This window comes from Melospiza melodia, chromosome 1 (genome assembly GCF_035770615.1).
Source record: "Melospiza melodia melodia isolate bMelMel2 chromosome 1, bMelMel2.pri, whole genome shotgun sequence".
Classification (NCBI taxonomy): Eukaryota; Metazoa; Chordata; class Aves; order Passeriformes; family Passerellidae; genus Melospiza; species Melospiza melodia.
The window spans coordinates 166781836-166926014 of NC_086194.1; the positions used below are offsets into that span (position 1 = coordinate 166781836).

Here is a 144179-nt window from a genome sequence, read left to right on the forward strand (position 1 = left end):
ACTTCCAACCCCTCTCCCATGGGTAGGGATGCCACACACTAAATCAGGTTGCTTAGGGCTCCATCCAAACAGGATTGAACCGCATACGAAGTTGCTTGTTGGATCCAACTTGGGATTTAATTGCTTTGATTACCTGGCCCAAAATGAATTTGACTCTCTCTTCCTCTTTTTCAAAGTGGACTTGGAAACCCAGGTCTCACTGTCATGTTTCACACAACCATTGCCCAAACATGGTGCACACCAGACCAGGTACAGAACACAGCTGGAAACCAGGCCTGAGACAGTCACTGCTATCACAAAACCACAGAATATCCTGGGCTGGAGGAGACCGACAAGGATTATTGAGTCCAACTCCTGGCCTTGCACAGGACATCCCAAGAGTCACCCACATGCCTGAGAGCATTTTCCAAGTACTCATTGAGCTCTGTCAGGTTGGTGCTGTGACAACTTCCCTGGAGAGCCTGTTCAGTGCCCAACCACCCTCGGGGGGAAGAGCCTCTTCCTAATATCCAACCTAAACCTCCCCTGGCACAGCTTCAGGCCATTCCCATTCCCTATCACTGTTCACCTGAGAGAAGAGATCTGTCTCTGCCCTTCTTTTTGCCCTTGTGAGGAAGCTGTGACTGCAATGAGGTCTCCCCTCAGTCTCCTCAAGGCTGAACAAACCAAGTGACCTCAGTCAGTGCTTGTATGGATTCCCCTCAAGGCAAACCATCTTTGCAGACCTCCTCTGGACACTCTCCAACACCTTTATGTCCTTATATGCTTAAGAACATGAAATAAATATCATTATATAACAACAGGTATTTAACACTGAGGGGAAGCTGCCATCAGGGATGGTTCCAGTGAAAGAAAACACAACAAAGAGCTCTCCCCTGGCATTATTCACACATCTTTACTGCACAGCATAGATGCATCACACATACTGACACAGAGAGGTCAGAATGAGCCTGTGTCCAGCCTAACTACCCCATAGTTCAGCATATTGCCACCTGCACAATCTGGGGACACCAAACAGTGCAAACAGTTCAGGACTCCTACATTCCTATGCTGAAAATCTCTGAAACTGCTGCTGGTACAGATTCACACTACCTCACATTTGTTTCCTGTCTTTAAAGCTGTGGCTAAATCCATAATTACCAGTTGATGCATAGTCATGAGTCATACAGACAAAAGGCACTAGCAATTCCAGGCTCTTCAGGTTCTGAAACCAACCTGACATATGCTTCAACCTACAACATCTCACCTCTGCAAACCTCTGCTAATTGGAGGACACAGGGGTTTGGCCATATTTTTGGACAGAATTCGACCCAGAAAAAATAAAAAAACAGCCAAAAATATATGGGTTCATGGCAGCCATGAGTTTTAGACTTCCATGTTCAAAATGATACCTGAAATATCTCCCTGAACTTTTATAGGGCCTGGAGCATTGAGAGGCACTTTCTCATGGTCATATAAGATCTCAGGTGCAGTACTAAGGTGAAAAAGAAAACATCAAAGAAACCACCAAAGCTACACCCCCAAAGTGAAATACACTTTCATTTCAATGGAAAACTATAATATTAATATAAAAAATCAGAATAAATTATCTTGTTCATTTCACTTTCAAAAAAAGGGATTTTTTTAAGTCAGCAAAAGAGCCATTTAATTAGGCTTTGCAATTCACATACAATTCAATAAAATCATGTAATAAAGGGCATAACTGCCTCAACTCATTATACACTATTGTTTGAATGAATGCAGCTTGCCCTCATAACCTCTTCACAGTGACTTTCCACGAATCATCTCTCTCAGGGCTGAGGGACTGAGTGGGCTTTGTGCAGACAGGTCAAGTGGACCTTTGTGCTCTTGGAGAGTCATAAACAACACAAAAATCTAGTGCATGCAATTAAGCTGAAGGATACAGACTCATGAAATCATTTCCACCAAATGATGAGAAGTTTCCAGCAATCAGATTGCTCAGGATGCTGCTAAAGGAATTGCTCTGGATGCAAATTTGACTTGAGGAATAGAATGCTTTGTGCATCTTCCTTCAGAATCTTGCCAAGGCAGAATGTGAAGAAAAACAGTGCATTGAAGTTTCCAGTCTGAGTCTCAATTACTGCAACTGTAGCAAAATAATCCTGTGAAAAATTCAGAAAAAAGCATCCTGCAAACGCAGGTAGGGAGGTGCCTGCAGCTTGCTGAACACAATAAAAGGAGGGCACTTGCGTGCATTTTGCATTCAAAATACAAAAGAAACAATACGATTTATAGCCGAAAATCGGCTGTAAAATGTGAGGGCGTCGGGGATGAATGAGAGAGGGAGCCACCGGGAGGCACTATTGCCTCTCAGCAAGGGCGCGATCGGAGCGCTCCTGCTGCCTCGGCCGCAGCGGAACAGCCCCGTGTGCAAGTCAAAATACACTTATTTACAGGTGCATTTGTACCTGCCTTCAATGGTGCTGACAGTCTTTGCAATGAAAATGATGTGCGACTTCTGCTAGTTACCAGAGTGTAACTGGGTTTTTTAGGTTCGTTTGTTTGTTTTATTTTACAGCATCATCCAACTTAATCCTGAATAAAAAGAGGGCTGTCATAAACAAACTGAAACCTTAAAGGATTATGAACGAACTTCCTTATAAATTAGAAATCTAGAAATGTCTGCAGAATGAATACTTACCTTTCAAAACTGCAAATTGCTATGCAAAAAAGGAAAATGAAAGCAATGATAATATGACTCTCCTTTCAGTTGGAAAAAACCCTTTAATTTTGCGTTTTATTAATTTTATTCTGTATCAGCCACTTTGATTTTAATCTCAGAAGAAAAAAACAAAGCAGAGTAGTGTAAAGATGAAAAATCAGAAGCCACAGAAGCCTGAGACATCCTGCTCTTATACTGACATTCATCAGAATAAAAGTCCACAAAATCCAACTTATTTTTCCTTCCAGCTACAACTAAATAAAATCTTATTTTTCATGTAGTTAACAATTCTTTGGCAATTTGAAGAATATTGTACATTTTTTAAAACTCTGCATTCAAATATTTTGAATTAACTTCATAAAAAGATTTGGCTTTCACTTATGAAGTATCATAGTCAGAGAATAGTTTACCTAGTATTCTTCTTATGCATTTACTGTCTTTTTAAATGTTTCCATAGAAAAATACAGTTTATTTAGGATTTTTTTAATTTTATCATGAAAATAGCACATGAAAAATTCAATTAGAAACAATACTTTATGATGTCTATTGACTCATATGTGCAAGAGCTTAATTCCTGAAGCAGATCACACATATAACAATTTCCCTTTCTGCTGTTGTCCACAATATTTCAGATGCAAGATATTTCCCCATTTTCATCTCAAGGAAGAAACACAACTTTAATTATTGATAAATATCAGCTGCCTTGACTGCCCAACAACAATTAACACAGAAAGATTAGCTGATAGCATTAAGTATAGAAATACAATGCAAAGAACCCAAAGTGAACAATTTTAAGGCACATTATACTTTGAATTATTTCATTCACCACACAGAACTCATTCAGAGAAACACAATGCACATCTCAATTGAAACTCCTCCTTAGTGCAGAGGTTTAATGTCAAAGTGAGTCTGGTAGGTTAATCCATGCAATTTCAGGTCTTGTCTGGCAAATTTGCCTCTGCCAAGAGTGTGTGCTCAGGCAGCTGGAAACAGCTGGCTTAAATTCACTTCTACTCAAAGCTAGAAGAATAAAAATCATCTCCAGGTTTGATAGCCATGCTTCTGCAAGAGTTTCACCTGTGATGATGGTTATAAGCAGAAACTGGAGTCAATGACTCTAAATAGGTTTTATTTTATGGCCCAGCCACACACCTGGCTTGTGCTCTGCTGAGTGACAACACAGCAGAGTTAGCCCAGGTCAGATAATGATGGGCACCAGAGGAAGGTGGTTTGCTCCATGGGTGCCAACTGAAAGCTCATTGCTGCTCTGTCATAGCTTACCTTTGGACAATTTTCTGTGCCTTGGGTCTTCATCTCCAAAAGATTAATTCTCTCATTATCACAGTATTGTACAGATAATTCAATTTATGACTGCCATGCTCTTCAATACTGTTGTAATGAGGCTCATATAAAAAACTTCAGAGAGGTCCTCAGAGCTATCCTCTATATAAGCTGGACAAGCAGAAATTGCATGCCTCAGGCACAAGATAACCAGCAGCTTCAAGAAGAGCTAAAATATCTGCTTATTTCAGGTACTTATTTAGTTCTTATTGCTGGACAAAGGAAACAAAGAGTAATCATTTAGTTCTACTCCAGAGAGAGAGAAAGAAATTGCTCAGTTCAACAATGTATTCACTGAAGAATGGTCAGGCATTGGAACAGGCTGCCCAGAGAAATGGTGGAATCATCATCCCTGGAAGTGCTAAGAAAACATTTAGATGTGGCACTTGGGGACATGGTTTAGTGCTGGACCTGGCAGTGCTGGGTTAATTGTTGAACTTGATGCTCTCAGAGGACTTTTCCAACCTTCAGAATTCTGTAAATCTAGGGTAATATTCTGCCTGTTTTCTTCTACCTTTATCAAAAAACTTGTCAAATTATAGTGAAATTAAATGTGGGATTCATATCCACTTATCCTTATGGGAGATTTCAACTTCCCAGACAAAAACTGGGAATATCATCCTGCTGTGACAAACTGACAGATCTTGAAAATTCTTGAAGTTTGTAGGAGATAACTTCTTGTCTCATGTACTCAGTGAGCCAGCCAGGAATGATGCCCTCCTAGATCTGCTGTTTGTGAAAAAAGAAGGATTCATGTAGGATGTGATGGTAAGTGGCTGCCTTGGCCACAGAGGCAACATGGTTGTGTTTAAAATTTTCAATGCAATGAGAAAAAGGCACAGGAGGGTCACTACCCTGGAGAGTTCAGGAGAGCAAACTTAAAGCTCTTCATGAGCTATTTATCCTGGCAATCTGCTTTTGAGCACTTGGAAACCCTCAAGAACTGATCAGTCTTTAAGAAAACCTTTTGGAAGCAGAGGATCCAGCAATTTAACTGTGTCTTAAGTGGGAAAGAAATCCAGCTTGGCTGAACAGGGGACTCCTCGTGGGGCTCAGGACAGAAAATAAACTGCATGATCTGGTAAGTGAGCTCAGGCTTTTCAGGAAGAATACAGTTTTGGACTGTCCATCACAACATCTTCTGGAGAAGTTGTCCAGCTATGGAAAGATCAGGTACAAGGAACACTGGGTGAAGAATTGGCTGAAGGACAGAGCTCCAAAGGTTCTCACCAATGGTGTTCCTCTGGGGTTGTTTCTAGGGCCAGTCCTGTTCAATATATTTATCAACAATCTGGATGCAGGAGTAGGATGCACCATTAGCAAGTTTGCTGAGGATACCAAACTGGGAGGTGTGGTTTGCTTTTTTGAGACATAAAAGGTCTTACAGAGGGAACTAGGCAGATAGGGTAATTGGGTAATGATTAACTGGATGAAATTTAAAAGATGAAACTCTGGATTCTGCACCTAGGGTGGAGTAATGCCCAGAAAAAGTCTAAATAGGGAGAGCAGTGGTTGTAGATCAGCCCTGCAGACAAGGATCAGCTCTCCAGGAGCCAAGAGTGGCCCTGGCAGCCCAGAGGATAAATCCCATCCCAATGGTTTAATGATTAAACCATTAAACACAGCATGAGCAGCAGGGAAAAGAGAGGATTATCCTGCTGTGCTCAGGGCTGGGATCACCAGGTGAGGATATGAAGGTTCATGACTGTGTCCAGAGGGTAACAAAGATGGTGATGGGGCTGGAAGTGATGTCCTGTGAGGAGCACCTGAGGGCTCTGGGCTTGTCTGGTTTGGAGGAGGCTCAGGGGTGACCTCACTGCTCTCTGACAGCTTCCTGAGGGGGGAAAGGGGGAGAGGGAGCTGCTGAGCTCTTCTCCTTGGGATCCAGTGATGGAACATGTTGGAATGGTTCAGAACTGTGCCTGGGAGGCTAAGACTGGACATTAGGAAGCATTTCTTTACTGAGAGGGTGGTCAAACAGTGGAAAAGTCTTCTTAGATGCAGTCGTTTCTCCAGGCTTGTCAGTGTTTAAGGGGTATTTGGGCAATGCCCTTAAAACACTTTAACTTTTGGTCATCTCTGAACTGGTCAGGCAGTTGGATTAGAGGGTCTTGTAAGTCCCCTCCAATGAAATAGTCCATTTTGGTTAGTTCTATTCTTGTGATTCACAGATGATTAAAAATCAGCCCTGTCCCCTCACTGTGCTGAGAGTCGCCAGGAGTTTGCTCAGGAACCTGTGATGACCTCTGTGTGTGTTTTCATCCCTGTGCTAATGAGAGTTAACAATATTGCAGAATCCATTTTAAAAGCTGCCATTTCCAACGCTGATGTCAGAGGTAACCTGCAGGTAGGAAATAGTTTAATTTGTTTTATTAAACAATTTATTTGTTCACTTAGCCTAAGCCTTCTGGGGTTACAGGTAACCAGAACAGCAGCAGTTTCTTGAACCAGTTGCACCCAGAACATCATCAGGGAGCATTTAGAAGGTTATATTTCCAAAGTTGTTACTACAAATTAAGCCATTCTGGGCAGATAGTTCCAGAAAAATCTAAAATTTGACCTAATGAAACTCACAATACTTCATTATTTGGAAGAATAATTTGTACAGGACTGAGGATTCTTTGTCCTTTTTCTTTTTCCCTAAAGGATAATATTGTTTCTACAAGCTAGTGGGAGTAGAAAGCTATAAACAACTGCTGATGGGTTGTGAACTGAATAGAATAGTCATCATAATTAATAACTTAGTAATATTCACTACAATGTCATCAGCTGGAAGAAACTTTCATCTATAATTAATTATAGTCCTCATTTTGGATAGGCTTTTTTTTTTTTTTTTTTTTATAGAAAAAGGAATGACAGTATTTGTGCTTATCTAGTTAACTGCTAACATGAGTCTAATTTCATTAAGAGTGAAATTTTGGGTTTGATTTGTAATAAAAACACATTTGCATAAGCCCTGAAAATTCCCTTAAAACTAACTAAATATTTCCTTGCTTTTACAAAGGTAGAAAATTAGCATTTTTTCATATAAAAATAAGTGAAGAAAATATGCGCTTGCATACACTTCTTGTCTGGAAATTGCTGCCCATTTTTTCCAAGTAGATAATGTACTTGTTAGAGCTAAAAGACAGGCCTGGAGGACATTTGTTTTAAAATTTACTCCATGGAGACTTCCAGGATTTATATGCTTTTACAAGGGAAAGGGCAAAACAAAAACAATGTTGAAAACTAGGTTATATAAATAGAACATGCACCTAGTTATGTACTATAAATCATGCAGATGAGTATTTTTAACAGGGGAAGGAGACACAAGAACAATGAAGAAATATAGATGTTCCCAAACTCTGAGGTGATGATATTCTGTTCTGAACACACCAGAAATGCTCATAGACATTGAGCTTTCTTCTCAAAGAGAGCTGATAAATGAGGGAAGACCTCCCAAGGTGTTCCCTTAGGTTCCCTAAGTTTAACAAAATCAAAAGTACTCTTCAGTAAATGCTTTTTTCCTCTCATCTTTCCTCAAATAAAATGAATTATGCACAAAGATTGTTTATTTCAATTTGGATGCTTTGGAATTTCTGTTGTAATAAACAGGACTAGGAGGACTTCTCTTTAAATACTTTTACTTTTTATTTATGTCATTTTTATCAACAAAACCACTTACCTCAACCCCAACATCTTATGTCTCCCCCAAAAAAACCCACAAACCCAAATATTATTAGGTTGGAGACACTGAGATATGCTTAAGTTGCTGCCTCTCTGCATCTTTCCATCCACAGAACAAATGGAACAGGAAAGTTTACCTTCCTGCAGGATTGATAGTGAGATTTTTTTACATTAATTATATACTTAGAAAATGAATTCTCTGGCTGTTTAAGTTAATTTTATAACTAAATCAGCTGTAGGATTTAGGAATAGTCATGCACAATTAAAGAGAAAAGTGCAAATAAAAAAAACAACCTGAGGATATTTTTTTATGGTAACTCCACTCTTTACACAAATATGATGTGGGGTTTTTTGCCGGTTTTTTTTTTTTTTTTTTTTTTTTTTTTTTTTTTTAACAGATGTAATCCTGTCTTCTTTCCCTCACAGCCCAAAGCATCAGCTCTGTCAGGATCCAGAAAATATGTAGAGCAGTGCCTAAGATTCAGACACCCAGTCTGGAAGATGTCTTCTGAGAACAGTCAGGAGATACACTCAGAAGGACAAAAGCTGCCAAAATACACTTGTAAATTTTTTCTCTATAAAACCCGAGCTGCAGCAGTATCTGTCATTATATTAGCCCAGTAGCTGCAATATTTACCCAGAAACTGTTGAGAAGTAACTTGTATGCTTTGGGAAGATTTTCCTCTCTTGGAAAGCTACCCTAGTCAGCAATTCACTCTTTCATATCCATTCTCCCCTTGCCATTTGAATCTTTCCTCCTTTTCAACACAGGCAAACACTTTGAATGTACCCACAGGCTCCTGTGTTTTGCATTCAGTAGACATTGGATTTAAACAAGAAATAATCTTGAGGGCAAGTTGAGACTCCAGGACTCCACACTCTAAATTCAAGGCATTAAGACTGGTGTCAAAGGATTTCTGATTGAGTGTTAAACCCAGCAGGATATTTTGCACAAGAGCATCACAATGATTTTAGCACAATTTTTTTTTTCCATGTTTTAGATTAGACATCATTCCTCACAATTGGCTTTGACTCTGGACTCTCAGAAGGTTATCTAGGATGCTCTTAACAGAACTCTGTATGGTGCCTAAATTCCAAAAAGGACAGAAAAAATGACTCAGAGTTTTCCACTGGAAACTGTTGAGGTACCAGCAGTGCCCCAGTGAATTTGATTGTCTCCTCAAGGGAGCTAGTCTTCCTGGAGCATTGCAGAGAAGGCATATGGTAGGTTCTGGCTTCCATTTCTTGGGACCAGGCATCTAAAAAAAAACATTGCAAAAAATCACTGCAGTCCTTTATCCATCTGTCTTTGGTGTGCTGGTGTGAGACAATTTCACTCCAAGTTGTTCATTCTGATGGAGTCCCACTTAACTGAAATACTGCCATAGAAAATAGCTGAGCAGATCAGCTCTTCCTGGATAACTCTGCTCACTGAAGCAGATGATAGTCATCCACAGACTTCCACAATCTTGAGAAAAGCAGGAAGACACAGAAGCTTCATTTCAGCTAAAATTTTGGTGGCTCTCTGTTCCCATTATAACTGGGCTCATTAGAGTCCATCATACAAGTCCATCACATATGTTTGAAGTTAGACAACTACACAATCTTTTGCACAACAAGGTCATAGCTATTACCAGTTTTGTTGGTATTTATTTTTTATCTGCTCTCATCCTTGTTTGTTTATAAGAGACTACCAAAGAACTGTAATGTCCTTAAACACCATTCAGACATGAAGATCTTGCTGGAGAACTTCAATCCCTACAGGAAAAAAAATATGGCTAAGCCACAGAGGAACAAGTAAACAAGTATTTACATTTTTTAGACATTTTTGAAATCACTACCTTACAGAGTAGACTTAATCTGTGAGAATAAATCATTTTATGATAGATTTCTGTGGGGTTAACATCAAGGAAACATTGAGTTGCCATTGGATATACCTCAGCCATTTAGAGGAGAATAAATATTGTCTGAAATCAATATATTTGTGTCCTTCACTAAGATGAGAAATCCCAATCATTCCAACCATTTTGTGTAAAAGGAGATGGTGAAAATTCTCCAATTCTCCATGGATGGGAAAGGGTTCAGTTTAGTTGTGTAAGCACAAGCATCTAGTGCTACTAAATGCTATGGTGTGGACACTTAGACATGTAGATATACATACATATATATATATATATATATATATATATATATATTTGCACCTTAGGGAGCACATATAAATTATATGTATATATTCCATAAAGCTGGAGGTCAGGTGTGCTATTCCAGATTTGTCATGTCACATCAGACACGTGTTTGGTCCCTGCCTCCCTGCCAAGTGAATACTGTTTCACCTTTATTCTGAAAGAGAGCTCAGTCCTTGCTGTGCGCTCAGTGCTGAAGCACAGGTGGTGACCTCACTGCCCACCTTTACTGATGGTCAGTAATTCAAACAAAGAAGCCAGAACTAGACCCATGATTGTCAGCAATTCTTACTTGCCCTCTATTCTCCCTCCTTCACCTTTATGTGCTAAGATGTTAGCTAGAGGTAATCATTTTTCATATACAAAATTTAAACTATACATTTTTATTTCTCAGACACAGCTCATGCAAAACCCAGTTTAGAAATGAATGTTTTGATTTAAACATCCATTACTAGGCTCAGATTGACAGCACAAAGAATTCACTGAGAATTTCTAAAAAAAAAAAATGTCACACAGTTCTGGTGACCTTGTTAGAAAATATAAGAGATTGCTGTTTCACAAAGTAAATAGCAAGTCTCATTTTCCTAGAAATCCTCCTCTGTTAAGATTCAACACATTGAAATTGTTCTCCAGTGGTAGAGCAACACCTGCCTGCAGGGGAGCATTGCAGGAAACAGACTTACACATTGTACTAAAACCACACCCTGCAGACAACAGAGGGGTATAAACAAAAGCTGCATCACCTCACTGAATATTGAAATAATGCCATAAATCTGAGGATTCCAACTACTACTACCAAAAAAAAAAAAAAAAAGGCAAAAACCAAAACCCATCAAACCCCCCCCAAACTCCACCTATTTTAAACAAGAGCTCAACAGATGATTTATTGCATGTTGCTCTCAGACCCTATTATGACGGAAAGAATGAAACCCAAACCAAATGGTCCTACATGATGTTGATAAAAAAAATCTTCTTTGCAGAAAGAAATCAAAACACAGGCTCTAAACCCACCAGATAACCCTGACCAAATGGACCACAAACAAGGCTATGGGTCCTTGTTGCACTCTAAGGCTCCCTTGCTTGTGTCACACTCTTTAACTGTAAGACACAGTTTTACAACACACTACCAACTCTTCATCTCCTTTTTCCCAGGGTGTTAATAGGGCTTAATTAGCAAAATAACCATCAACAGTAGAACTACATTTCCCAGAGTGGTCTTCTTTTTGCAAAGCAGTTACTTTTCAATATCTGTCCAGATCCATATAACAGAGAACTTTCTTCTTGAACCTATGTCAGGGAATGGATTTTAAGACCCAATTGAATCAGTCAATACAACTGGTATTGTAGAGCTGTTCTCAATTCAGGGTTTTCAGGTATTTGTAAATGAAGACAAAAGATTAGGTTCTTACAGGGACCTTATCTTGTCCCAGCTTACTCCACTGTTGCATCTGTACACTGCTTTATGTTATAACTACTTCATAACAAAATTTAAAAGAGGAATAAAAGTTTCTAAGAATTTCCTCAGCTTGGGAAGTGTTAAATGACATGTGGCACGGGAATCATCTAGGGCTACATTGTGAGCTTTTTGGGGGTGCCTTAATTTTTTTTAAACACACACAAAGGGTTTTTTAATATGAGATAGTATTATTTTTCACATTTTTAATGCATATTAACATTTATTTCTTCCAAAATTTCTGATATTGGTGCTGATGCCCTTTTTTGGTGGGTTGGTTCTAAGACACTACAGAAGCAGAAATTAATTCAAAACTTCAGGGCTTCTTTTTTCTCAATTTGGATAAAGAAACACATTATAAAAAGCAATAGATGTGTGTGAGGCCTTAGGGTTTTGTGGGTTTTAAGGGTGGACTTTGATAGCTTTTTTTAAACCAGGTTAGAAATAATTCCAGTAAAGACTCCTGCAGTGTCAGCAGATCTGGATAAAAGTAATCAGTACAAAATGATGTATAGGTTTCTTTTCTTTAATAAAAAACCCATACCAAACCAAACAAAGCCCCAAAAGGAAACAGAAGTTGAGAGTTCAATGTAAATAAGGAAAAGCTAGCTGCTGCTGCCACAAATGAGTGGTTTAGGTTGCTTAAAGAATCACCAGCAAGGGATCAGCAAAAACAGGTTTGATATCCATTTGCAAAAGCATGGCAAAGTTTGGTGGCAAGATTCACTCTACTACTTACTATAGAAATAAGGCCCACAAATAAAAAATGGCTGAGGAGTAACCTCTGAAGAGTTTTGCTGAGAACAGGGACACAGATGAGTAAGGAGGGAAAAAAGTAAGGGATGCAATGGATAACAGAGATCCTCCCGTTGATTCTCAAAGTTCAGAGTGGATGCCCTTGCCAAACTTATCCTGAGACTGGGTCAGCAGTTTAGGTCTAAAGGAATTAGCATAATGAGACTACAGAAAATATTTTCCATATATAGTGAGGGGTACTATAGTGGCAGGTAAATTTAGGCTTTTATCTTTAGTTTGACATAAAAAAGGGTAACTGGGCACTTCTAGGTTTGAAAAATATCACATAATTGTTCAAAATCTTTAGGTTGGGTGAATATTACCAAGCAAGATACAGGATGCATAAAATCACACCTGAACAAGTGGGATACACTTTATTGTTTTACAGCTTCAGGGCAGAAGCTCAGGTCCTGCAGTGAGCTCTGTCCTGGTGCACTTGCAGCCCCCCATGCTTTACATAAAAGGAGGTTTGAAAGTGAAGGGCAGGCTGTTACTGGGGGCATTGTATCCAAGTTTTGGCCAGGCAGTTCAGCAGGTATTACTGTTCCCTGGACTCTTTCATTGGGCAAACTGTTGGATCAGATGACCTTGTGGGGTCTTTTTCACTCTCCTTTTCTTTGGTTCTGTATCATGCAGCTCCCTGTAAGATTGTGCTGTTTGTGCTGTCAAGAAAAAAATATTCATGTTGATATTTTTCCTGCATGTAAAAGACAACAGCATCTGGCAAAGCAATGTTTTATAAAGCTGCACTTGACCACTAACCTGTTATGTTAAGGACATTTGAATAGTCTTCCATATTGAAAAACCAGCAAGACTTTTAACACTGCTGTAGATAAATACCATAATCTTGAAATGAAAGCATATGTTTCTTTCACACATTCCCACTTCTATGCTTTAATTTGTCCCAGCCTACCTGAAGTGTTTTTTACTGAAATTAGATCTGTTACTAGTGTAAAATTATAGCTGTTCTATTTCTGTGATATAAAAAAAAGAAATGGAAATGTATCTGGTTATACTTAGCATTGGATATTTTTAGTATTGTTTCCTAATCTTGCTGTGGAAATCTAATGCAATGCAGAACATAAGAGATCACATTATTATACTTATAGCTACAATATAAGCAATCAAAAATAAAAAAACCCTCAAAACCCAAACAATAATGGATATTAAAAATCTAATTATTTGTGTCGTTTAGAGACTAGTATTTGTTTTATTATACAACCATGAATATGGCACATTTTTGTAACACATTCTGTTTATTGAAAAACAAATCCAAGATGAGATAATTTTAACTGCATATGGTATCATGGGAACAGGAGATTTGTGGCAAAATACCAGGAAAAAAAATCACAGTAATGAATGAAAAAATCAGTAGCTGATAAACTTACAGCAAGGGACCCATTTGTCCTTTAGGATTGTTATGCTAATTTTTGGGACTTGCTGGAGCAGCAAAGTACAGATTTTAGGATGAAGGCATCAATTACCAAATACTAATGCTATAAAGATATCATTCCCTTCTCAAGGTAATTTCAAACACCCATTCATACCCTACTTTTCAAGCACTGCACTTTTACTTGAACTCTGTAAGAGGTAAAACTCTTCAAAAGTCAATAAAACTTAACAGTTTCCTTATGAAAACAAAAGTGGTTTCCTTGGGAAATACTATGTTCTAATCCTCCACTAATCTGAAAAAAAGATAATAAAATATCTAGAGGCCCCTAAATAAGACCCAGGATTGAGATATTAGACTACTGAGGTATTATTTTTAAGGAAGTGTGTGCTTGGATACATTTTAAGCCTTAATAAGCACTTCTCACCTGAGTTTACATTTGTGGCTGTTCACTGCCAAAATAAGGCAGTGCATGAATAAAATTCAAAGTATGGATTTTTAGTAACTTATTTTGACAAAAATTTATTTCTGAATATAAGTCACATAACTGCGTTAAGTCAGAATCCCAAATTAATAGGGGAAATGATGGGGAGGGAAATGAGGGAAGGACACTGCATCTAATGAAAATATTCCAGCAGGAAAGCAAAGATATATTTTTTCCTTAACATTTCACTTTATACATTGATCTATAATGAAATAGTCCTGCTATAATGAAATTGTCCTGCTTCTTACTTTCCCTCATTTTGCGAAAACTTAATAAATAGATGGAAGTGCTGCGATACTTGGGAATGCATGGTCAGGACTATTTTCTTTCCATTTGAGTTCTAAATTAAAAATCTGAAATCAGGCCATTATCACCCATTGAATTCTCAGCACAGTTTATAGAAAGAGGTGTTTGGGGGTTTTGCTGGGTTTTTGTTCATTTTGTTTTGTTTTTCTATTGACTCCTATTTCTCTTCTCACAGCCACATTTCCTTTAACATTCCCTAAAGCAACAGCTCTTCTTGCTGTGTCATGCAGTGCCAACTCTTCTCGGGGTGTCCTGTGTAGGGCCAGGAGTTGGGCTCAATGATCCCTTTGGGTCCCTTCCAACTCTGAATATTCTGTGATTCTATCGTTCTATGTACTGTCTAAAGCTAAAGAAGTACTAACTTAAATACATGGTTTGCTTACTGCAAAAATTTAAAGTAAATTTAAGTAAGTAAAGATTTGAGTTCAAGATATTGGACCAAAACAAAATGATTAGAAGTTTCAGTAGAAATTAATCTAAACTTATGTAACAGATTTAAGGAACAGATTTCTTGTGAGATAAAATTCACAAATATAGCAGGTGACAAAACTCTGCCTTGCTATCCAAGATATTTTTTAAAATTATTAGCATTTACCAATGTACACACAGCTGAAATATTTTTAAAAGCAATTGTTTTGCATATATCTTCTACCTGGCTTTGTGATATTAAAAAAATTAAGCAATGAGATACACAAGCAACAGTCATATCAACATTGTGGAGATGGTATTGATAGGTAGATTGAAAAAATTGACTTTAGAAAACACTAGACCTATTTAGAAACATTTAGACCTATTTTATGTTATAAGTGCAAATGGCACTATTTGGAGTTGGACATAAAAACACAGCAGTCTCCTCAGGAACTGCTGGTGAGCTGAGCAAACCTCTCACGGCAAAGACTGATGATTCTCTCTGTTCCTTAACTCTTTGCATCACAAAAGATAGCAAGGACAGGATGTTGAGGACATTTAGCATTGTTTGATCCATCCACTGTGTCCTGGCAGAGTGTGTAAAATCCACGTTTCACAGACTGATTTGCATGTGTGCTTTGAGTGGGAGCTGAGTCTTGCTGTCTTACATGGTGAGTTCCTCTGTCACGTGTTGCCTTGTAGAAGGTACAGAAGGAGAATGGATCCATTTCCAAACAGAAAATGCTCTATGCCTTTTTTTGTTTGTTTTCTCCTCCCCCCCAAAATTGCTTCTTTTGGGGGTCTCCTAAAGCTGCTGCTTTGCTTCATAATCTCACTTCAAGTATGCAAGGCCACTTAAAAGCAGCATTACTTTTGTACACACTTCGGTCTCAACACAGTCTGCAGAGTTACTGGCTCACCCTGTGACTTTTTAAATAAGATTTTTTTATTCCAGAAGAAGAGTGGACATTTTACTGCTAACCCTCCTCCCTCTTAAGAGAAGCTTAAGAAATGCTTTTTCTAAGACTGCTTTACTATTACTGTGTAGAGTTAAAGTTTAAAAGTAAATACAATAAACCACCATCACCAAATGGCCTCTATTATATAATAACTTTAGTTTACTCTGACTCTCTGAGGATCTGAGCAGTCTGAACAGTGTTATTTTCTGATATATTATCAGAAGAAAAGAAACTGTGGTTTTCATGCACAATAATGAAAGAAATAGGCCATGGGTAAATCAGAAATGAAATATTGCTGAAAATAGTGGTATATAGAAGATATTAAGGCAGCAGATTTATTTCAGGGTTGGAGTAGCTAATATTCTTCACCTTGGTTCCAGTCAGTAACAAGGAAAAAGGCACTGATATTTTCAAAGCTCAAGTTTCCAGTAAACTCATGCAAGACAGGAAAACACAGATTACAATTTTGAATTGAGTTCTGTTTCTTTTTCAAGAAAACATCACCATACAAAGATAAATGTTGGGAGCCACATCACAGTCTTACCAAGACAACAGATAACTTATGGCTGATGAAGCCTTGGCAGTTAGGAAAGACAGTCTGTGAGAGACAAGCTTTTAATGGATTGAATATAAGAAGAAAAAATTAGCCACAAACAATTTCACCCTGTAAAAAGCTGTCCTAAGAACAAAAGAGAACATTCATTAGCACACAACACAATGTGCTAAAAGATGTGAAAGCAGGAAGAGGACAGGTATAACAGAGATAAGGGTGTACTGGATTTGGCATCACCCACGTTCAGAGCAATAAAAGAGCTATGTGGGAGGACCAGATGCATCAAGGTTTGTAATACACGTTGATTGTCCCAGCAGCAGAGGCAGTCACAAAGTGCTCAGAGCAAACCACTTTTGTAAGTGCACTAGGCAGGAATATAGGAAATTAAAGAGTGCAAAATTTTGCAAAAGCTCCCAGCAGAGGAATTTAGCAATGGTACAACATTCCTTTACAGTTACAGTGTAAGATAAGAAAGGATTACTAAAAAAGTATTTATATTCAAATATGACACAAGAGAAAAAGACTATCTAGAAAAAGTTTTCTTGCCATGATAATGTTAATATCTTTTGCATCATTAGAACTATAGGAAGTGTGTATTAGCAAGTACATAATAGAAAATGCCAAAAATCTAGATTTTTAACAAATACCTGTACAAAACAAATAATGAGCTGTAAAATCATTGCATCTTATTCAATGCAAGATTAGAAAAGACCCTTTTAATATTACAAAATCCTTCAGAGCAGAGTATACAAAGTTCCTCAAGATGCCTACAGGCACATCATAGGACCAAAACACAGGTGTGTGTGCAGCTCCAGGACTACACTGCTCCACAGGACCACACTGCAGCTCCACTGCTACAGCTGCCATTAGCAAAATATCCAGAGGAAAGAAAAAATCCTTCAGATCATGGCATACTTGAATATAATGACAAAGGTGGTGAACTCACTGCAATGTATTGACTCAATTACTGCACTAGAAATCAGAGAGACTGCTCTGATACAGTGTGTTAGACCTAGAGAGAAAGTAAAGTAGAATGATAAAATTTATCTGCTCTAGATGATGTAATTGTTTTTCTCTACAGGTCTCATCCATTCTATGTACTGTGTTCTACCTTGACTTGGCTGATTACCTTGATTAGGTCCAAAAAAAGCTTAAACTTTGAATTATGAGGCAAAAGGTATAAAAGAGAAAGATGCAAATTTTTAGAGAAAAGCTTTTGAAAACAATTTGTCATGGGTGTTTTGATATGACAGCACTCTCTTAGCGGTTTTTTCATATTTTGAAACACATGCAAGTTGAAAAAAAAAAAAAAAAAAGGAAAAAGCCACAGGAAAATTGGAGAAAGGAGTGCCATGGTGCTTTCATCACGCCTAATAGAAATTGGCAAGTAACAGACTGCAATATTAAGGAAGCCAGAACCCACTTAGCAACATGCTAGTCAGAACTGTGGTGAGTCACATCAATCACTAAATGTGGTATTTGTGACAAACCATTTATCCAAACAGACCCTGCTTCTACAGGTCTTCAGCTCTGTGCTCTTTAGTGAGTTGAAGTCTCAAATAAATAATGATTCTGTAACAATCTGTTGTGGTCTGAGATTTAAATGAGGAACCCAGGAGTTAATCAGAGGCAAGGACTACATTAGAGGCATGTAAAGTCTGCCACAGAATTGGAAATTCTGTCACCCCAGCAGGGTGAGAGCCTGTGGGTGCAGTGCCTTCTGTATCTGAGTGAGGGTGCTGCAACAGACCCCCCTTGATCAGGTGCCTTGTGGCAGATTCCAGCCACAAGGTTGATTTTGCCTAAATTACTGCCCACTCTGTTTGGTTCCTCTCTGCCCACTCTGTTTGGTTCCTCTCCTGTGACAAATGTTCCATCCATTCAATGGTCACACCAAGCTGCCACTGACTGCTGTGCTCAAATCCCACAAAGCCAACCCTGTCCTGGGCTGCATCCACACCCTGTGGGCAGCACAGAGAGAGGTGATTCTGCCCCTCTGCTCTGCTCTCATGAGACCCCTCCTGCAGTGCTGCATCCAGCTCTGGGGTCCTCAGGACAGGGAAGATTGGATCTATTGCAGCAGGTCCTAAGGAGGCCACCAAGATGGTCAGAGGTCTGGAACACCTTCCCTGGGAAGACAAGGCTGAGTGAGTTGGGACAGTTCAGCCTGCAGAGGAGATGGCTCTGGGGAAACCTTATAGCATTTTGGCACTTAAAGGGGGCTTATAAGAAAGATCAGAACAAACATTTTAGCAGGAGCTGCTGTGATAGGACAAGGGGTAATGGTTTTTAAGCAAAAAACCATTACCCCTTTAAATCTAGTCTGAGTTAGTAGACTCAGACTAGATTTAAAGAAATTCTTTACAATGAGCATGGTGAAACACTAGACCAGGCTGCCCAGAGAGGTGATAGATGCCCCATCCCTGACAACATTCAAGGTCAGTTTTGATGGGGCTCTGAGCAACCTGATGTAGTTGAAGATGTCTCTGCTCATTGTAGGAGCAGAGTTGGACTAGATGGCCTTTCCAACCCAGAGCATTCAATGATTCCAAGGAAATGACAAATATTTAGTTGTACTTGCAATAGTTGGAACAAAGACTTTGGTGAAATTACTGCTTGCAATCACTGCTTGTTATGTTGATCCAACAAATAAAGAAAACGTAAGTGGATTAATTTGTATGGAATCCATATTTCAGAGAGAGGACACTGCTCAGTTTCTGCCTCTTTACACATGGTCCCCTCACAGCCTGCTGGTACAAGAAAGTGAATCTCACTCCTAAGAGTGAAGATACCAACACATCCTAATGCTTCTAGCACATATGAGTATTAATTTTGGCACCTACAATTTTAGCTTGTAGATAGACACACTGTCAGGTCAGATAACTGGTGCTAAAAAGGCAGCAATGAATATTAGTCTGACATGGTTCCTGACTGATGTCCACCTACCAAACTAACTTCCTGAGACTACCACAGGCATTAAACAGCAAAGTAGATGTGTACTGTTAGAGAGAAAACACGTTTCAGTCATGAGTTTTGGAAGTTTGGACTCATGGATTTTCAATATTCATGAATCCTACAGCTAATACTTACTGGGCAGCTCCTTGAGCAAGGCTGCTTTGCAGGCTCTGCATAGATTTCAGCAGTAAAAAAGCAATCAATCCTTAAGAAGATGGTGTTTCCTGCCTTTCCTGGACAGTAAAAGTGATGCTCAGCAGGCTTTTCCCAGCTAACCACATCCTGGGCTGCTGTCTAGGGCCCAAGGCTTGTAATTTCCCATCCTGTCTGGCCTTGTCTTACTTTATTGCATCCTAGTGGACTTCATTGGAGAAAACAATATCCTGCATTTGTTATGTGCAGGTTTGAGTTTGAACAATAGGGTACAACATGGATAATTTTATAATTCCTATATTATTACAGACCTGGAGAGAACCAAGTCTTCAGACTTCCAGTAAGTCTTTCTTTGTTGAAAGCCAGAGGGAATTGGTATAATATAGGAAGAAATACTGTGGTTTATTGAAACAACAAATGTTTGTTTAATCAGTTACCAGGGAGAATAAGACTCTTTCCAAGAAAGGTGCATTGTTTTTTACACAATTTGTAATAGCTACCGTTCTGTCTGAGGTCCTGCATGCTTTAGTACAACTTTAAGTACATTTAGGCTTAACTGGAAAAATAAGGATTGTTTTGCTCCAGGTCACTCAATAAAGATTACACTCCTACATATTGTTCTGTGTCAAGAGTTGTATGTGCCTGCCTGCTTCACAACAGATGGCTGCATTTCAGTACTTTTATATAGAAGACGTATATGGAAGGTTGAAAAAAACATTCATTTTAATTCAAATTCTTCCAGCTGCTTGTATGCTTTAGTTCTATCCATTGAGCTTGATGTCATGCAAAAGAAGTTTTTAAATAGAACTTTGCAAATTTGCTCCTGTTCATTTTGTATCAAGATTTATTTGGAATGGTTGTACAGAGAGTATAAATCAAGTATATTTCATGTTGTAACATACCAGATATTGTTTCATGGGACATTGAAATCTGTGAAATGCAACAAGGAATAAGACACCTTAAAATATAGTCTTTTGGTTATCAAAGTGAAAGAGCACTTACAGTTCTGAGAAGGGAGCCTTAACCTCTGCTTCCAAGCTTTGAATGAGCATTTCTCATGCTGGTTTACTTTTCAGAGCTTTTTTCCCTCCCTGTATTGCAGGGATATGAATAAGATATATCGCAAATTTTTTTTTCCCCCATGAAATACAGAAGTAAACATTTGGTTATTCAATTCACAGACATATGAGTATTTTTTCATGGCATTTTTAAGTCTAGATCATCAAAGTCCCTTATTGGCTTACCCAGTAAACACTGATTTAAAATGCTACTTTATGGCTTTGGCTTCAGTGATTTAGTAATTTTCCTCTGCTTTGCCCTTGTGCTCTGTGACAGAGCAGAGCTGCTCCGGCTTCCTCCGGGCTTTTGTCACCCAAGATTCATTGATGAGACACCCAAGGACTAATAAGGGAGCGATGTAAAGCATCAAAGCTAAAGAACAGAGCGAATCACCACCTAGAACAACAAATGCATCCTCTGAAAAAGGTCTTTTTAAGGTCCTAAAAGTCTTGCAAGCGTCTTTTAAACTTTGCTTCTCTTTCCTGCTTTAGAGCAGGGTGAACCCCAAACCCACTTAGAGCCGTACATCTGAGCAGCAGAAATACAGTTTTTTGGCTGGTATTTATGAAGTGATTTGTATTACTAGAGGCAAAAGCACAGAACGCTGGATAGAGAATACGCTGTTTGTTTGAGGGGAGAAAAAGAAAATAAAATCGCGTTTGCGCTACTTGCAACACAAGGTCTGCCTTTCTCCGTAAATGTGACAGGGACGGAAAGGACGCCGTCCTGGATCCTCGACCCCTTTCACAGATCCTACGGCCCTGGAGAGGGTCTCGAAGAGGACTTGTGTGTGGGAAGGGTCGCTGTGGGGTCTGAGGGGCTCTGTGAGTCTCGCCAGTGCAGACATTGCCCTTAAGCCAGCGCACTCCCGCCCAGCTCGCGGTGCGGAGCGACTCTGGGAGCGCCCCTCAGCACGGGACCCTCACAGACCGCTGGGAGGCGGGGCCAGCAGCAGCGACCAATGAGAAATGGCGGCTAGTCTCTGACTGACAGGCCACGCCATCCAATAGCAGCCTTCACTTGAGCAAGGCGGGGACACTGGGGGAGCTCTGCTATCCCCGCCCATTGGAAGGGGCTGGGGCGGGGCATCGCCCCTGGGCGGGGCTAAAGGCCTCAGAGGGGCGTGGTCTAGGGCGGTATATAAAGCTGGTGCGGCGCGTTTTCTGCGCTCAGTGGGCGCAGTGTCGGTGGCGGGGCTGTTTGTGGTGTTGGTCTGTGCGCAGCCCCTGCCGCCGCCTGTCTCTTTTATTGTGTGCGCGGCTCTCGTCTTGCCTGGGTCAGCGGCTCCCGGGGCGCGCCTCTATCCCTTCTTTTCCCTTGTGTGCTTCCGCAGAGCGATTTGTCCGCGCCCCTTGTCCGCTGAGGGGGGGCGTCCCCCCAGCCCGCGCCCCTTTTCTCCCCCCTCCTGGCCGGGGGCTTGCGGCGCTTCCTTCTGGATGCGTCCCCGCAGCCCCGGGCGGGAGGCGGCCAGGGGGAAGCGCTGCCTCCGAGGATTTACCGCTGCCTGGGACTCGGACCCGCTCCTTCCCCGCGGGCGCACCCGGCGCCCCGGCTCCGCTGCCGCTCCGGGCCGCCGCCGCTGCCATGGACGAGAAGTACCTACCCGAGCTGATGGCGGAGAAGGACTCGCTGGACCCGTCCTTCACCCACGCCTTGCGGCTGGTGAACCAAGGTGAGGGGCGGCGGGGCGGAGCGGGGCTCCTTGTCCTGCCGTGGGGACGGGCCGGAGTGAGCGGCGGATGCCCAGCCCGTGGTTCTCCTTCCCTTATTGCACCGCCTGGAAGGGTTTGTTGTGTTGAGGTTCTCGGTGCGGGGCTCACCCTTGCCTGGCACCGCTTGGGGGGTGTGTTGTGTTCAGGCTGTCGGTGTTTGCCGGCTCCGGGCGCCTTCCCCTTCCCCGGCCGGGCAGCATCGCCCCGGCGGCCGCGCTCGCTGGGTGCCCGCCCGCATTGTGCCCCTCTTCCCTCCGTGTGTTCTCTGCCGTCGCCCGCTGCTCGAGTTAGAGATTACTCCGAGTTGAATGGCTGTATCTGCTGTGCTCTGCTCGGGCTGCATGTCAATTAAAACCCCAGAAGGTTTTCTTATTTTACCCCGTTTGTGAACAATGAGCAGCCGATTGTTTACATGTGTGTGAGCCTTCGGAAGAACGAGCCTGCTGCCAATGGCCTTTCCTAGAAACTTTGGGCTCTGCTACATTTTAGTAAACCTTTATAAAAACACAAAGCATATTTTGTTTTGCAATTATATAACTCCAGATAACAAATTACTCCCACCCCTTCTGCATCTGTCAAGTCAGACGTGCTTTAAAGTGCTATCTTTTTGTTTCAGTGATGCAGTGCTGATTAGAAAAGTCATTCTGTGTGAATTAAAGTATGATTTAATGTACATTTGGACATACTGTATAATTGGCAGGCGACTTTCAAGTACAGCTCTGGAGAGACAAATGCTTGCTCTAGTGCTTAGGATGCTCAAGTGAAACAAGCTATGAACTGATCCTCTAACACACCAAACATAGTGATAGCCAGAATGATTTTGGCTTTATTTGCAATGTTTACAAAGCCGTGCTTGGTGTGCTTTGCATTCTGTAATAGGAACAAGTTTAAGTTGATGTGGGTTCTTCTAATATGTTGTAGGTTTTGCTGTGTAGTAGGTGCAAATGCCTGTCTCAGAATCAGAAGGAGAATTGCTGTTGTCTGAAACACTCTGGAGTTAGAGGTAGCTGTCACAGTTTAAGCTGTAGAATGCATATGTTCAGTGAATTGAAGGTCCATGTCCATGGGTGGATGGAATATTGCATATTTTTCCAAACTTTGAATCTGTAAAAATGTCCCTGTTGATTGTGGGAAAAGGAGAATTATGTTAAAAAAACAGTTATTTGCTGTAAATGAAAAAAACTTGTAAAAATTAAACTTGATGGCTGTAAATTATTGAAGTCCCTCTCCAGGTAGTGAAGAATCTTTTTGCATGTGTAAATTATCCCAGGGAGTTATAGAGCCATGTGATTTACTATTTTGTAAACAGTGTTAAAGAAGGTAAATCTGTCTTTCTGACTGAGTTTGTTATTTTTTGAGGTTCTCATTGAAATGATAAATTGGAGGATGGAAACTTTTGCTTTTCATTATGGTATCTGCATGCATATATTCCGCTCCAGAAAAAGAACCTATATTTTCAGTGTAAAAATGCAGATGTATGTGCATCCAACCTCTGTAATCTAGTAGGTGTCTTGATTTTTTTGTTTACTTTGAAAGTCAAGTCTTGGATTGGATTATATCTGAAGTGTTTCACACATTAGAGGTGGAGAAAAGAAAGATTGAAGGTGACTAATCAACTGGTTAGCTCCAGTTTAAAATGGAAATTTGTATAATATCTATGTATAATAGTTTAATTGTAGAATCCCCAAAGAGCCAGATCAGATGAAGTCCCTGTATAATACAGGTGGGAAATATGACTTCAGGAGGGGATGTTTCACTAACCCATCCTGCCATGATACTAACTTTATCAGGGGTTGGTTTTTTCTCAATTGCAATAATTCTATGCACTTAAATGAATGACAATTATTAGTGCAAATGTATATGTAATGGTTGTGGCTTGGATTTTGTATGCCAGGTCTACTGAGTATTTTCTATATTAGTTCATGTGGAAGCAAATGAAATAGCTTGTCTAGTTTTTTTTAACTGGGTTTGTTTATCTTTTAAGTTTAGAATGAAATAGGTTTCTAAGTTTGGCTTCTTTTGGGTATCTGAGAGTATGTCTTAGCAAAGGTTTTAAGTGCTTTAAATAACCAGCTTAATTATGTAATAGCATTTTGGTGTCTTAGTGGCATTAAATTTGCTATCTGTATTTACTTAAACTGAAATACTGTACATCAGCTGGCTTTCTTCAGAAACTCAAGAGTAATTTGTAAGAGTGGTATGGATGAAGAATCCTTCTGAGATGCTGAAGTAATTGAGGTGTGTTTGCTGCTTACACAAAAGAGCCACATGGCTAACAAATTTCCAGTCATGTTGAAATTTGGTTTCTAGGGAAAATCCTGGGTCTAGACTTCTGAAATGTGGCAATTACAGCTTTCAAATGGAAGTGGATGGATTTGCATATTAAGCTTATAATTACACATTATAATTTGTGTACACACAAATTACATAATTTTAAATTTAAAAAGTGAAGCTTGACCTGCTTCAAGTTCCTGGGTAACATTTCAGTTAAAAAAGAACAATGTGGAAATAACTAAGATGCTGTAAGAATATTTTCGTGAGCAGTATTATTAATCTGTCTTTCTGAATTAAGATATGAGAGGAGTTTCTCTGCCTTGAAATAGTGTTTGGAAAGCACTAAAATCAAATATTAGTTTGTGTTATGTACACTTCAATGTTCCTGCATAGTAAGTCCTGATTTTTCTTGTTGAGAACTCTGTTCAAGGATTTGATGCCCTGTTTCCTTGAGACAGAAAAACAATACTTATTGCTTAAATTTGTTTTAAGCAGTCACTGAAACATTTAACTGCTGCTTAAATTGTAGAACAGTGGGAATCTTTTACAGGAGACTAGACTTTATCCCTTGTTCTAATTAAGAAGATGTATTTGTATAATTGAACATTAAGCCATCCTAAAAAGAGGAATTTTTTTTTGCCCATAAACCCCTAAGCATGTTATAGATTGGAAATGGACTTATTTGCATGTGTGGTAAGATGACCGTGCTAATAGGATTAATTTGCAGCTGGTATCAGACACTGGGAACTGGAATTTTGTCCAGTTATTAGTTTATAGTAAGCTCTGTAAATAAGGAACCTGGGGAAAGATGGGCTTTTATGAAGAAACAAGAGCTTAGTACATTTGTGTTTTCCTGTTTTCAACTCTCATGGGCTCATCTTTATGCAAAATCTGAAAAATATTTGTCTAGGAGAGTGATGGTAGTTCTGAAATCCAGCCTTATTTCAAAGGCTGTGTTTGCAGTTGTGGTTGTTTGTAAATGTGCAAGTGTAGTGTTGATTCTCATAACTTGCTTCATGAGTGATGCTCTAAAAATACTCAAAGATCTGAGACAGAAAAGTGACTTTACCTTCTTTCACGTTTATTTATAGTAGTGATTCAAGACGAGCAGTTAGTGAATGTTGAATGAAGTATGTGAAACTGCAGATGGAAGAGGCAAACTGTAAATAAAACATGGTGATACCAGACACATTTCCAACAGGGGAGATGTGAAAATGGGTGCTTGGCAGTTGTTTGGTTTGTGTGGATAATTAAATGTGTACATAATGAAAGTTAGAGTTGCTTCCATTGCTGAAAGACAACTCTCTTGTGCAGACTGGACCTCTGCAATATTTCCTTATGAGCTCATTTTAGCTGTTTTGAGACTTGTAGTACCTGAATTTGGCAAGGCTTCCTTTAGAATGTCGATGAGATGATGTTCAGGAATACCAAGCCTTGCTATCAGTAGATGGCTGTATGTGCTAACTGTGTTGAGTGGCTTCCCTGAGCCACGTGGCTAGTGGTGATCAGCTGGGGATTGCTGTCTCTTGTGTCAGATTTTGCTTGGAATTCAGTAATCAGAGCTGTACCTCCCTAAAATCAGGGAGAATAGAGTGTAAGGGAGTGTACTCACTTTCTGCTTTGTGGAGGATATTAGTGGTCTGATTCTTTTTTTTTTTTTTTTCTTTTTAGTAGAGATGGCTTTGTAAAAATGGTTGAAGTAGGAGCTAAGCAGTAAATTAAGGTTCCATATATATTACTGACTTTTGTTGTGGTTTAAGCTCAGCTTGGTTGGTAGGTACTGTGCAGCCACTCATTGCTTTTCCCTCGGTGGAATCAGGGAATTGAAAAAAGGTACAACTTGTGGGCTTAATGACTGAAATAAAGTAAAATATAATAATTATACTGGAAATTAAAAAGAGGACTAAAACCCAAGAGAAACAAGTAATGCCTAATACAGTTGTTCCCCAAATGCTGACTGATGCCCAGGCTGTCCCTGAGCAGCAATCAGTGGCTCTGAGTCAACTCCCCCCAGTTTATATAGTGGACATCCATCCTGTGCTGTGGAATATTCCTTTGTCCAGTTCAGGTCACCTCTCCTGGCCGTGCTCCCTCTGGGCTTCTTGTGCACCTGCTGCCCAGCAGAGCGTGAGACACTGCAAAGTCCTTGATTTAGAGTAAGCACTACTCAGCAACAACCAAAACATCACTGTGTTGTCAGCTCCTACTGAGTCGGAATCACAGCACTGTACCAGGCTCTAGGAAGACAATGAACTCTATCCCAGCCAAAACCAGGACAACTTTGAATAAATCTAGGTATGCAAGGGGATTTGTGCTTTTCTTTAGTTTATCAAAAATAAATGTGATTGTGGAGTGACATAGCTGTGTTGTAACATAAGTAATGACACTGAAGCATCCACTTTCCTGTGTGGACAAGTTTTGTGGCATGGCACAGACACATGGTGCTGCTCATTCAGTCACTAATGGTGTTGAATCACCATCAGTGTAACCCCAAACTCTCCTTTCTGTCATTATAGTATCGATCACAGAAACAATACTAGTTGTCCTACTCTCTGAGGATTTCAGAGCGCTTCATGAAGGTTATAGGTGTTTTGAAAATGAGATATGGCTGGAGAAAGCTGACTGTGTTTTTAAATTACTTGGAGCGTTGTATGAAATATAGTAAGTTTTGTGCTCCTCACGTTTTTTTCAGACAGCTGGTCACTTTTAGTTGCTATTCTTAGAAGTTAACCAGAAATAAACTCTTGTGGTTTTAGTCTGATTACTAGAAGACAAGAGTCTAAGCAAAACATTTAGGTGGAATTGGATATTTCCAGGCCAAGTGTGATGAAAAATTCAAGTGGTAGTAATAGGAATGGATATGATGTAATGGTTCCACCGTCAAACTAGGGAAGGCTGACTTGGCTTTTATTTCTGTTTTCTTAAAGCAGCATGAGAAGTAGAAACTCTTGGAGGGCAGAAGGGTCTGTCTCTCATCTCAGCTATCTGTATCTGGTAAAACTTCAGAAGTTCACATTTTTATTATGATTGCTCTTTGCTTTTACTACAGTGAAACTGTATTGGAGCAGTCAGAGGGCTTCCTAAAAGTTAGATTTCAATCTTGCTCTCTTAAAAGGCTGCAGAAGTGGTTTATCAGATATTCCAGTCATGTTAACAGGGCTTCTGCAAAATGCAGCTGAAGATAATCATACTTTCTTCACCCCTGGGCTCATCTGTTCTGAAGCCTGACTGAGCCTAGAGCCACTCACTGCAATCACAGTTAGTGTAAAGCTGACTCCTAATTCACTTGCACACTCACTTTGGCAGTCAATGAGAGAGATTGAATTTAAAGGTTTCAAATGCAGCCTGACATGGTTTGTCACTTTCAATCCTTTTTGACACCAGCCATGCAAATTAAAGCTGTAACCTTCTGAGTACTTATTTACTGGGGAAATCAGGAAGAAGGTCACAGCACTGTTCCTCTGGCCTGTGGCTTGTTTGACTTTTCTTGCATGTACTTAAAATTTATGTATGTGACCTTTCTGCCCTCTAACTTCCAGTGTAATTAAGAAACAAAAGAATTTAGGATGCACTTTTGTTTGAAAGAAGCAGGTATCAAGGTTCAGAGTTGAGAAGAGAAAAGTCTGTAAAGTATTCAGTGTGGTACTGCATGACTTTTTAATTAGTATTTAGCAGGGTTCAGTAAAAAGCATGTTTAAATAGATTAACTGGTAACTGACCTAATATTTTATGGTGAATTAACTGACTGTTCTTAGCTGAGCTGTGCAGGGATCTTGCAGGCTTAATGTTTACATTATTAATACTGTTTTTCAAATAGAAGATAACAAAGGACAGGGCTTCTATACTGGGCATGTGGAATATCTTGATAAAGTGGATTGTCTACCTCTGAGTCCTGGGAAGCCAAGTCTCACCCATGCCATGGGAGCTGTTTGGTAGGGGTGGTGATAGTTCTGGGAATTATTTTAGAGCCATATATTTCTAGCCAAGTGTGATTTTTTTTTTTTTCCCCAAGTGTAACAGTAGCTAGAAAATTAATATCTTTATGGCCTTAAGCTAAGGGCATAAGGGCATATGGACTCAGGAATTTAATTTTCTTGTGACATTCTACTTGCAGAAGTCCATATGTCTTAATCTTTGAGGAAATCATGGAAAAATACAATGCTTTGCAAGTTTGAGAAGGTCTGTAGGCCTCTTGCTTGTCTGATTGGTGTGTGAAAGGGGTCTTTGACTTGTGCTTTGAGAGCTTGGCTGCCTGCAAGAGTGAATAAAGGTGCAAAGAGGCTCTGAAAACCAATGGTGAAATGTCTGGCCAAGAAGTACAAATGAAAAAATGCACAATGCTTTAGCAATAGATGATTAACTCTTAAAGCAGATATAAGGACCAGTAGATTTTGTGCCTTGACATCTTGGCCTCAGAATGAGTTGCATGTATGGATACTTGATCCCTGCTAAATTGTTAAGCTCTTTGAACTGTCAATGACTTGGGCTGTACAGTAGCTGTAGGTTGGCTGTTTATGCCAAGGAGCAAATTAAAAAGCAGTAACTGGAGAGGTAGCATGAAGAAGCATTGTTAGAGTGACTGATGTATTTTGTACCTCCACAGCTGAGCAGTGCATGTTTTATTCTTTGTGTGTTTATCCTATCTTAAATTTTTCCTTTGCTTAAACTTGTCTTTGTCATATTTATCACTTCTGGTTCTTTTATGTTGTGTTGTTGTTTTTCAGCATTTGTCCTTATTGTCAAGGCAAACTTATTAAGAAACTAGGCAGTTAAATGGATTTCCTTTCTGTTCTCCATCTCTAGTTGCTATTTGCTGGATGCCTTTCATTTCTTATTTTGATGTGTTTATCAGACTTTTGGCTGCAGGTAGCAACTCAACTTCAACAAAGTTGCAAGGCAGCAAAAAAATGTCAGTTTAATTCTTGTAGATGGTAAATCTTTCACTTTTTTGGCTTGTATAGGTGTTCTTTTATAGATCTTTATTTTCTAGGAAGAATTTGTTGACAAAGTAATTGGAAACCTAAAAGATTAGAAATCATTTCAGTAAACCCATTGTACTTGATCCAACAGAAAATTTGTTATAGCAACTGCTGCTGTGCTGATCTTGGTATAATATAGTGACAGTGAAAACCTGAAGTTGCAAATCCTTTGAGGATTTACTGATTTTCTTTGGCTTTAATAATCCGTCAGGATTGTTCAAAAGGAACAGTCTGAGTTAGATGCCTTTATGTGGACAAGACAAAGAGTATAGGAAAATGTCTTAAGCACTGTGTGCAGTTTCAGACCCCACCATATAAATCACAATGTAGGAAAGATATAAAACTATTAAAGGGTGTTCAGAGGAGATAAAGATGAATGGTCTGGAGGAGAAGCCATCTGAGATGTGGCTGAGGTCCCTTGGTCTGTTCAGCCTGGAGAAGAAGGGACTGAGGGGAGACCTCATTGCAGTCTGCAACATCCACATGAGGGGAAAAGGAGGGGCTGGCACTGATCTCTGGGGGTGACAGCGGCAGGACCTGAGGGAAGGGCCTGAAACTGTGTCAGGGGAGGTTTAGATTGGATATTGAGAAAATGTTCTTCACCCAGGGGAAGGCTGGGCACTGAAACAGTTTCCCCAGGGAAGTGGTCACAGCACCAAGCCTGACAGAGCTCAAGAAATATTTGAAGTTTCAGCCACATGGTGGGATTCTTGAGCTGGTCTTGTGCAGGGCCAGGAGTTAGACTTCAGGCCTTGTGGGTCCCTTCCAAGTCAGGATATTCTATGATTCTGTAAATTGCTTCTCCTCTCACTGCTGCTGCATTTGTTGAAGGCTTAGAGAAGAAATGTGTCTGTAGTCTTTTATTGCCTCAAACCATTCAGTAACACTACTCTGGGAAGCAGATGTGTTTGAAAGCAAAAGGTTTTAGAGGTTGTCAGCCAATTTTTCCTACTGCTTTGGGATAAAAATGATTATTTTCAGATGTAGAAATGGAAGGACTGCTTCTAATGTGGTCATTCTTCCTTCCATGTGTCCTTTTCTGTTTGCTGGTAGTGGACAAAGGTTTTTGTTACTGGTTCATTTTGATCCATGTCCTAATTAACTAGAGGTGGTCAATACCAATCCTGATGTGTCCCTGGGAAGAGTTTCTGTTCCCTGCAGTATTTGAGGGTTAAGGAGATTTTTGTTGCTTTTTTTCTGCTGTTAAGCAGAAATGTTGTGGTGCCCTCTATGCCGACTTCAGTGATACAGCTCCATGGGGTAAAGCAGTGAAGTAAAAAAATCACCCTTTCCTTCTCTGTCCACCTCCTGGCTGCTCCTAAATGATAAATTTCACTTCTGGTAAAGGGAAAGGCAGTATGGTTTTCATGTCTCTTTGGTTATTTGACTTCTATAGTGTTTAACTCTACCCCATCTCCCCTCCTGAGCTTGAAGGAAAGCAGATTTTTCTCAGCTATAGAAGCACAGTTTGAATGTGATGTTCTTGATCCATTTGTAGAGTCATGAAAGTTCAGTAAGCATTTTGTCACTTTATTAAGTATCCAACTGCTTCATTACTACTTCCAGCCTATTATTTTAGGCTCAAGAAGTCCCAGTTTTGAAGAAACTTGCTCACAGATCAGTTTTCTGCCTTCCTTTAAAGGATTCCCCAAAATATTCGTGGTAGTTGGAGATGTTTCTCAGAGGAAAAGTGTTTGTTCTTAACGATTGGTTCAGTTTCTCCATTTAAAGCCTGGTGTGCCTGGAGGAGCTAAGCTGTTTCACAGCAGATGGGCTGCAGTGATACCTTTAGCCGTTGTTAACACTTGCTCCCTATGTAGAGTTATCCCAGTAATATCCCAGGCTGGATAGTCTGCAAGGTGAAATGCAGCACCTTGGTATAGATCTTAAACACTGCAAAAGGCTCTTGTGGTCCAATTTGTCTTGTGTTACACAGATTAGTCTTAAAGATTCTTTTTGCTTATCATATACCCTTGACCTTTTTATTACACCATGCATCCATGGTCTGGAAAAATGATTAGGATTTTATTGGCCTACTGTATAAAAGCATACAACGAAAGATTTATCATGTTTTTAAGGCTTGCTGTATCTCTTCTTTAGAACTTTTTGTTTCTGCAGGTCCCTGAGTCTTCACACAATCCTGTTAATACCATGTGAAACAAATGCTGGGAATGATGTAAGTGTAGTCATAAAATGCTTGTGAGGCCTGTGGTAGTTTTGGCTGGGGTTAATTTGTTTTTTTCCCAGTAGCCAGTGTGGGGTTGTTTTGGATTTGTGAGGAAAGCAGTGTTGATAACACAGGGATGTTTTCATTACTGCTTAGCAGAGCTTACACAGAGGCCCTTTCTGCTCATTCAAGGCCTTTTCTGCTCCTCACCCCACCAGTGAGGAGGCTGTGGAAGAACAAGGAATGGGATGAGACACAGCTGGGACAGCTGACCCCACTGACCCAAGAGATGTTCCAGACCATATGGCATCGTGCCCAGCATATAAAGCTGGGGGGAAGAAGGAAGAGAGGAAGTTTGGAGTGATGGTGTTTGTGTTCCCAAATCACCATTATGTGTGATGGAGCCCTCCTTTCCTGGGAATGCCTGAGCACCTGCCTGGCCATGGCAGGGGTGAATTGTTTTACTTTGCTTATGGGCATGGATTTTGTTTTACCTACCATTAAACTGTCTTTATCTCGACCCACCAAGTCTAATAATTTTACCCTTGCAATTTTCTCCCGCATCCTCTTGCAGGGAAGGGAGCACCTATGTGGGGCTTAGCTGCTAGCTGGGGCTAAACCATGACAGAGGATTAATCACCTCTGAAGAATTTTTCCAGCCTTATATGATCTGTTAACTTTAGGATCTTGGGTGATTGCAAACTATTAATATGAGCACACTTTGGAAAGAGCAGAAGCATTCCACAGTGTGTTTTCCCACAACCTTCTAATACAGCACCTTACATATAGTGATGCATAGGTATTGACGATGCAGCTTTTGCAGAACGATTTTTGAATGCATCTTTGCCAGGCAACTCTATTATGATTAGGGCACTAGTTACTAGAGAAGGCATTGTGTGTGCTTCATTTTCGGGGGAGCCGTTTCGCGAGGGTTGTAGAGCGTTTCGGGAATTATTTCTGGAGCGGTGCCAGGAGGGGGCGACAGCGGCCCGGCCCTGCGGGGCTGTGGGATCCTCGGGAGAGCCGGGATCGGGGCTGTGGGATCGGGTGTGATCCCTAGGAGAGCCGGGATTGCGGCTGTAGGAATGGGTTTGAGGATCGAGGCTGTGGGATCGGGTGTGATCCCTAGGAGAGCCGGGGTTGCGGCTGTAGGAACGGATGTGATCCCTGGAAGAGCCGGGATTGGGGATGTACAAATGAGTCTGATCCCCAGGAGAGCAGGGATCTGGGCTGTACAAACGGGTCTGATTCCCGGGAGAGCCGTGGTCGGGGCTGTGGAATCGGATGTGATCCCCCGTGAGAGGCAGGATCGGAACTCCCGGATCAGGCATCAGCCCAGCGGGAGAGGCGGGACTGGGGCTCCCGGGATCGGGTGTCATCCCCCCGGGGGAGCCGGGCTCGGGTGTCGGCCCTTCGGGAGAGCGGGGATTGGGGCTGTAGGAGCGGGTGTGACCCCTGGGAGAGGCGGGATTGGGATCGGGTGCCAGCCCCTCGGGAGAGCGGGGTCGGGGCCAGGCGGTGCTGGTGCCATCGGTGTTGGCCTGTGGCAGCAGCTCCCCCAGCCAGATGAGTCCTGTCTGTCCCCAAGGCGCAGGTGTGTCCCTGTCCTGCTGTAACCCCAGCCCCCGCGAGGGAATGGGGGCGGGAATCGGAAGAGTAAAAGCTACAAAACTCTGGGTGAAGAGAGGATACTTGGATAAGCAAGGTACAAGCTGCACACGCAAGCAGATGAAAACAAGGAATCCATTCTCCGCTTCCCATGAGCTGGCAGGTGTTCAGCCATCTCCAGGAACACAGGATTCCATCACACCTGACTGTGGCTCCAGGAGACCAACGCTTCCACCTGGAAAATCCTCCCCCTTCCTTATTCCTCCCACTCCAGATGTTCACCACTTCCTTCTGCCCCTTATCTTTTCTGCCCCGCATCTCAACCCACGCATTCTTCAAAGCCATGCTCTTCCTATGCTCAGGCTCCATCATTCACAGCCTAAGTGGCGAACAAGATATCTGAAAAATAGGAGGGCTCCAAAAAATACTACCCACAACCACTGCATGCCTTACCATCGGCAACCTCACCCTAATAGGAGCACCACTTCAAGCGGGGTTCTACTCAAAAGACCAAATCGTCAAAAGCCCAAACACATCCTAAGTAAACACCTGAGCCCTTCTCCTAACCCTACTAGCCACATCATTGAGGATGACACCATACATGGGGATGGTTTTAAAATAAAGGAGGAGAAATTTGGATTATATGTTAGGAAGAAATTCTTCTCTGTGTGCTGAGGCACTGGCACAGGTTGCCCAGAGAAGCTGTGGAAGCCCCATCCCTTGGAGTCTGCTCCAGGTCAGGTTGGATGGGGCTCTGAGCAGCCTGGTCTACGGGAAGGCATTCCTGCCCATGGCAGGGGGTATGGAACTAGATGATATTTAAGGTCACTTCCACCCTAAACCCTTCTATGACCTGGTAGCTTTGACCTGTGTTGTTTACTTCATGTATGCTTGAACTGTTAAGACTGCTGTCGTCCAATTTGAAAAATCTTGAATAAAATTTTAGAAGAAACTTTCTCAGACTTCTGAATTTGAAGTTCTTAGAATATTCCTTTTTTATCAGCTGATTAAATGGAGAGTACGGGGAAATTACCATAATGGTATTTATAAATTATTTATTTATAGATGCACTTATATAGTTTGGAGCTCTGAAATAATAGGCCTTGTTTGAAACCCTAAGTAATAGTTCACATAGTTCAGTATAACATTAATTAAAAACGCTGGTGTGTATTTCATTACCACATAAGTGGCAAGTAGCTGGCTGTGGGATCAGGTCTATAAAGAACTGGAAGTGAATTATCCTTTAGATTAATGCCCTGATAGTGGAAAATGGATGTGATTTGCTTTCTTAACTTTTAGGTTATAGTTTAGACTTCACTGGTGTGCTGAGCACTGTGCTAACATAATGTATTTTCTGCCTCTGAGTAGGTTGTAGGTCCTGAAGGTACCAATCCCTTATTCCTGTTCCTGTGTTCAAAGCAATGACCAAAGCTTCCAATGACTGTCTGGGCTAGGAGGCTGCTTGCTGTGATGCCTTGCATGAGGCTGGTACTGAGTATTTATTTAGTTACTCTAGGCAATAGCTAAAGTACTCAACTTGCTGGATAGCCTCCTGCTTGGTCATTTTTCTGGGGAAAGCAGTGAAATGGATAGGAAATAACTAAATCAAAAGTACTTTTTCTCCCATTTGGATGAAGTACAAGGTAAAACTGTAGGTTTAATTCTTTACTGTTCTTTCAGACAATTTTGCTGAACTTTGTATTATTGCACTGGAGTAGTAGTAACTGGCTGGAGCTCAACCCTGTAGCTTGTATTTCAGTAAGTGTTTTAGCTGTGACTTCATTATTTCTAAGTCTGTGCAAATGATGCTAATCCCATAGGTATGTCTTGTCAGCATCTGTATGAAGTATTTTTTGGCTTCTCATTTGGAAAGGTTTCATTGCTGCTATCAAAGCTGAGATTTGAAGCTTTTCTGCAGAGTCATTGGAAAAGAGCTGAGTGGAGGGAATGCAGAAAGCAAATGTAGTTCCTTTATTCAGGTTTGGTACCTTAAATATGGCTGTGCATACTGTTAGTAATGGATGTCAAGCTGTGCTGTAATAAAACAAATGTTAGCATTATTTTTCTTTCATTTTATTGATGACTAATCAGCTCTTTTAGCTGTATCAATAATAGTCAATCAACTTTTAGTAATAATACCTTTTCCCCTTACAGTACTTCGTCCTCAAAACAGCCATCCTTTCATGGGAGAAATTTTACATGTACCTAATTGAAATCCTAACAGAATAGTGAATGCAATTTCAATTTGAGCCACAAGATGAAGAAATAAGAGCAGATGGCCCCTTCAGAAAAATAGATTAAACAGAATAGATATTCCTGGCCAGCTACATAGTTAATCTCATGCTTTTGTCAAGGGGTACTGCCAATACATAGTTATTATGCAAGGATAAAGTAAAGCTGTATGAATTTAGTGATAAAAGCTTTCCTTCGTTCCCAGCTCTTTCTGATAATTCAGTGTAATGTTCGTATTTTTAAAGTTACAGTTAGAGCAAGTATAAGTAGTAATCTATTAAATTAGTTGTGTCTTGCTTTAGAAAGGGATCCTGCAAAAAGAGCAGCTCTGGGAATTTAGTTCCATTTATGATCTATGGAAATTCATGGTAGCATTTCCGGTATTTTCTGACTCTGTGACACACTGATGATCGAGTCTTTAAACCCACATGTCAGATTTGGTAGAGGGATTTGTAAGTGTGTCTCTCCTGTTGGCACGAGGAAGAGTTTCTGTTCCCTGTGGTTAAATGTTCTTTTCAGAGTGGACAGTCAGATTTTTGAGTTCTGTGAAGCACCTTTATTTCTTGGGTGTATGCAAAATAATGCATTCCAGCCTCTTTAGGTGGTTATTCTGTATTTGACTGGACATGGCATTCCTGCACTTGCTCTAAGGTCGAGGGGGAAGTGAGATTTGAGACTTAGTAACACAGGACCTTTTCTCTAGGAAGACTTCAGGTGTGCACAAGTACCCATTGCAACTGATGGAGTTTCTTCCCAAATGCTCTTTTTTCTTTGTTTCTCTCAAGTAGCAAGGAGCAATAGAAGTCTACCCATGAACTGGTTATTGCTGTCTCAGCTGTTCTTTGTCTTTTAGGTACTCCAAATTTCTTAAGCAGTTGTATTTTCTTAAAATTCGTTCTCTTTGTCCTCTGCCACATCTAGAAAATAACTTCATTTTGTACTTTCGGAAAATGGAGCATCAACATTTTATTTCCCATATAAAAGCAATTTAAGCATCACTGAATCAAGAAGTAATGGCACCTCAGGTAGTTTGCGTTGGCACTTTTCTTATTGTTTCTTGGCAGACAGAAGTGATGAAGGAGCAGAAACTTGAATATATGGGGCTGTGAAGGCAGGTGGGGGACAGGCAGGGCAGGTGTCTGGTTAGAAACAGCTTCTGCAGGTTCCCAGCATGAGTGTTAAAAATATGACTGGTTTTGTTTTTGCTGTCTCACCTTGATTGTAGGTGAACTTCCCTGGCTGTGAATTGTTCTACTGCACTTAAAGGTGTCAGCTGTTTTGTGCCTGTGACACTTTGTAGTAGTTGATTTTCAGTGTGTAATCTGTAGAAATGTACTGAAATATGCTGTTTAAACTATTGAATATAGGGATTGGTCCCCTAAGAACACACGTGCTCATCACTGGGAAAAAGCGTTCAGTGAAAGTTTGCATTCTGAAATTAGCTGGATGAAAACTAAAACAGTAACATGTCTGAAGTTGATTTATCAAATAATTGCGTGACATAATTTGGCTGCAGTAAAACTCGGGCATCACATTTTAGATTTCTATATAAACATTTGATTTTAAACTGTCTTTAAAACAAACCATTAAGACAAATGAATTTGCAATGTCTTGACTGCTGAGTAGTTGCACAGAACATGCAGTTTTCCTGATTCTTACAGTTACACCATAACCATGTCTGTTGGAAAGAAACTTAGACCTTTAAAAATACTTTTTACTGAAGAAAGATGCTTTTTGTAAACAAATTTACTAGGTGAAAATATAACTTAACCAGAACTAACTGCTTAGTTACATTTAAGGTAAACATGAAGATAATTTCTTTAGAGAAAGATTTTGAGTCAGAGCTGTTTCTTACCACAAGTAAACCCACACCATAAATGCTACTAAAACAGTAGTGTATTTTAGCTTTGTAAGGTGTTTTTCAGCAAAAGCTTACTGGCATAAGTTGGTAGCTAATTCAGATATTTTAGGTATAAAACATGGTTTGTTTCAGTTTTTCTTAAATTTGGAAAGATGCATAATATTTTATTAGGTCAATGCTAGAAATACTAGTTTAAGGAAAAAAAAAAAACCTCTTTTTTCATAGATGCCATGAAATTTGGAAGATTGCCTTCCTCAAGGAAGGTGCTGCATGGACAGGCACATGGTCCTACAGAGGCCGAGATTTATCTGGAGCTGTAGATGTGGCTGCTTTCCTGCAAAAACTGGTCTGTTGAAAGATCTTTGGTCCTTTCCTTAAGATTTACAGCTGGATTGAGTCCCTAAGATGGGACTTTCAAGTTTTATAACACTTCTAGGGAAGTCTGATCTTGTTCTGCAATTCTGCAAAGTGGTTCAACTAATTTCGTGAAAATAAGTTTAATAGTATAATATTTGGGAAAAAAATTGAATGCGGTAGCAATATGCATTATTCTGTGTAATATATGTCTTCCTACACAGAAAATAATTCAGATTTGCCTGCATTTGAGCACATGGAAGGGATTGTAATTAATGTTACTCCTCAGCTAGTTAATTTTTAACTTGGATGTTTGAAGTTTTTAACATCCAATTTATGTTGAAGCTCATACAAAAAATAACCACGCAAATTTCTTTAAGCTGCGCTTTCCCATACAACAGTAGATATGCAAGCTGCCTTTTCCTGCCAAGTTAAATTACTGCAGCCCAGGACTGTAATGGGTGACAAAAAATAAAAGTAGTGTCTACAATAATTTTGTCAAAAGTGGTTCTTTACCTCTTTTATCTGCTGGCAGTGGAAGTCATGGCCTTCTGAAGGAATCATGAGGTGGTTTGGGTTGGAAGGACCTTAAAGGTCATCTGGTTCCAATCTCCCCTGCCATGGGCAAGGACACCTTCCACAAACAAGGACCAGCTTGTTTAAAGCCCAAAGCCCATCCAACCTGGCTTTGAGGTTAGAGGATTAGGGTTGTGTTAACCTAATCCAGGATGGCGTGTTGGAATTAGCCCCTTCTCTTTTACATGTGCCAACTACAGTCTGTAGGTTTGTTTCCTACATCTGTGGGTAAGAATGCACAAATTCTTTAGGTTGCTTTATGTTGTTACTTTTTTCATAAATATTATGAAAGCATTTTTAAAATTTGTGATTTTTTTGTTGTTTTGCAGAGTAAAATATGCAACTCATCTATTTTATGACCCATGGCATACACCTGTTTTTGTGGTTTTGTGTTCTTTCTATACAAGATTACTTTTTCACAGCACACTTGCACATCAGTTGTTTGTGCTTTAGTAAACAAAGTTTCAGACAAGGAATTTTTCAGGATTCTGAGAAATTTACATCAAAGTAGCAGGAAGCTTGTGTTAAAAATCAGCAATTGGAGAATGTTACAAACAGTAGGTTGAAACAAGAGATTGTACATGAAGGCTACTCCAGTCTATACTGTTTTCAATGGTTCATCTTCTAGAGGCTCTAAGCAGTGATTGCATTCACTTTGAGTTCATTCAATCACTACAAAGCCACAGAATATATAGATGTTTTGTATCAATTCTATAGTAAGATTGAAGTTATACTTGTTGGTAGAGCTGTAGCATCAGTGGGCGTGAGTTTAAGTCATAGCAGTGTCTGGTGCTAACTCTGAATTTCACTGAATTAAATATATAAGAATTATATATATTATATAAGAATATATATATATAAGAAATATATGTATATATAAGAAATATATATATATTATATATATATAATTTAAATATAAGGATTATAAGAATTTAAAAACACTATAGGTACTTGGAATAGCTTTATCTCTGTTCCTTTCCCTAATCTTGTGTGAAATATGGACAGTGACAAGTTTTTATTGGACAGAAAATGCATTTTGGACAATATTGCATTCTGGGAAGCAGTGGGAAGAGCCACATGCTGTGTGCATTTTCAGCCATGGACACTGGAGAAGGAAAACAATGGACTGCTGTACCCTGGGTCTGTCCATATCTGTTTCTCTGGACTGTTTTAGCATTTCTATGATGAATGAATAACATTGATTTCTGCCATGCTTTCAGGTAACAAATCATGGCTTTCTATGTTCCAGTATGTCATGAGAAATAAATCTTGGGCTAGGGTAAGGATTTATTAGAACTGATATTTTTTTTTTTTTAAATACCAAAGATGGAACAAATCTTTCCTCCAAAAAAAAAAAAATTCCAAAACTCTTCAACAAAACAGCAGAAATCTTGCTAAAACTTGCATGAGGGGAAGGATCACCACTTCCACAGTGCTGGCAGTGCTGTTCTGGTGCAGCCCAGGTGCTGGTGGCCTTTGCAAGTGCACCTTCCTGATGGTGCTCCTCGTGTTTGAACTTCAGGTCCTCTTCTGCAAAGCTGCTTGTGGTGTTTGGTTTCCAGGCATGGGGTTCTCTTGTATGGTGTTGTTCCTCCACAGGCACAGGACTTTGCACTTCCCTTTGAGCTGCACAGGACTGCTGCCCATTCCTCCACCTCTTCCAGGCACTCGGAGTGTCATCACAACCCTCTGGTGTTTGGATCACTCCTGGTTTTCTGTTGTGTAAAGCTGCTGGAACTGCACTCTGTGCCATCATCCAGGTCACTGATGATGTTAAAATATCATTGAGCTCACCACTGCTGTCCGGCCCCTGGCTGGCCTGTCTGGGGTGCCCCTGACAGAGTCCTTTGAGCCAGGCAGGTCAGTTTGCACTTTTCAGTCTGCCTCATGTCTCCATCCTGTGCCTCATCAGTCCACATGAGGATGGGGTGTGGGAAGCTTATCAACAGCCCTACTACAGATGGGGTGGACACATCAGCTCTCTCTCATCTCACATTGTTCATAGTGCTGTTTAGTGTGGGTGACTTCCCTGCCATAAATTTGTGCAAATTGCTCTCATCTTGACCTTCTGTGCTTGGAAATGGTTTTCAAGAGCTGTTTACTACATCACCTTCCAAGAGATTAAGGTGAGACATACCTTGCTGTGGTGTCCCAGATCCTCCTCCCTGCTCCTGAAGACAGGACTGCTTTGCCTCAGTTATCGGTGACATTCCCTGATGACCATGACCTTACCAAACAGTGGCCTGTTGATGGCATCAGCCAGATCCCTCAGAATTTGGCCATGTTTCCTGAAACTTCTGATGTAGTGATGGTTTCAAGTAAATTGTGACTTACAGAAGCTGTAAGTTGTGTTTTACTGGTGTTTATCAGTGGGGTATGACACATTCCTGAATTAAGGACTGCCAGAGTGTGAGGCTCTACCCTGGCCTTCTGTCATTGGGATGGAGGCTCTGGCAAGGCTCTAGTTGCTTAAAAATGATTTTTAGAGAAGTAGAAGATAACACTTCTTGGTCTTGCTGATGGCTACATAAATCTTGCATAATGCTAAGTAAACAGCTGTACACTTATTTATGTAAGTATCAGTTATACAAAACACAGGGATGTGTTTTGTTAGCATAGCTATCTTCTAGTATTAAGTATGGTTTGTTTCAATCTGCCGGCAGATTCTCTGCAGACTTTGCCAGTGCCTTAAAGTGTGGTCTTAATAGTGCTCAAGTCTATTTAAGGGTCAACAGCTGGATGTGCTATGGCTACTGCCTCACCTTGGTAATAGTTTAAAATGTGATATTTGCATATGGTGAGCTGCAGGTTGTGTCCATTTTTCAGCTGAGATCTGATTTACACCTTTTCTTGTGAAAGTTGTCAGAGGAGTCACAGAAAGTTTGTAGTACTCTGTAGTGCTATGTACATGATAAGGAAGGAAGATTATAGGCCCTTCTTGATGTCTTACCAAAATGTCAAGTGAAATCTTGTGTAAGAGCGACCTGGCTGTGTTCATATGCTGGAATGAAAAAGGTGAAACAGCTGCTTGTAACGACTCTTGATACAGAATATTAATTTCATTTTGCCTGGGTCCTATGCACATCTTACAAGTTATGTAAGATGCTCTGTACATTGGATTTTATTTTTAAGGTACAGAACAAATGATTTGACTTTTTGTAGTTAGTGAATGCTTGACCTTGCTAATTTAGAAATATTCATGCTTAGAGAAAGATCTGCAGTAGGTAAGTGTACAGTAGGTACAGTGGGTAAATCACAGATTTTAGCATTTTGTTATAAGTTATCTTCACAATGAGATGAATAATTTTCAGTGGAGTAGGTTGAGGATATGGGACTGATGTCTACATCTACATCTTATTTTCTTCCTGAGCAAGACTGATTAAACATCTCTTAATACCTTATACATGATTTTGACACTTCCTACTGTGGTACTTCCTCCCTTACTGCTAATATTAATCAGCTCAAACAGATTTTAGTGGAGTCATTTTTGATGTGAAGGTAATAGGTGTTCATTTAGATTTGAATTGCTTAAATAAAAAAGCACATTCAAAATATTTGTCATATTGGTGACTGCAATGTATTTTCAGAGTAGTGCAGGTAGTAGTACCTAGACTGTAAAATAGAAATTATAATGCCTGTGAATGCAATTTAAATAAAGATTGGTTTGAATCCTTCAACCGGGATATTATTATTAATTTGAGGATTCTGAATGCTGTAGACATCATTCTGGCATGAACTGCTTATTTTATTGTAAATTGAAATTAGATTCATTGTCAGTTGCTTTTACAAAATTAAGGTGGCATATGAAAGACAGTTATTTGGAATTCAGCTATTGTAATAATGAGCATTAGTTGAAACAAATTAGTGTGGTTTTTTTTATGCACAATTCACACTCTTAATGCATTACTTTCTCTGCCAATTCAGAATTAGGACCTATTATGGATGCAAAACTTGCAGTTTTTGAAAGGACTTTTTAAAGGATTAAAATGTTGGCTGAGGAGAATATGAAGTTTTCCGAGGCTCTTAAAGGAATGGGGGTGGGTACATTAATAGAAAAACAGCATTAACAATTGAAAATTCTGTTGCATTTTTTATTTGTGTTTTAGACCCATTCAGGATGAGTTTAAATGTTGCCATTCCACATATATTAGTTTCCTTATTTTAAATACTTTGAAGCTATTTTTGTTTGGTTTTCCCTCTTTCCCTAGTTTTCCCTTTTCTATTTTTTTATGAAGACACACTAATTAGTATTTACTTTGGAAACAGAGGGTAGAAAAAGGGATATTTGTCTAAGCATTTACTCATATCAGCAACTAGACATTGTTTTTCTGGGGTATTGGGATGCCATGTACAGTTGAAATTGGGAAATTCTGCATTTTTTTTTGTGTGTCTACACAGAGAAACTGCTTTGAAGCAAACTGAACTATGCTAGACATGTTTTAAGATGCTCAAAAGTAGGAGGATAAAGTTGCCTCTTCTGTTTAGTGCAGAAATTGGGAAGGTTGTGCAGCTTCTGCTGGCCAAGAGGACAGGGAATGAGCAGTGGGTCTCTTAGAGGCTGTTGTAAGGAAGTCTATGAGGTTTATGTCAGCAAGCTTTTTGGAATGTATTAAAGCCTTGGTGTGGTGATTCTAGTTCACGTTGGTGCTGTGCAGTGCTGTTTCCAGCTCAAAACATGAGAAATATTGGTTGGAGAGGTGCTGATTCAAAGAACTTTGAATCATCCTCTCCTAGGACAGGGATTAAAGGAGTCCAGGGTAAAAGATGTTAAATCTAAAGCACAATCAAGACCATTTTACCACAACAGTAATGAGATTAAGCTCTCATCAGTTTAATCAAACTTAGACTTGTAATTGGGTTCACCATCTTGTGTACTTTGGATTTACAGAAGTCCTGGAAGGCAATTAGTCTCTGTGGGCAATTAGTCAGCATCCAGCACAGCAGATTTCTATGACTTGGCTTCATTGGGAAAGTTTTCATTTTATTCTTTTATAAGAATAGGTATTCTTAAAATATGTCTTCTTGGATAAATGATGGGTTTTGCCACAGTGAAAATTTCCAAATAAACAGTATGGAATGCTGATATTGTCAGTTTTTTGTCCATTAAGGATTTTTTTTCTCTGAAATTCCCCTACAACTGACTTGGAGTCCCCTTTTCCTCTGGGAGCTTGTCTCTTACCAAAGCTTGACTGTGTTTTTTAAAGGGGGTCTTCATAAAATACAAACTACTAAGTTAAGGTCTGTTTTCTGTAGTGCCATCACTTTGATTTGTTTCTGATGTGAAAGCAAAAGGAATCAGGCTGCCAGGGGAAATGGCCATCGAGCTCAGTGTTCTGTCTCCATCAATGGGCAAAAGCAGTGAGCTTTCAAGAGCTAAAAGGACAGGGGAAATATGTAAAGATACTTAGCCTTCAGTTTGACTTAAGAGCTTTCTGAATTGAGGAGGGTGTGACATTTCTAAGTCAACTGTGAAGTTGTGAGAATTCACTGAGAAATGTATTGCTGTTGGGCTATGCTTCAGTAGTTGCACAACATGCTTGATTGAGTCAGTCTAAATTTTGATGTTTCCTTTTCTTAGATACAAGGCAATAAAATTGCCTAAATAAAGCAAAATCTATTGCTTCTATTGTATGATGTTAGTAATTTGCAAACCCACTTGATTTAGGAGTATTTTTAAAGGATAATGTAATTCTTAGAATATTTTCACTTTCAAAAACGTGGAAACTATTTCTAGTGCAATTGCAGTGCAGTTCCATCAATGCCCTGTTCTCTTAAGCTGTGATCATGTGGATATCCTTGAATGAGCCTTGCATTTTTCACATTTTCTTCCATCCAAAGCAGATATATTTGGATATAATGGTGTGCTTGATAAGACATCTGAATGTCAGGAATTAAAGTAGAAAGTTTCTTAAGGATTTGCAGGCAAATTGACCTGGTTCCTGTTTCTCCTGATCTTGTGTAAAGGAAATATTGCCTTAAGGACAACTGCAGTAAACATTTCTGTTTACTTTGAGGTTGACATTAGTTCTTATATCTATGATATTGATTTACTACAGACAAATAGGGCATCACTTTGCTCAGCATTTAATACAAGTATTTATATTGGCTTAGCTGAGGGAGCTGGAATCCTGGATTGTACTTCTGCCCCAGGAAGATTAATTCTAATTGAAGAATAATATGAAACAATTCTACTTCATCATTATCTGATGTATTTACCACTGTTGTTTGGTGAATTAAATGAGGACTAATCATTGCTTAGATCTCCGCTATGATTAAATCTAAAGGAAAAAAAATCCATCCATGCAGTTGTTACTGCATGCAGTTAAATTCCTGTTGCATTAGCTGCATCCTTGGTCTGAGAACATGAGATTTTAATCTCTGGCATTATGGGAAGCTTTAATCACATGTTTATTTACTTTTTTTGATCTAGGAAATGGCATTGCTTCATATAGCAAACCAGTGCAGAATGTAATCTAAGGATTAAGAAAAGGCAAATCTTCCTATCCATTTGACCTTGAAAATCTGATTGGATTTCCTGTGTGATCTGGCATGATTTTTCCCTAATTATCTAAAGCTTGGGGTATGTGAATGATATTTCAAGAGCTGTGCAGATGTGGATAAAATTCCAGTGCTGTGCTGTATTTCATGTTCATCTTAGATTTGAAGTGCAAAGAAATAAAAAACAGTAAAATCGGAGATAAAATGTGATCAGTGGACTGGACTTTGTTCATATAAACCCAAGTCTTTTACAACAGCAATGAAGAGGAAGAAAGTTTTAAATCAGTTTGATTAACATTAGACCATAGCAGGAAAAAATTACTTAATCTTACTTTGTACTGCTTTGGCAATGGGCTATAGCTGTTTGTTAGTAAAGTAATTTGTCTTTAAAACAAACGGGGAAAATTGTGATCCATTTTGCTGAGAGCTGATTTGCAGCCTCTTAATGGGTTTCAGTAGCTTCTTCAAGCAAAAAAGAAGTTGTTTAAACAGTGCAAGTAAAAGAATAAAGGGTTTTTGCTTAAAATGGTCAATAAAGTGTGTAGATACTTGGCTTAGGAAAACTGATTTTTGGAGTAAGTAATGTGTTTCTTTTAATAATTACTTTAGTGACTTGAAGTTCAGTATCTACCAGAGCAAGAAGAGAATGGTCTTTTTTTGTTTTTTATCAGCTCAAAGTAGTCCCATATTATGAACATATTTAGCATTAATCACATTGTTGCAACCAAGTCCTTCAAATACCAATTCAAATAACTTTTCTGAGCTAAAGTGTTTAGGAAATACAATTAGCACTGTATTGATCTCTTAAGGGATTTATGCAGCTGGCTCAGCTGAAGAATGTTACTGAGGTAGAACTCTGTGCTTAACTCTTCAACTGCATTTTAAGTGCATCTGAGGTGTCTGAAACAACTCATTTCCAGGTGCAATATTTTTTGGCAATTTCTAGGAAGTTCCTTAAGCCACTGCTGATTCATAAAGTTGCGATTCTCAATTTCAGGTGGGCAGGGGGATTGCTGTGCATGCCATGCTGTGTATTTGGGGATAACAGCATATGACTCAACATGAGAAAACAAATTTTTAGCATTACCAGTTCATAAAAACTTGGTGGGCTTTGATGCTGAAGGTACTTTTATTTTGTAAGTTTAGATTCTTCAGGAAAAAGTCCTTTACTGTAACAGTGATTACAGTGACTGAAAACTCGTGTCTTACATCAGGCTGGGGTCAGTTGAACTGCCTGGGAGGTCTTGGTGCATTTCTCTGTCACAAAAAAAAAAAAAAAATACAGCAAAATGCATTTATTTAATTTAATATTTAATGAGTTTACCTGTGCTTTTCTGACTTAGAAAAATTTTCGTCCTAACATTTAAAATCAATATTAAATCAAATCATATCAAGTTTTGTTGCAACTGCATTTGCCTCAATCATTACAAATGGATGTATTTTTATTGCAGTTTTAATAATCAGCATTTCATGGTGTAAAATATTTCTAAAGATTAACAAATTTCTGGTCAGTTTTAAGCTTTGAATGTTTATACTAACAGAGTAATACCAACAGCAGCCTTAAAATTTAGTGTTGTGTTTCTACTTGTGTAACATAAAAGCCTCTAAGTACCTAATCTTGTTTTTCAAGAGAAATTAAAAAGCTTTGTCACTGCTGCCCTTGTTATATGAGGAAAGAGCAGTGTTACAGGTATATCTGCATTTGAATGCTGTGACAGTATTATGGTTTTACACCTGAATCTGATCTTTTGAAACTTTGACTTCTAAATGGTACCAGTCACCTGATTCCTGAATGGGAACATCACACTAATCACACTATAAAATTTTAGTCTTAATTTCACCAGGAAATGAGTTCCAAATGAAATTGATGTAACTTTATATTTGTTTAATTTGCCATAATTCCCTATTCGGTAATGTGGCATTTCCAAATTTCCATTTTTACCTAAATTTGGAATATTGAAATATTCTTGAATATTGAATTGTCGGTTTCTCGGCTGTTTAGGTGTCCTGGAAAGGCCCAGGGTGGCCTTGGACAGCCTGGCGCTTCAAAGGACGAGAAGAGACTTCTGATCTTTTCTCGGTCTCGGTGTTTATTAATTGTTTATCTAAAAGATTTTCTCTCGGCCCAACAGAGGTCTGCACAGCAGCCAGCCATGGGCACACTGAGAGCCCCCGGGGCGGTCACTTATCTTTATACCCGAAGTTACGGAAACAATATTTATAATTTTTCCCCAATACCTTCTACCCTTATTAACTGGTGCATTTCTAGTAAAGACCAATCCCAAAGTGCCACCATCACCACAGAAGATGGAGGCCAAGAAGAAGAAGGACAGGACACGCCCCAATTCCTCCATCTTATTTCTTTAGACCCCTCTGTACAGAAATCCTAAACTCTGTGTTTTATACTCTAATTAACTTATCTCTTCACCATTCACCCAGTAAAATCCTCCCATCCTCATACAGGTGTCACCTCCTGTGTAGGATCAAAGTCCAGCCACCAGACACTTCTGGCAACATCTCAGGACTCCCGAGCCCCCCAAGGGTGGTCTCGGCCACTCTGCACCTCCATCCTGAGGTGCTGAGATCCCACATTGAATATTCTTCAGTTGTTGTTAGCTGGGGGGATAATGGTGCCGGAGACTTTTTTTTTTTATTGAGCATGATGTAACAAAGGACATGCTGGAGTAAGCTTGCTTTGATAGGGCTTCTCCAGAATTTTTACATTGCTACAATCCATAGGAATCAAAACTTCATAGAGACTTGACAAGAAGTTTTAAAAGTACAGCTGGGGAATTCTTTTCCTTCAAGAAGCCTTCAGATAGTCTGAGGTAGGCTTGACTTCCTTAGTTTTCAGGACTGAACAGTAACTTGGATAAATTGTTTATTTCCTGTTTTGTGTTAGTGAAGTTAAAGCTTGCATGGAAGATAAGTCTCAGTTATTAAAAAAGACGTTGGCATCTTAATTCTGTAGTGGTAAATTGAAATGGACTGGTATTATAAAACAAATCTGCTAATAACGCATGGATTTTTTCCATAGTTAGAAATTTGTTGGTTTATTCTGCTTTTCATTGGACCTAATTTCAAACCAGACTGTCTTTGAAGGTGTACTAAAGGCTGGTTTCTCCTGTATTTTTGATTGGATTCTTCGTGTTCAGGTTTTCATTACAGTCTCCTCTCAGCCTAATATCACATTCCCAGTAGAGAAACTGCAGGGTCTTGATGAATGTCTTTAATTTCTAGTGGTCCAGTAGAGTAGAAGGGTGTTTCTGTTGTAACAGATGAACTGTGGAGATGCTTGTGGAGGACAAGTGCTAGATTCCCACGGGAGAGCTTCTCTGGCACTTGTGAAATGGGTTGGGTTTTGGTGTGTGCTAGCATCTTCAATGCTGCAGCATGATGGACCCAGTCCACAAAACTGCTTCACTTCATCTCCCTGTGTGCTCCTCATGAATCCTCTCTAATGAAATGAAATCTGCGGCTTTTCATTAGCACACTGGAGAGTCAATATTTGGAGAAAAGTATAATCAAGAGTCAGTTTTGTGTGTATCTCTGGAATGAATTGAGTCATGCAAGCCAGGGTTTGAACTTGTAAATCCCATTCCTAATAATGTCATTGTTGGTATAACACTAATCTCGGATTTTTGGGTATGATCTATGTGCCTCAATTACATTTCTGAAATTCTAAAAGATTAACTTGACATTTGTTCCTCAGTCCGCTGTAGAAAGCCACCATTAAAACTGATTCTTTATTTATAGTAGAGGAAGAAAATTGTTGAATATTAAACTATGCTATGTTTTTTAATTTATACATGCTCAAAGGTATTTAGGAATAGTTTTCACTAATTGAGCCATATAAAAAATGTATCCTAAGTGTTAAATGAGTACACTATTTGCAATGCTAATTCAAGGTGCTGATATAAACATGAATATACAAAAAAGGGAAACATGCTTTATCCTGTTGGCCTTGTATAACCAATTACATGTATTGATTACACAATATGTCATAAGTATGCCCTACAGTATTAGCTTTGAAATGTATTTATACTGAATATGAAGATTCTTGGCTTTGTTGCATTAAACTAAATTGTTGCATTAAACTAAAAAAATAACTTTTTTCTTTAACAGAAATTGAAAAATTCCAAAAAGGGGAAGGAAAGGAAGAAGAAAAGTATATTGATGTAGTCATCAATAAGAATATGAAGTTGGGACAAAAAGTTCTGATTCCAGTAAAACAATTCCCTAAGGTAAGCCCAGTTTTCATTCTTGATAAATATTAGTTCTTATAAAAGATATTTCACTAGTATCTTAACTATTTTTTAATGTAACATTTGAAACTATTACCTTACTTCTACTAAGGTAGAAGTGATTCTACCTTAGAGCTCCTACATTCTTTAATTGTTGGAATAAATGTGCAGGAAAGGGGTGGTAGTCACATACTATTTTATGTTGAGAGCAATAATTGAGCCATGTTTTTGGGACAGCAAGATCCTCTTCTTCTGAATATCAAGAGGAAAAACAAGTTTTGAAGTTGAATCTGATGCCAGACTTTGAAACTTTCTTATTGTAGCTGGAAGTGCAGCTTAAAATGCACCATTAAGGAACTAATTGTGAAAATTTTCTTCTCATCCTCTTAAGTTTCAGCCATTGTTATTCTTGAATGAATTATAGCTTGACTGCTAAATTATGCAGTCTGTTCTGGAGGGGTAGAGACTGCTTCGTTAATATCTTTGCCCACCATGAATTCTTAACACTTCTTTACTGCCAAGTATTATCCTGCACTAAAATATTGCTGCCTGGAAGCATTTATGCAACATTCAGTAGGCTGTGGAACTTTATTATTTTGGTGCTGCTTAGAATTTTAAGGTTAATGTTATGACAATCAGATTAGCATTTTTTTTTAATTTGTTTGAAATGGCTTTTTCTTCCTACTAGAAATTTCAAGACTATCTGTTCATGGAGGGGAAAAAAGTCACCATTCCTCCCTTCTGTTTAGGAAAACCTTTTAATTGTTTTTTTTTTTTTTTTTTCTGCACAGTATCAGTGTTTTTCTCACAGGCCTGTGCAGGATAACTTGCAGGGATTTCTTTCCTGCTGTTCAAAATTTCATTAAAAATTCTTTGAGTGAGTGCAAGGCTGCACATCATGTGGGCACCTCTTTGGAACTCTGACTTAAGTCATCTTTATGGCTAAGTAGAGCTATAAATGAGCGTGCAGAAACATGAGGATGGGAAGGTGAAATACATGAACCCCTTATTCCATGGTCAGTGTTTGCAAACAGGATGTTTTTCTTCTAAATGTTGAGATGTAGATACTTGAGCTCAGGGGCAACAAACGCAAACTGGCCATTAAAAAGGGAAACGCTGCCTGCTGAAAGATACTTCTGCTTCTTTATCTAGTGTCAACTTTCCTTATAGGACTAAACACTGAAATTATTTAGGATAGCTAGTAGGAAAACCTTTGCCATATTTTGAATGGCTAGAGATGCTCTGCTGTTTGATTCTGAGCCATAAAGACACTGAGCTGGAATAAAGCCTGCTGTGTGCTATGGAAAGAACCCTGAACTTATATCCAGGCAGGTCCAGAGGTGCAAAATAAAGCAGCTGTGCAGAACAGGACATGTCATGAGAGTTCCTGCATCTCTAGTAGGACTACTCCACAGAAAGGAAAATATTTCTATTCACATAAATCTCTCTTCTGCCTGAGTGAATAAAATCCTAGATACTTAATATTTAAGAATAATTTCACCCCAATATTTGGGAGTTCAATTTCTCTCAGAAATTTCCATTTTATTGCATGTAAATGGATATTTGATGAAGGTTGCTCATTAAAGATTCTGTAGAGTCAAAATGAACTAAAATTTCTCGCTGTATAGGGAGTATCAGTTCAGAATTATGATAGGTACTCCTGATACCTCTGAAAAGCACCTGCCCTAAACCACAGCAAGTCACTGCAATTTGCTGTCACTTGGTATTAGAACCAGACTTGTGGTTTTATTTTTGAGATTGAATAAATTATGATACATTGTATGAAATTACATAACTTCAACATGGCAAACTAAGAATCTTATCCTGGCATGCTGTAGTCTGCAGTAAGTGACATGAGTTTTAGATGCCTGAACATGGGAGAACAAAATCTTTTTGCATCAATAAACTTTTGAAGTGCTAATCCTATTTCTATTTTATGTGTTCAGAGGAGGGATCAGAAGTTAGAGATGCTTTGTCAAGATTTGTGTGATGGATATGGGGTTGTTTCAATCATCCTGGTTCCCCTGAACTCTATGTAGAGTGCATGTGTTGGATATTTATCCATGTTGGCTGATTGGTGACAGCCAAGGTGGCTTCACTAAGGACAAGCTCTGTGTGACAAAACTGGTAAACTCCTTTGACAGGGTTGGTAGATAATTATTCCTTGGTTTACATTTGCCAGGGATGATTCTGGGAAAGAAAGATGCCTCTGCTGTTTGTTTATATTGATATTTAATTAATCGTATCATAATTTTTTGTTATAAAAGACGTCTGTGAACCAAAACAACCCATCAGTGCCCTGCCCCCAAGCAAGACAACTTGCTAGACCTGAAATGTGTATTACATTGCCTTTTCCTTCTTTAAAACTTTTCTGTAACTCTGATTCCTTGAATAAATCATAATAGCCTCAGCACAGGTCAGGCAGTGCAGGCTCTGATGAGATCAGCCTGGCATGGTAATTCCTGCTCACATTTCCTGTCCTGTCACATCCATTCTCATGAGCCCATGGCTGGGTCCTGTGCAATTACCTCTGACAGCCCTGCAAGGTGACAGGTTAAGTGCAGCAGAAGCTCTTCAACTAAAGTGCAGAGCAGCTGGGTTTCTGTTGGAAAAGAAACTGGCAGACCTCACATTCAAAAGTGTGTATTGCACTTTTTTGGGCATATTTGCTCACCCCTGAAAAATGATGAGGATTTGATCTTTTGCTTAGTGTACAAATAGTTGAGTGTTCCTGGTGATGTGGTTGATTGGCCTCCTGCCTGAGAGCTCTTGGTTCTTTCTGTGATGCTCTGTAATTAAATACTTTAGCTGGGAACCTTTGTCTTACTCAACCCTTGGCAGTGTTAGTTAACATGCTTAATCTAATGCTACAGATAGTTGGTCTAAATGGGATTTTTTCATACCTGGGCCTTGATAGAAGGTGATGGAATAACCAAGACAACCTGAATTTTGTCTGTGCTATGAAATAACTCAAGATGGTTAGTCCCAGGAGTTATGTTCAGTTTCTCCTTGATGCTGAATTATTAGTTGAATAAATTTCCTTGTGTTATTTACAGACTCCTGTAAAAAAAGTCCCTGATTTAATATGTCTTGATATGGTGACAGATAGCTGGTTTTACCTGGTAAGACAAAACCTTATGGAAGCTCCTTTATAGATTATAGGCCCAGTCATATCTTTTCAAAATGTGGTTGTGCAGGGTCTTAGAGTTTTTTGGTTTGGTTCAGCTCTGCAGATGCCTCCAAGAGGCCTGAAGAGCTGTGATACAGAAATTAATCTGAGGTATTTAGGGGAAGCTTGAATAAGCTTTGGTAATGCTGTCTGCAGTCCTGTTGTAACTGGGACATCTACAAGTAAGGATTAGCCAGGTTGGGCTTTTATGCAGCCTTATAGGAAAAGGGCCAACTTTTTGAGGTAGAACTGATTTCTAAATCAAGTTACCTGTAGAAAGGAGTCCATGTTCATGCTGGGTGTTGAAGCTGCAGGTAGTGGAATGAGATCTTGTTAGCTTAGGGCACTGAGGTTAGAGTGACTTGATCTTCAATCTGCTGAATACCTCAGCTGACTCTGGGTTGTTTGTGAGAATGTGATGCTTAAACCTGTATTTCTGTTGTGTTTCATGCTTGAAAATAATCTTCAAACTTGCATGGACTTAAAGGCATACAAAGTGAGCTGGCCACTCAAGGAAGGTCCTGATGCTGTTGTGGAGGGACTCTGGATCTGTCCCAGCTCTGCTATGACGAGCCATCATGTGTGAAAGGTGTTTCAGAGCTTTGTTGTGTACTTGTGAGGCAGGAAGGTGTTACCCCCTCCCATACATTTAATGAATATGCATTGTGAAGTAGTTTTGTCTCAGAATCTGATTTTGCTTTGACAGTTTGCTGAACTTGGGTGTTCTGAATTAAGTGGAAGAAATAGCTTCCATGGGTGGTAAATGGAATCATGATGGCTTTCCATGAGATGGATCAAAACTGTGGGGAATAATTATTTCCATTTTGACAGGCTACCATTTTAAAAATTGCTCATAGATCTACACTTAAATACTGGGTAAATCTCAGAAGTTAGGAAGAAATGGTCTGTTTTTCCCCAAAGTGATACTTTAAATGTATTTTCTCAAAAGTTACTGACTTGTGGAACTGGTATCCATTTAAGCCTTTTAGCTCAACTTTTAAAGTGAAAATACCTGTTCTAAAATATCACTGTCATATACAATATATCTGTCATTGTTATGTAAAGTCATTGAGAGATTAATATTTTAATCACATGACTAGTTAGAAAGCAATTTTTCATAATAGCTTATTTCTTAAAGCAGAAATGAGAAAATGTCATTGCATAACCAGAAGTAATGTAGAGAAATAAGCATCAATAGTAATCACAGAGAAAACTTTTGAGCAGCTTTATAGCAAAATTGACCAAGCTTTCTGCTATGAATAAATGTTTAAATACCTATTATCATGTTACATGAAGCAGAGTAGTTTGTGGTGTAACATTGATGCTTGAAGCACTTACCTTTCTATAAAAACTTTATCTTTCTGAGATGAATAGGAAAAACCTTGAAGCTTGCCTTGTTTCAGGTCTTCCAGAGGAAAGTGCTCTGAATCTTAACTTTTTTTTTTTTCTAGTGACCCTGTCACAGAGAAACCATTGCAGAAAACTACTATATGAAGATAGCTTTCCATGGCTTTAATAACAATGGAGTGCTTAAAGCTTTACAGGAAAGCATTTGGTCAAGCATTTATACTTTCACTAAGTGTTTTAAGCTGGATAAACCATTCTTAGCAGACTTGCCTTGGTTGGGGATAAACAAGGATTACTTTTTCTATTATATCCCCTTTTCTGTAATATATACATTTAAAAATGTGGTAACACTGGCATTAGATTTTTTGTTGTTGTTGTTATAATTCATATAGTAGATCAAATGGTTCTGAAGAGAATATAATGTTATTTGAATGTTCTTTGTAACTGTGTTTCTCCAGAAATGTGTTCAGGGAATAGTTTCAAGCAGTGCTATGGTAAGGAAGCAAATCTCTAGAAAACTGTTCAATTCATGTTTTGATTTGGTGATTCTGAGGAAATGGGTGCTACAGAGTGATGCCCATAATCTCCATTGTATGATAACTGAAAAAATGCTTCTTAAAATGAGGATTTATGAACAGCTGAGAAAGGAGATAATTTTGAAGCAAAAAGCTTAAAATAATTTTTTTTGTTGCTTCTGTTGTGAAAGATGTTTTATATTTAAGATGTATTTTAAATTGGAGATTTTTGTTACAGACTTCAGGATAATCTGTAAAAGGGAAATAGATACACTCCTTCAGTACAGTTAACCAGTATTTGCCAGCCAATAGACACCACGGTCAAGATAAAAATCCTATGTCCCAGGGATTTGAGGAAGGGCTGTTGTACTGCATGTTGTATCTTTACCCACCAAGTAAACCAGTTTTCAGATTTTAGGAATCTTGCATCCTTTTGCTCAAACAAATGTATTATCAGATGATACTTTGTTCAGAAGGTACCATTTTTCAACGGCAGATATTATTTGGTTAGAAGTGTAACTGAGATGCTAATTTTTCCCATTTTATCTTATTGTTTCCTCCCAGGTCTGTTTATCAGAGTCTTGATATTGTTTTTGCAAAGATGTAGTTTTGCTTGAGATACCATATTTGCCAAATCCTTCAGAGCTGGTCTAGAAGCAATTTTGAGTTGGGGACTTTATCTCCTTCTTTATATGCCATTGTCCATAGTATACTGGAACTTACCTCCTACATTAGAAGCTGTCTTAGTGCAGAGACAATTCCTAATTTGACAAAGGTGATCCAGTGTAGAGTGACATTTATGGTTGTCTCTTAAGAGTTCATCTGTCCTGTAGAACTGAAAACTTCACCAGCTTGCACTGGAGTACAGTGTGACTGCTTTTATACAATGTTAAGCTGAAGTTGGTGAAGGTGAGGGCAATTTTTGGTATATACAACAGTTTGGAGGTGATTGTGCTGTTTGAGAGGGGTGAGTAAAGAGGGGAGTCTGGCATGTCTGATTCTGTTCCAGCACTAGTGAGTGTGGCTGGTTTGACTGGGGCAGAGCAGCTCAGATGCCTGTTTGTTACTATCCACTGTATCTAATTCAGAGATAGTGTATAAGCTTGAGTTCAGTAATAATCATGAATTTTATTCTTTGTTCTTGTGCTCTTGGGGCAAATAAACCCTAAAGGTGGAACATGGATAGCAACTTGTACGTGAGAATTCTTGTGTAAGAGCTTACCTGGATCTGCCAGGCTTACTTGCTTCTGTAACACCAGCATATAAACAGGATTTGTTAATTTTGTAAGTAACATTTCTTTTACTGTGTGCTGGATTTGTACCTTTAGGTTTGAGATAGTCTATTATATGATTGAAAGCAGTGTATAAGTAATAGTAGTAACTTAGTGACTGATAATTTCAGTGTGTCTGTATCTATGAAATATCTGAAAATAAACCTTTGATCACATCTTCCAATTTGATGTAAAAGGGAAATAAACCAATAGTTTGAACAAAATGCATTGCATGTTTAAAGTAAATAATCTATTTTCTACTGTAAGGATTCCTTCAATATCATAAATGAGTTTTATTTATGGAATAATCAACTGAAATGTTCCAAAGCCTCTCAGTTTTGTTATGGGGGAGCAAAAATGCTTTGTGAGTGTGTTTCAAGCTATATTTTACTAATCTTTGTTTGTGCTTTTAAACTACACCTAGAAGCATTGTGCTTTTAAATTAGCAGAATTTCAGACTTGCAACACAAGTTTCTTATGCTTCAGACTTGTCAAATCAGATATTTGGAGCCTCGGTGCTCAGAAAAGAATAGTTCAGTGGATCTCAGGATGCAGACAATACATTTTCATGTTCATTAAATGTGTCTAGAGCATGTCATCTGTGCAGTTCTTGTATAGCTTCGGTAGTGTCTGACTTTGGCACTAGAGATTTCATGGTTTTTAAAAGATGACAACTTTTGGAGCTATTTAAGTTTGCTATGTCAAGTTTTAGATTTACACAACATTAAACTACTTGGTTTTAACTGAAAGAATATAGCTGCAGTAAAGAGTAAGTGTTTATTTTTGTTCCCAGTAGCTTAAAAGGCTGTTATAAGTAGACGTAAGTAATCTTAAGTGATGCTTGAAAAACTGAGGTGGTGTTCCTCTACATGAAAGATTTACTTTCAGCTGAACTGTGAGCTTCCTTTAAGGAAACTCTTGATAAGGAGTTGACATCTCGAGGTTCAAATCTGTTACAAGTTGTTTCAATTGATTTGCTTTCCTTAGTTATATCTTCAGAAACAGTAAAATCAGAAGTCCAAGATAAAGGAATCTCTAGAGAACATCTGTGCCTTCAGATGTTCAACCTTCTGTTGAAATAATGATTGTAAATTAAATTGCACAGGACCCCATCAGTGGCCTTGAGTTCTGAATATTCTCAGCAAGGGAAATTTCTGCCTATATCTGTTCAGTCTTTCTGATTAATATTTTTATTGACTGTGTCTTAGGACCTATATGAAAAAAATGGACAACTGTAATAAAAAAAAAATGAAATTCCCTGAGAACTTTTTGATGTGACCTGATAATTTCAGAAAAAGACTGGTTCATACAAGACCTTAAATTTAATAAGCTCTGTGGACTTTAGTGATCTGTAAGCCATTTTCTCATTAGTATTGTGTCAGATCTACATCGGGAATAGAATTTTCAGCCAGTAAGGGGAATACACTTAAATTCCATATTTAGTTGAGATTTAACACCTGTTTTTCTTTTTGTGTAAAGCTGAAATAAATGGACTGGAGCTGTAGACTTTGTGCATTGTAGGGTGAGTGCAGCTGGACCTTTGTTCCATTCAACGTAGCAACAAGACATTTGGGACTGCCATTGCCCCATTGTTAGATCCTTTCAAGTAACTCCAGGTGAACAGGGAGATCATCAGTGCAGCCCATCTGGGCTCTTCAGTGACATGGTAATAGAGGGACAAGCAAAGAACTTGTTTCATAAATTTGAGTGTATCTAAGCTTGTTTGCTGTTCAGCATCAGTATATTTTATTTCTGCCTAAAGTTATCTTTTTAACATGATTGCGTCACTTCAGTTGTTGAGTACCTCAACCTCTACTGTTGTAACCAGTTTTCCAGCATTGTTTATCAGGGCAAAGGGGGAACAATACCTTCTTTAACCTTCCTTTTCTGGTTGAGACATCTGGAGAAGCCCTTCTGTTGCTCTTTGTGTCTTTTGCCAGATTCAGTTTCAGCTGTGCTTGGGCCTTCCTCACCCCAGCGCTACACAACCAGACTTTATACTCTTCCCAGGCCACCTGTCTTAACTTGCCACTGTCTGAGTATTTGTTCCTTGCACTTTAGTTTGACCAGCCTGTCCCTGCTCAGCCATGCAGGTCTCTTGCCTGAATTCTTGCTGCTGGGAATCACTAACTTTTGTGTTCAATAGAAGACTTCCTTAAAGATCTGCCAGCTCTGTTCCACTCCCTCATCCCTGAGGGTGCTCTCTCAGGGGATCCCACTGACTAGCTCCCCAAAGAGCTGGAAGTCTGCTTCCCTAAAATTCATGAGCCCCCCTTTACTCCTAACCTGAGCCACATCCAATGCACTCCAATCCTGCTGTCCCCATTGAGCTCATTTGCTTTGGTGACCAGCAGATCCCATAATGCCTCCTTTCTGGTAGGTCTGTCTGTTACCTGGCTCAGGAAATTGTCCCACATGCATTCCAGGAGTCTCCAGGGTTGCCTGGAGCTCACCTCGCCACTTTTCCAGCAGGTTTTGGGGTGGTTGGAGTCCCTCAGTAGGACAGAAGCCTTGGGCACGATGCCTCCTGTTAGCTGGAGCAAGGTGGCTTTGTCAAGGCTCCTCTTGACCAGGCAGCCTGTATTGGACATCAAGTTATCCTTGAGTTCAGATACTTCTGTTTTGCTGGAGCCACTGACATTCTATTAATTGTACTATGTGATTGTACTTAATATTTTTTAATTTATGATCTAATCATTTGCACCTATGATCAAAAGCTGTTTCAGCAAAATATCCCTTTTATTTACTCATTGCTCATTAATTTACAATTAAAAATTCAATGAAGTTAATGTATTGGTTTTTTGTTTGTCTGCTTTCCTACAGTTCAACTTTGTGGGAAAACTTTTGGGTCCACGTGGTAATTCTCTAAAGCGTTTACAGGAAGAAACACTGACAAAAATGTCTATTTTGGGAAAAGGTTCCATGAGGGACAAGACAAAGGTAAGGCCTGACTATGTCAGTGGAGTTTTGATACTTCACCTTAAATTTTTGAGTAGGGGAACAAACCTTGTAACGAAAATTGGTACAAATGAAAAGCATTGGAAATCCTAATATTGATTATTGGTTAATGTCTCTCTTTGGCCAGTCAAGCCAAGATTCCACATGCAGTGGAATCAAGCCAATAGATGTCACATAATGGAAGGCAGAGAATTTTATGGGAGCTATATTGCTGTCAAAGAGGGATACTGGAATGGGAACAAGTTGAGGCTTTTGTCTTGATCTTCATGGGAAAAGAAAAAAAAAAACCCTGAAATGCATAATGTGTTCCCGAGGTTGTGAGATGTAGCCAGTGAGTGAATGAGCTTATTTTCATTTGTGTGCTGTTATAAGAGTTTTAGTGTTAGTATTTTCATAGAATCACAAAATGTCCTGAGCTAGAAGGTGCCCACATGGATCATCAAAGTCCATTTTCTGTCTTTGCAAGTAATGGAGAAAGTAATGGAATCATTGCCAAGTCTTGTTACAGAACTAAAATAAAATACAGTAATAAAGTGAACTTAGCAAAAAAAGCACAGATTGACCTTAAAAGTTTGGTTATGGGAATGATCTTAAAAAAACGTGCATTGAAATTCTGTATGTTTTGTTGGTGCTGATTGAAATGCTTTTTACCAGATCCTAAACAGAAAATGGTGACTCTTATATTGCTTATTGCTTTTATCAGCCAAATCGATTGATAAACAGAGGAAGGAAGTTTCTTAGCACAAACTAACTGCACAGTGATTTTTTTCCTCTTAAGAAAAAAGGAGAGGGAACATGTGGTACAAGTACGTACTAAAAACCAGTATGTGCAGAACTCAACTAGCTTCCAGGGCTAGTGACTCATATGTTTTGAGTAACTGTGCCTAAAGTATTTAACTGAGAAGCACCTCCTATTAAAACTAAACATTTGAGTTGTGATGTTTATATTAGGTTACTTTTTATTTTTATGATCTCTTATTTTTATTGACAAAGTAATGATTTTGCTGACAGAGTCTAATCCTGCTGAGTGACCTCTTAATAGTCTTGGTCTGGGTGCTCTGACAGTCATCTAGACTGGTTTTTTTTGGTAATTTTCCTGTTTTAAACATCTTCATAGTTAAACACAAATCATGTTGATAAGAATGTTATTCATGAGGAGCAGAAATGGATTGTCACATATAAACCCCAACCCATAATTAGGGGTGTGCAGGGGAGATTTCAACTATCATTGCAATTTACAATTTTAGTAATCTTAAAGGTGAAGTGCTTACTTGGTGCTTGCCAAATATGGGAAGCTGCAGAGGAGTGTTAGCTTTTTAGACAACAGAACTGCTAATTATTTGATATAATACTATCATTGCATCTTAGGACCTATATGAAAAAAATGGACAACTGTAATAAATACTTTTTTTTTTAATGAGAAAGTAGTTTTAGTGCTGATTTCATCCCTTTGGACCAGTCAAGTACACACAGGCGAGGGGCAGCCTGAAAGAAGCAAGTGCTGCCCTTTTGGTCTGTGAATCTTTTGCATGTGAATGTCAGTATTTGAGAACTGAGCTCTGCTTTACTCCATTGAACTCAGCTTTGCAGTCGTTGAAGTGGGTTGGGGGAAGGAAGATGAAAGAAATAAGCTTGGTACTGAGATAGCTAGTGAACTCTTTTTGCTAATGTTCTCTTCCCTCATTTCGTATACTGTTAGCTTTATGTCCAAATAGCACACACAGTTCTGTGAAGGATGCACTCATTGGATAAAAACTGCAGTGTGAACAGCACAGTAATGCTGAGATTGAAATAATATTGGTCAAAGAAGCTTGCTCTTGTGGAATATTAGATCAAACCTGTTTCTGTAGACTTTACTTTCAAGAAAAAAAGTGTCTTCTTCCTGAAACTGATGCACCTGGAAAAGCTCTTAGAAGCATTCCTCCTTGTGCTACAGTTTCTGTACCTCAGCAGAAGCTGTTGGCTCTTATTTCGTGTTACTTTTTTATTTGCAGACATCTGAGCATGACTGAACAGTGTCTGCAAATTCCTCTGGAGAAACTTGAACACTTGCATTACAATGTTTCAAACACAAATGTGTAAAAAACAATCTTTTTCTTATCTCCTAGGAGGAAGAGTTGAGAAAAAGTGGAGAGGCAAAGTATTTCCATCTAAATGATGACCTACATGTTTTAATTGAAGTATTTGCTCCACCTGCAGAAGCATATGCCAGAATGGGACACGCATTGGAAGAAATCAAGAAGTTCCTCATCCCTGTTAGTATTTTTTTTTAATGAGAATTCTGGTAGTCTTGAGTGAGAACTGTTATCTCTAAAATTGAGTAAGCTGGTCTAGCAAAGGTGTCCCTGTCCATTGCAGAGGGTTGGAACTAGATGATGTTTAAGGTCCCTTCCAACCCTAATTGTTCTGTGGTTCTAAACAGTGCACAACATTCGTCAGATCATGTTGCTTGATTTCCTTTGTGAAAGAAATTATGATTGTCAAATACTTTGCATTTTGATACAGGCAGTTCACTGGGTGAATCTGTAACTGTCCGCACAAATCTCATGACTTGACCTACAGTAAAAGAGAAACTTATTCTTGCTCAACTAGTCATATGCAAAGTATCACAGACTACAAATAATTGTAAAAGTCTGTAAAATGTGTGCCTTTAATGTTTTCTTTCTAAATATGAAGCATCAGTTTAAGAATTAATACATTTGAAGCTTTAGTATTTCTCTCACCTGTAATCCTGGTTTAGTATTGAGTGCTGAGAATCAATACAGGTTTATCTTGTATCTTCATTTTTATCACCATACTAGTGATACATGAGCTATACTTGTTCTCTGATGTATACTTCAGCTTCCATTGTATGGGTGTATAAAATGACATCTGGTTTCCAGTACAATTTTGTATTCCTGGTTTGGGATATATCCAGTTAATGGGTTTCTAATGTCTTATATTAGAAGATAACTTCATCTGCTCCTCATGTAAGAAGCAACCTTACTTCTTTTCAATCTTAAACAGCTTGAAAAAATCCAGCCTCTCTTAGGAAGTTCTGGGGCACTTGAGGTGATGTTTCTCTGTGTGAAGTTCCATCCTGTTAAAGGGAACATTTCTTCAGTCTCTATTGGTGATCAAAGGAATAGTATAGAAAGCAAAGCATTCTCAAGGTGCATTGACTTCTGTTTATTTTTACTGCTGAAAATGTTACCCAAGTGTTAGTGTTTATTTGTGTTAGATCTGGGAATTGTGGGGACCTGGCCGAGGAAAGCTTCCTGAGGCATGAGTGTGAGTGACAGCAGCTTGGAAATGTCTGAGTGGAGCCAGAGTGGCTGTATTGGGGACCAGCTGGGATTGTCTCTTGCACAGTTGGTGCTGGTGACTTAACAGTGCTCCTGCGTGTATTTTGGAAGTTATAGTTTGTGCCAAACCTGGTCCACATCTGTGTAACCACCCAGAGAGTGGCTGGGCATCAGAACAGGCACCCCTGGGAGATGGTCACAGCACCAAGCCTGAGAGAGTTCAAGAAATGGACTCTGTGCTCTCAGGCAGTGGTGGGATTCTAGAGGTGTCCTGTGCAGGGCCAGGATTTGAACTTAAATGATCATTCTTGATCCCTTCCAACTCAAGCCATTTTATGAAACTGAGTCTCCAGGTGACTGGAGCTGTGTGCTCCTGGAGTGATTCTTCTGACTTGTTTTTGTCTGGATGAAGTGAGTTCATGTGCCCCAGTGCTACACTGTGGTATGAACCAAAGGATGAAAAATGACAATTGTCAGCAAGTTCAGTAGGAATATGTCCTGATGTGAAATAACCCTAATGTAGATGCACTTTAGGACAGTTAAAAAGCAAAGATGTCCTGGGTGTTATGTTCTCATCTTATAAAAAATCAAGCTTCACATTGTACATTTGTCTGCAGGTTCCAAATTGCTTTTTGCTGGATGCATATGAAAAGAGGTGAATGAGCATACTGCTGTTCAGACAGCCTAACACATCAGACAGGGGATACTCAACAGAATATTTGTAGGAATGCTGGGCTGTCGTAATGTCAAAGGTTTCTCTATTTACATGATTCATGATTTAATGGTGTGGAGAGATAAGGAAAATTAAATTATTGGCTGATCTAGACAGCAAACAGCTGCCTTTTTTAGATAGAAATATGTTTAACTTGATAAATGCTTCTTGCATGTGCTGGAAGGAAGGATATGCCTGATCCTCATGCCCCCTTCATCAGAGGTCTTATTTTTCTTCATTGAGCTTGATTTCCCTAATGTTGCCATAAATGAAGTAAGCTTATCAAAACCTGGTCATTAGTGTGTTAAGGCAGTAGAATTACAGACTGATAATGAGCAATTCCATTGACTGGTGCTTATACACTTTTCCATCTTTATTTTTTGATCATTGCATCTTTATTATACTGAGCTGAACTGATGCTGCATAATCTTTCCTGAACTGTGGGATCAAGCCAACACTGTCTTAATTTCCCTTTGGCTTTTCAAATGTAAGCTTATCAGAATTGCTCTAAATGCCGTAATCTCTTTCACCTGCCCCTCCTTGCAGCAGCCACTGAAGGAATAAGGAGCAGCTTTTTCTTCTCTAGAACAACTGTTTGGTTCACTGCTGCCAAATGCAACTTGGTTTTTAATTTTTTTTCTCCAAGGTCTGCTGTGGCTTTCTTAAGAAATTACCTGTTTTATTTCAGGAAAGATGTCCTGCTATGAGTATATATGATTATGATCATAATTTGCATTCTTCTTACAATGAAGAGTCACTCTGACTTCCTACAGTTTTAGATGCTAGACCCAATTTATGAATATGCTTACTGTTCATTTTTCAGATCAGTGCTGAACATAACATCGTGTTTGGTGCTAGAATGCAGAATACAGAATATCCTTGTGGTAGCTGACTATAGCAAAAATGCCTCAGTCTCTCTTATTGGATCTTTGGATCCATGGGCGAGCATCCTTGCATTGAAATTCAACCCCAAGCAGCTGCAGTGGTGTCATTTCATTTAAACTATTACATGACTCAACCCAAAACATAAAAACTGGTTTTGAGGGTATTTTTGGCTGTGCTTATGTTGCCTTGATCTTACCTTTCTTCTGCAGTTGGAATTGTGGCTTCTGACTTTAAGTATATTCTTTTACCTTCCTTTAAATTATCCAGACTCTTTAGTTCTCCTTATTCTGGCCAGACTCTGTGGTCAGCACTCTTGTTTGAGTATTAGATTGGTGGGTGTTGTCCTTGATACTGGTTATCTCAGAATTACTTCTGTCAGGTCAAAAAGCCAGGTACTTTCAACCTCACCTGCCCCTGTGTTATACCAGGGTTTCAGGGCCAGCCTGGATGGAGCCCTGGGCATCCTGGTCTAGTGAACGGTGTCTCTGCCTATGTCTGGAGAGTTGGAATGAAATGGTCTTTAAGGCCCTTTCCATCCCAAACTATTCTGTGTTTCTATGGCTATGGCAGTTTTGGCCATTAGAACTTAGCCTGTTTTGCTTAATTTTTGAGCAGTGGCAATCATTTGTTTTCTGACAGATACAGCACTAATTACCCTTTGTCTTTGGTTACCAGAGATTCTTGTTTTCCTTGTCTTTAAAGCCAAGTATAGAAATGTCTTTGAGAGAACAATCTATACCAGTTATATGACAATGTGAGCAGATTTCACAACCTTTTCCTATAGCCTGTCCTACCTTTTGCATTTTTGGTTTGTAAGATGTGGTGATGAAATAGCTTTTAATGGCATTTTGAAGAGCTTGGTGGCCTTTGGAAGCTCTCACAGACTTTTCCTTAAGTAAGCTGGCAAGTAACTGTAAGGTGTAAAAAGGAAACCTGATAATTATTGGTTGCTCACTGTCAGGATAAAGATCTACTTGAGTGCTTTGCAAAGCTACAAAGCGTTTTTTAGAGACCTGTCCTAACATGATATAAATAAATAGCTTTGCTAATGGTTTGAGTGATAAATTGAAATAAGGTCTTAAGCTAGAGTGATCCTAAAGAGCTGCTGCCAATGTGTTGATCTGGCTGGGTGAAAATCATAGATACAATTTTAAAGAAGGTTTAGTTAGATCATGTAAGTGTGGGGACTGGTGGGATGAAAATCTCGTGCATGGATCTTGGTGTAAATGCACCCTCCATGGCTGGATAAGACTGTAGTTAGTCAGGGTAGGCTATTTATTCATAAAATGAGAGTACATCTGTTCAGTTGAAATTTAACAGCAGCATTTGACTGAAATTCAAGTGCTGCCACTGCCAAAGCTGTTCAGAGGAGGAATGCAGTCTAAAGGCTTTCCATGTCTATCTTCTAGGTGAGGAAAAGATTATTGTCTGCTTAATTTGACTTGAAGTGCACTGTTTCCAGCAGTGAGTATTCATAAATTGACCGTCTGCTACTTTTAATTGAGGAATCCATTTCAGAGTCTAATGGATTAACACTGCAGCTTATCGTGGCTGCCTTGTACTGCCCCTTCACTCTGCATCCTCCTGCTGCCTCTGGCATCTGTGATAAGGGCCATGTTTTCTGTTCTGTGCTGTGCACAGTGGAGCCCTTCTCTGTGACCCAAGGCTGCTGCTGTGTCTGGTAATGTGCTGCAGGAAAGTGAGAAAGCATCAGGGAGAAAAGAAAAAGGGACCCAACACACACAGTGGCAACCTGAGCACATCTTTGCTAGGAGATTAAATTAATTGAGTAAAAAATGATCAAAGGTATTTTTCCAGGGGCACAGTTCTGAAAAATATGTTTTGTGAAGAAATTATAAAGGGCATCTGATACAGGCTGCCAGAACTTTGATACTGTGTGTTGGTGGTACAGTGTCTTGGTGTTTTGTTCTATACAGGACATAGAATTTTGCATTTGTAGCCAGCTCTGATCCAGCAACAAACAAAAAATACAAAGTGGGTTTCTATACAGTAGCTGGCCAGAACAGTGTTCAGTTTCCTGTTTTTAGTCTACTCCTTGTGATGGATTGGTTATGTATTGGGTCCTGGCCATTTAATAATGGACTCTGTTTCTCAAAAGCTTCAATTATGCCATTTGAAACAGTTATTTCAGTCTTTTAGACCTTTTTCATATTTTCTATTTTGTTTCTGCTGCTAAATTGAGGATGATCTCAGGTGGGCAGTTGGGAGTGAAATTTCAGAACCTATTTAAGGCAATTTGGACAAAATGCTGTTATGGTGCTGCTTCTTTTAACACCAGTAAGTTCCTTCAGCAATGGCATATAAAGGACAGCTTTTTTATTTCCATTTATAGAAGTCTAGGAGAAGCAGAATGCTTCAAGGATAATTGAGAGATTTGAATTCATGGAAGTTTTAATCTCCTTTCAATGCAGGGTTATGTTTCAAAGTCTTTAAGACTCCCTGACAATCTTTTGGTCCTTGTCTAGTGAATAAATGTAATAAACTCAGATTTGCAGTGAGATGCAGATTCTTTGTTTTGTCATTGAGTTGCAAAATGGGCGGTGTTAGAACAAACCCTCCTTCATGAAATGGGAGGATTTGCAGAAGAGCTGTTGTACCACAAGTATCCCTTTGTTCCTATGGGAGCACCTATTAATATTTTGATTCTCAGTTAGTACAGATGCACCTTGGGTAAAATAGTTATCTTTAATTCACCTTTATGGCTGCATTCTGCTTGCCTCACTTTAAGTGGAGGAGAAATGATAGAAAAATACTTGTATCTCCAGAGTTCAGTGCTGGGTCTGTTTCATTCCTGTGTGCTCTGCTTGTTTCAGAGGTTGACTCAAGGTCCCTGAAAACTGTGCTTGAGAAGTACCATATTAATTCTGTCTGTAAAAACATGAGCTTTCCTTTTTCTAGACCTTGAGAGTAGAGGATTTGTGCAGACAGAAATAAGCCATTTGTCCTTGGCATTTTTACTGTTGCATATCATAGAATTTAATTTTTTGAGCTCTTTTTATTAGATAACAGTGTGTGTGTGTATTGAATGAATTCCTGTGTTCATTCTGTAACACCTGACTTAAAGAGTGTGGATTCCTAATCTATTCCTTCATTTTCATGTGCTGTTCTTAACAGTGTATTTATTCTCTACTCTTTTGCAACTCTCTCTCTCCCCTCTTTTTCCTGCTTTTAGCTCACAGTCATTCTACAGCTGGAGCTACAAACTAGATCTCAGTTCAGAATATGGGATCTTGATTTTTTTTTTCTGGTTTCCTCCTATCTCTGCAGCCTTTTAACTTTGCAATTTTAATTGGTAAAGCTACATAAAAATATATGCAAATGGAAGAAAAACATGCCTGAGTAAAAAAGTAGAAGTTATTATGTAGAATTCTCTAATAATGTTTGGACTGAATATTATTCCTATCTTATTAAGTATATTAAACTTTTTCAGTGGAATGTTCAACTTTTTAAGAGGAGACTTTCAGGAGCAGTGTTTCCTGAGAGTGGTGAGTAAGCAATTAAATTTTTTTCTCACTCTGCCTGTCCCTTGTTTTAGGACTACAATGATGAAATCAGACAGGCACAGCTTCAAGAATTAACATATTTAAATGGTGGCTCAGAAACTGCAGAAGTTCCAGTTGTCCGTGGAAAAGCATCGATTCGAGCGAGAGGAGTGCCTGTTCCTGCTTTGTCCAGGTATGTGGAATTTCATTGGAATCTATGCATTTCAAGCTTTTCCCTTCAAAGACAATTTCTCCCCCAAGTACAACATGAAGGATTCCCAAAAGAAGAGCAAAAGATGGGGGAAACAACCTTCATTTATTGATGGAAGTTTAATTCATTTGGACTGAATTAACAATGCTCTTGTGGAACTTGAATGCTGCCTTTGTAAAGAAGCAGTGCACAGCACAGGAGATGTTAAGTCCTACTGTGAGCACCTTGATTTCTAAGTTGATTTCAACCTAAGTTGCTCCTTTGCTGCAGTCTGTGTTTGGGCCCTATGGAGCTGACAGCAGTAAATCTCTCACCTTGACTGATGTGAATTTCAGGCAGTATCTCCAATTTACAGAATGTTTTTCTTTTTTTATGGTACTACCAAGTTTTCATAGTCATGATGAAACGATACAGAAGTGGTCTGTAGTTAGAATTTGGATGTTCTTGTTTGAGTGGCACTTTGTGAAAAGTGGCTTTTGTTTGATTTGGGAGTAGGCAAAGTCCACTGCTTTTGCTGTTTTTCTTTGTCACAGGAGATGTATTGTTTTTACTCCAGCATTCCCCATCTTCACTGCAGTACTGGGATGGCAGTTGAAACTCCTTCAAAGTCTCAAGTGTGAAAACAAAACCTAAATAAAGTTCATAACTGTTTATGTTACAGAATTCAGGGATTGTGGTTGCAGCACCTAAATGTGACTGTTAATTGTGGTGATCTTTTCTTCTGTTTTGTGTACAGTTCTTGTCAATGCACCTGGAAACTTGCATTTCTGAATGCAAACTAATTTCTTGTTTCAATGCATTTCTCCTTAACTAATTTCTTAATAATACCCTGAAGCATTTTACCTCAGATGATGAAGCATGTTAGAAGAAGCAGCACTGAGGAAATATTCTATTCATATAGATCAGCTTAGTTACATGTATCCTGAAAATGATTCAAATGCAATGCAGAGTGAATCTTAATTTAAAGAAATTATTTTTATTGTGGGTTGTGTGCTGGAAGAAAAAATTCTCTCAATTATCAAATTGTTGTTCTTGTATTTTGTAATATCATGTAAATATATATATACTGCTTTTCTTGATTTTAATGTTCTGAGTAATGTTAATTATATACCAAGACTCACCCCTTGATATTGTAATCAGCCATACAAGAGTTCTTTCAAATTGGAGACCTCATTTGGTCTTGGAGGGAGTTTTATTGAGGTTTTTTTTATTGTTGTTGTTTTCTTTGTTGTTGTTGTTTTGTTTGGTTTTGGGGGTTTTTTTGGGAGGGATTTGTTGTTGGTTTTTTTTTCCTTTTTTTTTTTTTTTAAATAGCTGTTTGTAACTTTGTCACAGATGCCTGTAATGGTTTTGCTACAGACTCTCAGTATGGATATATTTGCAGCACTATTTAAAGTTTATTTAATTTTCCATGTCCTTCAGGTAATATTTCTGGGAAGCTATTCTTTGGTTGTTTCCTATCACCAAAGCTTGATGAATAATTTACACTGTTAGTACCTAGTATGTGCATATGTCAGTCTTTTTTTTTTTAGAGTACTACATTTCTAACATCACAAGTTCTGTCCTCTGGATTTTCATAAATGTTTTTTTCAAATCTGCATTTTATGCAAGAGATACACTGTTACAGAGCTTACAGAATCCTTCAGAGCTGTATTGTGAAGACACAACCATTGAAGTGTCTTCAGGGTAAATTTAAATGCTATTAGTGTTGGATTTGGAGATGACAGTAAAAGATTGTGGTTTTGTCATCACCATTTTTCACATATATTCTAAAGGAAAGTTAAATTGTGTCTGTTTGACTTGTCCTTACTTCAAGGCTTGTCTTTAACTCCAAGACACTTTTCTCTCAAATTGAAGTGCTCTGTTAGCATATTCCTTAAGTGAAGTTCAATTCTGTTGCTACTGAGATTCTACAGCCATTGAGCTAAAGATCTCAAACTCAGTTATAAAGCTCTGATTCTTTTTTAGCAGAAATGGATTTCAATGAATAATACTTTTGTTGAAGCAAAGCTTTAAAGGCTTTGTCTCAGAGTTGGATAAAACAGTTTCAATAGGCAGCATCTCTGAGATATCCAGGAGAAGCTGAAGCAAAGCCTCAGAAGACTTGCAAAATGAAGTTTAAAACCTTGATCCTAACCTTTCTTTGTAATCTGCAGAATGGTGTTATGATACCAGCCTTTATACATGAAACATCCTGTTGAGTGTGTTTAAGTTCCCACTTCTGAAACCTTTATTACTCCTGAATAGTTTCAGTTTAAAAAAAAAAGTACTAATTTATGCCTTTTTTGCTCCTTATCAGACATGTGAGAATTGGATATAATGCATCTTACTAAATCTATTTTTGGCTCCATAACAAAATTTTATTTTGTGGAAAACAGTACATTTGTATTTACATACAAAAATTCTAGTTCATATGCAGACATTCCTGTATGTGGTAAGTAATTTCCTAATGCTTGTGGATTGGAAACTCTGTATTCTTTTTTCTAGATTGTTCCAGATTTTCTTGACTACAATTTTATGACTCTAGAGCCAAGTAAGGTTTTGTGGATGGCTGGATGGAATTTGTTCTGGAAGAGCTGTGTGTGTATTGCAGGCTTTAGATTCAGGAATGTTCTTTTCTCATCATTGATCTCAGAGGATACAGCTGATTCCTATCGATATTTCTTTTCTCCCCACCTTGACCCAAGTTTGTGTCCCTAATACTGTTAAAGATGACCTTCAGATGTAATCACAGCACTTCTATTTTCTGTAGTGTTCATGCTGAGCACTTTAACTATGTTGACATAACCACTCTTCTGTTCAGCAAGAAGGGAAAGTGGTGAAAGTCTGGTTTTTATTCCTTTATTTTTATTATAATCTTAAATACTTTTCTGGAGGCAACTGTATAAAATGATCATACCAGTTGCTTTTTAATTTATTGTGATAGCAAGCTTAGAAGGATCCATGGTGTTTAATGTGATGCTGTTAAGATGTGAAACCAGAAAATGTAACTCTTTAGGACTCAATGTTTCTTTAGTGTGTGCATTCCCATCCTGAATCAGGGCTTTATAAATGATAGCAACCAAAATGTGAATTTTGATTTCTGATTAACCAAAGACTTAAAATACATATTAAAATACATATTAACATTCTAGTAGAAGGTGTCCCTGCCCATGGAAACAGAGTTGGAATTTGATGATCATTAAGGTTTCTTCCAACCCAAACCTTTCTATGACTCTATACATGTTAATGTACACCTCCAAGGAGGTTTTGCAACCAAAGCAACATTTCTCTGTAGAACTTCACACTATTTTAAGAATAAAAATAAGATTCAAGAATCACTCATTTGTGACTCCAACTGAGATATTTTAGAAAAGCAAAATTCTAGAGGATGATAGTAATAAGTTTAAGAATTTGGCTTAAAGTTCCTTGATACCTTGGGGTGGCATGGGGGGAACCATTTCATGTCACTTATGGCTAGAAAAGAGTGCTAGAATCACAGAATTGTTTGGCTTGGGTGGGACCCCTAAAGACCATCCCATTTCAGCCTCTTCCATGGGCAGGACAACTTCCCCTAGACCAGGTTGTTCTAAGTCCCACCCTGGCCTTGAACACTTCCAGAACTGGGGCATCTGCAACTTCTCTGGGCAACCTGTGCCAGTGTTGTCTCACCACCCTCATCATAAATTTCTTCCTTATGTCCAATCTCAACCTGCCCTCTTCAATTGAAAGCTGCTGTTCCTCATCCTGTCAGTAGGGACCCTGATAAAATTACTCTCTCTTTCTTATAAGCAGCTCCACTTAGTTATTGAAAGCCCACAGTAAGGCAGAGCAGGCTGACTCCACACCTCAGATTGAGATTGTATTTAAAAACAATATTCTCATTAAAGAAATGACAGATTTCTGATTTATGCTTTCAAGAGAGTGTGAAGGGGTTTTTTACCAATTTATTATTCATATTTCAGTCTGTGCATGACTGGGATCCTAATGGTTGAATGGCTGTCACTGTCTGGAGGAAAATAAAACTTCAGTAGAAGTTTTTAGTTAGAACTTGCTGTCTCATATATTAGAAGTAAGATGAGCTGATGTGGATCACTGCTGCAGTGTGTTCACAACTTCCAGCTGCTTTCCTGCCATGTCTGGAATGAATTGGTTTCTTTTTTTGAAGAATCGCTTTTTTTCTTGAGAACATGTAGATAGTGAAGTGCAAAAGATTCTGTAGTACAAAATAAATATTTGACAAAGCCAGCTCAGGATCTAGGCCAAAGGCATATATTGTTAATGTTCATCATGTTTTGTTTTAGTTTTGTGGTCTCCCATTTTCCACAAAATTGAAACATGAACATATGTATTGCTGTTTTGAAATATAAATATGAAATAAAACTTGTGCAGAAGTGTTAAATCAATGGTGGCTCTTTTTTTTTGTTCTTGTTTTTTTCTTCAAGAAGGATGAAAAGTCAGGAATCTTGAGTTCGGAGTTGTGTCCGGATATCAGTGTTTTAGTATTTTAAAATGTCAGCACCAAAATAACAGGTCTGTTATTTTTCAGATGTCTAATATAAAACAAATATATTTACTGTTTGAGGAACACTGAATGTAGCTGTCTGTGCTCAAATGAAGATAATATATCAACATCTGGTAATCAAATTTTTTAGATCTATTTATTGAACAGTGTAAATCCCTGCAGATATGTAGAACTATGAATGATAAAGTTAAGGAATTTCAAGTGTTTCCTCATTGAATAATGTAGTTTTTGAGAACTGTCCTAAATTTTGCGAGTATTTTTATTTTAAACTTGTTCTTCCATTTAATGTTTCTGGGGGGACAGAGCAGAAAGGATCTTCATACCATTAACTATTCCAATTTTTTGTTTCACTAAAAGTGAAGGAAAGCTGTAAACTGACTCTAGTTGAGGTTTCATGATCAGAATAATTTTACTAACTCAGCCATCCAGTGATGGGCTAAACTGGAAATAAAAATCAGTGTGATTCTGGAGCAGAGAAAGTGCTAAATGAAATGATGGAAGTGGCTGTTGCTGAGGGCAGCTGGAGATGAGTATAAGTGAGATGCTGTGCCTGCTACTGTGGGCAAGGGCAGTAAGTTAGTTTGCTGGAAATAAATCCTAGAAACACTGTGGGACTACTAGAAAGTAGAAATGTCAAATATTATTGCTAATGAAGGCCAAAGAGGAAGTGTATAAGTTGGTAAAATACTATTTCAGTGGGAATCAATTATTGGATCAGTACTCTTAAATTCCTTCTGAGCATTCACAAATGTTTTGAGTCTAACATTGTGTAGCATAGTTCTAAGTGGCACTAGATTTTGGTGTTAGATTTTCTTGGAAATGCTTTTACTTACGCATTAAGTTCAGGATTCATGCAATGAGATGTTAATCACAAAATTCAATACTTTAGTAATGCTGTAAGTGGACACAGTAAGGTAGACTTTGCATTTGCACATTTTTAGACATTACCCATCATCCATCATTGCTCCACAGTGTTTACAAATCACTTTAGCACCTTCTGACACTTTTGTTTGAGGTTTTTTCTCCCCTTCTCTAGTGTGTTTATGGTTTTATAGAAATTATGCTTCACTGTTTTTTCATACACTGAATTGCAAGTGTAAATAGTGAAATAATGTCATGTGAGGAGAGTTAGATTCCAACAAAAGCAGCTTTCATAACAGTATCTTCAAGGGATGATGGGGTAGGTGAATTAGATTAGATTATTCCTCCCATTTTGTCATGAAATAAAAGCTATTAAATGAGTGACTGGGATTTGCTTTAGTTAGTCTAGTCCATGGTACCCAGATATAGAAGCCTTTTTTTAGTACAGAGCCTACTCCCAAATTTGGGAGTAAAATTATTCAGAATTTAACAATCTAAATTACTTGTGTGTTTAATGGAGAAGGGTTAACCTCTTCACTGGATCCACCAGTGCCAGATTAATAAATTCAGGAAAGTCAAACCCAAAGTGATTATAAAGATGAAACAAATATTTCAAATTGTCATGAATCTGTAATAATCTGGCAATAAAATGTTTCTTTGAGGGCAGGGTACAATGGACTCAAGTGCATAGGTGGTGAGCATTTTGTTGCTAATGCCTTTTTGGAAGTGACAATAGCAGCACCTGGCTAGGCAGCAGGAATTGGTTTACTGCCAATAATTAAATACTAGTGTGTGTTTGATAGAAATTGCAGTTAATAGGTACTTAAAGTTTATCTCAAAAACAGCAAAAAGAAATTCAAATGCTAGAGTCCCCTGTGATACTCCAGTACTTGTTTACTGCAGTATCAGACTCTGAGGGGTTATTGGCAAGAACCTTTTTATTTCACCTTTCCTGGAAATAAGACACCATAACCCTGTTCCAAAGTATTTGCACAATCAGAGTTCTCAAAAAATTTGGAGACAGATCTGTGGAGTTTCAGTGCTTATTTGTGCATGCAACAAATCAGCCTGGATATATGGACTCAGCACTGTAAGAAGTTTTTATGGATTCTTACTCAAAAGGGGTTCTTATTGAGGACACTCAAAAGATTTCTTACAGGGACAGAGGTGACACCATGGTAGAGAGGAGAGAAAATAAGGACAAAAAAATACCTTTCTTATGTTTTAGAAAGTGAGCCGGTAGTCAAGGCTGACAATGGGCTGACAAACCAGCTTTGATAATGTGTAACTTGTTACAAAGGTTTTATAAAGGAAATAAAACTAATCAGCAGTCTGGTAGCAAGGACGAGGGGAATTGGTGGCAGCTGAAATTTGGCTTGCAGAAGGATGTCCTTGGGCAAAGAAGCAAACAGTGGAAGTGGTCTAGGAGCCATGAGAAGTTTGATTTGATGGTAAGGTATCTCTGGATGTGATAAAACAAAGCTCGGATAAAATATGTAACATAATTGTTCTAATTATTAGCAGTTGCACAAAGATTCTTTTATTTGTAGATGAGATAGTGTAGAGGGGAAAGAGTGGAGAACAGACCCTCTGTGCAGTTTCTTCAGAGGCTTTGGAAGCAGATGGATACCCTTAAAAAGTAGTTGATTAGGAGATGAAAAGTCCAGGAAAGAAGGAAATTTCAAAATCAGCTTCATTCAGTTTTGTTCAGTCCTAGGTGTCTGGAGGAGCTCAGCACCTCCTGTTCAACTGCTCCCCTTGAGGAAGGTGTAGATTGTGCTGAGGACACCCCTCAGCCTTCTCCATTCCTCTGATGCTTCTGTTGGACCCATCAGATAAGCCTCAGTTGTCATTGGTGGTATGAGGTGTCTTAATCTACTTAATTGTTCCTGATATGTGAAGTGTTCTAGACTGCTTATCATCTTTGACACAGTTCCTGATGCACTTCCAGTTATTTTATGTTTGGGTTTTTTTAATTAGGAAATAAGCTGATTTAGGAACAAGTCTGTGAATACACACAGTTGAGTAGTGAAGTTTTGTGTGTACTCTTATGTTTTCTAAAATTGTTTTTTTTTTTTAGTGTCCTGACCTCTGGACCAATCTTAGTTTTTGATGTTCTGTAGGCAGTTATAGTGCAGAACCTATTGGTTTGTGTAATGGTAGGATATATAAGTTTATATGTGTTTAGTTATGAACTCCCCAGTGTCCCCTCCTGTAACTTCGATTTTTTTAGCAATTTTATTTTCTAAAACATTCAGGTTGGGATTCACCTACAAATTGGAGTAGGCATCTGAACCTCTGTTGCAGTTTATTGAACAATAGTGCACGTATTTTTATTTGTTCCTTTTGTTCTGTAATTTGTCCATAAACAATTGGCAGCACTATCCAGTGGATTACTGTAAGAACAGCTCCACATGAGGAACTTCTTCAGTTATTCTTGATTGTGTAGCAGAACCTTAATGTACATGTGCATGTAGACATTCATATATGTGAATTGATCTGCTCTGGTGATTGAGGCTTGCTCTGAGAGGTTTCCTGATTCTGGGACAATTGAAGGACTTCAGTTATCTTGGACCTGCTTTTCTCAGTATATTGTTTTGTTAGGATTCTTCCTTTGAGGTTAAGAGTTGGGTTCAGCCTTGTAAGTGATACCTCTTTTAAAACCTGTTCTAGCTTTACTGAGCTCCTATTGCCCTTTCTCAAGTGTTTTCTTTTTTGATAGTTGTTGTTTATTTGCTCTGACTTCCCACAGAATTGCTGTCTCCCAATATCATATATGCACATTTTACTCTTTTAAGCATTTTTAAACATAAGTTGTATAGCTGCCCTTTTCAAATTAAGCAATACCTGAACAGATCTGTTCTTTTTGCAAAAGTGTGCAAAGGTTCCTGTTCAAGTGGTTCCTCTATATTTTGAGTCTGTTCATTGTAAATGTCTGTCAAGCTTCTTTAGTTCCCCTATAGCTTCTTTAAAAATAATAATTCTTAAATTAAAGGATTTAAAATTTACAAACTTTTATACATGTTAAAAGAAATAACAATTCACAGTTTCTAAAAATTTCCTCTTAGCGTCATGACCTGACACAAATCAAATTCGTGTGGTGCTCATTGAGCTCTCCTGCCACTGGGTTTTCTGTCTTGGTGCTTTCCCAGCCTCCTCCATCCTGGTGCAGTAACATGAGAACCATACATCTCAGAGTAAGAGGTCCTGTAGGAGGAAGGAACAGAGTTATGAAAAGATCATAAATGATCTCATAATGCAAGAGAAATATTATTTCCTACCATCACCACTCCAATCCTTTTAACTGTTTTTTGAAATGCAGAAAAGACCTCATCACATGGATCTGGTTTTCTAATTACTTCTCAAGAATAAATCTATGGTAGCTTGAAAAACTGTACCTTTTTTCTTCCCTTAAATGTTTTTCCATGTTTTTCAGCCTATTTCATTTCCTGCTTTCACTTGCACCCTGCCTGAAGGATGCTGTCATGATTATGCCTAATGATTCTTCAATCTTTTTACTGAGAGTTTTGTCTTTTTTTTTGACTTGTTACTGACTATATTCTCTGCCGCTAGGTTCATTTCCCTTTCTCTGGCTTCTCCTGGAAAGTATCACATTTGCTATTTCTGTATATTACTTTAGCAGGCTGTGTCTGGAAACTTCACTGCTCACCCTTGCCCCCACTACAATGAAGTCAAATAAGCAGCTGGTAACCTGTTCTGAGGGGGCATTCTACAGATTAGCTGAAACCAAGTAATAAGGACAGTTTTAAATCATTTACTTTCTAGGCTTGTTTAAAATACTTTGTGACTGTGTTTTGATCAGTAATAAAATTAATAAAATCCATCCTGGTTGTATTTTTACATTTTTTTGCATTCCTCATTCAGTGATGCAGTTTTTGAAATGCTATTTATTTGTGGTAAAATGATTTTCTTGTTTTGTGATTCTTAATTGATGTGAAATTATATGATTTGTATAAAATGGGATAGGAAATCATAAGGCCAAATCTGGATCTTTGTCATACTGTTCTACTGAAATAAGGACATTTTTACTCAATTAATGGGCTTGAGATTGATTAGATAATGGCTTGGTAGGTAGAAAAATAGGGTAGAGCTTGTGCCTTGTTTCCTTCTATGGATCTGTTAGAGTGTATGAGAAGGGTCTGACTTCTTTGGAACAATTCTATTTCCAACAGCAGTCATTCAGACTCCATTATAGCTCATGGGTTGATATTACCTCCTTAAAAAGGGTATGTCCATTAGCAATGTTTTAGATTTCTTGTTTAAAAGGATAATTGATGAAAATTTCTCACAGATTGTACCTCTAAATCTCTGCCTTTACTAGAGGGAGGTAGGAGGAAAAGCCATTTCTAAATGGATCAAATGTTTTTTGAAAACTGGTTCAACTGAAGTCTCATATTTTTCATTCATGTTAAGTGTCCAAAGTAATGGAATGCAAGTTAGTGCCTATCATGCTTTCAGAATTTTTAGACCAAATTTACTGTTATTTAGAGTTCTTAAATAAGTATAGGACATCAGGTTCTATCCTATAATCACCCTGCACATTTTATTACATTTGGATGTTTCCTGAAACAGATGGAAATCTCTTCAGAATCAGAAGAAAATGTACTTTTTGTGATGCACTCAGTGTCTCACAACCAGTGTGATTTTTGGGTTGTGATACAGAAGCTTTCATGGGATCAGAAGGGAGTTGCACAGATTCCTCTGTGCAGGGTTTGGTTATGATATTGCCTACACCTTCAAACAAAGCTGTTAATCTGTGCTTGTGATTTCACATGCTAGAAATCAAATTCCAGTGAAGTTGACTGATTCCAGCAGGTTGTTTTGGGTGTGCCTGAGTGTGTGAGAATGACTCAAGTCAGTGCAAGGTTCATCACTGAATCCCTTGTCTCGTTTGTATCTTCCAGCATTTTTTGCATAACACACTCAATCGGATTTAAGCCTACAGAGAAAGGACAAACTCTAAATCTCTTCTAGACTTTTTCTGGCTGTAGCAAAGCAGAACTGCCAGGATGTGGGGTGGGAGGTGTTGGAAGGGAGGCCCTGGGTATGGTGTCTAATGGTCAGCGATCCGTGTGTTTGCAGGGGCCGTGGGGGAGTGCCTCCACCACCAGCAGGAGTGCCCAGAGGGGCACCAGCTCCCCGGGGAGTCCCTCCCAGCAGAGGACCCGTCAGTCGGAGCCGGGGACTTCTGGCACCCAGAGCACGAGGAGTTCCTCCCCCGGCGGGGTACCGGCCCCTGCCGCCGCCCCCGGCGCAGGAGACCTACGGGGAATACGTAAGTGGAGCTGTGGGTGTGCTGAGCGTGGAGCGTGGGTCGTTCTGGAGAGGGCAGATCCCTTCAGAACTCTGTACAATTAGCACCTAAGTGCTGACCCAACATCTCTGACAAATGTGGTCATCTCTCTTTATCATTTCAGGCTTGAACTGCTTAATATAAAAAAAATAAATTGGGTTATATGTATACACCATCTTAAAGACATTTGCAGTACATTTGGCAAAATAGTTATGTGCCTCTTAAATGTTTAATATTAGGTTTCTGCTTTCCAAAAAATTTGAAAAATCACGATTGTTGTAGACTTCTAATTCTCAACTAAAACAGAATAATATTCTAATCTTCCTTCCTAAGCCTATCTTAGTGGTCATATAGTAGTTTAATGGTCAGACATGTAAAATATTTTTATGAAAGCTTCAGAACTAATCCTAAAATTTTAACAATGCACCTCAATAAGCCATACATACTCATCTTGATTTTATTGTATTAAACATTAGAATCATATCAAAATACTTTTTATGTTGTATATGACAAAATGATGCAGTTATGAATTGTTAAGGAAAACTTAAATTGAACTTACAGAGCAGTAAGATAGAGAAAAAAGATCAATAAGTCAAAACTGTAGTGATAAAAATGAATTTAGTCTTTTAGGAAAATAATACCTTCAAGGACAGTGCTTTTAATACTAAAGGTTTTAGTGTGCCCTCTTTACAGCCAAGTGTTTCTGGACTTCATTGTTTAGACTAACAAAAAGAGATTCTGTTTTCCTGAAAATTTGCTATTTAGATTTTTTTTGCCTTTGTCTAAACCATTATTTCACTATCTTCACCTCTCTTCTTCCAAAGATCCCCACCAAAACCATCTAAATCAAATACCTGGTTTTCTCCCTTTTGGCAGAAAACCAATTTTCTATATAACACTTGTAGCTCTATAAGGGAAGAAATTCAATGTTGTTAATATGAACATTTATGCATATAATTGAAAAATTCAGAATTAATGTAGTTCATTAATTTTGAGAAAGAATACTTTACCAACATGCCTAAATTCCCCCTGGCTATACTTGACTAGTCAGAGTGGGTACTGCAAATAAGTGGTTCTCTCACAATGCCTTCCAAGGAATCAATCCTCATTGTACACCTATTTCCAGGACATACATTCTAGAACACATAGAGAGATGGTAGAATAGAAACCTCTTTGAGTAACTTCATATTTCTTTATGATCTGCTATTTATAGAATGTGTCTATAGAAGGGGTGTGGAAGTAACAGCTGCTTGCCTCAGTGTCGTGAAGTATGCTTCACTTCTGGGAGAATAATTAGAAAATAGCACTGTACAGAAAAATAGTGCTGCACTAAATAACTTCTAAAAAAAATTTTCTTTAGAACTGGATCCCTTATCTACCAAAAAAGATACCTTTGCAGGGATAGTTATAGTTAGATAGATGTAGTACTTAAAGCTGTAGTTGGAAAAGCAGTCCTACATGGTCTATATTTTCTTTAGAAGAACATTTAGCAGGGACATAAGCCATTGGTGTGTTGCATGTTCAGTGTTAAATTTGATGCTTGGTGTTTTTTACCTGTCCATTTGCAGGACATTATCTAAGGGCCTTATCTCTGTCTTTTACAGGTTAAGGGAGCATGGTATGAGTCTTTAGTAGTGTTTCTGTGCCTTCTTTACTGATTCCTGCTTAGTTATATCTAATACGGAAGCATTAGTTTGCCAACCTGAGCAGAATAAGGTCTTGCTGATTGGGAAGTGTATGTAGAATGAGAACATCAGAAACACTGGGGGGTACCATAAACTATTTTAAGCACCATCAAAGCTTTGGAGACTGAGATATCCAGAGAGGTTAGAGAGAAACCTTTAGAAGTGTATTGGGTTTTTGTGGCTAGGTTTTGGTAGCAGAGGGCTGCAGGGGTGGTTCCTGTGAGATGCTTTTGGAAGCTGCTGCTGTGCCCAGCAGAGCCAGTGCCAGCCAGCTCCAAGGTGGTCCTGCTGATGGCCAAGCCAAAGCCCAATGGTGGTACTACCTCTGGGATAATGTATTTAAAGGAAGGAAAAACATCCCAGTCTGGAGCAGTCTGTTTCTAAATGACTTCACCCCGTGCAAGGTTCCTACTCTGCAACAGTTCATGACGAGCTGCACCCCAGGGGAAGGGCTCACATTGGAGAAGTTTGTGTTGGACTGTCCCTGCGGGAGGGATCTGATGCTGGAGCTGGTGAAGAGTGGGAGATGTCCTGTCCCTGAGGAGGAGCAAGCAGGGGCAAGGTGTGGTGAGTTCACCACAGCCCCCGCTCCCATTCCCTGCATTGCTGTGAGGGAACGAGTAGAGAATTTTGGAGTGAAGTTGACACTGGGAAAGAAGGGAAGGGTGCAGGGGAACATGTTGCTCAATTGAGTTTTAATTTCTCATCATCCTACTCTGATTTCATTGGTAATGAGCTAATTTACCCCAGCTGGGTCTATTTTGCCTGTGACAGTAACTGGTGAGTAATCTTGAGCCATGAGGCTTTTATGTCCACCTGAGGAGGGGAGTGACAGAGTGGCTTTGGTGGACACCTGGTGTTCAGTAAGGGTCAACCCACCACAAGAAGACTTTCTATTGAAGATTGGAAAGTCCTGAGGATTCATGAAGCTCTTGATTCCCTTAGGCTTACAAGCCTTTTCTTTGTACTCCTTAAACAAATGTGAAACTGTGCAAGTCCAGGAAGAAGCAAACTGTGTGTGGATGGAAGCTTTGAACCACTCACTCCTGTAACTCAATATTTAAAGGTGATTTAGGGGTTCAGTATGTAAAGTCCTTGTCCATTTCCTCTGTTGAGTGCTATTAAATCTACCTTGTTACAGGCAATGAATTACAACATCCTTTTTCCTTCAATCCTTTTCTAACTCTGTGTAGAGTAATTCACTTGAAACCAGTGAATTTTTAACATCTGTGATGAACTCAGTTTTGCCTCTTGCTTATCCTGATATCTCTCCTTCCTCTGCTTGATTAATTGATTGTTTTTTTATAAATAGTTGTCTTCAAAATGGGAAAGAGAATACCTGTTTCATTCTGAAAAATTGGAAGGGTTACATTTAGAGGAAGTATTTCACATGGGGAAAACATCACAGGCAAAAAGTCCTTAAATTGAGATGCATTTTAAGTTAAGATCAAGAAAACTGTGAACATTGCTGTCCTGTGTTTAGAGCCCACAGGGAAGTGTTCCAGAATCTTGTCCATTACAGAAAGCTCTGCTCAGAGTGAGCTGCCTCTGTCTTCTGTCACCTTTCTGGGGTCTGTGCATTGGTGGCCTTTGAATGCTTTGGCTATCTCTGCAGAAGTCACACAGCATACTGGACTAGCAGCAATAGTGGCACATCTTTCCAGTTCAATATAAGCAGTTTTCCCACTCCACTGTTGCCAGTCTCATTTATGTGTGAGCCTCAGCTGCAGGACTCATTCCTCCTGAGACCCCACCACACTGTTAGTACCATGATGAAGCTCTTGAAGCTACTAAATGACAGTTCCTTATCATTTTCTCTGAAGACTGACTCTTTAATAGCTGTAGGATCAGCCTGTATAGGAAAAATTCCATCCTCTACAGCCAGCCAGCTTTATAACTCACTGCTCTGGTTGCTGTGATAAACTTTCTCTGAAGACTAGCAGGACTCTCATTTTTCTTTCCTCGGCTGCTTAGGTCAGGAGAAAACATGTTGTGACGTGTGAAGCATGGCCAGGATTATTTTTGTAACAGCTGGATGAGGGAAATCATTCTAGGTGAATGCTACATTTGTTGAAGAACTTACAGATGGTTTCAGGAACATTTTTCTCTTAATTAAATGGGATTTTTTTTTCCTCTACTCATTGAACTATACTGTGCAATAGACTAAAATATTTTTGTGGATTTTGAAGCTGACAGCTTATTCCATTACGATAAGAAATAGAAACTGTATTTAAGTACTAGCTGGAAATTTTAAGCTTTTCTACAATTTTCCAAGAAGCAGGAGTGTAAGGTCAATTCCTTAGCAAATGTTGAGTCAAGCATGGGTTAGAGCAGAACTGCTCAGTCTCAGTTACTGCCTCATCACATTTGTTGCTCTTGGCCTCGTCCTGCTGTTGCCTTCTTCTCAGCTTCCAACCTCTGAGGCTTTTTTCCAAATTAGCGACACACAGTGGGACTGAAGCTTTTTAAGACTAGATTTTTATTTGATGCTTTTTTCATTTTACAAAGGCAAATATTTAGTAAATACTCTACCAGTCTTTCACTTCTGTACTTTGCATGAATATATTTGTGATGATGCTGTGTCAAGTCCTGTTCTGGCTGCTTAATTGTGTTAAATGCAAAGTGAGTTTTATCTGAGTTCATATTTTTAGGCATTAAGAACTTTAAACATGGATTTAAAACCTGTTGCTCTGGCACTTAAAAAATAACTCATCAGTCCAGCATGTTGTGGCCAAGACTTGCTTCAACACTACTTTGGAAGACTGTCAGATCTGAATATTCCTCCCTGTTCTGGATAAAATTTGTGGCAGAGCTTTATTTCTGGTTTTGACCAATTTATATATGTTTTCTTGTGTTCAGAAAAGGGTTAACTCAGGGACAGAGTTTTCTGATGCACTGACCGCATGTAATTTCTAGCAGCTAAAGCTCCAAAGGCATTGCTTTCTGTATTAAGAAATGGAGCCAAGATGGAATGTCTACCAACAGGAGACCAAGGGAGCCTTTCTAATGTTAAGTAAGTTGTAACTTTAAAAAGAACACTGTGAGTTATTTCTAATTAGATTTCAAAAGTATTTTAACTTGGATACAGATACAGGCCACTCAAAAGGATGTACAGAACAGTTGGATACAAAATAGTTACCAATAGCAACAAACTTCAAAACCTACTCTTTAAAATCTACATTTAGTTATTTTTTCTTTCTGCAAAACCATAAAGGTTAGGGATTTTTTTATAAGATTTATAGTTCCTGAAGCATTCATTTGTGGATATTTCCAGAAATACATTGCTTTACTGATGAACAAAGCACATCTCAGACTCAAGATTGTAGTTCTCACACTAGGTCTGTGTTGTGAGACTGTAATTATCACTCAATGTGTACTGTGAAGTACATGTGTATTACAGATATTACAATGCTATGAGACTGTGCTTGTCCTGTTTCCCATGAGAAATGGGGAAGACCCAAAACATTACCATAACCTGCTGTCTAACAAAATCTCACCCAAAATAATGAGCAGATGGTGTGTTTTTCTGTCTCTTTTTATAAGTAAAATCTCAGTATTTTTTGGTACTGGGAGGCCTGTGGATCAAATTCCTGTTACAGGTATTCATATTCCCTTGGGTCTGTCTGGAGATGATGTGCTGACCACCAGGATACTGTCCCAGCATACACAGCACTTTCTGTCCTTTTGGTTTGGCAGGAAATCCTACAAATTTGGTAAGCCTTAGGGAAAGTTGATTCACAAATAATATTTGTCTGGATGGCTAAGAAATTAATTTCATGATCCAGTCAGTATAACAAAATATGAATGTAGGTGTCCATTGGATAAAAGAATAATTGCAGTCTTACTGTTCACAGGGGAGAGCCCATTCCATTGAAAACCCTATATCCTGTTATTTAGTTCACTTCCTTAGAAAACCAGTGCAAATTCAGTTTTAATCTCCATCCTTAAGTTTGAATTCCCTGTCTCCCTATTGAGATCATAATTAATTTGGATTTTGAAAAACTGAAAATTAGGATTAATGTGGAAGCAATTTCTTGGAGCTATTAATACTTTGCTGATTTTGAGTGGTGAACTGTTTTTAAAGTGGAGTTTTCTCACTGATATTCACTTGCTGTTTGGGGTTAAAGAAGGTAAGATCTGTAGGGAAAAAAAAGAGAAAAATCTCTGTATACCATATAAAAAAACCCCATTTTTTATTTACAAATAAAGGCTTCTTGAAGTTGAGGTAGTAAAATATTAGTGAAAGTAAGGGCTAGTCCAGATGGCATAAGACTTTGAAAAGAATTTAAATTCTATAATGGAGTTCAAGTGTAATTTCAGTGTCACTTTGCAAGATTTACACCATGTTTTAATTTACCTTGTTCTTGTGAATGTTGATAACTTCCTGATGATGTGCAGCATTTTAAATCAGTGAGTTTATCTGCTTAGTTGTTTGAATGTGAAGCTTTTTGTTTGGGTTCCTGGAAAGGGCTTGAATTAGATTCAATCTCTAAGAAGCAGAGAAATTATATTTTGTCCATGCTGTCCCTCTTCCCCTTTGTGGATAATGTTGTGGTTTCCATTTAGGTATTGTGCCATTTTCTAAGCAGTTTGTTTGCTGAGTTCTGGCTTTTTAGAAGTGCTAACACTGTTCTTAAATTCAGGGAGAATTTGTGTGAGACTTTTGAAAAGCAAGTTCATAACATGAAAACATTATTTCTTGGCTTTTTCTTTCCAAGAAAATGTTCTTTTTTGTAGTAAGTAGGACAAGCAAGAAGCAATAAAAGGGGGAGGGAGGGGAAGGTTTTGTATTTTAAGCCCTTCAAATAACTGCTTTGTTTAATTTCAAGTCTTGTATCTTCTTTGGGGTTTTCAGGATGAGATGGAGAGAGAATGCAAAATGTTTCCATTTTCCCAGGAACTGGGGTGACATTGGCTATGGGAAATGTGGGATGCTTTGCAGAAAAAGCTGAACAGCTTTTCCCCTTGCCTAACTCAATGTTCACCTATAAAGTTCCCATAAAATTCCTTTCTAAGTATTTTAGTTTAAGCTGCTTATCTGAAACTTGGTATTATTGAATGAATCCTCCTGATTCTGGCACTGCTCCCTGCTGTTGTGTATAGAGAACCAGACTTGTTTTGGTCTGATAGTAATTTGGTTTAAATGTTGCTGTCTATATTCATTAGCAACTCCTGAGGGTTTTTTTGAGGTGCATGAAAAACAATCCACTCCTGCATCTCTCATTCTATGAAAACCTTATTTGTTCTGGTTGGATATGCTCCTTCTGGATGAAAACAGATGAAAATCTCCAAAACAAGAGCTTACAGTCTGTGCATGTTTGCTGCTAATGTCCTTGATGTTGGTGCTCAGACTTAAGATGGTTGTAGCAGCCCATATTTGCTCTGATTGCCTCATATTCCCTGTTGATTAAATGAGGGGGGGATGTTATTCCCATGTAACAAAATGCCTGTTCCTTCCCTTTACAGTTCTAATTTGCCAAAAGGAGTTCATTGCACTGATGTTGTTTTGTGCTGTCTCCTTCAAGTTAATCTCTGCATAAACTTTTTTTTTCTTTTAATTTGATAGTTTTTATCTAAAATAAATATGTGAATGTGCTCCTTTAGTGTTATGGGATGGTATAGTAGTGTAAGCATTAATTTCAGAGAATGATGAGGAAAAAGAAACAGTGTAAAAAGAAAACATTTTAGCTGTAGTGGTAGTGTCCTTATTTTTTTCCCTTGGATGGATTTCCTTAGATGGGAACAGCTGGAAAATTGATTTCTTATTGATTTCATGATCTTTTTTCCCAGCTCTGCAAATGGCCTTTGTTAAAAGCCACTTTTACCCTCTTCTTTCTTTCTGTTTCTCGGTCTTGTTCTTTGAAACATTGTTCATTTTCCTTAAAGAGGTTCCAAACAGTAGTCTGTCATTGTCACTGCCAACAGATTCCAATTTAAAACCAGCATTTCCTATTCTCCACTTGCAAGAGTTTGTTCAGAGTACTATTTTAATTAAACAGCACTGATGAACAAGGCTTAGCATGATTTATAATGTTTTGTGGAGTGCAGGGGTTGTGGCAAAGATTGCTTTTATCATTTTTTGACCCATGATAGTAACTTAATATATTCAAATGGTGCATATTTACACATTGCCTTTGATTCTATTAATGAATAATGTCTGTTCTTTACACGGAGTAATTACAGCTACCAGTGCTGCTCTTTGGATTTATTGCACCTGTGGGCACCATCACTGAGACCACTGCAGGCAGAAGCTCTCTTTAAATGGAAACACTTATAGGTTGGCTTAATAAAGGACTTTATTATTAAGCTCTGAGATTTTAAAGAGTAACTCCATATTCTTTTCAGATGATCTTTGTTGTAACTCCAGCTTTTTTGTTACTTTGGGAGAAGATTCTTAAGCCTGAAGTCGAGGCAGTTGCTCTTGATACCTTCCTGATGGGTACTTCAAATGTTGGGTGATAAATACCTGTAGTTTAAAAGGACTTCAGTATTTTCAGCTCTTTTTTCCCCACATTTCTGTTGTAAGCACAATGTTCAGCACACTTGCTGCCTTTTGATCAGACTAATCTGATAAGAGTTAAATTTTTCTGGATTATTCTGAAAAGCAGAATAATGAATAACAATGGAAAGGCTTCTGTTCATGGCATGAAGACATGATCTGGAGTGGGCTTTTGGGTTTTGAAGTGGGAGATGGAATATGGGTTCACCAGTAAACTTTCTGATATCTGAGTACATTTAGGAAAAGCTATTCATAGACAGATGTAGTGTGAATAGAAAGGGAAGTCCATTGTGTTACATTTCATAGATTGAAGGAATACAGACACTGTCATCCATGTGAAGAATAATGGCTTTAAATATGAAAGTGAATGCTTTTATAAGTACCTGAAAGATGCCCAAAAATCAGCAGGAAAAATGTAATGAGAAGGTTCTTATGAAAGTATAATTCTTTTGTTATTACATAGAAAGAAATCTGTATAGCAATGCTTGGGCTTAGTAGAATGTACTTAGTACAAAGGTGCACTTCAGTACCAGCTTTCTGTGTGTAAGTTCAGTTCTGTCCATTTTTATTATATATGTGTAAAAATGATGGTTATTCTCATTTAAGTTAGCATGGTATTTTATAGCACTGAAATATGCCAGATGGCCAGGGATATTTCACCTAAATACTAAATAAAGTTAAAGAAAACATTCACTGAAGCCACTAGAGGTCTGATTCAGAAAGAAAATACTAAAGTAGCATGAATTTAATTTAAAACTCAAAAAATTCTGTCACTGTTGACCTTGTTTGTAACCTCCTGAAAGAGAAAGTTTTCCAATACTGCATGACTAAGAGCAAATACTGTGAGACCTAGTTCAGGGAAAGCTCTGAAACATATTTCAGCTGCTCCTGCCTAATTGCTACTTCAAAGGAATTGTGTGGAGCAAACACATATTTTGGAATTTGAATATCTTATTTCTTAACAGAACAAGCTATTGAGAGCAAACCCATTTTATTTTTGGATCATGTTGCACGTATTTATCTTGTTTTTAGTGTAAACTTTGAGGTTTATAACTGTAAATATTAGGGAAAAATTCTTTCCTGTGAGGGTGGTGAGACTCTGGCACAGACTGCCCAGCAAAGCTGTGGCTGCCCCATCCCTGTAAGTGTTCAAGGCCAGGTTGGATGGGACCCTGAGCAACCTCGTCTAGTCTGGACACATGGAAGGTGTCCCCATCCATGACAGGGGATGGGACAAAATGATCATTAATGTCCCTTCCAGTCCAAACCATTCTGTGATTCTATGAAATACATCAGTAAAAGATAATGGATCTATTTAAGTAGATTACTATAATCTCAAAAACCCAGCTTGACAATTTTAATTCTGACAGGAGTCCCGCATATAAACCACAAACCAGGTATCTTTCCATACAAGGCTTCTAAGAACCACCATGAACAATATCATAATGCAGGGCTTAATTTCAGCAGTTGTCAGGTTGCTAACACATGGAGTGGTGAACAGTGATGAATGCTGGGCAAAAATTCTCAAGTGCTAATTAAAGAAGTAGTTCAGTCTGATACAGAATGGACCTCACCCAAATTTTCCTTTTGTTCTGCTGAACATCTTAGGAAGGATTTCCTCTTTTTGAATTTATTTTGTTCCTCTGTTTTCAAGAAGTAGAAACAAGAATAGAAAGAATAGAAACACCATAACTTCAAAGCAGTCTCTTACCATCTTTCTTTTATGGTCCATTTTTTCAGTGAAATAGTTAACATAAATCTGAATGAGAGGACTGATTGCTCAAGAGGTCTCTAATGATTCCTTAGGGGCAAAGCTTTCCTTACACATTAAAAGGTTAATTTCAGTCCTCCACTGTTATTTGTTGACATTGCTGGATGTGCCCAGTTTGAGCTTTGGAAGGGATGTGGAAGGGATTTGGAAGTCTTAAGGATGGCTAGTTCACATTTGGGAGAGTCTATGAGAGGAGACCAAATGTCATGTAAATGTTCTGGAACAGAGCAAAGAAATTGGCTCAGGCAGCTTCTGCTGTTGGTCAGGGTCTGTATTGTTAACAGATGTCTGTGTATTGCATCAATAAGTAATAAAATGCCTGTTTGGAATAACTGCCAGCAGGCAGTTGGGTTGGGGTTTAGTCTGTGGCTTATCAAGAAAAGCCTTATATAATGGGCAAGAAAATCCTAAGAGTCTGTTTTAATTTTTAGTTTCAGGGCAGCGAATTACTGAAAGACAAAACGCATTTCCTTTTTTGAGTGACTATTTATTCATGGATCCCCATGCAACTGACAGTTGAAAGAATCCTAGTTTCTTCTTCCAAACCACTAAATAAACTCACTCAACTGTGCTGGCAAATGTTCACAGACACCCTTCTCCTAATCACTGCTGGGAAACAATCATGTGCACTGATCTAGCAGTGCTGAAGCCCTATTGATGGGCAGGTTGCCTGTTTTCCAAAGAAGCAATTTCAAATGACTGGAAAACTTGCTAAAAACTCATAGGAAATTAGGTTTCCTGTCAGTTGTTTTGAGGATGTCACTGCCTTCTGCTATAGCAAGCTGTCAGATTCCCATCATTGGAAAGGTTTTCTACCAGAGTTAGACAATCCATCATTTGTCGTTCCTACCTAAATTGATTGATACTGATTGTTGGTTTTGTTCTCTGTCACTGCTGAAAGATCCTTAAACATTCCATTTGTTAAAATGTGGGTTCTTTCATGAGGCTTTATCCTTTAATTGCCAGGGCTGGATACAACACTTATTCAGAAAACACCATTAATATATATATGTATGTAGGTATATATATGTATATGTATGTGTATATATATATATACATATATATATATATATACACACACATATACATATACAAAAAATGTGTATATATATATATGTATATATGAGTGTGTATATATGTATATGAAGAATGATCCCCCAGTCTTCAAAGTGTCTTCTCATTAGTTCATTCTTATCTGGCAACATACTCCTAAATATCCACTGAGGTTTTATGCATATTTAGACAGGATTTAGATATTAGGATATCCTATGAATTATTACAGTAGATGTGCCATTTCTGCTTTTCCTGTGTTTAACTCACTTAGGTGTATTAATTGGACAAAACAGTAAATTGATGACGGTTCTTCAGATTTGTATAGCTTATTCTTTGTGAAAACACATAATCACTGTCACTTGTTTTTATCTTAAATTTCTGTATGGCTGAGTTTAGTAATTTCTTCAAATTGGTGTTCAAATACAGCACTGTGTTGAGAAGAGTGTTACATTGTGTACTTAAATAGTGTGACTAATGTGGAGAGAAGTAAGAAATCCTTACTTATAGTTTCTTGTTCAGTGCTAAACTCCCACAAGCTGAAGTGTGGGAGGGCATTCAGAGTAGTAAAATTATCATTCTTTTCAGAGGGCATTCAGAGTAGTAAAATTATCATTCTTGCTAGTCTTATCTCTAGGGAAGTCCTTTCCTATCCAAAATTACATAGAATTGAATTTATTGTCCAGAAATAAGTCAGCTACCTAAATCAATTGTAAAAATATTTGTTCAGATGTTTTGACTCCTGAGATGCTTCCCGGAGCTTTCTTGAAGATCAGTAGCTCACTCAAACTCAAGAACATGGAGACATGAAATGCTTGTACTGTCATCTGCACAAGCTAGTGTTAACTAAAAAACAAATCTTCCCAAAGCATGTTGCCAATAGCCTTAAATACCTTTAAAGAAATGATGATCTAAGATGTATAGGTAGGAGGGATCTCAGTATTCAGATTTTCCATTTCATGTTGTTCAAATGTTATACATATATTTCAGGAGAGTGTTGTCTTTGACATATAGAACTGGGGTACTTCTGTATTTCTGGAGAGTGCTTGAAGTTAATATTGCATCTTTTGTGTCATTTCAGGAGTATGATGATGGCTATGGAGCTGCTTATGATGAACAAAGCTATGATTCCTATGATAACAGCTATAGCACTCAAGCACAAAGGTAAGCCTCCAAATCAACTGTAACTGCATTTGAAAAATTCTGTGGTTGGCCAGTTAATTTTACTTAGAGTTTTCCAATTTCATCATAAACAGCAAAAATTTTATTAAAAGATTTTAGAAATAACCCCCAGGTTACTTGTCTTTAATATTACATAAGTACAAAACTTAAATTTGTGAGAGGCTGAAAAGAAACAGAATTGAGAACTTGTACCAGTTTTAGTGATGCCAAATCCTAAATCAAAGTTTTCAAATGTTCCAAAAATTCAGGGAAATTTAGTTCAGATTTGTTGTGGGAGGGAGGAGTGGATAAGGAAGGGGAGAGGAGAAAAAACATACAACTTTATAGGAGGTATTAACTTTTCTGAAACACAACTGATTAAATTTTCTTACTACTTTTGCAAAGATATATTCATGTATTTTACCTGTATTTGACTGTAAAAAAATACACCTGTCAGTTTGCTTTACTCCTCTGGAAATCCTTGTGACAAATTTGAATCTCTTGCCATTTGTTTTCCTTTTCCCACTTCATTGTCAGTAGTATTTTTAACCATTTTGATTTTTTTTTTAATTTTGCTTTCTTAAAGGAGTCATTATTTTGCAACTCCATGAATAACAATATGACCCAATGATGGGAAACATGCTGTGAAGTAAAACTACTTCTTTTATGTGGTTTGAATTTCATGGCAAAAATCTCATTACAAATATAGCAGCTTGGATGATCATCTCCACTTCTGGAAACAGAACTTCTGTCCACATTTTACTGAGCTGTAATTTATTTTCATTCCTTTTCTCTCAGACCAAGCATTCATAATTTTCTCAGTAGTAGATGTTTTAATGTTTTTGACAATGTCCTGAAATTCTATGGCAAAGTTATGACTTGCCTCTGAGGCAGGGTTACTGAGATTCCTGTTGATGAATCCCTTGTAGTGAATTAAACTGAAAAATGTATTTGATGCAGAGTTCTTTTACCTTCTGCTAAATATGTAAAATTTACAATGCAGCTTTATCTGAAATAGTACAGAATTGTTCATAGCAAAGTTGAGAACAAAGCTGTTTACACATGGCATCTGCTCTGCTGTAGAATTGTCACACCCAATTTCAGTTTTGTTGTGTAAATGAATATTTTTCTGTGCTTAACAGTTTAGTCAATGTGAAAAAGCATAGTGGAAAGTTCAAGTGCCATTATTGTTAAAAACTACAATAATGAAATTACCTTTGTGTCTGATACTTGGCTCCTACAGACTCTAAGCTTGATAAAAATATGACTTAAGAAACCTGCAGTGTAGAAACTTCAAAATATGAGACGCTGTAGAGTGTTACATTTTGAGAACAGTTGCTGGTAATGGATTTTTTTTTCCCCAAAAGACAATTGCCAAAGTAGTCCTCAATTTTCATGTTGGCAATTCTGTTCTGCCTTCTTGCTTGTGCTGTAGGTAAATGGGTTTATTGCACACAAACATTTGGACTTCGTTACAAAGTCATTTGCCTGATTCAAAATTAAACATTACTTGGGTTTGATTTTTTTTTTCCCCACATTAAGAAGGTTTTCACTGAGATTTTCTTTCTTTGAACTAAAATTAGGAAAAAAGCAAATCTCCCCAGGAATGAAATTGCTCTTGTAAACGATTAATAGATAAGAGTATGTATAATATTCTTAGATACATTTGCACATGCTTGGCTGTCTAGGAGACATTTCATAAAATGGTTGCTTTACTTTGTATTTTGTCTGTAGTTTCACAAAATATATATTGTTAGATTATAACAAATTTGTTACCTTCTTAATGATTATTTGACATTTATCCCCTAATTTTATTTAGTGCTCTGTGGAAAAAGAAAACGAGAAATTTTTCACTTGCACTTTCCTCACAGGATATCAACACTCATTTTCTGGCTTGGCAGAAAGATTTTTAGGATAGTATTGGCAGGCAAAAAATAACTATAAACATCCATCTGAGCTACGTAGACCAGCATTCCTATCTTTAATCTGAATATCAAGTTGTAGCCCATATTGCAAAATACCATTTTGTAATCAAAATTATATACTTATCATATTTAAGAGCATTACAAGGCCCTTACTATGAAGGAAATTAGGCAAAGTGCATTGTTTTCATAATTTAGCCTTTTTTATTCTTGATTTTTTGCCCTCATAAAAAATGGAAAGAAACTGCATTTGCACATGGAGAGCAGTGATGTGTTTAAAATGCATAATTTGGTGACCAGCATGGGGAAATAACTTACCCTTTCCTTTTCTAAGTTGAAAATAGTTTGAATAGTATTTCTAGTATTTCTTCTGATATTGATTCCTTTAGAAATACTGTGATATTAGTGACACTGTGTATTAAAGAGGAAATCTGAGAAATAGGTAGTAAACTGAAAATTAGTTCTCTCATTAAATTACTTGCAGTGGTTTTTAGTACATGACTAAGTTTGAGTGCAGGAACAGGGCTTAATGCTCACAAGTGTACAGTGATGATATTTGATATGGCAGTAACAGCTAAAATTTTCATTTTCGTTTTAAATATTTGGCTTATTTAGTGATTCTTCGTTTAAAGATAGAAACTTGCAATAGAATCTGAAATATCTTCAGGAATTTTGGAGATCTCTAAGAGGTTGCTCAACAGCAAATCTTTCGCTCTAGGTGCACAGGAGTGCATTCTCCCAATTCAGTCTTCAGCACCACAGTGTGACTCTCCTTTATTGCTCTTTACATCTGGACATTTCAAGTGTATTTCCCATAAATGGCCAAATCTGAGCTGGATTAGGTTGAGTGACATGTTTAGATAAGAAGAATAAGAAACTGTGTATTTCTGTGTGCATTAAGGTAGTTGAGACTTTGTTCTGTAAATAAAGTATTCCATTCTATGTACTACTTTCTTGCTGACACCAAATCATGAGTGGTTAGAAGTTTAATAGTATTTTATTTGACATTGTGGGAATCTTTCCTTGTACCTGGCAAGCTGAAGTTTGAGTTAAAACCTGCCACAGCACTAACAAGAGAGAGAAACATGAGGATTTTGAGTTATCTATCTTAATGCCATGTAATCATATAAAAAAATGTTGTTTTCCTTTAGAACATTCTATTATCCACTGTTGCTTGTTCATGGAACAAAGCCCCAAATAGTGCTTCAGGATGTCCTTTAACAGAATTATTTTTTATGGTGGAAAAGACTTAAAACATCCCTTGAAGCTGTACTGTGTTTTACTAGATATCTAATTGATTTTTAGAAGATTAAATTACATGTATAGTTTTTTGCAGAGGGATTGTTAGATAAGTTTATCACTATAAACTGGGATGTTTAATAAACTGGATTGTTTAATCTTGTTATAAAAACCTGAAATTATCTAAATTTTATTTTTTAAAATTGCACTTTCTGAAAATCAGAGTAGCAAATTCTTCATAGAATCATAGAATAGTTTGAGTTGGAAAGGACCTCAAAGATCTTCTAGTTCCAATCCTCTGCCATGGGCAGGAATAACTTCCAGTAGACCAGGGTGCTCCAAGCTCCATCTCACCTGGTCTTGAACACTTCTAGGGGTGGAGCATTCCCACATTCTCCAGACAGCCTCTGCCAGTGCCTCATCATCCTCCCAGTAAAGAATTTCATTCTAGTATCTAATCTAGATCTCTCCTCTTTTAGTTTAAAGCCATATCCTCTTCTCCTATCACTTCATGCCCCAATATGCAGTGAGTCTTTAGGGTTACATGATGTGCAGTCAAGGACATGCTATGTAATCAGGAATTCCTTCATAAAATTTCTCCTACATACATATTTATAAATTTCATGTGTGCAGTTGTGGGCCAAGAGCTTTGTCAGCATGTTATGGTAAAATATGAAATAGAGTTGTGAAAGCCAAACTCATGACTCCTGGTGCTGATATTTGCCTATGTCAGACTCATGTGGTCTTGTCACCAGCATGTATGCATGTTTACACAACTTAGCTCACTCTTAAAGGACTTCCCAAGCCTGTTTAGAACTGTAATGATTTATTTGGATTTATTTCAGAAAGTTCAGGGTGCTTTAATGGCCTGATGTTATTGCTAGACCAATTTTATTATGAAAATTCAGCTAATAGTATTGTGGAGGGATCAAGAGGGTTTAGTTGAATCTTCATTTAAAACTGTAGTTTAGACATTTTCAGCATGAAAAAAAATCTAGTTATTTTAAATCTCTGAAATAGGCTTCAAATTGAGCCAAAGTGCTTTTGGTCCTTTGGTGACTCCGTACACGATCTGCACAAGTGTTTGCCAGGACAATAAGGAAATGCGAGGCAAAGGGAAATGGATGCTAATAAATCAATTGTCTCTGTCAGCTCCCTGTTTAATGTTCTCTAGAATACCTAAGATTTATCACTGAGGAATTGTAGAATAATGGTGGTGTATGGAAACAAAGTCCACCAGGGAGATGTACTACATCATTTGGATTTAGCGCTGCCATCTGCTTAATGGCATTGAGATGACTACAGAGGTACTTATGATCAACCATTCATAGCAGTGACAGATGCTGCAGAGAGTTAACATGCCAGGCAATGAGGTTTGGTGCTGAAATCCAGATTATGTGGCAAGGTTGCTGAGAAAGGGGGGGCTGGGTTTCTTACCTCTCCAGTAGCATTAGAGAGTTTACTGTGTGATTTTAGGTTTACTATTGAGAGATGATGGCTAGTACAGTTACTGTAGTGCAAAAAAGAATGCGGACAAGCCCCATCTGTCTGCTTCATGCACTCAGAAGCTTCAAAGAACTTCTTTAGTCTTGTCTGCTAGCATTTAAAATGGGATAGTTTTCCTAGGAAAAAAAGAAAAGGTTTTTCTAGATTTATTTTGAGCCTACAACAGAGATCAGAAGCCTAAACTATAAGAGGAACACTCTGTGTACCTGTGTGCCAGTGTCTGGTGAGGAACAAGAATGAGTCATTTATGTAGCAATGGCATTTTGTGTTTAATTATAATTCATAATTTAAAAGTATTTTAGATCTTCATTCGAGGTGATCTCACCTTCACTCTGTTGCAGAATTTAATCTAAACACACACGTAAAAATGGGAAAATTCAGACTTGGAGAAATTGCTGGATTTGTTTGCAGTTTTCTGCATTGTTCTGTGGTTCCCACATTTACCTAATACTGCTATACATTTATCTTGGCAGCAACCATTTTGCCATTGACTTAAGCAGTGTTTCTCAACTGCTCTTTGTGCATATCTAGCAATAATTACTATCACTTCCAATCATACCAAAATGTGATAAATTCAAATCCCTGCAAGTTGCCTGTGAGCCTGGAGCCAGACAGTTAACCTAATCTGAGCTGAGGGAACTGGCAAACTCTTTTCAGTATACCTAAGTTTATTCAGTGCCACTAAATCATTCTGTGGTTATTGCTGATGTGTTGGGAAGTAAGAATTACACACTGCAGCTTTGTTAGATCATTTGCTTAAATGCCTTTATGGTAAGCCCTAGGCATGATAAAGTGTGTCATAAGGTGTTATGAATTATATAATTGTTCAGGTTCGAAAAGACCTCCAAGATCAAATAAAATAGTCAACCCAGCACCACCATGTTCACCACCAAACCATGTCCCAGGTGCCACACTCACACTTTTAAGATTTTCACTGTTTCTTGGGCAGCGTGTTTCAGTGCCTGACCACCCTTTCAGTGAAGGAATTCTTCCCAATAATCCAGTGTTTCACACATGGCAGAAGACCTTTCCACAGCCTCCTTTCAGGGAGTTGTAGGGAGTGATAAGATTCCCCCTGAGCCTTCTTTATCATCCATTACCTTATTTACAATTCATTTCAAAAGTGACTGATTCAAGACAGAAAATTTCTCTGTAATAGGGAAGACTTTGCACAAAAACCGTGTGGTGTGAGAGGTTTGAGGAATTTTGTGTTCGGTAGCTTATGGTAGTTACCTAACAATGGAGAAACTGGATGTTGGTTTGGGTGAAAAGGACTTAGAAAAACACCTTGAAATCCAGCAGTGGCCATTGTTCAACTGATGCTTGAAGAATACAACTAAATTGGTTTGCTAAAATCCTTCAAATCTCTAAGTACTGCTTTTTATATTATTCCAGAGGCACTTTAGTTACAAGAGAAGCTGATTCCTGGTGTGTAGCTCTTGGAAATACCCTCCTCATTTCCCACTAGGAGCTCAAATTTTCAGGTGTTTTTTGAAACTACGCTTAGTAGTCATATAAAAGATGATGGCATTCCTGTTTAATAGGAGGATTTTCATGAAGAGCTGAGCATATGGATTTGAAATTGGCTTATGGAGATGTTGCTATTGGTATTTGAAAGTTAATTGCTAACAGTTTGTTTGTGATGCTCAGTGTTTTAAATTTACATTGTTGAGTTTGTCAGCAATCATGCATTTCCAGGATGTATAAATATGCATTATATGCAAATGAGTGTCTATTACTGTAGTTTTCCAAGATGTAATTCTCTCCATTTTAATGCTTGTAGCTGTTTGTATTTCATGCTTTGACTTATAAATCAAATCAGTCTGCAGGAGCTTGATTTCTGGGATTGTGCAAAGTGTTGGCATTCTGTGTTGCTGTTGTTTATGAACACCTGGTATGTACCAGAGTGTACTGGAGGTTATAATTCTGTAAAATAAAGCCTTAAAGCATTAGCATAAATAAGCTAATGTAGCTTTTGAATGAAAATCCTGGCATGTAGTTTCCTGCTTAATTTTTGCTCTTACATTATTGAAAGAGATTATTTACTGCAGTATTTCAGATCTAATTTTTCAGGTTTAGATAGATGTTTTCCTTTTCCTTCACAAGTTAAGGTGTGACAAGGTAAACTATTCAAAAGTGCCTTAGTAAAATAGATAGTTTTAATTGTGAATCTAGTGTATTTTAATCTTTCTTAAATTGATTTACATAAATCTGGTCTGAAATGCCAGTAAAAAGGAATATGACTAAGATGATTCAGCTGTAGTGATGGGAAAAACACAGCATATCTCATGGTGCACTCATAAAACTGGAAAAGGTTTTTTGAATCCTCATGGTGATATTAGTAGATGGCTTCACTGTTTAATGAATGTTAGGATTACTCTTCATCTTTACTAATTACAAAAAATAAAATTCATTTGGTTTTTTCCTAATTTTGCCTTTAAATTTAAATGTGTCTGTGCCTCTTTGTTTAGGGAACAAGTAAAAATGCATTTGGAAATAAATTTAGAAAACTGTTAGAAAAACTACTATGCAGGTCTTAAAGTAGTAAAAAAAACCCAGTAACATCAAATTACAATTATTGAGGAATAAAGAAAAGTCATTATTTAATAAAACTGTATTAATTTTGCATTATTGGTTTAATTTTACTTTGGTGATTTTACAGCATCTTAAACTTGATGGTTGGATTCCACAATGCAATTAAATAGGATTAATAGTTGGTAGGATTTTGAATTTTTTTCCTTGACTGGTTACAGAAGTGAAAACATGAGGAAGGGAAAGGTCAAAGTGGATCTTCCAAATCAAAAATAGGAAAAAAAATCGTTTACAGGAAATATTTTGTAACCTGAAGTGCTGTGTTGTACCCGTTAGTGTAACTAGTGGAACCAGTCACAGCTAAAAAAATCTTAATTAAAGAAAGGCTTCAAATTAACTACAGTTTGTTTTAAAAATAAGGTTCTTTAAGCTTGGAGGATGGAGGTAACAAAGACAAAGGGAGAATACCCAGTTGCCAGGCATCAGCAGGATGCTGTAGAAATGTGCTGGATATATGGGCTTTGGAGACAGAACACGGATAATCAATCTTACAAATTAAAGTTATTCATTTAGAAAGGACTTCTCAAACATCTCACATTATAATTAGCTTCCCAGCAGTTTGATTAAGAGATACAAACATGAGGAAAAGAGACTACATATTCTCTCCAGACTAGAGAAAGGACATCTTAAATTTACATTTGCAGACTAGAGAATGACATATTGATACATAGATATAGATATAGATATAGATATAGATATAGATATAGATATAGATATAGATATAGATATAGATATAGATATAGATATAGATATAGATATAGATATAGATATAGATATAGATATAGATATAGATATAGATATAGATATAGATATAGATATAGATATAGATATAGATATAGATATAGTGAAGACTTTCTTTTTTCCCTGGTGAGGAGTGGAGAAGGAGCTTCCCTGCCCTGGAAACTCACACTTGGAAGCCAGTGCCTATTAGCTGAGTGAGAATTCAGGCTGCATCAGCTCAGAACATATTTTTGTCACAGACGTGTTTTTGTAGATGAAAATTTGACACTGTTTTGCTGGTTGACAGTCAACACACTTTGGCTGCTTACTAGCAGTAATTGAAAGTTGCAGTTTTCTCTCTGAGTACCCTGTTGTATTCAGTTTACTTTTCAAGGGAAGAAAAATATTCCTTCTTTCTGTTGGTAAGGAAATACCTACTTAATTGGGCAACTAAAATTGGAGATGGTTACAGGAAAACTTTATAATGGTCTTAATTGTTTGTCCTTGTATTTTATTTCAGTAGAAATACTGAGGACTATGAATTGTGCTTTTAAGCATGATTTTGATATAGTTCAGGTATAGATGATGAAAAAAAATGTATTACTAAACATCATAACCACATTTATCTTGGTGTAATTGTATCATGAGTGCTGTATGTAAAGCCCCTGAAACATGAGTATGGATAGAAGTAGTGAGGCCAGGAAATGAGTCCTTGCACTTAAATGGATTGAATTGTCCTTGGGAGGATGAGTCCTGCCTTGCTATACTTGGAGAGGCAAGGTTTGGACCCTACTGGTGCAAAGGATAATGGAGAAGTACTGGAAGGGTCATGAACACGGTAAAGCTTATGATTATGCAGGCCTGAAAACAATTAAACCTAAACTTTCTTTTACTAAATGTATTCCTTGATGGCACTTTCATTATTTTTGAATTATATAAAACCATGAAGGAATGATACCTTTTCTCTCAAATGTTCTTCAATTTCAACTTGTAAAGCCCCAATTTTTTAGAAAGGTGTTGAAAGTTGTACTGTTCTTCAGTAAATTAAAAGTATAGGAAGGTAAGATGTGTATCTTCTGGAGCAGTATTTGTGCTGATGGAGTGGTGACAAATCACCTGTGCCCTTTTTGAGGGCAGTGTTGTCTTGTACTCCTGACTGTGACGAGTGACATCATTTTGGATCTCTGACAACAACATATGCAGAACTTGGGGGATAACTAAGAATTACCTGGAATAATACCCCAGATCTTTCCAGTATTGCAGTGAATAGTCTAAGGAATTTTTGGCTGATATCTCTCAGTTCTTCACTGGGCTGCTTGCACTGCCCAGAGTAATTTGTCTTTTTGAAGAGAGAGGGAAGAAAACATCTTTTTCTGATGTTAATGTTGTGTCATGTCTTTTTCTCCATTTAGCAACAGAAATATGATTGGTACACCCCCAGATAGTTAAAAACATCAAGCTTCCTGTGGTAGCAGTTCACACCCTGCTTTGCAAAGCAGACAGATGAGGTGCAGGGTGTCTGGGGCTTGGTTCTAATTCACCAGCCAAACCAAAATGCTGGATTTATGCAACCTGAGTTTTTAGTTTTTCTGCTGGTACTTTCCTATTTAATGTAGTGAATTTTTGACATTAATTTGTTTAACATTTCTCATGTTCAGAGATGTTTTGTTGCTTTGTTCTATTCATAGTTTCAAGGTAAAACTGTAGCTCCTGCTGCTGCTGTTCCTGAGAAACCTGATTTGTACCATGTGCTTCAGTCACCTCTTTTAATTGCCATTTTCCTTTCCTCTCTTGAGAGGTGGCATGAGAAGGCAGCGGGGAAAGACTAATTGAGTTGAGACAGAAATAAGTGGACATTTCACATGGTAAAACTGCTCTAGGCAACTGTGTAGAGTTCTGCTAGAAATACCTAATAAATCTGTGCCTGGTAGGTAGCACCAGAATGCAGATGCCTCTGAGGACGTTTCACAATTCAGAAGTGACATTTCTCATTTCTGCCATAAAAAGTAATTCCTAAATAGTGATTGCAAAGGGGTTCATTGAGAGAGCACTCTGGTCACCTTTTAGGATTACAGGTAACAGATCTCGTGTTCGTATCATCCATTTGAGAGTAGAATAGGCTATAATTCAAGGAAGATTGTGTCATTTTTCTGTATTTTATAAAGCATTCATGTAGGGGTCTCAGTTGGTTTCTGAGATCATTATCTGTTTGACAGATATAAACTGACCTGCTACTAAGTAGCAGCAGAACTGAGGATTAACTAAAAATTTATCTACAAGATGCAAGAAAAGATGTGGGTCTCCTCTTGATACTCTGGATTTCTGCTGTCCTGCTGTAAGTTGGGTTCCAGAATAAGGTGTTCTAGTGATCCACAGAAGCACTGAGAACAGCTCCCCAATGTGCAAGACATTACAGAGTGGTGAGAAGCTTCACTGCAGTGATTGCTGTCATGGATGCTCTTCCTGTTTGCTGTTGACAGATGCTTTTTGCTATCAGAAGTAGCTGGGCATGAAGAACTGACAGGAATGATGGAAAGAGGCTTATCCTTATGGAAGGGTTCTCTTCAGATGTGATCGTTTCAGTCAGGGTCTACCATATAAGAACTCTTGCTAGAGAGATCCTCATTTGCTTTTTCTGTTTTGTTGTTCTGTGCAACTCTGAGTGGGAGCACAAAGGATGGGTGCTTGCTGGAGCTTCCCTTGGCACAAAAGAAAACCTTGGTATTTGCAAGGGTTTTATTGTCACTTTCTGAAACTGCCCTGGTTTCTGCCTAAAGGGATCAAAATTACTTTTGATACTCATGTGAAAAACCCAACTTTTTGGTCAGTTTTCCCTAATAAGCATTACTGGAAGCTGAACTATTGGCAAAGGCTGTTTTTCATCAGAAGCCAAAGAAATTTTCAGATCACTTGGTGCTCAAACCGGGCTTGTCAGTGCTTAAGTCTGGGATTTTCCAGTAAACTGGAAGCTTTCAGTCAGAGACCTTTTAATCTTCCTTTAGCAAGCAGAAACCTGCCACACTGCTTCTGTTTCAAACACAGCAATGTCACAATGTCCATTCTAAAAGATGCCTGTATCAAATGTAAAGAGCTGTGGCAATCTCATTGATTAAGTGCAATATTTTTTTACTACCTTTGTGCATTTTTGAAAGTACACTTGGACTGTGTGGTTGATCTGCTTGTTTTAGGCTTGTCCCAAAAATAGCCTGGTGACCTCTTCTGATATGGAATCACAGGATCATTAAGGTTGGAAAAGACCTCCCAGGACAAGTCCAACCTTTGACCAAGCACTATCATGTCAACTAAACCACAGCACTCAGTGCCACATCCAGACATTTCTTGAACATTTCCAGGGATGGTGGCTCCACCACCTCCCTCAGCAGTTCATTCCAATCCCTGACCACCCTTTCAGTGAAGCAATTATAACTGATGTCCAATCCGAGTCTCCCTGGTACATCCTGAGGCCATTTCCTCTCATCCTGTCTCTAGTTGCCTGGGAGAAGAGACCGACCTCTCCAGGAAACAATTTCTTTTCAGGAGCAATAAGGTGTCCCCTGAACCTCCTTTTCTCCAGGCTAATGGCTAAACTCACCCATCTCCCTCAGCTGCCCTCACAGGACTGAATTTCCAGACCCTTCCCAGCTCTGCTGTCCTTCTATGGACGCACTGTGGTGTCTCAATGTCTGTCTTGTACTGTGGGACCCATGAGAGTGGGTTGAAGCTACTGCAGATATTTGTCCTAGGAGAATATTCCAATGTCCCTAGGTAGAATAACCTAATAGTTAATAAAGTATAAAAGGTAAAGTTCCTTGAGACTTCACCATCATGTTGAGAGCAGTTATTCCTATTTGGTTTTTGTAAACATTTGGTCTATTATGGTTCATCAAGATATTTTCAGAAACAAATCAGCTTAGTAGAAAAGCCTGAGAAATTGAGGTCATTTTTCTTAGGGCCTTTGAAGGCTTATGTTGAATACCTCTAAATTAAAGTATTTTAAGATACTTCTCACAGTGATTCTAGAGAAATGGCAGGAAGCTTCCCAGTCCTCTTTACTAAATAAAGCCATGGAGAAGCACTTCTGTTTCATCAGCACTGCTGTGCTAGGATCTGAGCTTGCTCCTTTCTGTCTGAAGCTTTTTCTCTTAACACAGAAAACAGGCTCTTCCCCTGGCCTTACTTACTCTCTTTAAGCCTCATTTCACACTTCCTCTGAACATTGTCGGATTACTGCCCAGCCCTCAGCAATTAGAAACAACATACTTAAATTTATTGTTGTTTTCTAATCCTTCCATAGCATTAAGTGGTTTCAAGTTTTTATGCTGACATGGAAAATCAAAACCATTTTTCTTTGCCATCTCTGTCTTCTGTCTTGTCAGCCCAAAGCCATTATGCTGGAATGGGAATGCAAAAGAAGCTAAAAAGAGGGGATATAAGCAAAAGGTCTGTGTGTACAAAAGATCTGAATCACAGCTGATACTCCAGTGTTGTTTGCACTTGTACCATTTACTTGATGATTAGGAAGATGCTTGACGACTGAGCTGGATATAGCATGTAATCCAATTTTTTATCTAAAAAAAGTAGATGCATAGGAAATGAGGAAAATAAAGAAAGTGGTTTCATGGAGACAATTCACATATGAAAACAAAAGAACTCCAAGCAGAGTCCATGTCTAGTTGTGTTGAGTTCAGAAGGGAATAATCCATGTCATGTTTTCTCCTTTTTTTTGTGAAAAGAGGGAGTCACATGGGATAAAGAAGAAAATTAACTGAGTTTGTGGACTTTTTTTTTTCTTTTCTTTTCTATGAGACAAAATGAAAGGAAGAGGAGCAACTTGACCTACCTGGTAGTGGAAGGTGTCCCTGCCAATGGAATTAGGTGATGTTTGTGGTCCCTTCCAACCCAAGCCTTTCTGGGATTCTGTGAAAAGGCCTTTCCTTGAAGAATAAGCCCATTAAGGGAAATAAAAAGCTTAATATTCTTCAGTCAGAGAATCTGCTAAGATGTCAGAGAATATATATAAAAGAGCCTAAATGTAAAGGATGATTTTAAAGCAAAAATGTATATCATATCTTCTGTCCACAGGAAGAATTATTTAATGTAGTGCTGAAATCTTTGCAGCAGAAATGACCTCAACAATCTCAGTTATCTCAGTTAATGAGTTAAAACGTACAATTTAGAAGTACAGTATTGCTTTAGGGTGTTTTGAATAAGCTTGCTTTTTGCAGGCAGTTCCTTTGAAACAAAATACAATTCTATAAGCTGTGAGTTCATACACAGTACTAGAATTTTCTGTAATTCTAAAAAAACTCAAAAAAGATCATTATCATCAGTCTTGGTTGTGAACATCATGGAATATTTATTCAGACTTTTTAACAAATTAGGTTTTTTTTTTCTTTTTTTTTCCTTTCTCCACCCAGACCTTACAACCATCTGTATGTACCCTTTTCTTTGGGTCTTGAGGTTTTCTTATCTGAAGTTTTGCGCTTGTTTAACACAGAGCTGACTGGAGAATGTTGGCATTATTCATAGAACATGAATGCAGTAGGAGCAGGGAGTGCTGAATTGCACTGGACAAGTTTCCTTCCCATTGTACCTTGTGTTTTTCAAACAGATTATTAATTTTGAAGGGTTTGTCTGTTAATAAAGATGAGTTGTATATATACTTTCAGTATAAGTGAAAGGTTCCTTCCTTTCTGATGTTTATTTGTTTTGCAGTTTGTGTGCTGTAAAGTGAGTCATTTTTTTTGTTTAATAAATGTATTAGATCTATGAAATGAGACCCCACAAAGTCATTCTGACAAGATTGACAGATACAGGGATGGAGCTCAGCTGCTTTAGACTTCTAAACTCGATCACAGTCTTAAAATAAATAAGTTCTATGTGGAAGGATAGTGAATGTCAGTCTTCTGTTCATTTTCAGAATAAAGACTTTTATTACTGGCTGCTGCAGGGAGAAAATACTTCTTATTCAAACTTTACCCTTATTCTGGGGTCCTCCTCACCTGAGAAACCATGGAGAAAAGGGTTTGTAGGGATAATTCTTTGTGGATCTTCAAAGTCCAGTAGTTCAGTTGGTTAAGTGTTTGTTTAGGAAGCATTATACCAGCAATAAAAAATACTCATCCAGGCTTTTTAGATATTCATATGCACACACCAAAACTGTATTTTTTTCCTGGCTTGGTTATTTTGAGGGTTTTAAAATATTTAGTTTAAGGGGGAAAAAAAAGAAACCAAAATTATACACAAACAAACTCAAACACAACAGTCTTTTGTCAGTTCAGAAGTAATTGTGATGTGTTGTTTGTTTTATATAAATGCTTTACCTGCTAATTCATGTTAAGGCTATAAATTGTTTATTTTCACTCTGGTGTTTATTTTGTTAGCAATCAATCTAATGTTAGGAACATTTTATCAATATTAGTAATTACTTGCTAGTGATCATATATTAGTGATTTCCTTCTCACTCAGGAGGTGATTCTATGAAAAGGTCTTTCCTTACAGAATAAATCCATTAGGAGAAATAAAAAGTTTAAGAGTCTACTGATCTGGTAGCATCATCTTGTAGAGTATTTTCCAAATATTGTCAGCCCTGAGTCTGGCTGTGGTTAGAAAGAAAAGGAAAAGAACTATTTAGGCACTTGTTTTTCATATCCTACAAACTGTGTTAAAGACTACACGTGGGTAGACTTGGATGAAATACAAGAGCATAACGGAGTGATGTGCAATAAGGGCTGTTCTTTAGTTTCCATTCAGGGGTCTTAATACAAGTATAAAAACCATTATGAAAGGGAGGACTGTTTTAGGCCATGATTATGGTATTCATCCACACTTTTGAATCCTAACAACTACAGATTTCATCTTTTAACATAGTTTCTATTGTCATTTCTTTCTGTTAAAATGATAGCCTTTATATTTGTCTTCTGCTGTCTTGTTTTGAAGACGCTGGAACTTGTACACACACAGCAGCTGTATAACCTTCCAATCACCAAATATTTGCCTTTTATTGCATTCTTATCAGATATATATCTTTGAAGATATAAAAGCAAAATACTAGTAAGTGATGACAAAGAATGTATAGATGAATGAGGCGGTTCAGTACCTACATCTCCATTTCTTTTTCATTAACACTTGTAAGATCTTTAACTTTCCCAACTATAATTTTAAAAGGAAAATTCCCACAATGTGGATGAGTAGCCAAGTGACGAAAAAAAAAAATCTTGAATGAAATTAAATACAGTTTCTAATCCATAAACAGGCAGGACCTCAGTTGTCACTGCCACATGGATACTTACCTTTCTTAGGGCATGTGCTATATCCTTCAAGCTCTCTTTTCAGAGGTAGAATGTGTAATTATTTCTTCTTATGTTTTCTTCCCTGCTCTCTCCATGTCCCTCCTGCCCTGCAGTGGAGCAGATTACTACGACTATGGCCACGGACTGAGTGAAGACACCTACGACTCCTATGGTGAGTGGCTTTACAGCTCAATTACTGCAGCAACAGGCTCTTGGAAGAAAAAAAATCATAATGAAAGGATAATTTCTGTGAGGCAATGCTTAGTCCTGCAGCAGGCAATGGCTGCTCAGGGATTCCTGAGGTGTCACAGAGCTCTGCGTGTGCTTATTGAGAAAAATGCCCTCTGTGGTCTGTTAGCTAAAGCAGTCATGGGAAACTAAAACTGAAGATGTAGAGAAAATAAAACTTAAATCATGATGCATGCTGCCTTTTCATGTCTCATTCAGTAAGATTTAAGGAAAAAAATGGGGGTGGAGGACCTTTTTCCAGGAACTTTTGGCTGCCAAAAGCAAATGCTTGTGGTGTGGTCTCAGTGCACAGCTTGCATTGAGACTTGGTACAAGGTAGGAATCTGCTGAAGCTCCCAGCTGAATTAGGGCCTAATTGAGTGTGGTTTAGCCTTGTATGGTCCTTTTGTTTTAATTCATTTTCATGCATCAGTCCTGGGAAATCAAGCAGGGAGTCATTATGTAAAGGTTAGGGAAGTATTTTAGGTAGCTAATAGACATGAGGGCAGGGGTTACTCTGTATAGAGACAAAACAATGCCTAATGAAGCAAAAAAACATATGCCAGTTGTAAAGATTTTTTCTTTTTTTTTTTTTTTTAAATATACGAGTGTGATAGTGACAGGTTTAATTAAAGAAATCTGTTACAGGTTAGAAGCATAAAGCATTTTAAAAGGCACCTTTGATTAAAAGATAAATGTTAAGTCTCTGACTAGAGATCAGAGAAATATAATTTACGTCTCTCAATCTCAAACATTTGAGGGTTGTTAATAACCTGTGTAAAAGATGTGATTCTGAGTAATGAATGCTTCAATGATTTTGGGGCTCCACTTGAAATTTTCCAAGGTCTATTTCTTTAATTCCATGTGGAAATGCTTCCTGCTTGAAACTAAAATGACCTTAACTAATTTGTGATAAATGCACCTAATGCAGTAGTTTGCCCAATATACCAGCGTAAACTAATTCTTTTGCTAAAGGAAAAAGTTCATCAAAAGAAGAGGTCACTTGAAATTCCTCTGTTCCCCAGCACTATCATCAACACCCAGTTGGTGTTGATAGATATATAGCTTAAATCTTAATTTCAACATTAAAATAAACTGTTTGCCATTATAAACCGGATATTTCTAAGACTATTTCAGTAATGCAAAATTGATGGGGGAAAAATGTGTGAAACAGCTTAATGTAGATAGACTGATGAGGAGAGATATTGATTGCAATATTTAAGGCTGAAAATATGGATTTTACATTTCTTTTGCATTTAAAATTGGTTTTCTATTTATCAAAGTACAGCCACTCAGAATATTAAGTGATGTATTTATTCAAGTTGAAAGAAAAACTATAAATACCTTTAAGAATTATTATAGGTTGCGGCCACTGTAGTTTTTGCACATATAAATAGTTACACACTTTATTTCTTAAGTATATCCCTTAAAAGCAGAGTTAGATATTAATAACCATCTTCACTACATGTAAAGAACATTGGATGCCTCAAAATAAGTAACACTGCCTAGTGAGCAGGTAGTTGTCTAGTGCTGGCTGGGAGGAAATTCAGATTCCCAGGTGGAAACTCAGCTTTTCCTTTGAGAAACTGAGGTGACAATCCAGAGGATGTAGGAAGAATATCAGTATTTTTGGGATTTGGAGCCCTGAACAGCACCAAAATGAAAACTGAGAAACAGTAAGATAACTCTTTACCCTGCTGATTTGATCAACGGCTTGAGAAAGAGCAAGTATTCCCCTTAAAACTGTAACCAAGACTTGTAATTTAATCAGTTCTTGCAGCACTGTTTAAAAGCTGGGATATTTTTAATTCCTACCTCTCAGTCAGCTGCCAGTACTACTATGCTCAGGGTCTTTTTCTTTTTTAATGTAAATCTTGCTTTCTGTGTGATGAAGAAGCACAAGAGGTTGTTACCAGATGCCCCTGGAAATCGCCTGAGGTGAAAGTTTAATTCTTTCAGCCTTACACCAAATTTGAACCTGTCCTTTTTACCTCCTAGGCAAATGTCCTGACCACCTGGGTATGATTTATAGCCTGGACTCTGCAGGCAGCCTCCTACCACCTACATTATTAAATAGCAGTTAGGATGAGGCTTCTGCGAAGGGGTTGTGAAACTGAACCCTTGACATATGGGATCCTGGTCATCTAATTTCAGATATCTCATGTCAGAGCAAGTGACCTCAGCCTTCAGATTGCAGGGGTTCTTTGATTTCTTTTTTTTTTGCCTTTTTTTTTTTTTTTTTTTTTTTAAGACCAAGTGATGTCTCTGTTTATTCTGCCATACATTTGGATTCTGCCTTTAGTTTCTGGATTGCATTGGGTTCACTGGAACACCAGTCTGTTTAGGGCAGGGCAGTTCAGCAAAAATAAATAGGGAAACACATACACTGCTTTAATGTGTGTTTTCTTTGGGGGATTTTCTTTAGTGCTGCTTTTTCATTTTTGTTCTTGCAGATGTGACATAGTACTCTGATTTGTATACATCATTAAAGTGTAGCTAAGTACTGTTTCCTTATACTCTAATTCCATGTTTTCCCTTTTGCAACTGCCTGACATAGTAGGTCTGACTCTCATTTAAGATAATATTTTTTGCTACTTTTTAAAAATATTTATTACCACTAAAAGGTGGTAGGATTATGAATCATTAAATACAGCACAAGTTTTATTTTACAAACTTATTTTATAGCCAAAATTCAAGCAACCAGTGTTACTTGTCCTTTTAATTTATTTTTTTTTAATCTGCCTTCCTATTTCTTGCATTTCAGAGCATGTCTATGTTTGCCTCTAGAGAAATGGAATATTGTCCCTGGCATGTTAAAAGCCACAGGTGTTTGTAGTGATACTTGGGGCTTGGTTTGCATGTTTGAATTAGGCCTAAATTGGCACTGATGCAGAGAAACTTATTTCTGAGGGCAGGTTATTTCCTTATACATAATTCATACCTTGCATTCATTTCATCCCATTGCAATTATTGGCGTGTCTGCTACAGGAGCTGACGTTTCTGTGCATTTGCAACAAGCAGGTCCAGCTGAATTTCCACAGCTGTAGATATTTTGGCCATTATCCTCTCATGTTCCCTGCTCCTGTGTGCTGAGGAATCACTGTGGGATAGCTCAGATAGATGTGCTGTACCCAGATTTCTTGTTTCAAGTGTTAGACTTGTACACCTTGATTCCTGTCAACAGAATGTGGCTGTTTGATTCTCAGATAAGAAAAATTACACTCAGCATCTGAGAATGTTGGAAGGGCTCTGACCATATTTTCTTTTCCTTGTAGGGCAAGAAGAATGGACCAACTCACGACACAAGACACCTTCTGCAAGGACAACAAAAGGAGTCTACAGAGACCAGCCATATGCCAGATACTGATTGTACTGTCTGATGTTGTGAAATATCCAATCTCCACCAGTCCTGTATACTGTTCAAAGTAATTTTTTCTATGAACAATCCCTTTTTATTAACTCAAAGTGCATAAAATTCTGAATGGATGGACTGAACTTTAAACATTTTGTTGAAAGAACAACCTGGACAGAAAGATATGTAAAACAAGGAACTTTGTTATTTCCAAACTGTGTTTGAAAAAATAGGTGATCAAAAAAATAACCTTTGATTAACTAGTGTTAAACAAAAAATAGGTTTACTAAATACGTTAGTCCATTCTTTTTAACATAAGTGTAACCTTTTATTTTAAAGGTTTTCAACAATTTAGTTTTTAGCTTTTATTTTCAGCCATTTGCTAGATTTTCTCTTTGCAAACATGCGTAAAAAGGGAAGCATACTACAAATGCGAATAATGTGGTATTTTGTAACTCAAGTCTTGAAATGTTCTGTAGTGTTAAGCAAAGTTTTACCCTTGCTTGATACTAAATAAACTTTTGAAAGAAAATCAGTGTGTGTGAGATTAATTTTATGCTTTATCTTATAATAAAACTTCATAAATAGTAGTAAACAGGGAGAAGTGTTTAACAGTGATCAGCATAAAAGGCTCATATTAAACATTGTGCAACTTCTTTTAAAACCAAATGGTTTAAACCTAAATGTATCTCTCTATATACTCACAGTAGATATAAATGCTGTTTAAAATATCCAAATGGTATGGATCTGCTTGAGTGCCACATTAAATCAAAATACTTTTGTTTAAAAATGGTTTAAAATAGCTAATGAATTTTCTGGAAAAAGATGTGACTAGTTTTCACCTTGTTGAGCATTTTTTCACTAGTGCAACTTTGGAATTTTTATGAGAATTTTGGTACCTTAATGACCACCTCGCTCCGTGCTGGAAGCAATAAACACAAAGCTTTTAAAGACTTTCTGACTTGACTAATTGAGGTCGCTTTCGTCAGAGGCAGAGGATGTGTAACCCTTAAAACGGTCTTCATTTGCAAAGGTAAATAAATCAAATAAGATTTTAATCTCACTTAAGTTATCTTAATATAACCAATAAAAACAGGGAGGCTACAACTTAGAAAGTTTCCTTTTAGAATGTAGGAAAGACTTGTGAGGACACCTAAATTCTCCTTTTAAAACGTTTAGTTTGTGTTAGTCATCTAAAAAGCCTTAGCTTAGCTAGTTAAATTTGGACAAACTATTCCCTATTAAACAACTGTAAAACCTCATAACCAATAGTTTGTAATATATTCTTTTTCCATAAATTCTAGTAACTTAAACATTGCAAATGTTATCTAAAGCCTTTTTTTAAGCATTGTTTCTATTAATTACAGTTTGATTTACATTGTTTTCTTTAGTTTTTATTTGAAATTCTTTGAAATTTAGTAAAAACATCTTTTTTTGTTTCTCTCTTGTCAGGAAACTCACTTCCTTGGACAGCCAAGAGAACAAAAACCCTAATCTTCTGATGCTTTGGTAGGTATCTTTGCTCATCTCCGAAATTATTAAATGGAAAATGGAGCTTTTCATCAGGTTCTTAATTCTGCACAAAGCTTTACTGAACTGTCTGAGTTCAGTCCTGGTAGGAAAAGTAATAGTTTTAAACTTCCATTAATCAGGACCATAAGCTGTCACAGTGTGTGGACACTCCCCTGGCAGTTTATTGAGGGGTGTGCACAGCTTTGGCAGCATCTCAGACAATTAAGTCTTTGATTGGACAGGGGAAGCTGAAGAAACCAAATGTAATTTGATGCTTGTCGTTTTCAAATAGGAATTTAAAACTCTAATCTGGTCAACAAACATGTCTAAAATCTGAAAAATACATTTTGTAAACTGATTTTCAAAGCAGGCATTTCTGCACAAATAGCAGACTGGTTTCTGGCATTAATTGAAGGAGAACAAATCCATTAAGAAACATTAGCTGAAGAATAGCTGGCTCTACTGTTTCTGGTCAATTCAGTATATAAAGTAAGAAATAATTTAACTGCATTTATGCTCAGATAGTGTATATTTTAAATAAAACAGATTTTTTTCTACTTGGACTGGTAATTCTTCTTGCTAACCTCATGATCTCAGTGTTTTTAGTTGACAAGGCTCAGATAAACAGAGCTTTATACTGTGAAATATTGCATAAGTTGCACTGCCTCTGTGTACTGCAGTAAATTTAAGAGGCTGCTGTCACAGGCTAAAGGAACCTTTTGTACATACAAAATGGCTTTAGAACTGTTTTGAGTGTTTTAAGGGCTTAAATCAAAGGACTCTAAGAGTAGCAGAGCTTGAAGAAGATTTCTCCCCTTTGGGGCTCAGAGGGGAAAGATTTAATACCAGCTGCTAGAATTCCTATGGAAAAACTGAATATATAAATATCTTTTAAGAATATTTATAAAAATTGGCACAGTCTCTCCTTCTGGTCACATCTTAAATCACATAATATGACGAATTACATAGGAAGTGTTCATCTGCAAACATCATGTATTATTTTAAATAAACAGAAGGAAACTTCAGGGGTTGAAACTAAAATACTTAGTAGCAATGATGGCTAGTAGATAAATGAGTGAGTCAGAAGTGGATTCAGTGTTCTGTATTGTTTATCCAACTCTCTTTTATTTAATGCAATATTTTCTTATTGCCTCCAGTATGGAGGATGAATGTGTGATCTGCATGTGTGATTTCTTCCACTTCTCTGCTACTCTGCCCTGAAGTCCTAGAGAGCCTTAAATTATTTTAGGTTCCCTTCAGGGCGGAAAAAAGTGTCTCCCTGAAAATAGATGCCCTAAGTGCACCATTGAATGATTACCATGTGAATGAAGTCTTCCTTCTTCCAATGCTCTACATCTTATTTCTCCTAAGAAAATGGGTTTCCATGCCTCTTCAAAAAAAAAAAAAGTATCAATTCTCATGTTCTGTGTGTGCACAATAAAGTACTTCAGTTCAAACAAGTGGTATTGGATATTCTTCAAAACTATATTTTTGCAGTGCAAAGCTTATCTTGGCATTTCCTCAAATAACATGCACAAACATTGTTCTGCTATTGCATTTTTTTTTTGTGGGTATTTTTTTTCTGTGGAGTAATCTGTTAAATTAAATCAATTTGATATTGAGCAGAAGGGAAAATAATTTAAAAGGTCTCTACATGAAAGAAAACCAGTGTAGAAGGCAGCCTTTTTTCCATTGTGACAAACTTAAAGGTGTGTTTTCATTCTGCTAGAGTTTGGCATTCTGACGCTGGCCTGTTACTGTATGTTACTGGTCAAAAAAGTTGTGTTAATGGTCATAATATCAATAATTTGCCTTTATTGAATCTTCTTATAAAATTTCCACTAAATTTCAATGATAGCAGTTTCTGCAATGCTTGCCTAGATCCCCATACATTTATTATATGCAGAATGGTCTGATTCCTCTAGTTGCACTCTGTCAGGCTTCAGAGAATATGTGATCTCTAGTCTCAAGATACATACAAATAAAGTGTATTTTGCTCTTTTTCAGGAACTTCTGCCATGTTAATTATGGACTGCTTAGAGCACTGTACCCATATGCTCAGACACTGACAAGACAGAGTATGAAAATCCTGCTCAGCATTTCTTGTATGAAAGCCTTAAAGTGTATAACAGCATACACTTTTCAAAAATAATTGTATATTGAAACTCTTAACTGTATAGTGATGCAACAATGTTTTATTTGGAGCTGAATAAAGAATTTCTAAGTTCCTGTTACAAAGCAATAATGCCACCTCCTTTTCTTTAGTGAATCTTTTTAGCCTTATGCAGCAAGTGTGAGAGAGTGTGTCAAGTCTCATGACTAGAACTTAAATGCTTCTGGAAATAGCTTGTCTAATGTAGGAACAACATGGATAAATTAAAATGAAGATTGGTGTTTTCTGCTGAAGCTTTTTTACTAGTTAATTGTAAACAAGTCTTCTCCAGACAAGATTCTTGGGTAGAAATAATGCTCCAACTTCCATTTCCTTCAAAAACTTGTATAAAAAGGTGTTTAATCCCTGTAAATTATACTATGCTGCTTATTCTCTTTCACTTTGTGTTTGATGCATAGGAATCTTTTCTCTAATACACAGTCACAGGTTTTCTAGTAGTAGTCTTGGATGAGGCTTTTACACCTTGATAAATCTTGTATCCAACAGTCATGTTTCCTCAGTGCTTTCTGTTTTATATTAATTGTGATTGTGATAATTTGTAACAGAAATAAAGTTCTGATAATTTATTTCCTTCTGTTCTTTTTCATAAATACTGCTTGCAGAGCACGTGTGCCCCATTCATCAATTATGGTTCTATCAGATGCATTTTTCTTTACTGAATCTCAATTTATTGCCAACAAAAGTATAATTTGGGTCTGTGTTGTTACTGGCTTGAACATAAACAATACCACTTTACAGTTTCACACCAAAATGCTGCCTCTTCAACAGGTTTTCATAACTTCTAATTCCATATACTGACTACTGAAAAATAGCTTTGAAGATGTGGGGTTGTGGGTAAAAATAAGATTTCCTATGAACTGTGGCACCAATCAAATTATCTTGAGTAAGGCAGTTTTTAATAGACTTAGTAAACTGACCATTAAAATCTGTATGTTTAACCTCTGAACATTTAAGGTGATTTTGTCAGTTAATCTCGCCATCTGGAGAGGTTTTCCCTGACTTCATCTCTCACTGTGCTAAAACTGCATTTCTAAACTATTTTCTACAGCCAGGAATAGTAATTATTTAAATAAGTGAAAGCAAAATCAAGAAAAAAAACTTCTTTGAATGAGCACAAGAGATGTGTAATAATGATTCCTTCAGACTGACAGGCAGGAGCCTCTGGTGTGGAACAGCACCTGACATTTTAAATGCAGGCCAAGTATAAAAACTGTATATAGATACTGTGTGGGGAATTTAGATAAGCAGAATGCAATTGCACTTTCTGTGATTTGGACACCAGGATTGCCAGCACAAGCTCATTTGAGGAATGCTGTGAACTACTCAAGGAGTGCAGTATCACCTTCCACTCTGGAGTCATGGGCTGTTTAAGGACAATACTAAAGTACTTTTGGCTGGACTTATGTGACTGTCAGGGCTATCTAGAAAATGTGGCTTTCCTGGGGTCTTGTCTGATTGCTGAGTGGCCTAAGAGGAGCCACTGGGGTCTGGTCAAAGTGAGCTGCCCGTGGCCGTCCAGCTGTTGGGGTTACAGCTGCTTTGCTTTGTTTCACTGAGAGTTTAAGGACTGGCTGTCCTTAACCATTCTCTGATTCTGTGGGTCCATTTCTGCTGGGTTTTATCATCATTAGGTAAAAATACAAGTTTTTGTGATTGTGTTTTGAGTGAAATCTGGTTCTCATTTGTCGCTCACTGCAGGAGCACACATGCAGCCTTGTGCTGCCTCAGATGTTTCACTGTGGGACAGTCCTGATGCTCTGTTCCCAGAGGGGACATCAATTTACTGCAAAGGTTTTGAGGAAGGATGTGAGCCTGCTACTTCAAATGAGTTGTCCAGTCTGCATCACAGCCTGTCCCTCTGTGTCTCCTCTGTTGGAGATGACCCCACCTGTGAGGTACAATAAATCTATGAAAAGATCTTTGTTCCATGACTATGAATTAGAACATAGTTTGAGGTCAGACATCTTTCCAAGTGATGTTGAAGAACATAAATTTCATGCTGGAACTTCATACTTTTGAAGGAAGTGAAAACTTTGAAACAAAGGAACTGAAAATTTAAAGATCAGAATGCAAAGCTCGACTTAAAATGCATATATAATGATTTGGTATAAATAAAATCAAATCTGTTCTTGAGTGATTCTGCTCCAATTTCCCCACACAGAATTTTGCAATCTTTTTAAAACTATTTTGGCTATTATAATTGGATTTCTGTAGTAAGATCACAAAAGTGTGCTAAAAGGGCAAATTTGTAGAAGAATTTCCAGGTTGCCAATGTCCAAGAACACCAGCATTGCTGGCAGCTGAAGTAAATACACACCAAGAATCCAAATATCTTTGACTTTATAACTTTATGAAAAAGACTAATTGGATGAAGGGGCTGAGAATTACTTTCACAAGCTCAGCAGTTTTGTCTGAGACAGCTGCATTTGTTTAATGGGGAGAAAAACCCCTTTGGTAATGGAAATTATTGAAGGTATTTAGTATTAAAGCAGACATTGTGAAGATAAATGTTTGTGCAGCCTCAGATACTTCATTGTGCATTGACCCTTGTCTTCAGGCAGGCTTTCCACATGACTGCAAGTCAAGAGAACATCTCTGGCAAACCTGGATTTTAAAGATGTTTAAGCTGTAGCCAGGGGCCAAAATAAAGCTGCTTTGCTGCATAGTTCTTTTTTTTAGGTCGTTTTTCCCATCAGTGGGAAGGTATTAAAAAAGTGTGAGATGTGAACACTTAAAAATAGGACATTAGGAAATAGGCTTAATGGACACTTTCACTTTTTGGTTAAAGATGTACTTGACAAATATGAAATTAAAATAATTTAGTAAAGGTTTATGGCAAAATTTATCAGGAATCTATATATCCAGTAATCAAAGAAACTCATTTTCTTTCAAGATAGCCACTGAGCCAGAAATCCTGACTAAACAAGATTCTGATCTTATTATGCAGAGAAAAATCAAATATAAATCAGTCCTTGGAATATAGTTTCTGCTTTTGCAAAGCTAAATACTAAACCCCTTCTTTATGCTTAGAACCATTTGGCATGAAATAGCATAAATAATTTTATCTTTATGTTCCTACTGAAAAGTAGAATAAAATAACAGTTTTCAACCAAAGAAATTCCAGCACCTTTGTGAAGTTAATGGGAAGTTGTGGCTTTTTTTCTGACCTCCAGAGAGTGATTTTTTTCTCCCTTGGACAAAACATAGTAAACTGTTCCAAATGCTTACTCAAGCAGTAACCCAGGAACTCAATTTTTTTGTCTTCAGTGGCAAAAGAGTTGGTGGTAACTTGTGCTCTTGCTGTTGATCTCTTTATGAAGATCAACACAAAGATCCTGATGTCCTAAACATCTCAGGAGGATGAAACACTTTTTATTCATTTGAATACCTGCCTTGTATTTTTTTGTTTCTCTGTTAAAAGTTGAAATTTCTTAGTGTGGAGATAGCTGTTGTCTTACTGAAAGAAGATATGTAGACTCCATCTCAGAATTAACTACTATTATTATGATATTAAAATAAAAAAAGAAAAAAAAAAAGGAAAATATATTTTCCTTGAGTTAATTCTTATGATAGTGCAATTATCAGTTCAGAAATCCATGGATGAAGATGATCTTGCTTCAGATAGTGAGACTCCTAAACCTGCATTCATGGACTGGGCTTTTGCTAAACCATTTTGCAACATTTATGTTACAATATAAATATTTACCATTTAGAAAATTCGTTGGACCTTTCAGGATTGTTAATTACAGTTGGAAGTCAAGTGAGAAGACTGAATAGACTTCTGCCTGTCCGCATACTGGACTAATGTTGATTATCTGAATTATCCACATGTGAAAGTTGACATTAATCTTTTTAGTAGAAGTTTACAGATTCACAGAAAGAGAGTTGGAAGGGACCCACAAGGATCATCAGGTCCAGCAATTACAGGGACTGACCCCACAACCTTGGGGGGTTACCAGCACCAAGGTGCTCTGACCAACTGAGCCAATCTCAATTATAAGCGACGACTAAGACAGAACAAACCTGCATTCAAAATTCAAAATTAGAGCATATACCATGCGCAGTTTCATTATTTTACAGCACTTGAGGCTCTAACTTCAAATGGTTTGAATAGAAAATTCCCTTAGATATTTAAAATACTCCAGTAATGATTTTCTCATACAGCTTACTAATAAGAAAAGTGTGTGTGGTTTTTTCATTATTCATTTTAAGACTATATTTTTTTTTGACATCAGAAATAGGATCACTCCAAGACTGACAGAATTAATAAGTCAAGAAAGCAGAGCTGATCCTCAAGCAATTTTCCTGAACAAGCTACAGGATGAATGCATAAGGGATAGTGGCAAAGTTTTGTGGAGTGTTTGATGGTGGTGACCATGAAATGCATTTACCTTATTACACTCATTATAGGCTTGAGGAAATGAAAATGTAAAAAATAATACAAACATATTACACAAAAGGAAACTGAGAAGTTGTTAAAAAGAAGCCCAAATACTAAAAGACAACTTGGATTTCAAAATCTGGAATTGAAGAGGAAAATCACCACGTTCCAGAACATATCTTCCCTAAGTTAGCGTGGGAAGCCATGCAATAGCTGCTAATATGTTTTTTTCTTCTTCTTTTTTTTTTTTTTTTTCCTGTTTAGGTTATTCCATCTATTTTTCCCTGAAGCTCACTCTCAGTTTAAAGGTATTTGATGTAAGGAAGTTGAAGTGATATATCATAGTCCAATGGAGCAAGATAAACACAGGTCACAGTTATGGCCTGGGATAACTAACTTCTTTTTAATTTTTCTGCCTGTATGTAATTGGTCTGGCATTGAAATTTCTCACCTAGAAGGAACAGCAGCACAAATTTTTAGTGATACACTTCAAAGATATAAGCATATAACTTTTGTAAATGCCACAATCAATATTCCTTTGAAAGGTCACTTTGTGTACTGAATAATATTTATAGGCATGTGTACATAATTTAACGCTTTTGGTAAGGGCTCTTCAGAAGAATAATTCAAAGGACGGAAGGTGATATCTTACTGTGAGAGACTTAAAAAGCTTGATTATGGTTTATAATTGCTCGCACAGGGAGAAAATAACAAGTACTAAATTACTCTAATCTAGTAGCGAAAAAAATAAGAACTAATGCTGAGTAAAAACCCTGCAGTCTTAAATAGGAAATTAGGCTCAAATGAGAGTGATTAACCACAGCAGCAAGCTACATGAAAGGAATGGGCTTCTCTTTGTTTTCCTGCGTAGCAGCGAGATTGGATGATCTCATAACTGTGTCTGAGCCTGAGTCATGGATCAATGATTATTGTATAATAATTCTCACTGTTATTTTCTTTAACTGATTTTCAGAGTAATATGTGAGAGTTAAGATTATCAAAATTCCTTTTACTCACAGGGATGAATTCTCCATTTCTGTCTATGTGATCTGTGCACTGCACATCCTACGGTCTTTGCAAACTGAAGGGGAGATCAGTTGGTAATTCCTGATGTGACACACCAACACAGCTCTTGTTCCTCCTGCAGGCTGCACCTAGAAGTTCTGGGTATTGCTGTGGTAACCTCACAACCTCACACTTTTTAAATTACGCTATCTACCTTTTGAATTAACAGAAGGCTCTTAATTTTGTTAAATAAATAGGCTGGATTTTTTTTATTTCTGACTTATGTATGTACAAATTAGATGACAAACTCTTGACTGTTTGCCCAGGCTCCCCTTATCATTGACCAAGAGAAACAATCTCAAAGGATAAATCAGCTTTTTGAGAGAAAAATGGATTGAGCTTAGGGGGCTGATTCACCCTCTGAAAGCACTTGGCTCTTCCCCCTTGACTCATGTGTGTGATTAAACTTATCTGGATGTTTAAACCTTAGATGTCTGAAGTAAAGAATGATGAATCTCACTCATATTTCTGTTCCAAAACCACCTTTGCTGCTACCTTTAAAACAACAGCAAGGAGGAAAGAAAGGCAGACTCTTTTTTGATGGCTTCTGCTCCAAATATTTCTCTATCAACCTTCTTAGTTTATGCATTGATCAGGAGGTTTTCATGCTCAGTATTTTTTTCCAAATAAACAAATTCTGTTAAGCACAGCCACATGCTTTTGGTTGTAAGCGTCTAAAATTTCAGGATTAGGTAGAATATTGGCTGAGAGGACTTGTACAAGAGGGAATTTCTCTTCCAATTCAGGATATTCTCTGAATCTCTGAATCTGTATTCTTGGGGCTAACCTGTGCAGGGACAGGAGTTGGACTTCAGTGATCCTTGTGATTCTCTTCCAGCTGTGGATATTCAGTGATTCTATGAATTTATGGTTATGCTGTAGATGTTAGTCACTGTTTAAGAGAAAGCTTTAAAATCTGAAGGAAAGCCTCGAGACCAGAAAAAGCAGGTGAATTTCTGTGCATAAATACTTAGAACAATGTGAAGTAAAAGTTTTCCTCTTTCAGTCTAGTGTTTGAAATATTAGTATCCAGTCCACACTAATAACCATTAGATGTTACACAGAAGGAAAATAAAAACCTCCAGTGTACTTATCCAGTTATCCAAAGCAGTTTAAATAACCTTATCCATCCTTTGGAATATGTGCAGGGTATCTTTTAACTAGGAAACAGAAAATATGCAGCACTTCTGCTAATGAAAATCTAAAACTTTATGCCTCTGTGGCTCATAACACTTAAGGAATTCACTAACTTTCAAACACTGTTCTGTTAAGGGAGTGGTGATGCAGGTAGATAATTTTTGCACTATACAGAAAAAGAGCTGAAGCAAGCCTGAAGTTTAGCATTGGTGAAATATTCCTTGGAAGTTTAAATTTTCCTAAAAAAACATGGGTCTGCAGAAGAAAAAGGATGGGGAACAGAGTTATTGTTTAATTTTAAAATAATTTTTTTCATAATTTTTTTTCAAAAATTGTGTCTTTTGAAAGGATGTCTTTCTTTCAGGTCAGTGTTTTAGTCATCATTTACCCAACACCCAAATGTAGGTACTTGAGAGGAGTCCAAACTGACACAGGTCCTTCCTTCTTCTGCTTCTGTAAAAAAAAAATACATGAGAAGGAGGTTAAAAATACTCTGCATGCTTTCCTGCTGTTACTTTTTCTTCTCAAATCCATCAAGGTAAATAAAGATGTTTGCAAATCTTTACTTATCCCTCACCCAGCACCCTTAGGACCATTACAGCTTTTCTTCAATAGTTTGGGAGCATCTGCACAGCGTTGGTGTCTATTGAGGTTTATGTGTTTCAGGTGTGTCAGACCCAGATAATGTGACCCTAAGGCTGGCCTGTAGCTGTTCTAGGCTCCTTTATAGACAGTTGTGGTATAAAGCCTTGGAAGAGAGGGGGGAGCAGTGCCAGGTGGGATTTGGTTACACTGGGAAACATCAGGAACTCTGCTCCTAGGCCAAGAGCCTCATTTGGTGCCTCAGGTTATCTCACACCTCCTTACTGACTCAGGGAAATGGCTTTTGAAATAATTGCAGTTGTTAACAGAATTTTTTAAAAAAATTAATAATTAATAAACACACTAAATATGAAGTTGGTGCTCCCTGCTCTGTCTTCTGTACTGTGCAAACTCAGGCTTTAGGTGAGCTGATTAAAAATAAGTTTACAGTGATCAGCATATGTCATCAGGAATGTGTTTATTTCCTTGTGCTACTTCCCCACCAGTCCTGTTATTGTCCTTCACTGCTGAAACTTTGTTCTGTTCATTCCAGTGAAGGCCTGTGCAAGTGGAAATGCTGTTAATCAGATGGTGCTTGAGGAACAGTGCTACAGATTAATTATCCCTGCAGATCTTTTGTTCTACTACAGGTACATCTAGAGAACAAGGCAGAATTTTCATAATATATGCAGGCAATTATTTTTCTGGGAGCTTCTCAGTATTAAAGCATCAGAATATCTAGCAGACTGCAATATATTATTTATTTTCTTCTCAGCACCTAGCGAGTATTTCAGGTCTAGTGAGCAGAACACAACTCTGCATTAGTACATTTATCTGTGAATGTCTTTTTCCTACTAGCTCCATGTAAGACACATTAAAATTTAAAAAGCCCAAAATTAAAAATTAGGATATGCCTCATGATGTATCAGTATATTTCAAAAGAAAAATCAGAATTTTAATTCCCTGGCCGCACTATATTTAGTTAGAATGGAGACAGGCTGGAAAGATTTACAGCTTTGATTTAGACAGCTCATGATCAGAACACAAGTTGCTGACCTTTAGGCAAATTTCAAAATTTTTTAATAAGGTACATATTTGCAAATCAGGGCTGAAAGGATTAGAAATATTAAAAAAAAAGAAAAGAAAAGTAGAATAAACACTCTGGAAAAAAAGATATGATCAAATCAAATGCAATTGGAGAAAAAAAAAGCAAATGGAGTGACTACAACAAATGGACTGAGACAAAATGAAAAGCAGTGAAAAGGACAAAAACTTGCCAAAATTATTCCCATTGAATTCCCAAAATCAGGCAACAAAGTTAAACAAAAAGACAGGAGCAGTAATTGAAGAAATTAAATGCTCCAAAAGGATAAGAGATAATTCATAAAAAAATCTCAGAAACAAGAAAGAAATGATATGAAATTCACAGAAATGGCCCAAACCTTGCCCAATTGATCTTCATTGAAATCACAAGATTTCATTTAATTTCTTGCTCATTAAACTACTCTTTTAGTCTTCTTCCTAAATGATCAGGGAAGAAAATAAAATGAAAGTCTCATTTGTGTGTGGAGATGTGGATAGGGAGTGGTCACTCAGCAATCACCATCACAGTGTTAATTGAGGTTGATAAGCACTGCTTACCACAGAAATTTCCAGATTGATGGTTTGAATGCCTCATTTGTTTGGGTTGCTGGACCCTGTGTCCATCTGCAGTGAATGGGAAGAGCAGAACTGACTCACAAATTGCTGGAAATGGTTGAGGGTTTTTTGGGTACAGATCAGGTCCCCAGTGGGACTTGACAGCATCAGCTCAGCTGTGTCTCCATCCTTCACTTAAACCTTAAGTGCATATTAGGAAAATTTCTTCCCTGGTGGTCAAGCATGGAACAGTCTGTGCAGGGAAGTGATGGAATCCCTGTCCTTGGAGGTGCTCAGAAAATGTGTCACCGTGGGGACATGGTTTGGTTCTGGACCTGGCAGTGCCAGGTGAATGTTTGGCCTCAATTTTCCAACCTTCATGTTTCAATGATTCTTGCTCCCCTGCCCAGGCCTGTAGATGAGTTTCAGCGTGCCACAATCCTCCCACCCAGGCTGCTCAGGCAAAGGTTATTTGTGCCAAACTCTGATGATCTATCAGATCACCTCCTCTCCTCCTGATTAGAGCACTGATTTGAGACCCCCACAAGAACTGCCTCAGTGCTCTTTCTCTGGGTGCCTTTTACATTTACAAATGCTTTAATTAGGTGTAGCAAAATTCTTTTATGGGTAAATCCATCTCCACCTCCTAAGCCTCTGGTGAAGCTTGTTATTTGTCTCTTAGATATCCAGCAAAAGTGTAATTTTCATCTGCACTTCCCCCTTTAATAAGTGAGTAAAGCACATTGATGCACATCTAATATTCATCCAGAGCCAGGTATTTATTATCTCATTTCAGTTTCCTGTTGACTCAGTAGGTGGTAGAGCTTTTGACTCATATTTGGATTGCTGCCTTTCTATTTTTTCAGGGTGTTTTTTTCTGTATTTTTTCTTCCTTTTTTCTTTACTTGTTTTCCCCCACCCCTTTTGAAACCAGCCAAAGTTATTTACACCAGCAAACTCTGTCTGTAACCAAGAGATTGCTTGTGAGTGAATTTGTATCTGCTGCTGTGACATGAGAACAGCACTTGCAGCAGCAGCAGCAGCATCAGAGCAAAGGGCCCTGTGAGGTGGTGGTTGCCAGGCTTCAAATAAGATATCAGCCTTCAGACTTTGCCACAGAGGAGTGTTTAAGGGCCCTGTGCTACAGGAAGCCTAATTTCCATCTCTGTCCCAAAAATCTGAAAGGGTAATGACTGCACGTTTTGTCTAGCGAAGTTCCTGGTGCTGCTCTGCTTTCACGTGCAATTTTTCCTTTCCTGTCAAGTTCCTGTGTGGCATCACTATGTGTTATTACACAGCTGCTTCTCTTTACCCCAGAGAGAGTGGCATTTCAGCAGAAGACAAAGCAATTGCTGTTCTTCAAGCATGTGAAATTCCCTGGGAGAAAAGAGCTCCTAATCTTCTACCTTATTTGACTTTAAAATCTTTTTCAAACATCTGCAGATTTAAAATCTGATATTGGTAGGGATGCAACCTTAAATTATTATATCCTTGCAGATGATTACTTCTTTTCGCCTCCCCCCACGCAGAAAAGAAACAAAATAGTCTTTTAGGCTTACCAAATCAGACTAAATAGTTGTAATTAAATATCAGTGTACTAGAGGTCATTTGTGTTTGAAACAAAAAAATAGCCTTAAAATCCTACCAGATGTGCTCCTCCTGCCTGTTCTTGTGATGAGTTATATTTAATTTGAGTTTGTGTTTATTCCTACTGTAGTTTTTCAGCTGACTTCCTCCATTTATACCAGGAGATCTGACATAAGTGTTTTGGTAAAATTAGATAATAAGTAAACAATCTATTATGCAAAAAAGATGTTAAAAACCCAACCAACCAACCATCCAAAGAAACAAACAAACCACAAAGCACATCCATACACCAAGTACCTATTTTTCTTTTAAAAAGGAAGATGTATCATCTTGGCAATTTCACACAACACAGAATGAGGACTGTGAGGTGACCTCAATGCAGCTCGTTCAGATTAGCCACGTGTGGTGTGCAAGCTCCTTCCTGTCACAGAGAAAAGTCTAGTCATGAGCTGCTTCTGGTTTTCAGGACTAGCCAAGCTAAGCTTAAAAATAGCTCCTGCAAAATTCAAGGATGCTAATTTTTCCAAACCCTCAGGATTGGTCTTTGTGTACAGCTCACCTAAAAATAGTCTTCTCACAAAGATTCTCTGTGCATATATGAAATTCACTTTCCTGCTGTGCAAGCTCCATAGCTTACCTTCATTTCAGCTATTTTTCCTTTTTTTAAAGTAGAGGGTTGAAAGAATTTCCACAACGTAGAATAAGAATTTGACATGGTAGAAGGTTTGTGTCTCATGAACGGGACAAGTCATGGTCATGACTGAGTTGGATGATGAGTTGGAGTGCTGCCCTAAATGATGGGTATGAGATAACAAATCCAAATGAAGCAAAGACTTATATTTAAATAAGTTAAGTAAAAGTTATTCAGTTTAGTATGAGGTTCTCTGATTCATAGAATGATAAAATTGTTTGCATTGCAAGGTACCTTAAACACCGCCTCATTCCAACCCCCTGCCATGGCCAGGGACACCTTCCACTATCCCAGGTTGCTCCAAGCCCCATCCACCCTGGCCTTGGACATTTCCAGGGATGGGGCATCCACAGCTTCTCTGGGCAAGAGAGCTGAACAGGCTGTACAAAGTGGTGACAGGAGGGAGGCGTTTCCATGTAGGTATCTAACAAAGTTTCTTTTGGTTCTTGTTCGCAATGGTGGATTCTACAAATGTCAATTTCATATCTGGAAATCAACTGCTAAAACTCAGTGAGGTGGTGCCTGGTTTGGACACTGAGCTTGACTTTGGGTATTTTAGTTGGGATGGTTTAACAGGGACAAACAAAAAAAATGCTTTTTCCCTCAGCATTCCCATCCTATTTCCCACCTCTCACATTACCTATGTTGCTGTGGGACATGCTAATGAATGTGTATTCCTGCAATATGTACAGAGACACATCCTACATTTATTTCCTCAGTAACAAAAGTTGAAAAGGTCATTCTTACTCCCATTTGAACCAACAGTAATTGCAGTTTGCTCATCAAGCAAACTGGAGGGAAGGGCCATATCAAGAGGAGCACAGATTACCTGAATTTGATGCGCTTTTCCTTTGTATTTTATGAATGTAATGAAATCCTTCTGGAAATTATAAGTGCTAATCTGATAACATTAACTTGTACTGCAAGACATTATTAAGCCTTAGCTAAATTACTGTGCTATGACTGCACTGAGTGCAGCACAAGGCATCCCAGTCCTGCTGCTGGTGCTTGTATTCATTCAGCAAAATAGGCTCAAATGTCTTTTCCCCTCAAAAATAATAATTCAACAATTCTTTCCAAGGCTGGATAAAAGTATCTCAAACCTTGTTTAAAAGACCACAGAAGACATTGCCTGCCCTTCCTTTCCTTGTGCAAGTATTGTGCTTATTCTAGCTTTTAACAATATTATGTCTAGGGTATCATCACTGATTTTAAGGTTGATTTTTTTAGTCTCTAGCTTCCAGCTCTTGTTAACAATGCCAAAATAAATATTAGGGTGTTTGCATGCAATCCTATGGAGTGAATTAGCCCAGACCTGCTACCAAGTATTTTTTATTTTACACTAGAAAAGTGTAGATCCTGAGAATATTACATTCTGTTTGACTAGGAGATGCAAGTCTAGAAGGTGGCACAGTGACGTCTCTTCTAAAATTTCATAGCATGCCACTTCACAAGTGCCAAAACTGGCACAGTTGAGAAGGTCTGAGGAAGTCAAGTAGAATCTGTCCCCAACAACACAAACACCACAGGGAGGATAGCTATTAGGAGAACAAACTGTTGGGATAATACACAAGGAAGGCTTCAGGGGGGAAAAAAACCCAAACAAGGTCAAAACCTCCAAACAAGAAACTATCAAAAACCAGAGGGTGATATTCAGATAAAAGATGTCTTGGAGTGTAAAATTCCCTGCCCTGTTCATTAGCCAGCACGTTCACAGAGCTGCCTGTGCAGGCAGATGCAAATGCTGTGCTCCATCACAGAGTACAGCACAGGGACAGAGGGAGCAGCTCCACTGCTCTGGTGGGACTGGGACCTCTGCTTAGCTAAGCCAGAGCTTTTGGTCTTTTTAATAAAATGACAGTAATTTGATAGTAATAAACATTAGGCTGTCACCGTAACGTAGCAGTTTGCAAATAATGTTGACATTATCTTATGCTTCATGTCAGAATGTGGGTCTGCTTCATCAGCTGATTAATGGGGAAATTGGATGAAATTCTTTAAATCTGACAAAAGGAGTTCGGATTGCACTGGGAATAAATTTTATTTTCACCTGTTCCTTTTAAGCCCTGCTAGCGCTTTTTCATCTGCTCTTGTTGTTTGGGTTTTTTCTTTTGTTGTTTTTCTTTTTCCTAATTTTGAGCATTTGTGCAAAGCTGTGACAAGTTCTGCATAAATGATAATGTTGGCTTAAATACTAGAAGTGCCATTTAAAGAGGCTCTGGAGCTGTTTTTTTTCTAGAAATACAGTTATGAAATATGGAAGTTTTGCTTTTTGTAGTGAGGTGTTTTTAGGGGGTTGGTTGGTTGGTTGGTTGGATTTTGTTGGTTGGTTTCTGTGGTTTGGTTTTACGTTAAAGTGCTTTCATCATTAACTTCTGTCTCCCTGCTGTTACAGATTGCTGTTGTTCCTACATAGTAGTGATCTAATACAAATGATGATCAACCTTCCAGAATTCATTTTAGAACTGAGAGAATTATGGACACAGAAATTTGCCAATGCCTTGCCAGGGATTCCCTTGACATTGCAGCCCACCATTGTGAGCCAGGAAATCTGTCACACCACGGCCCTCCCAACCACATTTTTCCAAATCTTAAACTTGACTTTCAGGATTTCCTAGAAATGCATCTGACTCTAACTGATGGGCACCAGGAAGATTTGAATTTTTGAATTTTTCATTCATTCATTATAAAATTTTTCATTCATTTTATAACTGTGTATAATGCATTTCATTATACACATTTTATAACTATGTATAATGCATTTCTTGCCACTGAAGATGAGGGTCAGGAGTAGGCAACTGGACATTTATACAGATGCCAAACAAATTCTTTTCAGAAGGCAAAATACCACCATGTAGTATCACCCTTCAGAGGTGTTTGAGCTTTGTGCTGGAAGCACACCTGGCCCATACTGGTTGCTGTGTGTGCTGAGTGTGGAGAATGATGAATATTCCCACCTGTCCATTTTCCCAGGTGTCTCACACAAATGGAATATCCAGCACCAACTGGATATTGGATAACTGCTCATTTCATGGGCTCAACAGGAGTTCAGGTTTAATGGGACCCCAAAGGACCTCTATTGAACCTTCCTTCTCTAAACAAGGTCAGCTATGGGATCCTGAAATACGGCTCAGTTTGATTCATTTGGGTCTTGAAAAGCTCTGAAGATGAGAAGGCACGATGTAGCTGGGCAATCTGCTCCACTGCCTGGCTATCCTCATAGGGGAAAAACCTCTTTTCTATTCAGTGTGAGACTGATATCCTCCCACCACACACCACAGGGAAAAGCCTGGCTCCATCTCCCTGGGGACCTTGCCATGGCAGCTGCTGTGAGGTCCCCAAGGCCACCTCCTCTCCATGCTGAGCCCTGCCCATCCCTCAGCCTCTCCTCCATTCCAGCCCTGAGCACCTCAGAGTCCTCCTCGGGACTTGTTCTGGATTGGTGGTATATTTTCAGTATTGATTCTGTATTTAACTCTTAATTAAGTCTGTTGAAATACAAATTAATCACTTAAGCCCCTGTAGACCTGGTACCAAGTGATCAGACCTGTTCTGTGAATGGTGATAACCTGCCCTTTCCCTCTCTGAATCCCATTGGCAACAGGACAGGATTATCTTTCTTTCAGGATGAGAGATTCAAACATATTACCCAAGTTGGACAGAGGTGTTTTTGTCATTCAGGGACAGAGTGTCCTCGTTTGAAACCATGACACAGAGTCACTTAGTCCTTTCCCAGCTTTGCTGGACTGGACCTCAAAAATCCATTTGTTTTTGCTGGCATGGGATGACAATGATGATTGAATTTGCAACGAGTGTCAGTAAGTACTCCCAAGAGGCACTTGACACCCTCTACAGGAAAGTCAGCAGCCAGTATTAAAAATCAATTAGCATTTTCACAGCACAACCTTTGCTATACAATGTACAATGACCTTTATAGGCCAGAGAAGAGTCAGTTTAATGTACTTAATATATAATGCCAGGTGGTAATGTCTTCCTTCACTTAGGTGGCTCATGATTAAATTCAATTATCTCAGCTACCAATTGACCTTTATCCATCTCCCACTATTTAGTGGATGGAAGTTGGTAAAAGCTAGCAGGGTGGATACATCATGTTATGACAATGTCTTCTTACAAGTGGGAGTGAGGCCTTTCTGATATGCAGTGGTATCAAGCAAATTTTGTATTCTTCCAGATAAAAGACAACTTCTTGAGATGCAACCAGGTTACTTTTGTGTCCTATGTGTACATTTTCCTTTCCTCTTTCCACTCTCATGCTCAGTTGGAGGTGTTCAGTGGATAAATATTTTCCATTTAACAAGAGTAGGAAGAGAAATTTATGATACCCAGCTGGTGGTCCAGTAAACAAGGAGGGATTTTACCCTCCTTATTCACCTTTGGAGGCTTTATTCAAAGTACATCCAGTGGTTGATACTCTGCAGACTCACAGTGCAAGAAATGGACTTTGCAGTAGTTGTTCATCTCCTTGCTGCTGCAGTAGCTTCCCATGATCCAAATATTTGCTAGCCCTGAGGTCTGACAAAAAATGTTCTGAGGTCAGTAGTAAAATGAAGTATCACAACGCAGTCTCCTCTCATGTACAACTAGATTACCTCATCTCACTTACCCCATTTTTAAATCTGTGCCAGGGGAAGACTAATTGATATTTCTAAAACACATATAATTTTTCAACCTCTTCGGTTCAACCCAAGGAAGAAATTTTCATTTACAATTGCATTTTCATTGAGAAAGTTTGAATTTTACCAGGCTGCAGCATGTACATGGCACATTTGCTCATCCTAAGACTTCTTGACAAACCGCTTCTGTTTCTTGTAAATGTTCCTCAAATCATTGTGTCCAGGATACCAGAGTTTGAAATCTGGTTTAAATGAAAGCTGATTTGGGCTCTCCCTGTGGAACAGGCTGTGGTTAACTCTTCACTACAGCAAAGCAAAAACAGCATTTATAAAGTATTTTTTTTAAAATGAAACAGCATAACTTTGTAAATAATTGAGTATTTTGCTTCTTTGGTTCTTCACCATGTTTCCTTTCTACTGAAATACTCTGGAAGCAAAGAGAGGGCAGTTTTATCATGCCCTATTTCTATGGGCTCTTCTGTTCTTTTGTTGATTTTCACTCTGCTCACAATTTGTCGACACCTAATATTTTTTTCCCTATTGCAATTGTCATCTGGAGCTCTCATTTGGCAAAGCTCTCCTTAAGATGTTTTCATTTCCTCTCCAGGCTCCAAAGATGCCAGCATATGGCCATGGAGCACCGTCACTGAATTACTGTCTCTTTTCATGGTAATTAGTTTAGACTTTTGGACCACATCTATCCTGGTTAATTGAATGGCACCAGGGAACGTTCCCAGCAATGGGAACTTGATAGAATGTCCCGTTAAAAGGCTCCTGCTATGATTTTGGCCCCATCCAGCTGGCACTCTCCCAAATGCATCCTGGACACAGCCAGGGAGTCTGCACAGACCCAGGACCATTCCCAGAAACCAGTTTGGATGCCCACCCTGTTTCCAAGGCTGGGAGAGTTTAACAGTACAGATAGAGGCAAATCTGTGCCAAGGAATGATCCCAGACACATGAAGCATAATTATCCAGCCATATTGTAACCCAAAAGCAGGTTTGGATTCCCCCTTTTCCTCTTTATCTGGAAAGAATCACGATTAATGACATTAAAAAATCTAACAACTATGTGTTTTTTAAGCAGGCATAACATATATCTTGGAAATCACTATAATTTTCTGTGACAGCTGAATTGGTGCTGTTCATTTCAGTCATTGATTGTACAAATACTTGCACATATTGCACCTGTGTATGGGACCTGCTCCACAGATGCATCAGGACTGAGCAGTGAAAGGGCTCCACTGCCCCGGAACGTGGCTGGTGGCAGGAATGAGGTGTTATTTGATGGATAAGAAAGAGAATATGGGGATGGAAATGAGGATTTCTTGCTGATCATGGTTGAATACTGAACTAAAAACAAGATACTATCCCTCCACCAAGTGCAGAACTCCCAACAGATGCTCCAAGAGAGACTCCGAGCCAGTAGTTTAGCCCAAGGTGGAAACTTTTATTTTTGACACTTCAGAAAAGTAGCCATTGTCTGTATCTGCTGGTTGTAGACAAATTCAGAGTGGGCTACAAAGGGGCACCCATGACTCATTGTCTTCCTTAATCAAAAGCTGTGGAGGAAAGAGAGGCAGGAATTATATCTTTGTGAAACAATCATATATAGCTGTATCTAGGTTGATTTTTTGGGGTATTCAAGTAGTTCCTTGAGGATTTTCTAACTAATCAGATGGCAGATGTTTTTATGCCAAGACCTTTCCTTCTCTCAGAAAACCTGGAGGTAGCTCCTTTCCCATGGTTACAGCTCCACATATCACTTTTTCAGGTGACCAAACACCCCCTTGAATAGGGATTTCTTGCAGTGAAAGCCTTCCTGTGGTGTGCATCAACCACACATTTATACAGATGTTGTGGCCTTGACACCAAAGGTTGGTGTTGGTTTGGAATGATCTTAACCTGATTGTAAATATCCCAGCTGCAGTGATTGACAGGAAATTTGCAGCAAAGCCTAGAATTTCACATCAGAATTAGAAAGATCCTGCAAATAATTTCCTTTTCATGGAATGTGCAGTTCTCTTTTATATCAAATGAGGAGAAATTCTTCTCTCATTAAAATGGAACAAAAAAAGTTTTTCAATTCAGCCTGCTATTAATATTAAAACATTGTAAAAGCAACCCTGTGCCCCAGAGATGTACAATTCAATGTCCCCAGAATGTAATATCAAGGATAGCAGGTATTATTGATTAATTTCATTATACAGGGTACACTATTCACTTTGGAGAGCCACTCAATACTAGTTATCAAAATATATGCAGAGGACAGGGAAAGGTTACAAAACTGCCTGGAGAACAGAGCTAACAAAGTGAACTCTCAGCTGTGAGACCTGTGCATGACTTAGTACTGCTAATAGTGTGAGTTTGTGCATATTAGAAATCCTATTGATCACCAGGAGCCACACTTCAAGTCAGAAATAACAAAGGTAGTAAGACAAATACAGAAAATAATGGCCCATTAATCCAGGTAACAGAAGCAAACTGTGAAGTTTGAAAGTCCTTGGTAGAACAGTTTTGTTCTACTCAGAAAGTAGCTAAAGAGTAGAGGACATGGAAAAGTGGTGTCTTTCCTCTGTCTGAGATTGCTACTGCCAACAGGTACAACTGCAAAGCCACATAGTTACTTTTTAATGCTGTTATTATTGTTTCCAGTGTCCTTAACATCTCTACGTATATAGGTTTGTTTTCACCAATTGGCAGTAGCTTCCACTAAAAGCAATTTACTATCTAGAGGGCAAATATAAGGGTCCTTTCCCTGAAACAAAAATGCTCTGAAACCACAGGCCATTTGATTAATCCTTCTCTGCTTTTACCACCTTTCCTTTGCATTAGAAACATTTATCTGTAATGGCTCCTTACCTCATCTTGTTCCAGCTGATCCTCCCACTACAGCTGCAAGACCTAATGCTTTATGGTAATACAAATGAATAATAGCTCTTACATACCAAATAAAAAATTAACTTCCACTTTGGAAGAAACAAAGCCCCTCCTTAAGAAAGAACAAATAAATAAACAACAAAAAACACTCCTTCCCTAAAACATCTTACTGTCAGTTCTTAATTTTAAAGTTTCATACTTTTGAAACTGCACAGAAAAATCAGACTATCTGGAAACTTTTTTTATACATGATAATTTTAATCTAAACTATAGCAATTTCACTCACTCTACATGGGCATTTCTAGTTATTTGAGGTGACAGGGACTGTGAGGGAGGTGAACTGTGTCATCTGGCTGATGAATGTGTTGGACACCATTCAAGTTCCCTCTTGCCGGCTGAAATGAGGATCCTCTCCTCTCTTCTCCCCATATGGATGTGGTCAGCCAGCCACCTGCAGCTGGGGGCTGTTACACCCACCGCATCACACCAACCTGCATTGCCCATGAAGAATTAGAGTTCCATTTTTTATTGCTAAAGAGGAAAGTTAAGGAAAGATGGCCTAGGAAATAGAAATCAGCACACTGGGCTCTGTGGCCACCTATGTCTGACAGGCTTGCAGGTTCATTTAGCTGGTGGAAACACATGATTCACTGGATTACAGGGAGAAGATGGAAACTTGAACCCACCTGAATCCTGTAAAATTACTTTTCCTCATGATGTGGCAGCTTTGTCATCTTTTACTGTGACTTATGGGAGATAACAAACACCCTCTACAGGGAGGCTACTCTAACTCTCCTATTGATTTTTGCCAGTCCTGTGTGCTTGTTTAATAAGAAAAATGTTGCTCAAAACCGAGTCTGATAATCTTAAATATGTTATTTACTTTTTGAAAGGTGAGCTGGATTATGATTAATATGGTAAATAGCTCAAACCTAATAGAGTCAATGCTTCTTTATATCTCACAGTGGTCCAGTCCTGGTGCAGAGAAGAAAGTTACAGTCAAGCCTGAATTAAACACTCCCAGCTTTCATGTTTGTGGTTTTGATTTATTTATTGAGATCTATGTAGAGGCCTCCATTCAATCACAGGAGCTAATGTTATCCTGCTACATAGCTGGGGATGAAAAACTCAGCTGTCTGCCAGGTACAACCTCCTTTCACTGCTTGCCCTGCCCTTTTCTGGGGTCAGTCAGCACTGGAACTTCTTCCTTTTGATGATCAGCTGAGAAACTTGGCACATGTGTTCCTGTGAGTGTATCACACACAGCTTTTACAGGGAATATGTGACAGTTCCTGTCTGTTGTTTGCACTGTGACAGGCACCTCATAGTAAGGAGGAAGGGCACAGGTGACCCACACCAACCTGCACAGATCCCTGCCCCTCTCTCCTCTTTATTCCATCTCACTGTCCTTTTTAACTGAAAACACATCCCACCCATGCACCAAGACCCTCAGCAACTCCCTTAGGAGTCACCCTAGGATGGGACCAGGCCCTCATCAAATACCTCTTGCATCCCTCCACTGGAAATGAGGATTGTTCACCATGAGACTGCAGAAGATGCAGATTGTCCCTGGCAGGGAAGGCACGATGGATGATCCCAGGACAGCCAGGGCAGTCCTGCCCTTCCTTGCTGGCTCTCAGAAGAGCTCCAAGGCCCCTGTCAGCCATGAACCTGCTACAGGAGGCCCTTGTGGTGTCTTTCCTGTGGAATGCACAGCAACAGGAGTTCTCCCTGCTATTGATTAGCAACAGCTCAATATAAAAATGTTTTAGGCAGCAGAGATTTACTGGAACCACCATTGTTCCTGGTGCTGCTGACTCCCAAAGACAGAGCACTGCTCATTGCACTCTTCCTGAGCTCATCCTCCTTTCTCCTGAGATCACTGGGTACATTTGTCATCTTGTGCAGGACCCTACAGACAACAGTGCTTGCTTTGATTTTCCTCTTGGCATCCCAGCTGGGCACTGATAAGTTGTCTTGTCATGCTGAACCAGGGCTTTGTTTTGATATTTTTTTGCATGTGATACAATATTTCCCAACATCTTACCTTGAAACTGGAGCTGGGCCTAAATGGATGGAAAAAAGCACCCGTTGGTAAAACTTTCTTGTTAAATGGAAAAATTAATATAAATAATATATTTAATAAATAAAATTAGATATAAGATTTTATATAAAGTGTTATAAAATAAGATATAAGAATTTATGTGTTAATTAATTCTCACAATGGAATTTATCTACAATGTGGGTGTGGTTTACAGTCACAATTTTAAGCTAGTGGTAACTTTTTATATTGTCAAAATGTAAGTTACCTACCAACTTTAATAAACTATCTGCTCAGAATGGCAAAATTTTTCCCATGTTCAAAATAGTATTGAAAAGAAACTCAGTCAGTCTAAAAGACCAATCAGTATAATATTTTTCTTATTGATGCTGGGAGGAAATTCTGATGTGTTTTGTGAATTTGTACCAGGAACATTGACTCTTCAGTCAGGATTCATTCTGCATAAGGAAACAAGCACAATTAAGTTAGTAAGACAGCAGTGACACTGTCATGAAGAATAATGAAAACCCTGAATAACTCATGATTACTGGTCAGCCTTCCCAGAAAGCTGTGATTAAAAACATCAGCTGCAGGGGGGTTTTTTGTGTGCTTCAGTTAGCTCACTTCTCTGCTTTAAAAGGAATAAAATAAAACATACATCAGAAAGGAACCAATACAAAAATGAAATTGAGGAATATTTTAAGTAATTGAGTATTGGTTTAGTAAGTGCTGCTTTGAGCAGTGAAATGTGAGTGGTGAAACATCTGCTCTGGCTCTCATGACAACATAATTGTTCTAATTAAGTGTGTTTCTATGGATGGAGAATGCCTACCATACCCCAAGTTGAGGTTCCTTGGGGATGACACTAACTTGGGTCTTCCTCTATGAATTTCATCACAGCATGAAGAAATTTGGTAATTTAAATTTAGGTTCCTTCCACCAATAGAAAAGTTTAATCCATTTCCCTACTCTGTCTTTTCTTGCCTCAGTGACTCTCCCATCTTGCAAGTATTTTCCTACTTACCTTGACCTGTCTGCTCCTTTATCTCACATATCTTCAAAGAAAAAAAGGAAAAGAAAAATAAAACATAAACAAAAATTTTAAAAAGTTATTTTCCTTCTTAATTTCTTCTCCTTGTCCTTCTCCTGCTCTTATTAATGTTGCTGCCTAAAATCATAATCTGAAATTATTTGCTGCAGATAATACCAAGGTTCTGTTGAACTTTCAGTTCCTTAGCAGAGTTCAATTTTAGGTTTCACTCTTTCCCAAATTAAAGCACTTGGTAACCGCTCTGACATTCCTGCCCTGCTTTTGATCAGCTCTTGTTTCCATAAGCAAGAATCTTGCCTGTCACCCTGCCCTGTACAAGGTGACCTTCCTTTCCTCTGTGTCAGTCTCTGCTGTCAGGAGTGATCTCCCAGGCACTGAGCCCACACCATCCCACCCTGACGTCCCTCTGTGCTTCCCTCAGGAGTCTCTTTTCCTATTAAAGAAAACCAAAACAAAGCACCTATTTGCCTGAACTGAACCAAATGAACTGAACTGAAACATCTCCCCAGCCTGTTTCAATCAGTATCACAGTGTCAGCTCCTGCCTCTGCTCCACCCACCATCTGCCAGCTTCCACTAGTTGCCCTCTGTCTTAATGCCATTTCTTTCCCATAACAAATGGCAAAATTCATGGCCTTATCCTCCTTAAATACCCTCAAAGTCCATCCTCATCATGAGCCCTACAAAGAATTTGATGCCATGCAGCCACACCCTCTGCAACCTGGATTTTTGCCTTTGTTTTCTTGGTTTTTCCACTTCTACCCAGGTGTTCAGTTTCAACTTCACTGGCAGTTTTGAGTTAGAGCCTTCATTGGCTCTGGTTGGAAAGCAGTCTTGACTTATCAGTGTGAGAACTTTTCCTCCAAGTGTCCCAAGTCTAACTTGATGTGTTTTTGCATTTTATATTTTACAATTTATGATTTTAATCTCAGAATTAGTTTCAAATTGGATAGACTCTAAAACCTACAGTGACCCAAGAGACTTGTAGGTGTGTAACAGAAGCAGCCCCACATTCATGTTTCTCTTGGACTCTTCCTCAGGCTCACTGGTGCTTTCCCATAACTCCCACCTTTGTGAGAAACTGCCCTGTCAAGACTCACAAGCCTTTTTCTTTTGACCTTCATTCTTTTTGTTATCAGATCCATTTAGCCAGTGCCTTTTCTTCTCATCCCTCCCTCTCTGCCTGAATGACTCATCTGTTGTATCCCTTCTGGCATTTAACTTCAGAGTTGTCTGGGCAGGGGCTCTGTTGCTGTGATTTAACTTTATAGCATCGGGTCCTGAGGGACTCAGATCCCCAGTGCTGGTCTCACAGCACTCCTGACTTCCCAGTGATTCTGTCTCCTACATCAGGCTGCTCAAGAAATACCTAAAAATATAGCAAAATGACATATCCCAAAAGATTCTGATTTAAGGCTAAATCTTTGTTTTTCCTGTACACTTTCTTGCTGAACAGTCCAAGTTAAGGACAAAGTGTCAGCCTAAATTTACCATCTTTGGTTATCTCCTGTCACAGTCTTCATCTTATTTTAATGCAGCTTACTTAGACATGCAAAAACTAAAGGTCATTTCCTTCTACTAAAAAGAATTTGTATTTCTTTTTTTTTTAAGAATGACCTTATTGCTACTGAAGAGACAGACAGGCAGTTGAGGAGTCTGGAACAGTTTATTCCAGAGTTTATCAAGCACGGAGAGTGTGCTGTCGACAGCGCCCAAGCAAATGCTGAAGGGGAAAGGCAGCTGCACCTGGTGGTTTCTCCAGAGGTGTGTCTGAGCTGAGGACATGTGTGCCTCTCTCTAAAGTCCTGCCTTGTGAAATAAACACGGCCAGGAAACCTTTATCCTTTTTAATGCCTTTATTAAAAGTGATCAGGTCTGGGGGGAAGAAGAACCAACGGATCTGTGATCACTCTACCGCTGCTCCCAGGAGTGACTCAGAGGAGGAGGAAGAGTGCAGCTTTGTCCACTGGTCTGTGGGCAAATCTGCAGTGCTCCTTCCTCACAAGAGGATATGGACATTCCCTTGGTTTTTGTGTCAACATTTGAGGTCCTCTGTCTAGCCGAGATCTTGTAGATTAGGGTGAGGGGTAAAAAGATCTTGGTGAATATGAGATTCTCTTCTTCATCTCTAGACATTGCTTTGATTCATCAGTTTTCTATTGGCTTGTTGTTTTAGGGGTTTTGGCTAGGTTTGGTGAGGGGTCTCTCCCATTGCATGCTGGCTCTGAGGTCATTTGCGTGTTGACTCGATGTCCCTTCCCCTTCACTGTCTGGCTGCCATCCTCCAGGAAGCAGCAGGGTGTCACTGACAAAAGGGGGAATTCTTAACCATCAACAACAGGTAGTTAACAAAAATGACAGATGATTACAATAATAAAAAGTTAGAACTCCACCCTGGCAGCAACTAGCCCAACCTGTGAACTCTGCAACATTTTAAAAAAATGGGCAGCTTTTCTACTCATAACACCTTGATTGATAAGGCACAGATTGGTGATGCAAGTGCAGATGGAGAAAGGATTGGGTTAGGAGTGATGGCTGCAGGATGTTCATGAAGACACAACTTTGTGTTCTTGATGGTGGGAGGCTTGGACAAGGGCATGGAGTTTTGCTTTAAGGAAAGGGAATGAGGGAACAGAAGTGATGGGTTGACTCAACTTACATGTGTAAATTGTCCAGAACAGAGCTCAGAATGGACCTACAGCTGTGCTGGCATCCTGACAAGCCAATGCTGGGAAATCCTTGTTTAGGTGCAATGCTCTTTCAGACTACACCACAAACTGACTACAGAGTTTGAGATAATTTATCCCCCAGCCTCTGTGTGCTGGCTTCACCAAGGTCCTGCTCTCTACCTTGCACAAGAGGTGATGCTGAGACATAAGATTTTAGGGGAAGGCTGCTATCTGCCCCTGTACCATGAAGGTGGCATTACATTAATTCCAGGAAGGTAAACAAGGAGAGGGGGAGCTTTCACTGGGGAATTTTAAGGCAATCTGGAGTGAAAGCTGCCTCTCACTCCTGCAGGAAATAGTTCTTCCAAAGTGCCAGGAGAATTTAAATGAGTGAGACAGTACAGCTAAAATATTTAATACTAGACAACTTTTAAAATTAAAAATAAGGGAAAAGGTATACTGAAAGAAATGCCACAAAGGCACACAAAAAGACAGCTATTTTAAAATATCCTTAGGAGTATGAGAGACAGTGAGTTTCATATCATGGTGTTTTCCAGTGTCAAAACCAAAACAGAATGAAATAACTATGCAATATCAGGAATTACCCCTTGCATCTTAGGTTTTATTGTCTTTGAAAGCCTTTTTTAAGTAGCATTTTTGAGACTATAGTCTTTCGTCCCTCTAAATCAGAGTTACATATAAAAGTTTGTTCTGCAATTGTTCCTTTAAGCCTCAGCACTGTATCTGTATCCTGGGTCATTGTGTAATATCTGAACCATATTGAAATCAAAGTAAACCTAAGGGTGGATTAGAGAAACTTGTATCAAGGTTTTCATGTCCCCTGGGTCACCATCTGTGTGCTTGGTGACAATTTCAATGATTGCACCAGAAATGCGTCACTTGCTGTTTAATACCTTCATTATTGGCAGGGAAATTTCCTCTTTGTCTTTAGGGATTAACCAGAATAATGGAATTTCTATAATAGGATGAATCTTCACAAGACAAAATAAGGAGCTTTTTCCCAAGTTATTAGTTTTATGAGTGGAAAATAGAAGTAGTAATAATAATAATAATAATAATATTTATAAGGTTAACAATAAGACTCCAGTAAATTATACAAGATGTGGCTCCTCCTTTATAAAAAGGCTCATACAAACCCTTTTTAAAAAAACAACCCAAAAACCACAAAAACCCCAAACAACCCAAACCCAAACAGAAGTAAAGAAAAATAACCCAATGTATTTCAAACTAATTATTCTGCAGTCAAGTGACATAGCCTGTTGAACTGAAGCCTGGAAAAGTCAGTGTAGTATGAAAAGTGACACAGTCTATAAAAACAAGTGTCACAATCAAATTTCTCTGCTCTGGTCATAGGCACATTCAAATTTGTTCTACATGATACAGTACAGGAGGTCCTGAAAAGCAGAACTTCTTTCCAATTTCCATGGCATTGAACCCAGCAGACTGACAATTGAAACAAGCTATCTAGATTTCCATCTAGGTATGCAATCAGAATGTAAATGCACTGGAAATTTTTTTATTCATGCTACACTGGATTTATCTCACCATGAAGACACTTTGCAATGTCCTTTTCTCAGGATTGGTGCTGAAATGTCATTCTTGCTAATGCTTTGCATAAAAAAGGGATTTTCTACAAAATGTGAAGTTGGCTCTCCTAGCAGGTAAAAGAATCAGCCCTGATGGAGGGTAAAGTAATAAAGGATACAACACTGGAAATATCAATAATGTCTTTTGCTTTGTGTGTGTGAAAAGGAGTGGGAGAAGCTATTTTAAATTACTTAATTAAACATAAAATGGGCATGCTGGCAGCAGCTGTGAGGCAAGGATGTCATGTATGGGATTGCTTAATAATCTCAGTTCCCGCCCATACTGAATTTTGAGAACTATTGCCTTATAATGGCTAAGAAGATCATAGAATCACAGAATGGTTTGGGTTGGAAGGGGCCCTAAAACATCACCAAGTTCCAAGCCCCTTGCCATGGGCAAGGACCTTCCACTGGAGCAGATTGCTGAAAGATGGTATCTTGTAATTGCTGCTACTGATTGGAGAAAGATTGCAACTGAAAAATATGCTAAAATTACAGCAACAGGAATAATACTGCTGCTAACAATACTAACAGTAATACTGCTCTTATTTTGCCTCATCTTACCCTTACCTGCCCTCTTGCAGCACTTGCAGTTATTGTTTAAGCAAAGGAGTGATATCAATCAACATAACAAAAGGACTGCAAATCTCTACTTGGACCTTCCTACATCAGTTTAAATCAAACTTATTTCACATAAAGGCAGCTGGGAATAGTATCTAGTGAGATGCTAAAGCTGCTGTTTTGCAGTCCACAGAGAGCTCAGTGGGAATTTGCACAGGCTCAGCACAATCAGGTGATGGGTGCTGCCAGGTCTGTGCCAGATCTCCCCTCTCAGTGGTGTGGGACAGTGGTGCCTGTTGGCTCCAGGCTGGGGCCATTTCACCTGAGAGCTGCAATTCAGCCTGTGAAATCTCTGTAACTGTTACAGGGCTGAATAAACAAACAAATAAATTACACACACACACACCACACACACAGACACAACACCCCCTGGTTTAATCCAATCCACTTTACACTGTGTAGAAATGGACATGATAGGGCAGTAATTGGAGATTAGGAAATTACCACATATGAGACCAAGAGATGACACTTGTCTGGCAACACCCACAACAAAATGATTCCTGTGTGCCAAAGCTGGTTCACCCTTTTCCCAGGTTTTGGATTGAGGAGGCTGGGTAGGGAAGTCAGTCACCTAGGATCTGATATGCTGAAATTTTGTTTTACTGCTTCTCAAGGGGAAAAATAACAATTGAAAATCATCTGTGACAGGGTATTGAGCCCTGACTTTGGAGCTGTGCAAACCCTGGAAAGCCTGAGAGCATGATGGTCTGGTAGCTATCAGACAGGGAGTTTTGGCTCTTGAGGATCCATGATGCAGCTCCATGCTCAGATCTTGTCCTGTCTGGCAGGTGAGATGTCAGGAAACGGGGAATTATCAGAAAATTTAGTAAGATGGTAGACAAGGAAGTGGGCTGCAAGGTTAGAATTAGACAAACCTGTAGGGAATCTGTGAGAAACCTGAAAAAGTAACAATCTCCTCAAAATTGCAAAGTTTTGGATAATTCCTAAATTCTGATAAGACAGAAAACTTCAGCCTTGTTTTGCTTACATTCTAAAAAAAGAAAAAAAAAAGAAAAGGAATTCTTCTCCTTTTGTCCAGCCATTGCCAAAGAAATAATATTAAATACCATTATTGCTCAGACTTGTGTCCTTGGTGTTAATGGGATAAAGCACCCATTGTCTTTAATGGAGGGAAGTTCGGACTCATCTGCCATTTTCCAATTTCTGTTCACTGATGTATCACCCACAGGAATTGCTAAAATGTTGCTAAGAGGTAGATTAGCAGAAGGGAAATGGAGATGAGATCCCATATGGGTGAGCTTGACTCACCAGAATACATAATCAAGTGTTTATCCTCTTTTGCTGGCTCCAGAGCTATTCCTACGTCTTTAAAAGTTTCATCTAGGTCCTGATTAATCAAGGTAATCAAGGAAGATAAATCAATTAATCTATCAGATTTTTGTTGATGGTGATATTAATAGAAAAGAGCAATTGAAGGCATGAGTTTTACCCACATAATTCTAATATGGCCACAGATGTGTTTCAAACATTCTAGCCCTGACAAGACACAAGAATTACCAATACAAACTGTTATGTAGAGACTCTGAAAGAAGAAGTTTTGTCTTTCTCCCTAGAGACAACGTGGCTGGTATTTTTTGTAGCTTTATGGACACTCTGCAGGAGGCCCCACCTCTGCTGTTAGCTATGTTCAACTTTGATGGTTCTCCACATTCTCCATGTACAAGATTAATTAGTTATCCCACAGAAGGTTCCTGTTTTCTTTAATTTGGTAATACGTCCATCTGTCAATGCAGACTTTCTCTGAAATCCTCTGCATCTGTGAACTGTCCATTATCAAATAACCTTTTTTAACTGTGGATTATCATTTTCTATTTTACTTCAGGCAGAGTAGGACCTGATATCTTCCTTTTACTTCAGATACAGATTAAGACCTAATATTTTCTTTTTTTTTTTTTTAATTTAGTGTGGTTAGTATAACCTAAAGACATTTTTAATCACATTATGTTCTATAAATTTCACGCTGAGATTTCTCAGCATTCCTGGAAATCCAAATTACTCAATTATAGTACCAGGATATATTTGTGTGTATATATGTATGTGTATATGTAACAACTGCTATTTAAGTACAATGACATTGTTGGTATTTATCAGACTTGTTTAATGAAATTTTCTCACGTCTTTAGGCTTCAAACTGGCGTGAGTCAAAGTGATCTCTGTGCCCCTTCCTTTTGTCTGGAGAAAAGCTCTCAGAATTTGCTGTGCTGCCTCAGCTCCCCCTGCATGGGAGAGGCTGAGGATGCTGAGGGGCTGCTGCTGGAGGCTCTGCTCAGTGGTACCCAGCCTTCCATCTGCTGCAGGTTGTTGCTAAGGAACGTCTGCTGCAAATAACAGCAGCACCTTCCCCCACCTGCTCCCACGCCGGCTCCGAGGGCTCCGCTCTCCTCCTTGACTCCACAGGCCAGGAAGCACCAGATGCTGCAGGACTGTGTGGAAGTTTTTTCTCTCACTTTCCCCCCCATGCCCAGTCACTCCTTAAATCCTCCAGAGCTGAAGCACCTGCTGCCAGCCCAAGGAAGCCTCCCAGCCTGCTCCCTGCCAGCCCTGCCAGCGCCAGTCCTTACAGAGCTTTCCCCTTGGGCTCTCTTTCTCACCTTCTCTTCCATCTCTTCCATCATGATTCAGACCCAAATGCTTTGTGCATGGATTTGCAGAGGAAAGGTGCGAATTCATGCAGCAAGTTCCCTCCTCTCAACATATCTACTCCCTTACAAGAGCTGTGACTTGGATCTCATAATTCATATGTGCTTGGAGGTAAATGAAAAAGCATGTCTCTGACTGTGCTCATACTTTAATGATTACTCTCTTTGAATTAATTATACCCTTTTTGGTATTTTTGAAAGGTCTGTGGCTGATGGTGTGAGATATGATTTTATAAGAACAGAAGAGCCCACCACTCATGTGATTATGAAATGATATACAGTTGAGCAAGTATTCTTTATCTCTGCTGAGAGCTAAGAAAAAGTTCATAGGCAGAGCACCCTACTATGAATAATCTTCTTATTTCTAATGCCACCCAGCCATGCAGACACAAAGATAAGTACAGATGAACTAAGAGAGGCTGAAGTTATTAAATGTAATGGAAATGGACTTTAAATTTGGCGAATCAAAATTTTGGATTAACTTTTTCCTTTAATACGCTTAAATTGCCACCACAGCAATTTCATTTTCCTCATCAAATTAGTTAAGTGGGAGATGAAGTGATGCAAGTTCCGATCTGTCAAGGAATCACAGCCTCTGAGATGAAGCAATTGAAATATGGAAGTGGCTGTTGTAAAGCCAGGCCTGGTGCCGGGGTGAAATGGAGACTTTTATTCTTTAGAAATTCTTCTGAAAGGAGGTTTGTCCTTCCAGTGGAGCAGTGTTACCCACCATCATTTGACATTTCTTTCAGGTTCTCCAAGCCATTTTATTCATAACCTTGGGCTGTGAAAAAAGGGTCTTGGAGCATCCAACAGCTGGGAGAGAAAGATGTTTGGAGAAAACACGTCAAAGATGTTATGTGGAACTTGCCACAGCTGCTGATGTTTAATGCAGCCCATTACATGGTGGAACTGCTGTCCTGGAGGGAGTGGGAAGGCTGGAAATCTGTTTCTGAGGGATTCTGGGAAACCTATGGACAACACGGACGTTGTCTGCAAAGATGGTCTTGGGAGAGCCTGCCAGGTCTCTGTTTGCACCCCTGGCCAGGGCTGGGGGGCTGCAGCTCTCTCCTGGAGCTGGTGGTCTTTGTAGCCAGGGTTGTGTCCAGGGATTCACAGCTCATGGGCAGCACCACATGAGTGAGGGGAAATGTGGGACATCCATGGCTGGGATGGAAAATTCCCTCCTGATCTCCCACCTGCCTGTGACACATGTACTTGTGAAAATTCTTCTTGTTTGTTTTATACAGTTTTTGGTACCTCAGCAGAAACAAAAGAAACCAAACCAAACCACACAAAACTATAACCTGTTTCCAAGCAGGCATGAACTGATAACATGAAATTGAAACACTTCAAAATCAAATCATCTCCATTAGAGAGACTCCACTAGAGGAATCACAAAGGTGGTGTGCTTTTTAAATTTCATTCCCATTTAATTTCCTTTAACTTTCTGTAATATCTCAGTTAAAAACATCCCAAATTAATATGAGAGTGCAAATTTAAATTATTATTAAAATCAGCAAAATTATCTGAAAGCTTTGGCCTTACATGAAAATGCTTCTTTATTTAAAATCAATTTGGTCTCATCTGTGCTATCCAGAGTTATGATTCCATGAAAAATAAAGTGTGTGAATAGCTTGCCTCTGGTTACTATCCCCATGAGTCAGATGTCCTCATCTTTAAGCAGGTTTGGGGGCTATAAGCACTGTGGTTCTTCCCTTAATTGAATCAATGGGAGTTCTGGTAGTAATTTCATTGGGAAATGGTTTTTCCAAATGAAATGTTTCATATTTTTAGGGCCTCTCCATGTCTGCATGAGGGTTCTTGTCATCTTGGGAATAGTTTGAGTCCAGCTTTAGACTGGGCAGGAGTAACAAGGCACCTCTGTAAGCATATCCCTCAAGAAAGTTGGTGCTGTGTAGAGCATCTCAGTTTAGCTACTAAAAAAAGAGAAACAACCCAAAGGGAAGCATTTCTGCCAAAGAATATGTCATAGGGACACCCCACCTGCCCCCAAAGGGCTGAGACATTGATCCAGGGCTCTGGAGAATACTGTGAAGGGATCTCCAAGCAGGTTTGTGTGGGTCATTTTTGCATCCAAAGCAAGACAGCATTCATGGTGCTGAGCCAAAGCAATTTTGCTTTCTTGACCTCTGCCCTCTGCCATGAGGGTGCAGTGCAGTCAGAGCAGCTTTCAAAACTCTGTCTTTCACCCTGTTGCTTTGGGAAAATCTGTGCTTTCTTAGTCACTGGGGAGATGATTTTCCTTCTTTCCTGTTTTGCTTATTATAGCTCCTGTTATTTGATGGTATCAGAGTATGGGGGATTGACGTGTTTGAGTTGGTTATAATTTTTTTCTTGAATTCCACTTTTTAATTTTTTTCTTTGGGATGCATTGATTATTGATATGGGATGAAGACTTCTCTATTTATCCATTTGTTCATCAATTAAATTTTCAGGTGCCCAGAGATATTTATGTCCAAGGAAAAAAGAGAATCCCAACTACAATCACACGGAAATGTGAAACTTGTGGCAAAAATATCATTATAGGTGGATGGCGAGGGTTATTTAAGTGCTCCAGCTCACACCCCACAACAAACCAGGGCTCTGGCTTTTTTTTCTAGTTGCTCTGATCCCTCTTGCTCTGTTGCAAAGATACAAAACAAAATAATTGTGTGTTAAGGCTGCCAGTTCCTTATTCCCTATCCCTAACTAAATCTCCCTAATATTCATGGTAAGGAACTGATTATAGGGTGTGCTGTTGGCTGGTGGTTTTTTCCCCCTTTTTACCATCTGTCTGCTGTGAT

General features: G+C 38.4%; 1 protein-coding gene across 2 annotated transcripts; it reads left to right on the plus strand.

Moving 5' to 3' along the window:
- The first annotated feature begins 21566 nt into the window (after positions 1–21566).
- Positions 21567–112695, plus strand: KHDRBS3 (KH RNA binding domain containing, signal transduction associated 3). 2 transcript variants are annotated; one of them, XR_010030330.1, is made up of 11 exons: positions 21567–22060; positions 48775–48893; positions 58019–58135; positions 60262–60408; positions 66591–66730; positions 77217–77409; positions 89514–89596; positions 104978–105036; positions 108368–108517; positions 109897–109953; positions 111964–112695. XR_010030330.1 is itself a non-coding variant. In XM_063174555.1 (9 exons), exons 1-9 carry the CDS (start codon positions 21973–21975, stop codon positions 108457–108459), a joined length of 1038 nt encoding a protein of 345 aa, XP_063030625.1. In that variant the 5' UTR covers positions 21567–21972; the 3' UTR covers positions 108460–108976. The 2 variants fall into 2 exon arrangements, 1 of the variants encoding a protein (XP_063030625.1); XM_063174555.1 differs by lacking the exons at positions 109897–109953; positions 111964–112695 and having other exon boundaries at positions 108368–108976.
- Positions 112696–144179: the final 31484 nt, after the last annotated feature.

Coding starts and splice junctions, on each gene's coding strand:
- KHDRBS3 (XM_063174555.1), top strand. CDS start 21,973: ATGGACGAGAAGTACCTACCCGAGCTGATGGCGGAGAAGGACTCGCTG. Junction 22,061..48,774: donor CTTGCGGCTGGTGAACCAAG/GTGAGGGGCGGC, acceptor TTTCTTTAACAG/AAATTGAAAAATTCCAAAAA. Junction 66,731..77,216: donor CCTGTTCCTGCTTTGTCCAG/GTATGTGGAATT, acceptor GTGTGTTTGCAG/GGGCCGTGGGGGAGTGCCTC.